The 110,042-nt window shown below is 48.5% G+C and overlaps 3 protein-coding genes across 7 annotated transcripts; 2 read left to right on the top strand and 1 right to left on the bottom strand.

Moving 5' to 3' along the window:
- The first annotated feature begins 4,159 nt into the window (after positions 1-4,159).
- On the top strand, positions 4,160-14,843 carry U2AF1 (U2 small nuclear RNA auxiliary factor 1). Of its 2 annotated transcripts, none has more exons than XM_080938405.1 (8): positions 4,160-4,282; positions 6,954-7,041; positions 10,212-10,278; positions 13,022-13,071; positions 13,147-13,245; positions 13,581-13,714; positions 13,800-13,892; positions 14,572-14,843. In XM_080938405.1, the coding sequence occupies exons 1-8, from the start codon at positions 4,239-4,241 to the stop codon at positions 14,714-14,716; spliced, it is 720 nt and encodes a 239-aa protein (XP_080794531.1). In that variant the 5' UTR covers positions 4,160-4,238; the 3' UTR covers positions 14,717-14,843. The 2 variants fall into 2 exon arrangements, with proteins under 2 accessions (XP_080794531.1, XP_080794532.1); XM_080938406.1 differs by lacking the exon at positions 10,212-10,278 and adding an exon at positions 9,369-9,435.
- Positions 14,844-22,103: 7,260 nt separating this feature from the next.
- On the top strand, positions 22,104-43,537 carry CBS (cystathionine beta-synthase). Of its 2 annotated transcripts, XM_080938447.1 has the most exons (17): positions 22,104-22,171; positions 25,406-25,747; positions 30,469-30,575; positions 31,534-31,668; positions 31,959-32,038; positions 32,349-32,483; positions 32,980-33,049; positions 34,398-34,489; positions 35,336-35,461; positions 35,888-35,972; positions 37,460-37,565; positions 39,034-39,108; positions 39,245-39,379; positions 40,321-40,429; positions 40,893-40,977; positions 41,651-41,692; positions 42,940-43,537. In XM_080938447.1, the coding sequence occupies exons 2-17, from the start codon at positions 25,548-25,550 to the stop codon at positions 43,041-43,043; spliced, it is 1,686 nt and encodes a 561-aa protein (XP_080794573.1). In that variant the 5' UTR covers positions 22,104-22,171; positions 25,406-25,547; the 3' UTR covers positions 43,044-43,537. The 2 variants fall into 2 exon arrangements, with proteins under 2 accessions (XP_080794573.1, XP_080794574.1); XM_080938448.1 differs by lacking the exon at positions 41,651-41,692.
- A 2,928-nt stretch (positions 43,538-46,465) lies between these two features.
- Positions 46,466-85,561, bottom strand: PKNOX1 (PBX/knotted 1 homeobox 1). 3 transcript variants are annotated; one of them, XM_080937870.1, is made up of 11 exons: positions 85,519-85,561; positions 68,883-68,990; positions 66,299-66,426; positions 64,559-64,730; positions 63,106-63,276; positions 60,323-60,422; positions 58,613-58,710; positions 56,094-56,222; positions 53,210-53,286; positions 50,583-50,755; positions 46,466-49,386 (listed from the first exon to the last, which is right to left on the bottom strand). In XM_080937870.1, the coding sequence occupies exons 2-11, from the start codon at positions 68,931-68,933 to the stop codon at positions 49,175-49,177; spliced, it is 1,311 nt and encodes a 436-aa protein (XP_080793996.1). In that variant the 5' UTR covers positions 68,934-68,990; positions 85,519-85,561; the 3' UTR covers positions 46,466-49,174. The 3 variants fall into 3 exon arrangements, with proteins under 3 accessions (XP_080793996.1, XP_080793995.1, XP_080793997.1); XM_080937869.1 differs by lacking the exon at positions 85,519-85,561 and adding an exon at positions 70,619-70,706; XM_080937871.1 differs by lacking the exon at positions 85,519-85,561 and adding an exon at positions 70,619-70,706 and having other exon boundaries at positions 60,323-60,419.
- Positions 85,562-110,042: the final 24,481 nt, after the last annotated feature.

Here is a 110,042-nt window from a genome sequence, read left to right as displayed (position 1 = left end):
CCATTACAGAGGGTTGTGAGCCACCATGTGGTTGCTAGGAATTGAACTCAGGACCTCTAGAAGAGCAGTCAGTGCTCTTAATCACTGAGCCATCTCTCCAGTCAAGGAGGACACATCTTGACACAAATAGTTACAAAGTTTCATTTGCAAGGATCCTGGAAATAGAAGGAAAATTAGAGACAGTCTTTCAGAAAATATTGAAACAAACTATCCAATATCAAATGAAACCTAAGAAAAAAATAGTGTCCATTCATGAGAGCCTGAGCCAGGATTCCAAATCAAATACATTCACATTTTTGTAACTAAGTTACTTGTTTTAGGTGAGATAAATAGTAGAGGGTTAGTGTGATACCTGGCTATACTATGTGTGTGTGTGTGGGGGGGGGTGTCACTACTACCTAAATAGTAATAAAAGTAACTTGTTAAATAGCAAGGTAATTATACACTATTTCTTATGTTGATGGGGGGTTGGACTTAAGTGGGCTACTTAGAAGCTAAATGCCAGTCTGTGTTGATACTTTATGAGCCAACAGTCATGTGTTGATGGCCCTAAGGTTAAAGGTGGGCATCAGAGGGACTGAGGGGAGTCTCAAGTCCTGATGCAGCACTAGGAAGGTAGGGCTCTGCCCAAGAAACCAAGTCACCAGTCTTATGACTGGGCTGTTGTTGGTTTTTATGGTTTTGTTTTGTGTTTTGTGGGTTTTTTTTTTCTATTATGATTTGTTTGTTTTGATTTTGAGAAAGAGTCTCTATGGGGTCCTGCCTGTCATGGAGCTTGCTGGCTCTGATTCTTGAGTACTGGGCTTAAGGTGTGTGCCACCATACAAAAGCTGGGCTGTGGTGTTTTGATCTGATTTGGTTTGGTTGTGGTGGTGATGATGATAGTGGTGGTTTTAGTTTATTCTGGTTTGTTTGTTTACTTTTGGTTTGACTTGGTTTGGTTTCTCTGGACAGGATTTCTCCGTGTAGCCCTGGCTGTCCTAGAACCCAACTGTTGACTATAACTCACAGAGATCTGCTTTCCTCTGCCTCCCAAGTGCTGAAACTAAAGGTGTGTGCCACCACTGCTTGGCTCTGACTTGGGTTGTTTTTAACACCCAGATCCCATGCACGGTGGCACATGCCTGTAGTGCCAGCACTAGGAAGGCAGAGGCAAGTGGATCTCTGTCCGTTTAGGGCTAGCCTGGTCTACATAGTGAATTCTAGGCCAGCCAAGGCATAGCGAGACCCTGTCTCAAAAAATTAAGACAAAGCCAGGCGGCAGTAGCCCTTGCCTTTAATCCCAGCATTCAGAAGACATAGGCAGGTGGATCTCTGAGTGCAACGCCAGCCTGGTCTAGAGAGAGTAGACCAGGGGTGCAGAGAAATCTTGTCTTGAAAAAGTATTAAAATAAAAACAAACAAACCCAGAAAGATTGTTTTGGCCCAGAGACCATGCAAGCATGTGCTGACAGGATTAACCAATTGTCTAAACACTTGCAATTATGAAAGTGATAAGTATTGGTATTGATCTTGCAAAGACAATGCCAATATCTATCTATCCGTGGTGGGGCATCCCAATACTTCTCAAGTCATTTATTTTCCCTCTTCTTAAAGGACATAAAACTCCTTTCAGAAAGGGAGAGAAAGAAAATGTCAAGAGCATGACTATTCAGAAGTCATTTAGGATTCGTCGAGTGGCTGTGCAGAGCACCCAAGGCTGGCTTTTCTTCTAGGCAGGAAATATAAGAGGCAAAATGCCCACGCTCAGCACCTGTAGCCTTTCCAACCTGCCAGCTTCATGATGCCACCTGTTCCTCGGTGTTAGCCCATCCTGCCTCACTAGAAACGGCACCCTGCCTCCTCTCCTCCCCCCCCCCACTGCCGCACCCCCATCCCCACACTGTGCTTGTTCAAACTGAAGTTTTCTTGCAGCAGATTTCACAGAAAACCTGTCAGAGTGGTTTTCAGCTGTTTCCGGAAGGGAAGCTTTTCACTTAGGCAGGTTGCTTTACCCTTGAGTACTTTTGCATAGTTTTGCATATTCATGCTCATCTTTAAAGTTCAACTTGCTCCTGCTGCTTTGCAGCTTGTCACGGCCAGCTTACTGCTCTCCCTGGCATATGCTAGCATCCTCGTTACCAGCTCCATTGCTGGCAAAGATATTCCCACATATGCACGTATAAATCCCATTTACCACTGCCCCAGACAGGGTTTGTCTGTGTAGCCATGGCTCCCCAGGACCCACTCTATAGACCAGGCTGGCCTTGAACTCACAGATATTTGCTTGCCTCTACTTCAAGTGTTGGGATTAAAGGCTTGCACCACCACTGCCGGACTTGGTTATCTATATCCTTAAAAATAAAACTACTGGGGCTGGAGACATAGCTCAGTGGTTAAAAGCACTGACTGCTCTTCCAGAGGTCCTGAGTTCAAGTCCCAGCAACCACATGGTGACTCACCACCATCTGTCATGAGATCTGATGCCCTTTTCTGGTGTGTCTGAAGACAGCTCAGTGTACTTATATACATAAAATAAAAAATCTTTCTTAAAAAAAAAAAAAACACTGGGGATTGAGCCTAGAGCCTTTTGAATGCTAAACAAGCATTTATAATACTTTTTTTGGGGGGGGGAGTTCACTATGTAGCCCCATCTGGTCTGCAAGTCTATGTAGACCAACCCAGCCCTTAAATTCATATATATATATCCACTAGTCTCTGCCTCCCAAACATAGGATTAAAAGTATGCATGAACAGGCCCAGCTTCCCAGCCCCGCTTTTAATTTTTGCTTTTGAAGCCTTGTGGTGGTGGCACACACCTTAAGACCCAGCACTCTAGACACAGAGGTGGGTGGGTCTCTGTGAGTTTAAGGCCAGCCTAGTCTACAAAGTGAGTTCCGGGATAGCCAGGACTACACAGAGAAACACTGTCTTGAAAAACAAAACCAACCAAGCAAACAATCAAAAAGTAAAAAGATGCGGGTATACTTAGGACCTTGGGAGTCATGAAGGACCACCAGCCGGAATTGATATCACCGGGTCTGTATTCTTTTAAACTCTTGTCAGCTGGACCAATTGCTGAAATCTCCAAGTCGGTAATACAGTGTCTTCCCAACTGTATTAATTACTTTTAGTTGAGGGATAGGAGCCCAGTGATACAGAACTGGTGTGTCTGAATACAGCTACAGTGTACTTACATATAATCTTTTTTTTTTTTTAAGCTTAAAGATTAAACATCACACCAGCCACACAAGCCAAGGATGGGGATATAATTCAGTTGATAGAGCACTTGCTTAACATTCAGCATCCTATAAACCTGTTTGGTAGTGCACACCGGTAACCCTAGCATTCAGGAGGTAGAGGTTCAGAAGTTCAAGGTCATCTTCAGCTGTACATGGTAGGTCTGTAGCCTGATACATATATTAGACCATCTCATGGAAAAACAAAACAAAAGCCATCGCTGCAGTCTTTATCTATATACACGTCACAGGGTTTGCTCTTCTAATGTCTCCAAATAAGAGGTAAATAGATGTGACATGGTAGATGAGACATGGATAGTTGGATGGATTAATTAGTGAGGGGTGAATGGGCGTGTAGGACAGAAGGAAGGACAAACTAATGGGCTGGTCATCCATCCCTAGTTCCAGCAGCCAGGTTACTTCGTGAGAGCCTGTGCGGAGACCCCAGCTTCCCACAACGCTCTTTCACGGCTCGTTCTCGGGTGGAAGTGGCTCTATAGCCAGAGAGAGCAAGCAAAGTCATCAAACCCCACAGCCGGGGTCTCATCCTGAAATAAGGGGATTAGGTTATGCCTGGAAACTTGGTGACGTTAAGGTAAACTGGTGTCTGTGAGGATGCGGTGGGTTTAAACCCCTCCAGGAGGCCGGACGGGGTCCCTGGTTTACAGCTGCACCAGTGGGAGGCCTGGGACGGGAGGGCCAGCAAGGGGAGAGGGCGCGGTTCCAGCGCCGGGAGCGGGAAAAAGCGGCGCTGAGCACGCGCGGAGCCGCTGTCCACAGCCTAAGCAGCGGGCAAAGCGCGGGACCCGCCCGGACAGCAGGGAGTACGCAGGCGCCAGGGAAGGGGCGGAGCCTCCTCGCGTTCTTCGACCCGCCCCTACGCTGGCAGCGCCTTTTTCAATTGGACAGAGCCGCTACGACGGGCGGGGAGAGCGTCGTCGCGTCCGGTGACGTCTCCAAGGGGGGTTCGTGGGCCTAGTCGGCAGCGTCGGCTGCCGTGCCGGAGTCGTCCGCTGGAAAATGGCGGAATACTTGGCCTCCATCTTCGGCACCGAGAAAGACAAGTGAGTAGGGCCGGCCTGTCGGGACGTAGGCTGGGGAGGCGACGGGCAGCGGGTGCCGGCCGAGGCAAGCGGCGGTGGAGTCCAGGCGTCGCGGGTGACTCGGGCCTGGAGGCCTCGCGCGGCTCGGCGCCGCCGCCTCGTGGACCGGGCGGCGGGACCTGGCGGGCGGCTCGGGCTGGGCCTCGGCGCCTAGAGCTCCACGGCGGGCGCTCCATGCCGGGTTCTACACGGGGCCCTGCTCCACGCCGCTCTCTCACCGCTGCCCTGGGCTTCTGTGGCGACGTAACACGTTTCTTCAACTTTAGGCTTTTGAGTTGGGTCGGAAGTGCTGTGGCACCATCCTCGCTAGCATTCCGTCGCTGAGGCCGACCTTTGGGAGCGGTTTCAACCGAATAAACCTCGGGCCTGCCTAAGCGTAGGCGGACCCGCTTTTCTTTTTAAATTAAGGTTTGCTTATCCGTAGCCAACAGTTAGGGTAAGAGGAAAAGAAATAACAATATTCCCGCCTGTATTCGTATGTCGCCGTGGCACATACTCATTTGCAACGTGTTGGCTGAAATTTAGGTTAAGGCGAATGTCCTCAGACTCTTTGAAGGATAATTCCTACTTTGGAAACCTAAAGATTTAAGCGTCTGGCTTAATCTACTCCCAGTAAGTAGTCACCATCTTTATGTTTCTGAGTCTTGTACAAGGTTTATGCAGATGTCAGTCATGACGGTAAGTGTTTGCAATAGATAACATTTTTTTGGTGCCATATTCTCACTGTTAAAATGTTCTGTTTTCCAGGATGGAGGCTGTCCGATCAGGCACCTTTATACAGTCTACAGTGTTTGAAACAGGGGATGTTTCTAAAAGTCTCATGCCCGAATTGGTAGTCACTCAAGAGACATTGGATGTCAGGTCTAGGCCAGTCTTAGAGAATCTGAGGGATAAAGTCTGGGTTCTCAGGAAGGCTGTGCCTTGTGTTAATGACTCAGTGGTTCAGCGTGTAAACTGCTCTTGAAAAGGCCAGTAGTTTGGTTCCCTGAATCCCCCTCACTGCATCTGCTATCTCACAACCACCTGTAATGCCAGATCTGGGGAGATCCTTTGCCCTGGCCACCACAGGCACCTGCGCCTGAGTATACATCCCTACCCCACACACATATGCATAATTTAAAATAAAATAAAGCCTTTAAAGTTCTTTAAATCAACAATCTAAGCCAGGTGTGGTGGTACATTATTGTCAGCACTCCAGAGGTAGGTAGGTGGATCTCTGAGTTCCAGCCTGGGCTACATAACAAGTTCCAGGACATAACAACCCTGTCTCGAAAATACATGCAAACTTGTTTGGTGCTATGGAAGAGTGCCGTCTCTAAATCCTGAGGTTACAGAGCAGGGCTGGAATATGGTGAAATGTGTCTGCTAGTTCTGACACAAGGTTTCCCTGCATCGATGCCTAAAGCCTAGCACTGCAAAGCCAGAGGCATAGTAGTTCCTGCCTCCATGTTTGGGTCTGTAGTAAAGGGCCATCTCAGCAAACTACTCAGGTGCCTATTAACTTTGGGGCTTTTTAAGTGGTGAGTCTTTACCATCAAGTATGTAGCTGTGGCTTGTTTTCTAGACCTAGTTTGTCCAGCAGATCACCCTTCTTTTGCTTCTCTGGCTGTTCCAAAACAGGGTTTCTCTGCATAGCCCTTGCTGTCCTGCCATGCTTTGTAAACCAGGCTGGTTTCTAACTCAGACCTGCCTGCTTCTGCCAGCAAGCTGAAGTGTTTGCTGGGGGTGCAGGTTTGAGAGCTATTTCATGTGGAACCCTTGAGTATTTTCAGCCAGAAGTTTGCTGGTTCCAAGGTATTTTTTAAACAAGCTCTTTGTTTTCTGTTGATTTTCTAGAGAGATATTAGCTAATCAAGTTAGGTTGTATGAAGTGAGGAGATGGTTAGCCATCATTCTTCTTCCACATAAACTCAGACCTACTGTCCGATCAACAACAGAACTGGTCTTCATGGTCCACCCTGTGACCTTCAGCCTTCACTCCAGGGCAAAGACTTAAGCATGTGGCTCTTTCTAAAGTGTGGGGCGGTATTCCTGCTTCTGCAGCTGACATCTGCATAGGGAAGCTGCAACATGTAAAAGTCCAAGCTGCAGATCTGCAGGCCGCCCAGCACCTGGTAGTTGTGGTTGCTTGTGGCTCTGTGGGGTGGTAAAATGCTCATGTGTGGTTTGTGAGGTAGGCTAGCTCTCCACATGGCGCATTTGCACTGAGGTGAAGCCGAGAGACCAGTTTGGAAATTTCCTCTTGGTTTAGTACTTGAGTTAGAGAGAGCCTGGACTTTGTTTTTGTTTTCTTTAATGCACTCAGGCCTGTGAGCTAGCACCACATCCTCATCCTTGGAACAGTGCCTCCATGGCACTGTCCTCATTTGTAGGTGGCACCCAGGACCCACAGAGTGAGACAGTCTTAAAATGTTCAAAGGCAAGGGGGCTTAGGGTAGCAGGAGGCAGGTTAGAATTCGAGCCCTTCTGTGGGGGAGCTAGAGTAGTGGCCTCACACAGCCTGCTAGAGGGCACAGCCAGCAGGAGCTGCCTGGCTTGGGTATCGTGGAAAAAAGTAGCTGGGAAGTAATTTCAAGTTAATGATTTTGCCACATCTTTCCAGAAATAATCAGTTCTTATTTTCCCTTTACAGAGTCAACTGTTCATTTTATTTCAAAATCGGAGCATGTCGTCATGGAGACAGATGTTCTCGGTTGCACAATAAACCAACCTTTAGCCAGGTTTGTGTGTTGGGTTTTTGTTTTTAATTTAATTTTATTTTTTCACAAATTATCAAAAGTTCTTGTACTTTCAGGACCGATTAATGTTCCTACTCACTCAGCAAATCAAATCTTCCCTCTGGTTTTATTTTGCATTTGTTGCAGGGGGTGATGGACCTACCCCAGTGGGAAGTCTTGTTCTTGACCTTAGAGGAACTTTTTAAAATATAGTTGGGTATTGGTTGAACCTGAAGTTCACTGCCCTTCTCCCTAACGGAGAAACAGTGGATCCAGGGGGAATTTCTGCTTTCCGGGCAATAGTGATGCAGTCACTGGGTGAGACATGCTGGCATGGGTGTCTATCAGCAGACCCGGCATACTCTAATACCCAGAGGTCCATGGTTTGGCACCACAAGGCATCATGAGCATAGAAACTGAAGATGGACATAAACTGCTTGTTGGGGTTTGAGTTCACTGAGAGGTGTTTGTTCTCTTAGGTGAGGTCTGTCCAGGTTAAACTCAGTCCAATCTTACTTTCTTTGGTGGGGCAGTAGGGATTGTTGGGGGGGGGCATTTTGGTTCTAGCACAGACAAGCTAAGAGATGGGAGATTGGAAGGTCTACTGAATCTACTAGATTGGACTGTTGAGTTCATAATTTGTTCAGTCCCAGCCTCCTTACAGCAGTTCTAAAGCTACAGATACATCTTTTTAAAGGATGCATCTTTAATGTGTTTTTTCTTCTTGCATACTATATTATTTATCTGCAGAAGGTTAAGACATTTGCAGAACAAGTAGATACAAAGAAGAAAGGAACCTTATTTTAGAATGTAAGCCCCCAGGAAACCACAACATGGATGTTTATAGAGGGGAGAGCAAGATAGGTTTTTCTTCCCAATTATCCTTGACTGCTCCGTGGTTAGTGTAGGAGGCATCTGTCCTCTAATGACCCTAAAGGGTTCCTCTCTTTTTGTGATTTTAAGATTTATCAAAGCATCTGCTTTAAACTGTTATGAGTGTGTTGTTTATCTATCTATTAACAAAATCTTCCAGCTAATCTAGTGATCTTAGGCTGCTGACTCTGCATGCAGAGTCTTTGTGCTTGATCGACAGGCAGAGAGACTGCTCTCAGTGCTCTCTGAGGCAGAGCTGCACACAGTTGCCTTAAGAGCTCTAAGCATCCAGGCCTAGAACAAAGCAGGGAGGTGGGCCCCCTATACTGTGATGAGCTCAACACTACAGCAGTTACCTCAGGTTTGGTTGACTAGTCAGAGGTAACTATAGCTTCCCCTTTTACATTGCTTTCCCTACAGTGAGCGGCTTTTGTCTGCCCCAGTACTGGGGAGGTAGGAAGTTGGGTAAAGTCTGAGAGACCTCTGAAGGTGCAGGCCTACCCAGCCAGGGTGCTTGAGAGCTGGCTGCTTTAACTCAGTGGTTCAGTGTGAGTGTTCTAATATTCAGCCTTCCTCCCAGGTGGGTTCCAGCAGCAGACCTGTCTCCCAAACACAGTTCTTCACCCTACACCCTTTGAGCACAGCCGGAAGCTGCACTCTGGTCTGCAGAGTGCTTAGAACTGCTTGCTTTCCAGCAGGTTGTTGAGAGGCAGTCTGTTGGCTAGCACGATTGTAGTGTTACTCAGGGTGGGTTTCTTTGTAAGCTCTAGTGATGTGGACGTGAGATTGATGTACCATATTAGCTTACTAACTTAAACATGGTTTGTTTTTTCAGACAACTTGATTTTAAGAAGAACGGTACAGTGTAAGGTTTCAAGTCTGCCTGATCCAGTTAAAAGCACAAGGGTTAAAAGGATTTTTCCTTAAAAAGAAGGATCGCAAAAGAGCAAATGTTTTTAACTATTGTATTATGTAAACAGAGACCCACCAAGAAAGTGTAAATAAGAGTCAGGTATCCAAGACAACTAACGTGGCTGCTTTGCTAAGAGACCAGAGACCTTTCATACTGCATACAGTTGAAGTATGCTTTTGGTTAAGACAGCTTTGTGTGGGAAATATGATTATGTGAGTTTTGACATGTTGTATCCTGGCTTGAAGTACAAGAAAATGTTAGTGTTCTCTCATCTTGTATTGAAGCACTTTATCATTGGTAACGGGGACCACTCAAAACAACAGATAAAATTTCTTCTTGGTTGCTGGCTGACTTGACACAAGTCACTGCTCAAACTCTGTTTTCATAATATGATGGTTTTGGTGTACTCTGCACAAGACACCAGTGTCTGACTAGTGAGAAAACAACAAACGTTAACCGTTTGCAAACAAACTGTCTCTTTGCAATTGTCTAATGTATGCACAGCAGCCAGTAGAATTCCCCTTTTTATTTTTTTTCCCCGCAGACCATCTTGATTCAAAACATCTATCGTAATCCCCAAAACAGTGCACAGACGGCTGACGGCTCACACTGTAAGTCCCACAGTTGGAGAAATTTTTTAAACGATGGTGTTCAAGAGCCCACTCTTAATTGAGACATAACGCTGGCTCTGAGCTGCTGACATAGAGCTGTTGCAAACAGGACACGGTGCTGGAACCTCGTGGCGCACAGCCAGAACTTGACAGGGGCCACAAGCGCTCAAGAAGCGCTCCTCTAGGGAAAGTCACTGGCCGGCCTCTCCTGTTGACTTATGTTTGTCACGAGAGTGCCCGTCTACATGATCGGGTTCTAACCCGGGCAGCCGATTGTTGGCCTTTACTGTGACTGAACCCTGGCCTTTCTTAAGTTCTTTCTGTAAAGTTAAAATGGTAGGAATATTAAGGAATCAACAAGGTAAGTTGCCCAGTACGTGTGGGTTTTATTTCACCATTATAATTTTTCCTCTAGGAAGTGGAGATTTCATGACATGAGATATTGTATTTCTCTGGTACAGCGCTTGGTTCGTCGCAGGTTCAAGCACTTTTTCTCTCAGTCTCTCAGCTAAGCTGGTGCCATCCTTGCTTGGCTGGCACTTGGCAGGAGAGTCCGCTGTGAGCAGAATTGCAATATTGGCATCTCATGAGATCTCCCAACACTGCAGTGTTAGTGTAGTTCAAGACAGCCACCAACTAAGGGGACACCTGCTCAAGGGAAATAACCTGCTCTCTTACAGCACTGACTCAACTGACGCGATCGATCGTCACAGGCAGCCGGTTAAGTGTGAACATTTAATTTCCATAATATAAAGTTGTTGCGTTTTGTATTTCAGACCATTGCCCTCTTGAACATTTACCGTAACCCTCAAAACTCTTCCCAGTCTGCTGACGGTTTGCGCTGTAAGTTCATACAAGTTCCTTCCCTGGTTCCCTGGGCTTGCGTGTCAGAGCTCAGTGTCCATCCACCCGGTCTGCTGTGCTAGTGTCAAGAACCGCGTCCTAGACATAACAGGAGCTGTTGTCCCCACTGACCTGCTGGAGATCTGAACTCCTGCCCCTTAGTCAGGATGACAGTGACTGGCAAGGGCGCCCTTGAAGTAGTTGGGACTTGCTGCTCTTGCTCCCTCCGCACTTGGACCGTCACCCTGGGATGCACTGGGATTGAGTTGGAGGACTGCTCTTCCCTCTGAAGAGCAGCGGCATCTGAATGGCTCTCGCTTTCTGGAACTCGGGTGGAAATTGCTTAGAAATTTTAAGATTTTTGTTGCTTATTAGCCTCATTTCCATAAGCTGCATGTCAGAGGTCATGCTCTATGTGAGGGCCTTGTTCTGAGTGTTTCCCAGGTGAGGGTCTGCAGCCCGCACTGACCCGTGTAGGTATGCTAACCAGGTGAGCGCTCGGCAGAAGAGATGCTCAGTGTCTAGCCACCCACTTTCCAAAGATAGCATCTTGAGCATCGGGAGGTAGTGTTATACTTGGTGATAAGGGGTACACAATGGGGCAGCAGCCTAAGCTGGCTTCAGTAAGCCTTGCACATCTTCCTGTGCTGAGAACTACTATAGTTCTACAGTGGAGCACTGGGATGCAGTTGTGTCCAAACTCAAAGTAGACTCCCCTTGGATGGCCACAGGCTAAATCTACCACACCCCTCACCAAAACCTTCATCTCTTGTTGGCCTGCCCTGGGTAAATAAAATGGTCCCAGGATCACCGCCTACTGGAGCTGGCCAGGCTGGGAAACCTCTGGTGCACGTGTCTGTGTAGAAGGGGCTTTTCATGTGTTTTTCCTGCTGAGGTGCTAGGTGTTTGTGACGCTATCCCTGACCTGACAGTAGAGCACTCTACCGAGATAGCAGTCACCTGGCAGTCAATCCCTGGCTTAAATACTTGGTTTTGTTTTATTGTTAGAAATAAGGACTGTAGGAGGGGGGAAATGTTTATATGTGGCTTTATTAAGTAATGTTTGTTCATGTGCCTGCCCTGCCCCTGGGTATAAGCAAATGGAAAACAGGTGATTGGTAACAGTGGTTGTTCACTTGGGGACTGCTTTCCTGACAGGATGTTGTGTTTGTTGTCTCTATTTGCAATTCACAGTATGTTTTGAGGTGTACTGTAAACTGAATTTTCAGCTCTTACTAAATCTTCCAGGCTTGGGGTCCCGGTTGTAGAAAATAAATGAAACTAACTTTATTCTAGAGCGAGTTAATTCCCAGCTTGACATGTGTAAGAAAATGCATTTCACATACACAAAATAAAGTTAAATGGTAGTCTCTGTTTTAAGAATAATATTTCTGTAAGAAAAATAGTCATTTTCTAACTTATACTTAAAATACACTGAGCCCACTGGTATTCTGATCAGCGTCTTGGTGTGCTGGTCTCGGCCTTTGGGTCATCTTGACAGGTGGGAGCTGGAACAGAATAGGCATGTTCGTCAGTCTTAAAACCACCACCAAATATTCGTCAGAGCTTTGAGCATGAGAATGTTTTTTTCCTGTTCTCATTCTACCTGATTGTAGAAGCCTTTGACTTTAGCTGCTACAATCTGCCTGTGGAGCAGGTTCCTCAGTCTTTTGCTGTTGCCTGTGACCTCTTCCTTCTCAGGTGGGGCCAGACACCCCTGAAGGTTTGGTCAGGTACCACATATGGGCATGCTCATGTCAAGAGAGCCTGGTGCATTCAATAAAATTGGGTTTTCAGGCCAATTCACTTTCTCAAAAGTCAGAATAACTAAAAACAACCCCCAGACAAGTTGGAAAGGGAGCTGCAGTTATTCGAGTCAGAACAGGCTAGCTCCCAGTTTTAGTTACCAAATGAGTCTTGAGCAGAATTCAAGGTACTGCTCCACACCCAATCACATGCCTTGTGGGATGCACCAGAGAGGCAGGTGGGCTTGTGAGCTCTCTGCTTGTCCGGGAATATGGTTCACAGAAGGGTTCAATTAAATTCAGACCCAGCATGGCACCAAAACTCCCATAAGGCCCTTGCCAGCTGTTTGGAACCTGAGTTTATTAACACACCAATTGTGTGGTGTCTTGGGTTGAGGTTGAGGGAGTGATGATTGGGATAGACTGGGCAGACGTGCTCATGAGCAGCCATGACTTGAGTTCCTGCATGTAGCTTGTGGAGAGGGGATTTGGTGCAGAGGTTGGGAACACCTTCAACAAGGTCTAACTATCTTTATAGCAAGACATCCAAACTGCTGAAGTCTGGTGGCTTTGGTTTCAATCACATCAGAAAGAATTTTCTAGCATTCAGTGGTTGGCACTGTATAAAGGCACATGAGCTCTTGATGACTCACCCTTGTTTCAGCTTCCACTTTGACCCAACAGAGGGGAAATCAGTGTACTTTCTGGCCTCCAGTCTTAAGGAATACATTTTTATACTTAAAAGTTCTTAATTCAAGAGTTACCTTTTTCCTTGAACTTTGTGTAGCCCTTTTGGTACCAAATAAAGCTGGCTGTGGTTTTGGTAGCCAGGACTAAGGCTGTGGGCATTTAAGATCTCAGCAACTCCAAGGCACAAGCAAGTCGGTGCTCCTGTAGCATGCAGCTCTGGCCTGGCGTCCTCTAGACAGTCACTGTAGCAGCTGAGCTTGAGGGCAGCAAGGCCACAGTGCTCACCAGCTGGGTGTCTTTGACTGCAGGTGCTGTGAGCGATGTGGAGATGCAGGAGCACTATGATGAGTTCTTTGAGGTGAGTGCTGGGCGAGGGGGTAGCCTTGAGAGATGGGGCTGTGTGCGGTGCTCCTCAACTCCTGTTCTCCTCCAGGAAGTCTTCACTGAGATGGAAGAAAAGTACGGGGAGGTTGAGGAGATGAATGTCTGTGACAACCTAGGAGACCACCTGGTGGGGAACGTGTATGTCAAGGTACAGACTGGTGGGTGCTGTGGGTTGCCATCCTGGTGACTGGCTTTAGTGAGGAGTAAGAACTCTAGGGTTGAAGCTGCTTGGATTGGCACAGGTTAGACTATATACCTTGTTCCTTTTCTGAAGTAACACTGGACAGATCTCACATTTACTCTTAGTGGATTAGCACTGGGCTGTCTGGAGTTCATCTGGGGAGGGTTGGCTGGTTCAGTTTGACTGCGTCATCCCATAAGTGTTCTGCCTCAGTGAGTGTGTAGCAGTAGTAGAGTAGAGAATCAATTCTTAGCAACAGAGCAGTGGAGTGGCGAACACTTGGCTATGCTTTACCTTTTCAGTTTCGACGTGAGGAGGATGCGGAGAAAGCTGTGATCGACTTGAATAACCGCTGGTTTAATGGGCAGCCAATCCATGCAGAGCTGTCCCCAGTAACTGACTTCAGGGAAGCCTGCTGTCGCCAGTATGAAATGGGGTAAGGAAGCAAGAGCGTGACTGGTGTGGTGGGCAGAGCTCAGTCAGCGGGGGCACAATATAACATGTCTGGATTTGACCCACAGGGAGTGCACAAGAGGGGGCTTCTGCAACTTTATGCATCTGAAGCCGATCTCAAGAGAGCTGCGGCGGGAGCTGTATGGGCGCCGGCGCAAGAAGTGAGTCCGGGGTACAGGATGAAGTGGGGTGAGGGGTGAACTGGGAAGCTCCTCAGGGCCGAAGGAAAACCAGGCCTCAGACTGCCTCGTCCTTAATGAGTCTGCTCAGATCCTGGTGCGTTATCTCAAATATAAAATGGGAGACTCCTGCCCCTTTTATGCAGGAAGGCATTCTGGTGGTGTGCTGGTTATCTGGTTTTGCCTACAGTGGGCAGTGACACTAGGGCCAACTTGCTGTACTGCTGACAGGTCGGCACCGTGCACTTGTTTTCCTGGCCCTTGGTCACAGCAAGGGTCAGGATGAATCAAGTGAGTTCACTGATTCTAGATGGTTCCTTCTCACCCTAAAAAATGGCCCAAAGAACTCTGCCTAGCAAGTCTTGATGTGGAGCAGGTTGGAAAAGAGCTAAGCATGGCAAGCCCGTGGGTGTCTTCTGGGTATGCGTCCAGAGCTCACTGCTGCCCGGCCTGCATTTGTTTTGTGATTGCCCACAGCATTTGGGTTGGTTCTGAAAGCTCTATTATACTCAACACAGCACAGCCATTCAGTTTGGAGGGGCGTCCTTGAAGATAGCATCTAAACTGGGCTCATTTCATACGGGCTTGCAGGCCACTGGCCTCGTGTCCTCTGCAGTCAGCTGTCAGGCTCTGCTTCTGATGCCATCTTCTTCTTGTCCAGGCATAGATCCAGGTCCCGATCCAGGGAACGGCGTTCCCGATCCAGAGACCGCGGGCGCGGTGGTGGAGGTGGAGGTGGAGGTGGCGGAGGACGGGAGCGTGACCGGAGGCGGTCAAGAGACCGGGAGAGATCTGGGCGATTCTGAGCCGAGCCTTTTTACCGTGTGTCTGCTAGACAGTGTTGTAGTTGGTTGACAAGCCAGTTCATAATGGGATTTTTTTTTTAAAAAACAACAAAAAAAAACAAAGATGGGTTTCTGAATAAAATTTGTAGTGATACAGTATTGGTGTGACTTCTTGTAAAGTCTTCGCAGTTTCTCTTCTAAAAGTGCTAGCCCCCGTGTTCCTTGAAGTATGTTCATATTGTGTGGTGTTTAAAAATTTAAATTGGCATGAAATCACAGCAGATGGAGGGCAAGGAGCTGCTCTGATATCCATGGGGACCAGGAGCTTCTTCAAGGCTTGTGGGGTCTCTGCCTTTCTCTGCTCTTCACAGCATATGAGCCCTTGTCCTGCTATGACCCTTTGAACACCCAGCATGAGGCCACTGACCATATTTGCAAAAAAACTTGTCCTAGAGTGAGGTGACCTATAGGGTCACATGACTGTGTGTCTTCTACCTGGGACTTCAGTAGTCATGCAGTGTGCATGCCTGGTGGGACAAGATGGCTGGCATGTGTTTAAGTGCCCAGGAAATGATCTGTGTGAGAATGTTTCACCAGCACTCACCATGGTCTAAGGTCTTGTGGTGGATTTTGCTCTTTGTTGAGAGCTAAGATGCTGCTGCCTAGGTACTGTGACAGATGTTGACATACTGTGGCCTCAGTGCCAGGCCTGGGTAACACTTAGCTACTTGCATCTGGACACCTCTTCATCCTGGGCAGGAACCCACTGTGGGTGTCCAGTGGACAGCTCTAGTAAGCATCTGGTCACTAATGTGTTCAGAGCATTGCTCTTGGGGTAAGAGAATGTGGGTCTGTCCTTAGACACAACACATCAGAAGATACTACTCCAGTTTGTGTCATGCTTTATGATTTAGGCTCCAGAAAGAAGTTCTTAACTTTTAGGGGTCGGATGACCCTTTCACAGGGGTCACCAAGGACCACCAGAAGATTATGATTCATAACAGCAAAATTTCTGTTTTAAAGGGTTTATTATATATAAGTACTGTAGATGTCTTCAGACACACCAGAAGAGGGCATCGGATCCCATTACAGATGGTTGTGAGTCACCATGTAGTTGCTGGGAATTGAACTCGGAACCTCTGGAAGAGCAGTTGGTGCTCCCAACCACTGAGACATCTCTCCAGCCCTAGACTCGGCTCTTGAGTCTGCAGTGTAATGTATTTGGCATTAGCAGTGTCTTCAAACCTTGTTAAGGTTTTATTTTGCCTCATAACTCAAAGGGGTAGGAGATGTAAGGCCAGAGTGTGAGGCAGCTGACCCGGTGTGTCCACAGTGGAGAGGTAGGTGAACGCCATCACTGGCCTCACTTCCTCATCAGCCTATGGAATGGTGCAGTCCATATTTTGGGTGTGTCTCCTCACTGTAATGAACGTAATCTTCATGGATGTGCCCAGAGATCTGCTTCTACATCTCGTTGTCATTGTCAATATCCCTGACTGGGACTATTTTCCCACCAAAATGACAAGAATAAACATTACAACCTATTTAGCAAAACAAGCTCTCCTGACAGAAACAAAGGCACTGGACCCTGGCCTTGGCTTCCCTTCCCCTGAGCAAGGACTGTTCAGTCCTGGAGAAGATACAACACCATGGACTCATCTTGGAAGCAAGGGGAGAACTACCCCTCACTAGGCACAAAACCGGCCAGCACTTGGATCAGCTACTTCCGGCCTCTGGAGCTTTGAGCAGTGCGTTTCCTGCCTCAAACGGTAGCACGCAAGAGTGATGTTAAGGTTTTGATGTGGCTTGTTCCCCACAGCCTCCTGGTGCTGTTTCAGAAGGCTGTGAGCCTTCAGGAGGCAGAACCTCAATAGAAGGAGCTGGTCAGTTCTGGAGACGACCTTGATGGTATAGCTCTGGCCAAGCTCTGTTTTCAGTGCCCTCTTGGAATCTGAGCTGATCTGAGATTTGCCGTTGCTATGACCTCACCTGCTGCTGTACCTTATCAAACCTTGAACTCTGTTCTTCAAACCATAAGCCTTTGAATTACTTTGGTCAAATATCTATCAAAGCTTCAAGAAAAGCCACTAATGCAGGTGAATAGAGAATTAAGTATCTCCAACAGGGACTGTCCCAATTTCACCTTGTATTAGTGTCAGGACAGAACATCTGGTAAATGATGGGTGTTTGTCACCTCTTTCACCTCAGCTTTTGAGTCAGAATCTACCTTTAATCAAGCCGTTCCTTTCCGTCACCCAGCAGATGTCTGTAGGTTCGAATAAAAGGTTGTGGGGTTTTTGTTTTGCTTTCTTTTGTTTAGCAAAAGCTTTCACGTTTCTCCTAGTGCAGGACTGATTGCGGACTGTTAGGTTCAGTCTGGGGGCCTGACAGCCTTAACAGATCAGCATCGCCTCAATAGGCCAATTAAATAGGGAAAAGTAGAAAAGGGGAATGTATTGAATGTGGCCAGCTTGAGAAGTGAATCAAAGAAGCCAGATAGATGCACCACCTCCTCCTCCCACCCCTGCCGCTGCCTCAGCTTCCCAGTTCATCTTCAAGAGACTCTAGCAGGAACATTTTGTTGTTTTAATTAATTATTGCATGTGAACATGTGGAGTTCAAGCACAACCTTCAGGAGTTGGTTCTTGCTGAGGCTAGGTCTCCTCTGGTCCCACCCTGGTGGATGGGGGTCTCCTTGTTTCTGTGCACTCAGTCCAGGCTGGCCCACAAGCCTCTTACTATGAGTACTAAATCTAGATAGATCTGTACCACACAGCTGCCTCCGGCTTTTTAAGGCTCTGGGACTTGTGTACCTTTACTAGGGCAGCCACATCGACAGCCTGAAGTTTAGGTTTGAATGGAGGCCAGAGATGTGCACAGCAAAGAGGTCTAGTCAAAGCGTGCTCCTGTCCATCTTTAGTTCTCAGCTCCGAGGTTCTGCAAAGCAGTCTCACAAGTTGTCAGAACTGAGAGAAATCTCAGTGTGCAACAAGTTGCCTTCTTGTTGGCTTTGTCACAGCATTGGACTCCTGAAGGAATTCTAGTCCCATAAAGTCCATTGTTCCATTTTTTTTTTTTTTTTTTTTTTTTTTTTTTTTTTGCAGGAGTGGGGGGTGAGAGGTTTCTCTGTGTAACTCTGGCTGTTCTAGAACTCGATGTGTAGACCAGGCTGTCCTCGAACTCACAGAGACGCACCTGCCTCTGCCTCCTAAGTCCTAGGATTAAAGGTGTACATCACCACCAACCTGGCTCTTTGTCTCAGTTTTTGTGGCCAAATGGAGAGACATAGGTGTCTCTGAAGGGTTTCTTTTTTCTGTCTGGACCTTATGGGACTGAATGGCTGTGTGGCCTCCAAAATCAGTGACTTGTAAGTCAAATCGGAGAAGACAGGGATTCTGCTCCGATGTGGTAGGGACACTGTGAACAAGGGTTTTCTCTACAACTCACTCCTGGGCATGTTTCTCACTGTGGCTTGTGAGTGGCGAGGGACTCTCCAGACTGTAAGGCACACGGGCTTATGGCAGAGCTCAGTGGTTTAGAACACCGACTGCTCTTCCCGGGGGCCTGAGTTCAAATCCCAGCAACCACATGGTGGCTCACAGCCATCTGTAATGGGATCTGGTGTGTCTGAAGACAGCCACAGTGTACTCGTCTACTTAAAACTAAATCTTTAAAAAGAGAGAGAGACACACACAAACTATGCTTTTCCCGAGGGGCAGGCTCAGGGCTCAGGAAGTCGACAGGATCTGAAGTTCAAGGTCACCACTGGCTACATATTGAGTGTAAGGTTGGTCTGGACTATAGGAAATCTTGTCACAAACACCACAAAAAGTTAGCAGCAGCAAGGAGACAAAGGAAGCCCTGATGGAGGCTGTGAGCATAAACTCAGCATCCCTTTCTTGGCCTTCCAGAAAAGTGTGTCATCCCTGTGTCTGGTCAGGAGGAAGGAAAAGCACACAAAATCAGTAGATATTCTGCAAGCTGTCTTGGGCACTTGAAAAATGCTCCTGTTCTTCAAATACAGAGTAACCTTAGAACTGTTACAGATAGAAAAGGGAGCACAAATCCAGGGATTTGGCAGAGGGCAATGTTAGGGATGCTAGCAAATTCCAAGTAATGGCAGGCAACTGGAGCAGAGTGTGTGAGCCTGTTAAGGTCCTGATTTAACAGGTGCATTGTGGGTATGGAAGGCAGTCCTGTTTTTAGAAACGACTCAAGTATTAAAGGGAAAAGATGACTGAGACAGCTATAGTATACTCATACATAAAAGAAATAAATCTTTAGAGAGAAAACACTTCTTAGGGTCTGACTGTTGTGAACAGACACCATGACTCTTTGTTTGTTTGTGTTTGTTTTGAGTTCACTGTAGCTGTCTTCAGACACCAGCAGAGGGCATCAGATCCCATTACAGATGGTTGTGATCCACCATATGGTTGCTGGGAACTGAACTCAGGACTTCTGGAAGAAGAGCAGTCAAGTGCTCTTAACTACTGAGCCATCTTTCCAGCCCCCAAGGCAACTCTTATAAAGGACAACATTTACTTGGGGCTGGCTTACAGGTTCAGAGGTTCAATCCATTATCATCAAGTCAGAAACATGGCAGCATCCAGGCAGACATGGTGCAGGCAGAGCTGAGAATTCTACATCTTCATGTGAAGGCCGCTAGAATACTCAATACTTCCAGGCAGTTAGGATGAGAATCTTAAGCCAGTGCCCACAGTGGCACACCTACTCCAACAAGGCCACACCTCCTAAAAGTGCTACTCTCTGGGCCAAGCATATACAAACCATCACAACCTCCATCAAACTAGCCTGTATGGAAGGCCTGTGGGAATTTTCTTTAATGACAGATGTGGGAGGGCGCACTCACTAGGTGGTCCTGGGTTCTATAAGGAAGTAGGCTGAGCAGGCCAGGTAATAAAGCAGTAGGCAGCATTCCTCCATGGTCTTTGCTTCAATTCCTGCATCTGCGTTTCCACCTTGAGTTTCACCTTGACTTCCCCCGAAAATGCTGTTAACCCGTGAGCTATAGAAACCTAACCTAGGCTCCAAGTCACCGTGGTCATGGTGTTTATCACGGCAACAGAGAGCAAGCTAGGACAGTATCTCTCACCAGTCGGCAGCTTGCTCTTAGCAACTCGGATGGCATGGGAAACTGCATGAAAGGCTTTTGGCATTTTTTTTTTTTCATTTCTTCCTATTCTTTGATAGGTTAATCCTCCATTGCTTAGTGAAATGAGCCAATTTAAACCAGATTAGATTATTATAATAGAGGCAGTTTTATTGGGAAGCTACTGGACCCAAAACGAGGCCAGGGAAGACGCCATGGGGAAAGGGGGTGAGTGGCAGGGGAGGGAAAGAGAAAGAGAGAAGGGGCAGCAGCTGTACAGAGAAAAAAGAACGAAGAGGGAGAGAGAAGGAGGAGAGCAAAGTGCCTGGATTGTATACAGAGGAACTTCTTTGGAAGGACAGCCCAGGCTCTGGGCTGGAAAATTCAGGGTTGGTGGCAAGTATGCCAGGAAGGGACCCAGGGATGTTAGGAGAACCTGAAAGCCAGGTCTGCTTTGGTATGTAAAATATGCACCCCAGTCCCTTGTCCTGGGACTATTCATGCCACTTTTCTGGCCATCTGAAATTAGGCCCAAATTGTCAATTGTAAACAAAAGACTTATCAGAAACTTGCTTTAAAGCTGAAATACTTGCACAGGGCAGAACTGCAAACTGGGGTATGCTTCAGGGAAGCGGTATCCCGGGATGCTGAAGACTGGGGGAAGGGCTTTTCTCATCCTCCTTTGCTGAAGGCGGCAGTTAGCCAGGGGCAAGCCGTCCTGGCGCCCTGTGTGTCTACAGCAACTCCAGTGCCTGCCTGCATCTTCATGGGGCTGTTTCTCTATTCAAATTCTCATCTCTTAAGGACGTGTGTTTAAGTCACCACCATGGCTACTGTACGTTTATCACATCCCCTAAGACCTGGCTAAACATTCAAGGGCCAAAACCCTTGAGAGAAGGGTCCCTGGGAATTCCTGTTAGTGCTCCTGCCCTTGGTATGGCAGAATATAAAACAACTCAGCATAGTAACTGGTTCCCTAAAAAGCATCGACACTCCCAAGCTCATCTCTAGATCCCTAGCCCCAAACTCTGCCCTTCCCCCTTCTCCCCAGCCTCCTTCTGGGTTGGTATCCGGTTTCTCAGACCCACCAGGCTCTTGCCTTAGGCTCAGACACTTTCCAGCCCAGAAGATTTCTCTCAGGAACAAGATGTGGCCCTTCTAATCAAACGTCACATTTGGCTGTGCACAGTGGCCCAGCTCTGGGGAGGCAGGAGGATCGGGAGTCAGAGCTCACTGTATTTCAAGAAGCTAAACGCAGGGCTGGAGAGACGGCTCACCATTTAAGAGCTCATGCTGCTCTTGCTGAGAACTGGGGTTTGGTTCCTAGCACCCCCATTGGTACTAAAGATGCGTGCCACCTGACAATAAAATAATTCAAAACAAAACAAAACAGAAAAGCAAACTAAAAGGAGCCAGGGAAGGTGGTGCACATCTTTAGTCTCAGCACTCTGGTGGCAGAGGCTGGTAAGTCTTGAGTTCCAGCCTGGTCTGCAGAGTGAGTTCCAGGACAGCCAGTGTTCGAAAAACATAAACAAACAAACAAACAAGCAAATCTGAGGTCACCTACTTAACCATAGGAAGAGACTCGTCAAAACCAGCCCATTTATTTAGGCGTCCCCCACCCCCACCCCTCAGGTCTCTTTATGTTGCCCAGGTTGGCCTAGAACTCAAACTTAAGATTCTCCTCCCTCGACCCCATTCCACATGCTGGGACTGCAGGCACCTCCACGCCCATTTTAACCTCCTACGGATATCGATATTGGGACGCCTTCCAGTGGCACCACTGACCCAGGCCCCCTCAGGCTGGTTGCTTGGGAGAGCTGTGGGCTCTTTCCTGTGAGCCTCAGGCTCCTGCCGTTCAGAGCAGCGATGCATGCCAAGCCTGGAAGCCCCACGAGGCACGTCCTCGAGTGGAACGGGTCCTGGGAAACGAGGCTCCCTGATACTTGGCCAGGCTGTGCCGCAGGGTGCAGACCTTTAGGCACAGACCTGGGGCCTCTCCAGTGCCTCATGACAAACGCGTATTAGACGTCAGAGCCTCTCGAACTTTCGAACGCAACTCCCTGAATTCTCAAAGAATTCTGTGGAGGCGGGGAGTCCAGTGTGCCCCTGGCAGAGCCAGAGTGGGGGTGGGGAGGGGGTGTGTGGGGGCGGGATAGGTGGGCGGCCGTTCTGCGGCCCGGGATTGGCTGGTGCCGGCCCTCCGCCCCCGTCGCCGGGCCAATCGCCTTAGCCTGTTGTGGGTGGCCCGGTCGGTGTTAGACCCGCCACGCTCCCCCGGGTTCCCCATCTGAGCTGTGATCCTTCCCGAGCGCGCGCGTTCCAGCCCAGCCCAGGCCGAGCAGTTTTCCCGCGTCTGAGTCTAGGTGAGCTCCGGTCGCACTGACTCCCACGCTGCGCACACAGCGAGATCCTCGCTGGGGTTCGGTAACCCGAGGGCACTCCCCATCCCTGGGCACTGACTTGGTTTCAGCTGCACCTGGACGCGGAGAGCAGTGCCAGCTCGCGAGCCTGGTGTTCCGGCTCGCTGTGGTCCCCGTGATCCTGATTTGTCACGCCACCCTGCTGCCACCTGTGTCCACTGCCCCCTTCCTGCAAGTATCGACCTCCCGCAGCTCTATGCTGAGCACCCTCGTAGCCCCAAGCCCCACGGCCCCGCGTCTGAGCGTGGAGCCGGGTTCTAGGGTGACTCGATGCCCCGGTACCGGTCATCGATTTCCCGTTTTGGATGGAGACCGCTGTTTCACAAATTGTTTTTTTTGAGGGCACTGGTGTCGGGGTGGGGATAAATATTGAAGTAGTGAAGTGCGGGGTGGCTGAGGCGCGGGAGGGCAGGTTCTCCTCCGCCTTGCGCGGGACCTGGTGGGGGCGGGGGAGGGCGCGAGACCTGGGACGGTACAACTTGCAACTTGCGGAGGGTTTCCCACATCACTGCCACACACAGTCGCCAACTGCCCCTTCCGAAGGTCGAGTTGGCCAGGAGGTCTGTGCCAGAACGCGATGGTCCTAGGGAAAACCTACTGGAAGGGTGACCTCTCCGCACGAGCCGGGAGGGATGCTGGATGCCCCGAGCCACGTTCGCCAAGAGTTTGGGTTTGGTTTCGGGTTGTTCGATGGCTTTCTGTTCCATAAGGACATTTAAGGGAAGGTCCTGTGCAAACTGCTCCTGCGAGGATTTTGGAGAGTTCTGCAGCCCAGGTCGCCTAGCAAGAGGACGTTGTTTTGTTTTGTTTTGTTTTGTTTTGTTTTTTTGTTTTGTTTTGTTTTGTTTTGTTTTGTTTTTTTTTTTGTTTTTGTTTTTTTAGAGAGGGCTCTTGAACTTAAGGAGAGAAGCACCTGCCTAGACAACCCACCGCCTGGGCGCATGTGTTTGGCTGTTAGTCGCCCCTCCCCCGCCAAGGGAATGAATAAGATGGGCCAGGGCCTGGTGGGGCTCCTGACTTCACATGGGGGTGCTAGGTCACATCTAGAACACTTACAACACCATGTTAGGCAAACAGAAGTTTGGGGATATTGAGAGACAGCTCAGTGGTTAAGAGCCCTTGCAGTTCTTGCAGAAGGCCCTAGTGACTCACATCATATGTAACTACCTTTCCAGGGGATCTGATCCTCTCTTCTGGCCTCCAAGAGCAGCAGGCACACACCTGGTACACACACATACATGCAGGCAAACACCCCCATACGTCTTAGTAAATACTTAAAAAATGATTTATTATTTGTTTGTTTGGTTGAGACAGGATCTCTACATAGCCCTGGCTGTCCTAGAACTTACTAGGTAGACCAGGCTGGCCTTGAACTCACAAGAGTGTCACCTGCCTCTGCCTCCTGAGTGCTGGGATCGAAGACGAGCACTATGACACCCAGCTTTAAAAGATATTTTTTCAAAGCAGCTCTGATGTTGCATTCTTCATGGAATAATAACAAGAAAATGTGTGCATGTTATGTGCACACACATTTCCCCTCCCCCTTGGCAACTGGCTCGGCCCTTAACAGCCATCATCACCTCCCACCAAGCTAAGCATCCAACCTCTGGACAGTTTTAATCTTCGGTTTAGTCTGATGTGCAGAAAGGGCCAACATGGAGACTTGTACCTTTTCACTTTGTCCACAAGATTGTGCAACTGCTGTCTCTGTCTATACAAGGCTTTGGCTTGTGTTAAATGTCACCTCGACCCAGTTTAGAGTCACCTGAGAAGGGGGTCTCAACAGAGGGACTGCTTAGATCAGATTGGCCTGGGGGCTGTGTCTGTAGAAAATTGACTTGCTTGTTAACTTGATGTGGAAGGAGCCAGTCCAGTGGGCAGCACCATCCTCTAGGCAGGGAGTCCTGAGCTGTATAAGTGGGAGGGGCTGGATGAGAGCAGGCAGCATGGATACTTTGTATCGCTAGGTTCTTGCCTGTGGAAACAAAGTGACTACCTGCTGAAGTTCTTTTCCTGACTTTCTGGAACTCTAATTGAAATAAACCCTTTCTTCCTGCAGTTGCTTTTGGTCAGTATGTTTTGTTTTGTCTTAATCACGGCTACAGAATGAAAAATAAAACCAGACTAGGATTTTTTTCATCATCTCCAAAGCCCACTGTATATTCTACAATTTCTGTTGGCATTTTGTCTGGGCTCCGCCCCACAGTTACCTGGCAATAGCCAGGTGTGCCTGACTCACTGTAAAAGGGGCTGCTTGCCCCCCTCCTTTCTCTCTCTCTTGCTTTCCAGCCCTTGCTCCCTTCCCCTCTTTCCCCTTTCTCCCCATTCCCCTCCCCCTTTCCACAAGCTCATAGCCTCTCTCTCTCTCTCTCCCTCCCTCTCTCTCTCTCTCTCTCTCTCTTTCTCTCCCTCCCTCTCTCCCTCTCTCTCTCTTTTCCTTTCTCTCTCTGTCTCTACTACCCCCTCAACTCCCCTCCCCATGCCCTGAATAAATTCTATTCTATACCATCGTGTGGCTAGTACCTCAGGGGGAAGAGATGCCTCAGTATGGGCCTATAGAGACACCCCTTCCCCTCACCATACCATGCCTCCTACAAACCTATTTCTAGCTTTTTTTCTTTGTTTTATAAAATACTGCAATCTCTCTTGTCTCTAACATCTTCTCTGCTGAGTTCCTGTTGGTTTACTTGTTCCGGGTCCCTCACAGATGTGAAATCATAGGACATTTGATTATTCTGCGCACTTCTTATAAATGAAATCTCCTTGTATGGATTGGCTCCTTTCATTGAACACTCTGTCTTAAAACAAAACAAAAGGGCTCACTTATTTATGTCTATGCCTGTACGTGCATGTATACTGAGATCTGAACTCCAGCTGTAAAGCAAGCACCTTTAACGTCTGGACCATCTCTGCAGCCCCCATCTGTTCCTCTTTGTGGCTAGTTGAATGGACAGGACACATTTTTTTTTTTTTTTTTACAGCTATTCATTGGTGACTTAGGGTGATGGTTGCCCTTTGGCTGAGACAGCCATGAGAATGGGCATTGTAAATATCCTTTTTTTTTTTTTTTTTTTTTTTTTTTTTGTGGCTTTTGGATCTCTGCCTTGGGATCGAATTGCTGGATCCTACAGTAGTTTATGTTTAACCTTCTGAAAGGAACCTAACCGTTTTCCACAGCAGCTGGAACCTGCTCCTTTTCTCCCATCCTTGCTGAGTCTGTTTGAGTGGAGCCAATACTCCCAGAGTGGGGACACGAGAGAGGACACAAGAGAACCAACTACTAAGCCAACAGGTCTCTGCTCCCTCTGAAAATCCCAGCATGCCTTCAGGGACATCCCAGCTTGAAGATGGCTCTGCAGGGTGCCCCCAGGACTTGAATGTACACTCAGAAAAAGGGCAACCGGAGAAGGGACCCTTAGGGGACAAGGAGCGAGTCTGGATCCGGCCTGATACCCAGAGCAGATGTACTTGGCAGCTGGGCAAGTCCATGGCGGATTCCCCACATCACCACACAGTGCCGTAAGTCTCCGTCTTGGATTTATTTCCTTGGGGGGTTGGGGGTTGGTAATCATACCTACAATCAGTGGGGGGCAGGAGCTAGAAGCTAGAATCATTGAAGGCTAAAAAAAAGGCCGAGGCTTCTTTTGTACAGTAGCTTACATATAATGTGTGTTTGGCTCTGGTAGGCTTCTTTTTTTTTTTTTTTAATTAATTAATTTTATGTATATGAGTACACTGTAGCTGTCTTCACGTACACCAGAAGAGGGCATCAGATCCCATTACAGGTAGATGGTTGTGAGCCTCGACATGATTGCTGAGAATCTAACTCAGTGCCTCTGGAAGAGCAGTCAGTGCTCTTAACCGCTGAGCCATCTCTCTAGCCCTCTGGTGGACTTCTTTCATGGTTGGGCAAAACCTCTTTGGCACTGATAGATAACAGGCACTATTCCACACCCGTCATTCAGGTCAGTAGTTGGCTCAGGAACACGCACAGTGTCCCACCCAAGCAGGAGCCATGCAGGTTCCCACCCTGTTGTAAAAAGCTCTTAAGATTGCCTTCATTTCCTTAGCCTAATGTCTTTAAGTTCGAACAAGTGGGTGAAAGGATTTGTGTTTTAAATCTGGGGAGTCCTGTTCCCTGTGTGTGGCCACCAGCATGTATGGTTATTGGTTCAGCAGTCTGAGTGAGGCTTTGCCCTGGTATGGAAGGCAGCACTTATTAAGGGGCTAAAGAAAAAGAAAATTTGTAAACTAGAAGTTGAATAAACTCCAGTTCTGGGAAGTCAGGACACAGGTGGGAGCTGGTCAGAGTTCTTTCCAGGACAGCACAGCAGGGGGTAAGAGCCCTGTGGCTTCAGGAGGCACAAGAGAGCTGGCTCCATCCCTCCACACCACACACACACACACACACACACACACACACACACACACACACACTCACTCACACATTAGCCTGAAGGGCAGGCTTGTGTTTAGCTGATCAGCCCTGCTTTGTTAAAAGTCATTAGAAGACTAGGGAGGGAGCCCTAGGGAAGGAGCCCTAGGGAAGGCTCTGTTGTGTGGGGGGTTGAGGGGGGTTGGGTGGGGGGAGAGGGGGAGCCACTGGCTCAGAGCACCTGGTACAGGAGCAGGGGTGGGGATGGAGCAGATACAGGCAAAGAAAAAGATGGGACTGGTTGATTAGGGTGAGACAAACCAGCCATTTCCAGAGGCTGCAGTGAGGGACAGGTAGGTCGCAGGCAGCCCTGTTGAGGAAATGGGGTTCCTGAGGTCCTGCAGAGCTGCCCTTCTGTGCTGGCAAAGTACAGGCAGTTGGGATGGATGATGGGTCAGCACCATCACCTGAACAAACATCTGATAACTTTCAGAGTGAGAACACCTGAGCCTGTATCCTAAATCTGTTCCTGCCTGGCGCCCCTGGGGTTCAGGTCAGGAGCTCTTGGCATCGGCCCAGCCTATCCTCACTTTCCTGAGTCCAGCCAAGGACAGCCAGGAAGGGAACACATCCAGCCCTTCTCCAGGACTTGACTCTGCCTCTCTGGTAGACCTGGTTACAGTCTGACCTATAGCTGCCTGTTGGCCCCCAGGCAAGAGCTTCTCTTTCCAAACCCTGACACTCCAGATTCTTGACTCCTACCCTGACTAGGGGCCAAAGGTGACTGAGGCTTCTATTTTGTCAGTTTGGCTCCAGTGGGAGAAGCCTGGGGTGGGAAGGCAGGAAGCCAAGGCCCAGCAGCCTGCCAAGCCCTGAAGTCTGGCTGTGGGGGTGCAGATCCCTGAGCGGGGTTGATGAACATCACACAGGCCAGGAGTGTGTGGGTGTGCAGCCACCCCAGAGCCTGCAGATGGAGAGCTAGGTAGAGGCTGCCCTGGAAACTGCTGGTCACACTGCGCTGCCATTGAAATGCTGCAGAACAGCCCCTGCAGCCTCAGGCTCAACCTGGAACAGGCTTATAGCTCTGGGCCATTGGTTTCCTGACACTGCTTCTGCCTCACTGGCCTGGCACAGCCTGGTAATGCCAGGTTGACTACCTACCCCTGCAAGGGAGGCACCTCAGCTGCTCAGGGACCAGAATTGAAAGCAGTTGGGATGTTCTGGTGGCTGGAGGCTGAGGGATCAAAGGGTTAAAATTCTCAAGCAAGACAGAGGCTGGGTTTATTGTCTCCAAGTCTGGGCATGTTTATTTTTATTGAGGCAGGGTCTTGTTTTAAACCATAGATTGGTCTGGGCCTTAAACTTAGAGCAATCCTCCTGCCTCAGCCTCCCCGAGGACTAGGATTACAGGCATATGGCACCATGCCTAGCTGTCTGTAGTTTGAAACAGTGGCTTGCTGCTGTAGGAAATAGTATCTGGGAGACTGGCGATGTGAGCTTTTGCCAGGGCTCAAAAGAGATGAAGAGAGAAAATTTACTAACATATGTTATCTATAGCAGGCAAATTCCCAGAGAGGGAACATGAGGCTGAGAGGGAGCGAGATCTGGGTAGGGATGTCCCAGGCAGGGTCTCGGTGTATCCCTAGGCTAGCTTCAAACTCACTATGTAGCCAAGAATGACCTGGAAACCCAGATTCTTTGTGTCCTAAAGGCTGGAATTACAGTGTGCCACTTTGCCTGCCGAAAGCTCTGCTGTAAATTAGGGAGAAGTTACACGGTGTCTTAGTCAGGGTTTTACTGCTGTGAACAGACACCATGACCAATGCAAATCTTATCAAGGACAACATTTAATTGGGGCTGGCTTACAGGTTCAGAGGTTCAGTCCATTATCATCAAGGTGGGAACAAGTCATGAATGGAGGTGGGGGGGACGTGTCTACTTAGGACTGAGTAGGGATGGTGTGACTAGTTGGTATCACTGATCAATCATAAGGTCACAAGACAGCAAAGCTAGGAAAACCGGCACTTTAGAGAGAAGAGGAGGAGATGGAGGGATCGGCAGGGGCGGGAGACAGCACAGATATGGGTGGCAATGATTGTCATCCCTAAGATGGTCCCATCTGGAGCTGTAGCCCTGTGACAACAGTCCTGCCAGAAAGCTGAGCAGGGGCTGAAAACAAAGCAAAATTCAAAAAACAAGAGAAGGACTTCGGGGTCCATTGGCATAATGAACAAGTCACACTGTTGACAAGAGAGCCCCCCCCGCGGATTTTTGTTTTTTTGTCCCATTTAGCCCATTTGTAGAGTATGATGTTTTGTGACCCAGTGACCCAATCTGGGATGGATGGCCAGGGCCTTTCTTGTAGAACTGTTTGAAGCGTAGTAAAAGAAATTTTGGGAGAAACTAACCAAATTAGCTGTTGAGGAGGCTTTATTGCTGTGAAGAGACTTTAACTGGGGCTGGCTTACAGTTCTCAGAGGTTTAGTCCATTATTATGATGGCAGGGAGCATGTCCCAAGTTTAGCTTCCCATCTATAATATGCTGTAAGATGCTAGGGCACAGTCAGACCCAGGGAGTGAAACTTACATGGAGGTCCAGTCCCTCAAATTGGCTTCAAATGTCCTTGACCTGGGTGTTTGGGTGGGTGGCTGTGTGTGTGTCTGTGTGTTGTGTGAGTGTGTGTGTGTATGAGTATGTGTGTGTGAGTGTGTGTGTGTGTATGAGTATGTGTGTGTGTGTATGAGTATGTGTGTGTGAGTGTGTGTGTGTATGAGTATGTGTGTGTGAGTGTGTGTGTGTATGAGTATGTGTGTGTGTGTATGAGTATGTGTGTGTGTGTATGAGTATGTGTGTGTGAGTGTGTGTGTGTATGAGTATGTGTGTGTGAGTGTGTGTGTGTATGAGTATGTGTGTGTGTGAGTGTGTGTTTGTGTGAATGTGTGTGTATGTGTGTGAGTATGTGTGTGTGTGTGTGAGTGTGTGTGTGAGTGTGTATGTGAGTGTGTGTTATGCTGGGTGTGGATCTGCCAGGCCTTCCATAGCCCAGGCCCTACCTAGGCACTTCTTTAATTCTTGATTTCCTAAATGCACATGATGCCGAAGTATAGCAGTATCTTTTATTCACCTGAAGTAATTGTCCTCTTGGAGGTTTAAGGCCTCTGTCTGGCAACCTAGGCCTAGTCCTGGAAGCTTCTAGCTTCCATACAATCTAATCTAGGCCTAGAATGTTTTAAGCCTCTGAAACTTACTGTGGAATAAGCTCACCCCTTCCTAGTTCTTCCTGATAGCTGGCTGGCTGACGCAATCTGGCTTCTCTCTTGACCTCTGACTTTTTGCTCTGCTTGACCTCAAACAAACTCTGAAAATCTGTTATAATCTTCTGGCTCCTTTTCATTCTCTGGCTTGTTCTGTCTTCAGCTGTGAAAACCTGCCTCTTCTTCTCCCCCTTTCCTTTTCTTCCTCTCTCCCTTCCTCTTCTCTGTATCTCTCTCTGTCTCCCCCACCCCACACACTGCTTTACCTTAAGTATTCCTCTCCTCGCCAGAGTTGGGCGTATCCTCTACTGTCAAATCTTTCTCTGATTCATCACTTTATCTGTTACTCAATTAGACATCACTTTCAAACATGGTTGCTTCCTTCTATAAACCAACTCTACCTTCATTGTTTGGGATTAAAGGTGTTACTAAGAGCATTTCTGTTTACCAGCCAGAGAGATTAAAGGTGTGTGCTAAGGCTGAGCCACACCACAACTAGAAACAGCTTTTTTCAGTAAATAACCTAATGTCGGGGTTCACAGTGTGATCAAATATCCTACAACATCAAGGCTCAAACTGCTATTTGAATGGCCTCTTCTCTCTGTTTTAGGACAAAATCCCCCAAAATTTTGCCAGATATTCTGAGGAAGATTGGGAACACCCCTATGGTCAGGATCAACAAGATCTCAAAGAATGCAGGACTCAAGTGTGAGCTGTGTGAGTGTTTGACTCTCCGGGGGCTACCTCCATCCTGGACCGGGCCCTGGGATGAACCCTAGCTGAGGCTCTGAGGGTGCTAGCAGTGGGGGTCTGCTGGGATGAAGGATGTGTGTTAGTGACTGAGATAGTTTCTTTCCAACTGCTGGCCAGGGAAGTCCAGGGTTAGGAGCCTGCCTTACCACCAGCCTTACCAGGTCCTGCGGAGAGAGGACAAAGGCAGAAGAAGTGAAGTCTAGCTGTGGAAACATGTATTTTTTTAAATTGCTTTTTTTTTTTTTTTTTTTTTTTTTTTTTTGAGACAGAGATTCTCTGGGGAGCCCTGGCTGTCCTGGACCTCACTCTGTCGACCAGGCTGGCCTCCAACTCAGATTTACCTGCCTCTGCCACCCGAGTGCTGGCATTAAAGGCATTCACCCCAGCTGCTCAGCTTTGTTTTGTATTTTTAGACAAGGTTTCACAGTATAGCTCTGGCTGACCTGGAATTCACTACGTAGCCCAGGCTGCCCTTGAACCATAGAGATTTGCCTGCCTCTGCCTCCCAAGTGCTAGGATTAAAAGCATGAGTCACCGAGTTAGGCAGAGTGTGTCAGTGAGGAAATTGTGTGAGGTGGCTTTGCCTCAGGAGGAGTGGAGGGTCCTACATAGGGTAGAACCTGCACTGAGTGACAGCCATGGCTGTTGAGGATGTGTTCGTATCTTCCTAATATTTTCATGGAGTCTGGCAGTTCACCCATTCACTCATGGGACAAAGAGTGGGATTAGGTCCTAGATGAATGCAGGTCATCCAGGAGTGGGTTCCTTACAGGGAGCTGTTCCTAAGCAGGGGTCTGGGTATTCATAGCCAGCCTTCATCCCGGAGGGGTGGGGGTGGGACGTGTATCAGGTAGCTGAGGATGGATGGCAGGAATGTGTGGGGACCAGAGTCCTTTTCTCTGACTCAGAGTTTGCTTCTCAGTGGCCAAGTGTGAGTTCTTCAATGCGGGTGGGAGTGTGAAGGACCGCATCAGCCTTCGGATGATTGAAGATGCTGAGCAAGCCGGAACCTTGAAACCTGGGGACACGATCATAGAGCCAACTTCCGGCAACACAGGTAGGGGCAGGACCGGTTGGGTTAGAGCAGAGGCTTAAGGTCCTTGGCCTACGCAGACCTATAGGGAAAGGTCAAAAGGGAAAAGCTGGCCGCTGGCTGCCTCTTCCCAGGTGTGCACGTTGGTGTACTTGGCTGTCAGATCGCCACCAGAGTGTGGGATTCCTTCCCAGAACAGTGGCCCTTTGTCCTTCCGAGCTTCTGGGCTTTATTTCTGGTATCCCAGGCAGGTGGTAGGGAGAAACAGGGCTTTGGGCACAGACCCCTCTCACGCTCTGCATGTGGACCCTCAGGGATCGGGCTGGCTCTGGCAGCTGCTGTGAAGGGCTATCGCTGCATTATCGTGATGCCTGAGAAGATGAGTATGGAGAAGGTAACCGTGACCGGAGGGCAGCCTAGTGTGGGGCTAGGTGGAGGGCGTGGCCGGCGGGAGGCCATGGGTTGAAGGGCTATTGCTACGTGGAGTAAATTAGAAGAGCCGCGGGGGCGGGGCGGGAGAGTACGTGCGCGCGCCTGCGCGCGTCCCTGTGTGGCCTCAGCTTTAATAAAAGCCTTTCTTTACCAACTAAAAACAAAGATGAGCTGGGATAGGTAAAACCGCAGGGGCTCCAGAAGGTACCACTTAGGCTGGTTCTCAGCCACAGTGATTGAGGCGTGGTTCCCCCTCCATCCCACCCCGACAGGTGGATGTACTGCGGGCTCTAGGAGCTGAGATTGTGAGGACGCCCACCAACGCCAGATTCGACTCCCCCGAGTCCCACGTGGGAGTGGCGTGGCGACTGAAGAACGAGATCCCCAATTCTCACATTCTGGACCAGGTCAGGTGTCTCCCCGACTCCCCAACTGCCCAAGGAGGCAAATCTGTGGTCAGAGATTTGTGTTCACAAATACGGTGTTTCCTATGGGACCCTGTTGCGCGACTGAGGGATTGGTCTTTGTCCAGCTGCGTACTTCCTCTGGGGAGCTGCTCCAGGTCATACTCAGTGGTAGAGCCTTTGGGTTTTGCTGTCTCAGTGTGAGCATTGGAGAGCTTGTCCCACTGGACACAACCCACCTTCAGACGACCCCCTGGGACTTTGAAGATGCAAACTGTGGAAGAACCTGCCCCCCAAGGCTCCCACTCTGTTCGTTTTGCTTCTGGATTAATTTCACTATGGCAACCAGACTTTACTATGGTTTTGATGTGAGGGCCCCAGATGAGGTTCTCTAGGCTTCTTGCTGTGGGACTTGCAGGCCAGCATGGAGCTCACTGTCCAGTGTTCATGCATGAGGCCGGCTTCGACCAGCTCACAGCCCCTCTGTTCTCCCGCACAGTACCGCAATGCCAGCAACCCCTTGGCGCACTATGATGACACGGCAGAGGAGATCCTGCAGCAGTGCGACGGTGCGTGCTTCCACCCCCTCCGCCCACCTTGATTGAGGCCGCCTCTTAGTCTCGTTTCTGTCAATGTTTGCCTTGCTCTGCGTGCGCGTGCGTGTGAGCAAGTGCGCGTGCCAGCCTGCGAGACAGAAAGCCACTCAGAGGTGAAAGGGTTTGTTTCAGCTCACAGCATTGTGGGGGAAGGCAAGGAGGCAGGAACTTGACGCTGCTGGTCACATGAGAGCCACACTCCATCGAGTAGACAGAAAAGCGTGCACACATGTCTCTTACTTGGCTCACTTTCCCCTGCCCTTATACAGCCCAGGACCCCCCTTCCCAAGAAAATGTGGGTCTTTCCAAATCAATTAATAGAATTAAGACAGTCCTTGGAGGACAGTGCCCCTGGGCCAACCTGATCTAAATAATCCTTCACTGAGACTCTCGTTCCTCAGGCTTCTAGGTTGTGTCAAGTTGATAGAACTATTGTACTCGGTGGGTGCCTGGGTTCCACCCCCACCCCCACACTCCCTGGTAAACTCAGCTTGAACATCCCTCTCTGTGAATGGTGCAATTAGCTTACTCTCAGTATAGGCACAAGATGATATAGACTGACTGCCTAGCTCCCGGGGCTGGTGGGACACTTCTCTAAAAGGTGGAGGAAGATGCTGGAAGGTACCAGCCTTGGCCTCCCACTGATGCTGACATTGCCCTGGGTGCAGACTCATTCCATGCCCAGGAGCTGGACAGTAAAAGCCCAAGTGTTTGCTTACCGAGCTTTATGAGTGAGAATTCTCATTTGGCAGACTTGGTGCACATTCCTGAGTTTGCCTGGCTCAGACTTGCCGGATGCTAAGTCAGCCAATTGGGGAGCCTGAGCCAGTTCTTGGCCTTGGAAGGTATACCGTTGATTGACAGCTCTGAGCTCCCCGGCTGCCCTCCTCATCCTTGTAGATTCAGCTACATGGATATTTCAAAGGCCAAGGCCACAGTCAACCCTTTAGTCTCTCCTCCCACCTCCCTCTCCCCCTACCTCCCCCCTCCACAGACAGAGGCAGTGATGGTTGACGTTTAAGTTTTTCTCACTGACCTAATTTCGGTCAAGTGCATTTCCAGTGGTTGTTAAGAGTAGTGGGCTAGGACTGGAGAGATGGCTCAGGGGTTAAGAGCACTGACTACTCTTCCAGAGGTCCTGAGTTCAATTCCCAGCAATCGCGTGGTGGCTCACAACCGTCTGTATCAGGGATTCAGTGCCCTCTTCTGGTGTGTCTGAAGGCAACCATGGTGTACTTATATGCATAAAAATAAATAAATCTTCTTTTAAAAAGTGGTGGGCTGGCTTGGCTGTGGCCTGAGAGTGTCTTCTCTCCCCCAGGGAAGCTGGACATGTTGGTGGCTTCAGCAGGCACGGGTGGCACCATCACCGGTATCGCCAGGAAGCTGAAGGAAAAGTGCCCCGGGTGTAAAGTGAGTGTGGTCCCCTAGGTGGTGCTGGTCCAGACCGGGTGGCTGAGAGGGTGGTGGCCCAGGCTGTGTTCAGAGGTGCATAGCTGCTGGGAGGCTCCTCTGCCAGGGAACTAAGTTCCCTATTCCCAGCTCATCTCATTGCTGTCCAGAAGAGTTGTATCCAGTCAAGTGGCAGGAATTTGGGGAGCTAAGGGTCCTGGGGGCTCCAGTGTTGAGTGGGATGAAACCCTTTGGAGCAGCCCAGAAGTCACCTAACACAGTCCCAGGTTGGGTTAGGGCAGTGGTTCTCAACCTGTGGGTTGCATATCAGATATGCTGTTCGTCACATGTTCACATTATGATTCATAAGAGTAAAATTACAGTTATGAAGTAACAACAGAAATAATTTTATGGTTGGGGGGGTCACCACAGCACGAAGGAACTGTCTTAAAGGGCCTCAGCATTAGGAAGGTTGTGAACCACTGGGCTAGGGCTGGGCACGTGGAAACAGGCATTTTCTTCCCATGAGACTGCCAACCCTCCAGGAAGAGGTCAGTGTCCAGAGCTGCCCTTTGTCCCCAAAGGCTCTCCAAATGCCCATGACTAGGATGGTCTAGACCAGCACTGGAAAGACCTTTCTAAATACTTTGCGCTGGATAATCGCCCCAATAGGCCATGTTCTTCCTGCTTCTTATCTGGGATTCTGGGAGACTTTTACCTTCCTCTGATCTGGTACTAGCACGTGCATCCTGTGAGCCAGTCACGGACAGGCAGATATTAGTGGTGCAAAATCCTTTCTGATGGCTGCCGCTTAGGACTGGGTCTGACTTCTCCGTGACCTGAGCCCTAAAGCTGCCCACCCCGCAGATCATCGGTGTAGATCCCGAAGGGTCCATCCTTGCGGAGCCCGAGGAGCTGAACCAGACAGAGAAAACAGCCTATGAGGTGGAAGGGATCGGCTATGACTTCATCCCGACAGTCCTGGACAGGGCGGTAGGTTGAGCCAAAGCACTCCGAGAGGAAAGCCGCAGCCTGCTGCCGGGTTCTTATCTTAATTCTGCATTTTGGCACCCCAGCTGCCACAGATGTTGAGGGACAGAAGAGGGAGGTGCTGGAACAGGGGCTGAGACAGGTTGAAACGCACTAACTACCATGTTCAAGTTCATATCTGACGCTGCTGGACACAGGCTCTGAGAAGCAAAGGGAAGGACAAAGGCGGCCAGGGCGGATGTTAGCGGAGGTCACCGGACTGGTAAAGATGTGGATGGATGGTCTGAGTTACTCTACAGAGCACCATGTAGTGGGAAAGGGCAGAGAAGTCTAGGTTTGCAGATCCAGGGGGAAGAAGTCTTCCGTGAGGTTGCCCTGCCCCCCAGGTCCCTCAGCCTGAGCTCAGACCTTGACCCCATCTCGTCACAGGTGGTGGACAAGTGGTTCAAGAGCAATGATGAAGATTCCTTTGCCTTTGCCCGTATGCTCATCTCACAGGAAGGACTGCTGTGTGGTGAGTGGCAGAGCAAGCCCTGGAGGTGATGGGGTAAAGGACCGTCCAGGATGTGTGCTTGGTCATCCCGAGGCTGTAACTTTGTACAGCAGTAACTTTGTTTCTCAGCTGGGGTCTGTCTAGGCCGTTCTTTTATTTATTTTTTTTATTTACTTATTTTCTAATAAGTCATTTATTTATTTTATGTATGTGAGTACACTGTAGCTCTTCAGACACACCAGAAGAGGGCATCAGAACCATTTTTCCAGTCCCCATCCCCCCCCCCGTGCCACCCCTCCCCCATACTTCTAGTTTTTTTGTTTTGTTTCCTTTTGTTTTTGTTTTTGAGACAGGGTTTTACTGTGCAGCCCTGTCTGTCCTGGAACTTGCTCTGTAGAGCAGGCTGGTCTTGAACTCCTAGAGATCTGCCTGCTTTTGTCTTCCAAGTTCTGGGATTGAAGGTGTGAGCTGCCGCCACCACTCCACGTGCCCTTTCAGTTTTTGAGGAGAGCTCTTCTGTTTTTGTTTTTTTGTTTTTCCTATCCCTGGAATGAGGGATGGGAACAGGGTGGGAAAGGGGGACTCAGTCCATAGCAGTTCAAGGTTAGGACATGCTGGGAACCCATCCCTTAGAGGGGCTGAGGAGAGCCCCCGAGGGAATTGGGATAGTACTTTTTGCCTTCCTAGTTTTCTGTGCAATTGAGGCATATCTAAAAGCAACCTCTAGAGCCTTCCTCCCACCCTGGGCTCCTCAGTCACCCTCTTCAGGGTGGAGAGAATTCCACTGCCTGACCACAGGGCAGCAGAAACCCCAGCAGTGGCTTGAGTTAAAGCTGACATTTGGAGGACACCTAGTGTGCCTGAACTTGCCCTATAAATATGGCCCCATGTTTTAGTCATGTTGGAGGCGGGAAGGGGAAGGCAGTCGGCCCCAGCATGGCCACACACTATCAGGAGCCCTGACTGGAGAGGTAGCAGTTGTGGCTTTAGCTTTCACTGGAGGTCCCAGGCCTAGGGCTCTATATGGTCAGTGTCACACTGAACCTGGGGTTGTCATTATGATGGTACCTAACATCACATGCCTTGCCTGGTGGTTATGGGTAGTCAGTGAGACACATGTCCTTGGTTGGCTCTTTGCTTCGGGCCAGGCATTTGCTTGGAGAAACCTGTTGTGGCTGAGCATGAAGGCTCATTTGCCCCAGGATCTCCCCAATGCCCCAGGAAGGGTTTAATTATGAGGTAGACAAGCTTCAACAACTATGAGGAGGAAGTGATGGTGTCCTTTGGCCAGAGATTCCTACAGATCCTTCCAGACACTGTACTAATCATTCCAGAGCATGTACGGACATGTGGGAAAGGCACAGAGCTGGGTATTCATGCACATGCCTGAATGGCTCCCACAGATATGTCTAGAGTGTTGGCATAGATGTGTGTGTTACACACCCACACGTGCTTACTTACGGATGCATGTGCAAACACGAGGGCAGGGCTCACAGTCCTCTCCACAGGTGGAAGTTCAGGCAGCGCCATGGCTGCGGCTGTGAAGGCTGCCCAGGAGCTGCAGGAAGGTCAGCGCTGTGTGGTCATTCTGCCTGACTCTGTGCGGAACTACATGTAAGGCACATCCCTGGTCCCCCTCCTGGCTGCCATCACCTAAGTGCTGTCAGTGGGTTGCCCGGGAAAGGGTGGATAGCAGCTGGGCCTCATAAGCCTGCTAGTCCCAAAATCCTCCATGTTTTCGGAGCCAGTATTCCCTTTGCACGGCTCCATCCTGAGCACGTGTGTGTGTGTGTGTGTGTGTGTGTGTGTGTGTGTGTGTGTGTATGTGCGCGCGTGTGTAAACAGCTATGCATGTCCATAGTGATAGCTTAAGTGAACAACTGTGCCCCTTATGTACGCCTTCTGTCCTATTTTTTTCTGTTTGGTGTCATTAAACCTTGGGGTCTCTGGGTGCCATGGGCCAAGCTGTTCTGTTTTTGTGGGATGATCCTGTCCAGCAGCTCTGCCCCTTCACCGGCTGTCCTAAACTGGACCTGGGAGGGTGAGTGCACCCTGGCTGAGTTCTCGTAGGACTTGTGATGTGCTCGCTCAGTAAGTAGCCGGTGAAGCTTTGTTGTCACTGATAGGTGTCAGCACTGGCAGGACAGTCCCCGTGACCGGCAGGTTTGAAGTTCTGCCAGCCGCCTGGGTTCCTGGCTGGGCTAGGGGTCTGCAGTAGACCTCAGGAGCAACGGGAGTGGTTGAGATGGGTAACCCACACCTTCCTCACCTTGGGCTTTATCCACAGACTGCGAGCTATAGAGTAATGTCTGTGTAGAACAGGACCAGGCATGGTACATGGGCATCCTGCTGGCTTCCAGGTAGGGTGACAAACAAAACCAGATGCCATCTGTCTCTCTAAAATATGGTGGGCCTGTTGTGTGTCCGTGTGCATGGTTCCATGTGTGTCCCAAAGCTCTTGAGCATTTTAAAAAATTCATTTTAAAAAGATGTATTTATGTTATATATGTGAGTACAGTCACTGTCTTCAGACACACCAGAAGAGGGCATCGGATCCCATGACAGATGCTTGTGAGCCACCATGTGGTTGCTGGGAATTGAACTCAGGACCTCTGGAAGAGCAGTCAGTGCTCTTAACCACTGAGCCATCTCTCCGGTCCCCTCTTGAGCATTTTACATGAGAATGCATGTGTGTGGACTGCAGGGGTGGCAGTCTCTGTCCTGTGCCACCGCTCCTCCGCATGCCTCCCCGGGCAGATCTTGACAGTTCTACAGCCTGCTCAGCAGACTCTCGCAGAATGGGGAAGGCTCGCTCTCTGCTGAGGCAGACCTGGGGGTGCAAAGAGGAGCCTGCCCAGGAACCTGCAAGAGAGGTTCTGATCACAGCAACCTCCTTGGTTCCTTCAACCCAGACACCCACTCAGATACCTGAGTTCTCTGTCTCCCTGGAGCTATAGCATCCTTTCATCTTATGCGGAAACAGTAAGACCCAAGTCGGGTCCAAGGCCCCCAGAACCTCATCCCTGACCATGTATGTGCCTCCCATTGTACAGAGGCCTCAGTGACACACTTGACCCTGCAGGTCCAAGTTCCTGAGTGACAAATGGATGCTGCAGAAGGGCTTCATGAAGGAGGAGCTCTCAGTGAAGAGACCCTGGTAAGGATGCTCGTCCCATACCTGGGTGAGCAGGAAAGGTGGCCTTCCGGTTCTCCCATCATGGTGGTTCTTCTCTCCTGGCCTTATCTCCTGCTCCACACCGCCCTTCCCTACCCTGTCCCACCCCCTCCTTCAGGTGGTGGCATCTGCGCGTTCAAGAGCTGAGCCTGTCAGCACCGCTGACTGTGTTGCCCACTGTCACCTGTGAGCACACCATCGCCATCCTCCGGGAGAAGGGTTTTGACCAGGCACCTGTGGTCAACGAGTCTGGGTCAGTCTCCCCTTCGCTTCGGTCCAGGGCTCTGACTTTAGACCTTGACAGGATCCTAGGTCCCGTTCCCCAGGTCTCAGTGTCCATGTCACTAAACAGGATGTGCAGCGGCAGGCTGAGTTTAGTCAGTTTGCATACACTGTCCAAAGCCACGGGCAGCCTGCTGACCACCTTGACTCTGAGCAGCTGACACTGGGCCATAGTAACCCTCCACATCTCAGTGTTTCTGTCCCCCCAGACTGCTGTAGGGAGAAGGGGACAGGCACCCTGAGGGTGGCATCCAGACAATGCATCATAAGGTTGACCAGCATCCTAAAAGGCCTGATGGCTGGTCACCCTGGACCTGTGTAGGGATGTAAACATATCAGGACTTTTAAGCATATCTGTCCCTCTCTGGGGTCCCTCTGTTCTACCTCCCCCAGTTATATTTTATGCGTGTATGTGTTTTGCCTGTGTATGTGTATGTGTGTGTATGTGTGCACACACAGTGTAGTGCCTAAGCTTTTATAAATAAGAAATCTCTATGTCATTATTGGGAGCTGGAAAGTCTAAGACAGTCAGTCCAAAGATATTTGCCATCCAACACAGAGGCACATAATTCAAGCATAGGACCTGAGAAAAGTTCCAGACACAGGAGAATGAGGTTTCCTATCAACAAAGCCAGGTGGAATGCTTGGCCCTTTTAAGAGTGAGTGGGGTGTGTGTGTGTGTGTGTGTGTGTACCACCTGTATGCCTAGTGCTTGTGGCAGTTACAGAAGGTTGTGAACTGCCATGTGTGTGCTGGGAACTGAACCCAGGTCCTCTCTCTGTAAGAGCAGCAAATGTTTTTGATCACTGAGCCATTTCTCCAGCTCCTGGGTCAAGTCCTTAAGTCTGCATTGGCCAGAGACCCCTCTCTCACCTTTGTCTTTCTTCCCCCTAAATTCTGCGCTTTCCCCAGGGCCATCCTAGGGATGGTGACTCTTGGAAATATGTTGTCGTCCCTGCTGGCTGGGAAGGTGCGGCCATCAGACGAAGTCTGCAAAGTCCTCTACAAGCAGTTCAAACCGGTATGATTTTCCGGAGGGGCAGTAGGTGTGTGAGGAGAAGTTGGGCCTTCAAGGGAGAGAGAGGATAGTGTGTCCTGAACCTCCACTACCCCAAGGAAGCTATACAGCTGGCTTATGGTGCTCGAGATCCTTCAGCTGAAGGTGACCACTGACACACAGATCTTGGGTGCGGACCAGTAAACGCTCTAGACTCTCGGTCCATCTCTTTTATAGACCCTGCAACCACTGGTCTATCCACGAGTCTGGTCTCCGACCAGAAGCCGTGGGGTTGGAGTCAAATCTCAGCCAGTATTCGGACAGGTTGCTAAAACACAGACCGTGTGAAGGCTCTGTGTCTTCATGGCCTTTTGTCTACTTGAAACTCACCTGGGCCGTTACAGAGAGTGTTGTGCTGTCTTCTCGGCTTCAAGTCTCTGGGGGCTGATAGCTCTGAGGGCCAGCATGGACACAGCTTCTCTTTCAGATCCACCTGACTGACACACTGGGCAAGCTCTCCCACATCCTGGAGATGGACCACTTCGCCCTGGTGGTCCATGAGCAGATCCAATGTGAGTGGGGCCCCACTTTTAGTGCTGGGTTCTTGCTGGGGATAAGAATGTCAAGCCCTAGACACTGGCCTTGCCTGGCCCGGGCTCTTGTGGTGTACATGCCTGCTGTGTGCAGTAGGCAAACATGCTCCCTAGTGGGTGATGGGGAGTCTGTGGTCTTCCTCTTCCCACCATAGCTTCTGACATCCCAAGTTTCTTCCCGTGTGCCTGTAAGTCTGATCATGTGACTCACTCCTGCTCTGTGAGCCCTCATACCACTTGTTTAGATAGAAGAGAATCATCCCGAGCCCACAGGCTAAGAGCAGACAGTCATAAGGATGCTGGAAGGCCAGTCTGATAGGAACCAGGACACTTGAAATTCTTGGCCCTTGATAACATCTCCATGAGCTACTGATTGATTCAGGGGAACTCTGAAGGGAAGCTCAGGGTGTCTGTTAAAAGGACAGCTTGTGAGCCACAGGCTGTGCATATGGAATAGTCAGTCTGTCCTTCCTGCCCTCAGAGTTCCTTCCCAATGTCAACATCTGCAGGAGGGGATGCCAGTGGGTTAAGGGGTGCTGACATTCATTCCTTCATTTGTAAGAACCGGGAGGGCCTTATATCTGGCCCTAAGGCTGGCCTGCATGTGGGGGTAGCCCCGTGTCTAATCCCTCTCCCGTCCTTGGCTCTACAGCACGAGACCAGCCCTGGTCTGGAGTGGTGGGGGGGCCCACAGGTATGTACAACTTACCCATCCCAGCCCCTAGGAAGCGGCCCTCTTGGTCAGAATCACTGTCTTTCAAGGACATCTAGGGACCTGGATCTCTGAAGTTGGATAAAGGGGTTGTGGGGGAGATTCCTAATTTTTGAACATCTCAAACAAACAAACAAACAAACAAAAAAACCACAGCAACAAAAACAAAACTGAATTCCAGCTTCAGAGGCAGCTAGAGCAAAAGAAAGCTGAGTGTTACCACAAATCTAATATTCCCTCCCTGAACCTGTGTGGGGAACCCAACAAGCCTGCTGTCACTTGCTCTATGGGGGTCGTAGAGCCAGACAAATGGTCCCTTGGCTTCAGTGTTTCCAAGATGCAACAGTTGATTTCTTCTGCGTTTCTCTGACCTTGGCTGGGGTTCCAGATGGGCCAGTGAGATGCCTGCCCCTGATGGGTCTCCCCCGAGGGAGCCTCTGTCTTAATTCACTTGTGTGGCCTTCTGAGCCTTCCAAGGAATCATGCCAGCATGGGCTCTCCTGAGGGCAGGCCTGACAGGACATGTATCTGCAGAGAGAGGGAGGGATATGGCACGAAGGGCCCAGCCCGCCATTATGGCGATGAACACATACCAAGGGCTGCAGGCCAAGCTGGCAGCCTAGTGACCCTAGAACTGGTAAGCCAGGCCAAGTCCTAGGCCAGGGGTACCCCTAACTCATGGGAAGCCTCTGTGTTCCTCAGGCTCTCACATGAGTGGGCAAGACTCACCCAAACCTAGATGGCTGGTGGTGTGGATAGAAACCTGGGCTCCCTGCATCCTCCCGAACTGATATAAAACCGTTAGCCTGACCTCTCCGTCTGTAGGCTGCATGGTGTAGGGCCAGGCCTGAGCTGAAATGATGCTCTAGTCTCAGGTGGAACGAGCTAAATAGACCCTGGTTGCCAGGCAGGATTCTGGGCCAGAGAGAGAGCCTGAGGCACTAAGACTGCACATGGCCTGTGGACATGGGCTGAGAGGGGGCATCTGCCAGGCCACCCATCCTGGGGAGCCTGGGTTGGTTCCCAGTTCTCTGTCCCAGACAGTACCCAGCATTCTACTGCGGAGCTGGTGAGAGAGATGCTCTCTGGCTTCATGGCTTAGCTTCAAGGGGAGCTGGCATTTTGCTCCTGCTTGGAGTACAGGGAATGGTCTCTTGGTGCCATGGCCTCAGATCAGCTCTGTGTCCCGCCTTGTCACCTTTAACCCAGCAGCTGTTTCTTTTCCCTAGACCGCAGCAATGGCATGTCCAGCAAGCAGCAGATGGTGTTTGGGGTTGTCACTGCCATTGACCTGCTAAACTTCGTGGCAGCCCGTGAGCAGACCCAGAAATAGAGCCCGGAAGTCAGGACTGGCTTCCATCCTCCCTGCTGGGGCTCCTTGGCTTTCAGAGACACCCACCACGCCCAAGTCCAGCAGGTGGCTGCTGAGACCAGCACCCTCCCCTCCTAACACCCGGCTTCCTAAGCGAATCCTCTATGCCCAAGTAGCTTGCATGGGCTTTCCTCTGGTGTCACAAAACTGAGGGATGTCAGCCAGGAAAGATAGGCACAGACCACAATAGCCACAAGACTCAGGGTGCCCAGAAAAATGTCTTCCCCGGGGAGGGTTCCGGCCTGGGAAAGGGCAAACCCTGGACGGTGTGCTTATCCTCAGGGGCAGTGCTGGCCCCAGCATGGGAGTGTGTGGGTTTTAAATGAAGGTGTTCCTGTGACCTGAGACCCACAGTAAACATTGTGCCTGCACAGAGTGTCACCACCTGGGTCATGACCCTGCTTAGCAGTTTTTCCTCACGTCCCCCTCCTCCCCTGACAAGCATTTCTGTCTCAATGGACCTCCCTGTTCTGGACTCTTCCTATAAATGGGATCACACACCTGTGGTTGTTTGTACCGTATCTCTCTTGGCATAAGCGTCTCCTGTCTTCCTGTTACAGCTTGTTTCAGAGCTACGTTTCTTTCCGTGGCTGAGCGAGCCCATTGTGCGGATGCTTATTTTCTGTGCCTAGGTACGCCGGGACACGTTCTCCCCCTGGGGTGCAGCCCGCGTTGGGCTCACCGCCGTCCTGTGATCATCTGCTGCACTGGGCTGCGCTGTTTCACATGCTTGCCCGTGTGTCCCTGGGCACCGCTCTCAGCCCTCCCCAGCCTTGGTTCTCTTACTCTTTCCTGTGGTCCTGTCCTGCCCTGGGGTTTGGATTTGTTGCCCATCAACTGCTCATCTCGAATGTGCTACACCCATGCTTGAGTTGGCTTGTCTTTGTTTCTGTACTTATGGGCATCCCTATCACCACATCAAAGGCATGGACACCCATGTGTGCTAGTTGTACCCACTGCTGCATTTTAAGAAGATAGGCTATGCAGAATGGGACTCAGGAGGCTGAGGCGGGGCCGCCACAGGTCTTGAAGCCAACTAGAGTTGCATGGCAAGACTTGTTTCAAATTTATATGGACATTTAAAAACGTACTCAGGCCAGCGTGATGGCTGAGCAGAAGACTTGCTGCTAATCCTGGTGAACAGATTCCCAGTTTTCCTCTGACTGCCACAGAACGGGATGGGGGGTTAAAGTCCCCGCTCTGAGGAAGGTAAACAGTGTTAAAAGTTGGGGGTTGGCAGGGGACTACGCAGACAGGGATAGGAAAGATGGAGTATGGAAGGGTGAACGGGGAAACTGGTATTCGGATATGCAGGGGACACAGGCACAGGCACCAAGCCTGTCGCAAGTCAGAAGGATGTGCCATAGAAGCGGAAGATATAGGCCGTGTGCTGCTGAATCCAACCAGCCCTACGGGAGCAGGAGTCCATGCGGGCTTCATGCAGGTTCCAGCCATATGTCACTAGGTCCAATGGTTTAAGGGGTGAGCGGGGTCTCAGGACTTGGGTGGCCAGCTCCATTTCATATGCCCCTATTCCATTTCTGCCAAAGGCAAGGAAGTAACTAAAAGCCACTGTTGTCACTAAAGCTGTCTTTTAAGGGGCTGGAGAGGCAGGTTAGTGGCTGTTCCTCCAGAGGTCCTGAGTTCAATTCCTAGTAACCACCTGTGGCTTGCGACCATTTACAATGGGAGTTGGTGCCCTCTTCTGCCTTGCAGGCAAACATGCAAACAGAGCACTCAGATACATAAAACATAATACATCCGGGTGTGATGGGACAAAAGGATTCCCAAACTTATCACCACTGCTGTTTTTACATGGCCAAGCGGGGAATCAAACAATGGGACACAGAAGGGCAACCCTGGTATAGATAATGTCACTTTGACTAATTTGACTGCTGCTTGCCTATCAATACTTGCGCTCAGATCACGATGGCCCTCCCGAACATCAAGAGGCCAGACAGGAAGAGACTGGGAGGGAAGAGTATAACAGGGTCCCAGACCTTGGCACAACAGACTCCATGATGGAAGTACCATTCAGGCCATAAAAGTCAGCACAAGGACAGCATAACCCACCGAAATGAAAGCAGAGATCTAATCCATCAAAAGTCCTTGCAAAGTCTCCAAATATACTAAACCTTGCTTTCTGGCTTCTGTAGTTCCACGCGCTACATCGCCCAGGCTGTCTCTGGGACTGCAATCCCCCTGCCTCAGCATCCTACATACTAGGATTGTCAGCATGAGCCACTGCACCTGGCAACATTTAGGCCTGATAAAGGGGAGAGGCTCATAAGACCCAGCAAAGGTTAGAGATCGAACTGTACAACGGCAAATAACACCAAGGCTTCCTCTGAGTCCACAGAAAGGCTTGTGGGTTATAAGCACCGTATAAACCAACAAAATGCAAAACCCCAAGCTGTAATCTGAATCTATCACCTACCTGTAGTATCTGCTAGGTCACTGTTCATCTGCTTGTTTCTGTCTAGATAGGTATGTTGGATCTTGTTAGCCACAGACGTCATTTTAAAGCTGGATAGGACCTAGAAGCTAGATTCTCCCTTGAGAACCTGGTACTGGAGGCCCGAGGTTTTATCTATCCACCTTGGACAGCGGAGTTGCCACTGGCCGAGTCCCAATATCAGATGTCCTTTTGTCTTTTTAGACAAGGTCCCTCCTGTCTCAGATTTAGGATGCAGTCAAGTTTGAACTTGGGCTTCTGCTTTTCTGACTCCCAACTGCCAGGTTTATGGGGTGTGGCACCACTCCACACTTATGGGGTGCTGGCCACTGAACCCAGAGTTCTGTTTATGCCAGACAAGTGCTACACCAACTGAGAGCCTCACCTCAGTCCTGAGGCACATTGCTGAAGGACAAGAGCCCTTTGGTTCACTGCTCTAAGCACAAGCTGGAGACCTGCAACACCTGGACCGTATTCTGTCCACCTAGATGTGACCATGATACACCTCAAAAGGGGTTTTACAGTGTGGAACCAGCAAAGGTTACAGGGCTGCAGCCATGAATCTTTCTCTTGTTATGTCAAAATAACTCAGCTTATGAAAAGTTACAATGAAAAACCTGCTTTGCATTTTTTCCCCTTGAAAAATATCAACTAATTGAAGCCCACACCTTGCCGGTGTGAATGAAGTGGAACAGCTGGGGTAGCCTCAGCTTGCTCCACCCTGGCCAGCATCACGGCAAGATGTGTGCCAACCTGAGAGTCTCGCCTGGGAGTGAAAAAGTCCGCTTTGATGGTGGCACAAGCTTTACAGAAAAATCAATCATCCACAAGGCGTGTTTCTGGTTTTAATTTTTTTCTTTGATAAATCAATTGCTTCACAAAAATCCTTTTAAAGACAACAATCCAAGAAAACATATTGTTACAGTATTCACATTTTAAAGATTGTCAGTTTCAAAGACCGAACTTAACTGAAGAAGGCAGCCTGCTGTGTTCCGGCACTACCTGTGGGAGGGGCTTTCAGGATGGGCGTTCCCTGCCAGCCGTGGGGGAGGAGCAAGTCTCCCCCTGCCCCCACAGGTGCACCGGCCACTCAGCAGGCTACACAGTGGCCCATCAGCCCTAGCCGGAAGGGTCACGGGGCATACTGCATTTACGCTTCTATTTGACAATCTGGACTTAAGAAAGCAGAAAACCGAGCCCACCACGGGTGGGTCAACAGTCTAGAGTTCTGCTAGGCAGCCAAACAGCAGGAATGACACGGGTTGACTGCAGGTTTCAGAACACATTCAAACGGCTCCAATGTAAGGGAGGACTTTAACAGAAATGAATGCTAGGATCTGACCATTTAAACAAAGCTCAGGGGACATGTACTTTCAGGTTTTCCCCACTGGCCAAGGAAAGGAGAGCAGAAGTTCTGCTCGGTTTTTTGAGACGGGGTCACTACACACCAGAGGCCGACTCAACCTTGAAGCAATCCTTCTTCGGCTTCCTAAGTGCTTGTATACAGGCACATGCCACAATGCCCAGCAAGCAGGTGTCTTGAAGGTGCAACTGGCAGACAACAAACCTGCTGGGCAGGAACTCTATGAAGCGGCATGGCTTGCCTCACGGGAATCACTTAGAAGCATCTCTACGCATGGGGAAGTGGCAGGATATGACCCTGTGCCAGCTCCTTTACAATCTTTCTTTCTTCCTTTCTTTTTTTTTTTTTTTTAGACAGGGTCAAGTTGAGTAGCCCAGGCTTGCCTCCTGTCTCGGGTTCCTGAGTGTTGGATTATGGGAGCGTGTAACCATGCCCGGGTTCTCTTATGATCTTCATGGCATTCCTCTGGATTTGGCAGGGTTAGAGTGCAGTGCTCAGGAAAGATGATCTCAACTGGAAAGGACACAATGGGTCATGGTGTTCAAATCCCAGCTGGCACTGGAGCGGGACAGCAGGGACTGTGCTTCCTTCTCGGGGAGTGGCAGACCTCTGCAGGCTCACAGAGGTGATGTACATCTGCTCTAAACCTAATGGAGCTAGCTGATGGTGCAGGCTTTTGTATGCCTGATTTAAAATTTGACAGCAGTTTGTGAGTAGGTAATGGAAAGACTGCTTAAAATATTATTCTCTCCTCAAAAGAGTTGCTGGCAAGTTTTTTGGTTATGTTTTTTGTAGTGGAGGCACCCTAAGTGGTTCAAAAGGAGCCTCCACTTTTCTTACTGACTACATGGCTGTCCAGGTGTGCTCAATGGCTGAAGAGAATCAAGACATTTGGGGGGATGGTGGACTGTTCTAGAAAAAGTGTGAATTAGCTAAAGAGGTTCACCTAGGGTAACCTTGTCCATATGCAATTACCACCCTTGGGGCCCAAGGCACTGTCCCCTAGACAATGGCACAGCTGTTCCCTATCAGCAGGTGGGCCTAGGTACCACTGTGAACCAGATGTAGCAGAGGCTTCCTTCCTAAGAAAAAGCTTCCTAAGTAAACCAAAACAAATCAAACCCCATCTCTAGACCTCAGCCTACAGTCTGCTCTGTCTTGACACTGTCCCTGAACTGTCCTCAATCTGGAGTGGTAACTGAGGACCCTGGAGGGTGAATGGCAGTGAGAGCCACCAGTGTCACACCACCACGTTACCTCCACAGTTCCAAATTCCAGGTGTCTGCCAGTAAGACAGTCTAGGTGTTTGCTGTTTACCCCAGCTCTGAGCCAGTGGGGTAGAGCACACTTTATATTAGTTTATAATAAACATTCTATGTATAACAGGTTTTAACTAAAAGAAAAAAATCTAAAATTACCACCAGTTAGCATGGCCAGGCAGCCATGGGACTGCAGTCAGGCTGGGCGGCAGAGCCCTCCCTCAGCACACAGCCTGCCGAGCACTCCGTTAGATGCTATGGCGAGTGGAAAATTCCATCTGCGTGTCACATGTGAACACGAAACTGGAGCTATCAGACGCTCACTTGACAGCGGTTTCCTTTTAGCAGCTAAGGTGAGCCTCCTCCCCGCAGGAGCAGGAGACAAGGCATGGGTGGCTGCCTTTCAGATAATTCCCAATAGAAAGACAAGCATGTGCTGTTGCTTCTCTAGAAATTTATCCTCAATATAGTCATAATCCAATTAATAACTGATTTATAAAAATAGCTTTTTATCCAATAATCCCAGCAAGGTAAAAATAGGAGTTTCTTTTTCTATATAGCAAATGAAACAGGCAAATGGTGCCCGAGAGAACTGAAGTGTGTTGTGAGCACAGCCCACAAGGGCCCGTGTCCTCTCGCTCCACAGCCGAGTGCAGGTCATCTTTCAGACCTGTGGGCGACACCGGCAGCAGCCCCCAGACCTGCTGTAAACCACAGAACTCAATTGCAACTGCATAATTGTTTAGAAAATGGCAGCACTGTTCCTTAATCTCCTCAGGGACTTAAGGGGCAGGAGCCACTCGTCACGTTTCTAGCATTAAAAACCCATACACGCACATCTGAAGGAAGTTGCTGCACCAGCAAAGACATCTTGAAGCTTGCTGTGAAATACAAAAGTGCACTCTTCTATATCTACATATAAAACATGTTACAAGGGAAACTGTGTAAAATGTTTGCTGTGCAAACAATAAAGAGTCCGGCCGGCGTCCCAGCCCCACACCACCCGTTGGCGTTCCTACTGAAGGGAGTCGCTGTTCTCCAGCACCAGCCCGCTGATGTGTGTGGGCGCCAGGGCACCGCCCTCATCTTCTGTGCTATCCACCGACTCATCCTCGCTCTGCCCGGCCATCATGACCTGCTGTACCGCCAGGGTGGCCCCGTCTGAGGACAGGGACTGAAGGCTGTCCACGTTCATGTTTACAGGTGTGGTGATGGTCACAACGGCACCTGCAGCAGAGCACATTGGGGTCACGCCCTCAGCAGTCCTCTGAGCAAAGCACTGTCTGCACAGCCGGGCGCTGCCTGCTTGCTCAGTCAGGAAAGGAGGGCACAGACCCCTCCCACACTTCTAGAAAGGTGAGGCACAGAACTCCTGAGGGAAAAAATGCTGTACAGGATCAGCATCACATGAAGGAAGGGCAGTGGCAGAAAGGCTTCCAGAGACAATATAGCATGAAGCAGACAGGAAAGAACACCAGTACCAATGACAGCTGTGTGTGCACACGCAGGCTCTCAAATGTGCGTGCTGGGGCTGGCCTGGGCTGGGCTCAGTGGCAGAGCAGTAGTGAGGCCAGTGGTTCCACATCCAGCAATCCAATAACAAATTAAAAACTGTCCCCAACACTCCCTAAGCACAGAGCAGAATATTGTCATGGTGAAGAAAGAAGAAAATGAGGGGGAAGGGCAGGATATAAATAAATAAAATAATTTAAAGAAGAAGAGGAAGACATGGCTATGCATTTACATCCAAACACATACCCAGTTGGAGGTGTGCATACTCTAGTCAGAGCTGCTGAGGGGAAAAGGGGTTCAAGACCAACCAGGGCAGCACACTGTGGCCTTGTCTCCAAAGCAAAACTCATCACATACAAAGCAAAGCAGACTCTGAAGAGCTCATGTAAAACAGTTGCTGCTGAAAACACATCCGGATAGAGACGGGAGAGAAGATGGTTAACAGCAAGACACGGGCACAAAGAAAGCGGCCAGGCAAACAGACTGGACTGCTGTCCCTGCTGACGGCTGGGAAGGAAAGCCAAGCAAGTCTGGGATACAGGAGAGCGCTGTGCAGAGGACACCTCGAGACAGACAACCATTCTTACAGGCAGCACACACGCCTTACCTCTCCACCATGGGTGAGCCTTAACACATCTTATTCATTTTGAACCATTTATTCTCATGTGTATGTATGATATAACTCAGGCATGGTGTGGAGGTCAGAGACAACTTGTAAGCGTTGGTTCTCCCCTGGGCATCAAACTTAGATCATCAGGCTTGGAGGTGAGTGCCTTTACCCAATGAGCCATCTTGATGCACAGAAAGGGACCTGTGCTCAGGCACACAGCTCCACACAGCTCCACACGGCTCACAGCTGTCAGCAGCTGACTGTCCCATTGTCCCACTTCTGAGCACCCCAAGTGACGTACCTTCTGACATGGCAAGCTCACTGGGTGTTGCTTGTGCCACTCCTGATGCAAGAGAATCTGGCCAAAACCTCTGAACTGGCCTGTTCTGAGCAGGTTTTTTCTTTGTTTTCGGAGTCTCTGAACAGCTGGAATCCAACATTGGCTGGAGAATTCGTCTTCGGGCATTGATGAACCTGTGTGCAGACAAAGGGGCACTCAAACCAAAGAGCTTGTGAGGATTTGGGACAGGACGGCTTTCTTTAGGAGCCACGCTGACAAGAGAAACACAGTGACAAGCACACCGACTAGGTCTACAGAAAAGCGGGGCCAGATCTTTTTAAAAAATTAATTTAGGGGCTGGAGAGATGGCTCAGTGGTTAAGAGCACCAACTGCTCTTCCAGAGGACCCAAGCTCAAGTCCCAACAACCACATGGTGGCTCACGACCATCTGTAATGGGATCCAGTGGTGTGTCTGCAGACAGTGACTATATACTCATATATATAACGTGAATAAATAAATCTTTTAAAAATTAATTTAGTTGGGCATGGTAGCACGTGCATGTCTTGAATCCTAGCACTCAGGAGGCACAGGTAGATGGATTTTTGTGAGTTCAAGGTCATCCAGGTCTACAGAGTTCTAGACCAGCCCAGCTACACAAGGAGAAAAAAAAAAAAAAATAGAGGAGAAAAAGAAGGAGGAAGAGGAGGAGAAGAAGAAAAGCATCCCCCCCCCCCATGGTGCTGTTGTGGTTTAGCTTGTCTAATTCACTCCTGTGAATTATATATTCATAATAACATGAACCTGTGGATTCCACTCTTCTCTAGAGACTAAAGATGTAATGAGGGAACCTGTAAGACCTATGTTGCAGAACCTTCTTCAGCCCGTGCTACCAGCAGCAGGCTGAGCCGTCAGCAAGACGCTCATCTTCTCCTTATATAGATGCAGGCTTGTTAGGGCAGGCCCCTGCTGCCTGGAGCTCCCCTGGTGACCCTCTGCTCCACACTGCTCTACTTCGCTTTACTCAACAGCAATGAACAAGACACTGAAGCATCCTGCAAGGCTCCAATCACATCAGAACCTGCCCCACAGTGTCTTCAGCAGAACCCTGGACTGACAAGCTTATGACAGGCTTGCTCTGACTATCCTTCCCAACGCTATGAGGGATAGGGGCTTGGCCCCTCCCTACATTCACATGAGCTCTCCATATGAGCCAGATAAATTCTTAGATTCAGAGACAAAGCTTGTTCTGTGGTGGTGACACATGTTCTTTGAACACGCTCATCTGTGCAGTATCAGGATGAGAACAGGTCACTGAAGTCCCTAGACCCCTACCTAATAACCTGAGGACACTTAACAATGCCCTAGCTGCTATCTCATGGCTTCACTGAGGTACAGGTGCTCAGAGGCTGATGCGAACGCTGGGCACATCTCCACGTGCCATGCAACAAGAGGAATGTCAGTTAAGTAAAAGGAGGTACAGACATTAGAAGATTCTAGAACTCCAGAACGCAAGCGTCACCTCACCAGCTTTGGCCATTGAAAGCCGGTTTTGATCCTTCCAGAGCAGAGTTCTGAAAGGGAGCAGAGAAGCAAGGTGGGGACACAGGGAAGTGAATGGAGAGGTCAAGGTCCAACAGACAGAAGGCCCAGCAGCCACCAGTCTCCTCTCAGAACATCTGTCAGTGGGTGACACGTCAACTAAATGTGACACCATGTCGTGACCAGGTGAATAACCACAGAGGCACTCAGGAGATGGTCACGGGAAGAGTGCCAGCCTGGGCTACACAGCATACTATCTCACCAATAATCACCAGAGAGGGTGGGGGAGTCAGCCAGCTAAGAACGGCTCACAGCATTCATATCGACATGCTTGAACCCTCCACACTTTGCAGCACTATATTTAAAGGATTTAGTTGGAAATAATGCAAGCAGCATGATCTACTACTACTAACCAAAGAACACCTCTGCATCTCTGGGTGACTAGGCTGACCGCACGACTATTCGAGAACTGCAACAGGCAAGCTCAGCAATGGAGCTGCGCTATGAAGCAGGTTACTCTGACGGGAGCGTGTGCTTCCTGTGATGCTGATCCTATGAAGCTGGCACTGTCTCCCATCCGAACAGCAGGGAAACCCAGACAAGTGACCAGTGACCGGCAGCTGGAGCGGAGCCATCACATAGTCATGTGTGCACCACTCTGATGGATGTCTCTAACAGTGTGACCCAACCACAGCAGAGACAGTTCACTTGTAGGCGTGGTGGTCTTCTCTCGGCAGGCCTTCTGGGGAATACCTCTAAGCCCTGCCACACACAGAATGACCACAAACACAACCTGCACTGTGTCCCCAGCTGAGGGCGGAAAGTAATGGCATGGCTTTGGTTTTCTGAGACGGGGTCTCTCAACATAGCTATCTTGGAACTCATTACATAGACCACAAGAGATCCACTGAGCCTCCTGAGTGCTGGGCTAAACGTGTGACATCACACCCAGCCACAGCATGTTTCTAAAGGAGAGCAGAGGGTTCACTGGGTCGGCACAGCCAACAGGTTAAAATCACATGCCAACCAACCGGCTGCCCAACGGCGGCACAGCCCCTGTCAGGAGGCCAGGCTCTGCCGCAGTGATGGGTGTAGCAGTCGTCTTACCAATTGTTGACTTGAAGCAGTGTCAAATTTGTCTGAGCAGCAATCTGCTTTTTCTCATCCTCTGTTGGGTAGGGATGCTAAAAATAAAGACAGTTACTGTTACCATGGGCTTTGATTTTCTGAAAAGGGAAATCCAAGACTATCTAGGCCAGTGATTCTCAGCCTGTGAGTGGTGACCCCTTTGGGTGTCATATATCAGATGTTTACATTACAACTCCTGACAGTATTAAAATTACAGTTTTGAAGTAGCAACAAAATTATGTTATGGTTGTGGCTCCCGTGTTAGGGTCCCAGCAGAAGGAAGACTATAAGCAAGAGCAAAGGCTGACATGGTAGAGCTCTAGCACACTGGACTTTAGCTTCGTTTTAGAAACATTCAGATAGGAGTGCAGCAGCTCTCTTTCCGAGAACATCCAACACTACAGCAGCTGTCAGTGTGTGGTGAGAACAGTCAGCCAGTGAGTGTCCCAAGGTGCTCAGGTAGCAGGAATGGCAGGGGAGCTGCAGTCCTGCTATGGGGAGTCCCCTGTGCCCAGTGTCAGTTGAGCCTTGACACAGCACATCTGTATTGACTTTGCTGAGATTTAATGTATGAGTGACATGGCACCTACTTCAACTAGAAGAACAGATTGACACTTGGATAGACGGACATCACTGAGCACTTTCTCAGGGTCATCTCTCTGCTGGAGTCACATGATGCTGTAGTATACACACTGACTGTCCCTTGTGCTGAGGCTTGGTCCCAGGCTGCTGCTATTGTGAGCTGGTGAAAACTTAGGAGGCAGAGCCAAGGGGAGGACCGTATGCCACTGGAGGTTGTCCCCTTAACGGGCACTATGGAAACCAATCCTTTTCTTTCCTACCTCTGGCTGTGAGTTGTGTACTTGGTTCTGTTATACGGTCTCACCACTGCCATTAGATGCCCCAACTAAGGTCTACAGCCATGATGCTACCAATCATGGGCTGGAATTCTAAAACTGTGAGCCAACATAAACCCTTCTTCCCTTTGAGCTGGTTGTCCCAAATATCTATTATAATTTTGGAAAGCAGACTCATACCTATGCGGGCTGGGCCACGGCCCCATGTGTGATGTGAGTTTGTGATGTAAAACCTGAACATAGTACATGTGCCTGGAATCCCTGTGCTGAGCAGAGCTGGTGATAAAAGCTGAGGAAGACTCCCAGTGTTGACACCAGGTCTCCACACACGTGTGCACCAAAAGATACACAGATAAGCCCGAACCTAAGTGAGAAATAAGCATCTGGACTCCTGGATGTATGTACTTGAGGAAAAGAATCTTGACTCCAGTAAAACAAAACAAAACAAACCACTCCTCAGGACTGATGACTGCGTGTGGAGGCCGAAGCCAAGCACTCCAAAACCACATGATCAAATCCCTCAGTTTGGAAAAGAAAGCAGGTGTCATCAGGTGTGGTGGTGCATGCCCTCAATCCAGCACTCAGGAGGCAGAGGCAGGCAGATCTCTATTGAGTTTGAGGCCAGCCTAGTCTAGGAAGTGATTTCCAGGACAGCTGGGGCTATACACAAAGAAACCCTATCTCAAAAAACAAACAAACCAACCAACCCAAACCAAAAGAAAGAAAGGAAGGAAGGAAGGAAAGAAGGAAGGAAGAAAGAAAGGGAGGGAGGGAAGGAGGGAGGGAGTGTCTTCGTTTGGATTTTGATATGGAAACTCACGACACACCGCAGTGGGAGTGGAATGGCATCAGTCTGGCCTTAGCAGAGACGTCTACAAACCAATCAGCAGGGGAACTGTTGGACCTGACAGATGAGTGTGGCTGTTTGAGGCTGTGGAAATGGGGTCTGATCTGATCCTAAACCCGTGGTTCTCAACCCATGGCAAACCTCTACATTACAATACATTACAATTCACAGTAGTAGCTAAACTACAGTTATGAAGCAGCAATGAAAATATGTTATGGTTGGGGTCAGCACAACATGAGGAGCTGAACTGAAGGGTCACAGCATTAGGAAGGCTGAGAACCACTGGCCTACACAAAGTTCATAAAATAAGTGGACTCAGCAGTGCAAACCTGCAACTTCAGCACCGAGATGGAGAGGCAGGAGAGCAGCGAGTCTGAGGCCAGCTGGCCACAGTGAGAGCTCGTTTCAGAAACCAGCTGAGAGGGAAGGACTTCACACGTGTAAAAAGCTATGTAAACGTGCGATGAGAAGCAGCACATAGGAGCACAGAGCCAAACTCAGACAGCCGGCACTGCGGCCCGCCGTGCTGCAAAGAAACGAGGCCAAGGAGAAACGGGAGCAGATGGAGGTGTCCTCACTGGTCCTTATGACCAGGGTTTATGTAGGAATTATTAACTGAGGGAGAGTGTGGTAAGATACTGACACCTGAGGAGGAGTGTGGCATCACAGCCTCTGCACTGGCCCTCTCTTCCTGTTCTTTGCTGACACCGCCTTCGCTGGCAGCCCTAGCATATACACTGTGTGCTCCCTTCCGGCCTGGGCCACTCATTCTAAACTAAGTAAGCCGTGTGTTGGCTCTCCTCATTGTGCCCAAACGTGTCCTTGGCTCCCAGCACCTCCCTCTTGGATCTACTGCACAACTCTGTGGCTTGCTCGTTTGTTCCAATGTCCTTTGTCTCTTCTCCAGCCAGCTCCATCAGACTGTAGGGTTTTTCTGACCCAAAGGCACATGGTTGACTTGACCCCTTTTCCACCAGGGGATCCCTGATGCATTTTAAGTTTCTTGAAGCCCTTATTAGTGCTCAATCCCTACTATGCCCACTGCATCGTATCAACACTTAGACCTACGTGCAATTAACGAAACTCAGTTTCCCCGGGGACACAAGCCAGGAGGGCGGGTGTCTCAGGGTTCCTCGTGGTGTAGCCATGACACTCTTACCCCTATGTGCTGAAAGAGCCAGGACCGCATCACGTTGGTGGCGTGCTTCGGCAGGACACCCCTCTTGTTCTTGGAAGAGCCATCCTCTTGATGTAAGATGCTGAGATCCTGGTTCAACTGCAACTGAAGCTTCCATACAATTGATAAATAACGTCAGAAAGGTGTTGAAATGCTAACATATCAAGTAGCTTACAACTTCAGATAGAGGCCTTACCTAGGCTCATGGACTTATTTACAGTAAAGAGGCATGTGCTGAAACCCTGTACAGACTAATCTTTTGAGGGTATGCCAGACGCTGTCACAAATAATATTTGGTCTTCATTCTGGTTTTCAGCATGCAAGCTCTACAATTCTTAGACTCTTCAAACTAATAAAGGATGTCTTCCTATATACTGAACTGTGTCGACTTTTGACCTATGCATCTGGGCAGGGACTGTTCACAAATCCTAACCTCTGCAGTGCACCAAGGGGCTAAAGTTTAGTTAGGGTGATCACAAACTGTCAGTGTGTGTTCATCCACCCTACTACGTCATGAAGCTTCCAAGCTCCCGGAGGGTGCCACACTAGAGAGGAACCTGTAGCTCTCACACCCGCTATTCCTGCCTCCATCTGCATCCTCTGCAATGGCCTTCAGAATAAGGACCAGCACAATGGGCCCAGAGAGGAAGATGGCCCTGACACAGCTGGCTCTAGCGGGACAAGTGGTACTGATGTGTCACCTGGCACTACAAATTTAGAGGGATCTGGGGGGAATGGAGAACTGTTCAGATCTGTGGTCTGCCTATGATGCCCTGAGGGCTAAGCTGTGACACACTCTGCCTCATAAAAACATCCCAAGTAAGGGTGAGAGGGGAGGGAGTCTTGAGTACCAGTGGTGACAGGTGCAGGTAGGGTTGCAGCTATGCAAGTAATCGGGTTCTATGACACATGCTAGCATCCTAACACTCAGAAGGCGGAAGCAGAGGATGACAAGTCCACGGTTATTCTTCATTATGTAGAGGCTAAGGCCAGCTTGTGATTCATGAGAACATCCCTCCTGCCCTCTCCTCACTCTCAAAGTCATCTTTACATGGGTGCAGGCTAGCAGCGAGAGTCCCAGCTCTAGGTTGCTGTCATTACCAGGCCATACCGGGCCAGGTCAGGGTGTCCTGACTCAGGCTGACACCACCTGAGAGCAGGAGCTGTAGCACTCTGACCACAGGGCACAAAGGTCACCCCAAGTGACAGTGAGAAACTGTGGAAGCGAGGGTCAGAAAGCACACCCCCGAAGTGCTCAGACCTGGCATGTTTGCTATTTGAGTGAGTAACCTTAACTCCTAAAAAAAAAAAAAAACCCTCAGTTATGTGGAAGACTTTTCATGTGGAGGTTGAGGCAGGAAGATCACAGTGATTTCCAGGCCAAGCAGGGTACAAAGTGAAACCCTGTCCCAATTCCCCTAAGACAAACAAAAAAGCCATTTCTTTTTCAACAAGACGAGTGAGTATACGCGACAGTACTAGTTGATAGTTTGATTTAAAATGTCTTCCTCCTAGAGGAAGCATAATTCAGTCCTAGAAAATTGGTCAGGAATTGGACATGGCTCTGTTGCTGCAAACATCTTAAATGGAAGAATACAAGGGCTGGTATGAGACACACGGCATCGGTGACACCCAGCTCTCCTCTACACCCGGGCCTGGGCAGTCGCACAGCTCAGACCGGCTCTGAAGCCTCCGCCTCTGTCAGTGACACCCACATCTTTTCCTCTAGTGTGACCTCCAAACCTTTGTGGCCAAGATGGCAGTTCCAGACTACCCAGACCACTAAGAGTCACTGTATCCCACTTGGACCACTCCAGGGCTAGGCATGGGAACCCTTAATGAGGATACAGACGGAGACCTCACAAAGTGAATCTGTGTGCACAAAGTAAGAACTATATTTTAAACCTTGTCTTAAATTATTCAAAAATTTTTTAAAAATCATGTTTCCAGAACTTAGAGGGTCTTTAGGCCAGGAAGATCCAATGTCTATATTTTACTACAAAGGAACAGGAAGACTGCGGCATGACCATGACCATGGTAAGTCACAGGTCACCTCTTGCTCTGGAAGCCAAACACCTGACAGTGAGAGCCTGGCTGCAACCCCAGTCATGCCAAGGATGCTGAGCAGAGGCCCGGGATGCTTCCAGAGCTTGGGGTGTTGCCTCAGACTAGGGTACAGCCTGGGCTTTGTGGTTCTGAAACTCTGCCTGACTGTTCTACACCTACAGGAGTTGGAGTCTTGGTGAGCACACACAGTGGACACTCTCGTAAGCCAGCCTTGCCACTGGCCATGGCTGTTTCCAGGCCACGAGTAACTTCCCTGGTGCTTCAGACTGCTCTGAATTTTCAGATTTCCACAATAAGGGAGATGGAGCATGAAAGGAAACAAACCAACTAGAGGCTACTTGACAACAAAAGACAGTCCCACGGAGAGGACAGCTTAGCCCACTCCCCGCACCCTACCCTAGCCACAGCAAGGCTGTCTAGAGGGCTGCACACACCTGCGAGTTCTGGATCCTAATTGTCCCAGGAGATAACGCCTGCGTGACCACTTGGCCTTGTGGAGTGACGACAGTGACAGGCTGGTACACTGTGCCACCTGACAAAGGAAAAGAGAATTTAGAGATTAACTACTTTTGAGTCTTAATGATTTAAAGCCATTCTTCCTGATGTGCTTGTGGAAGAAATAAAAAGCCAGTTGGTGAGCCTTTTAACAACTGCAAATGGTCAACAATACTTTGCAAACTGTTTGGTCAGACAAATTATCACCCCAATTCTGCCCTGCACGGCACTGGCCCTTGTTGCTGGGGACTTAGTGGGTCCCTCCTTTTGCTTGCCTCTGTTTTCCTTTTCCTATAAATAGCACATATAAGCTTGGCTAAAGGTACTGGATAATGGACATCTTTGTTCTAGTCTTCTGGTGGTCTTCTCTTTCTCATTTGTGTTCAGAAACATGGTCTTTCATATAGCCCTGGCAGTCTTTAGCCTGCCTCTGCCTTCTGGTACTCTGCCACACTACACCCTACTTATATTCCTTAGCAACCAAGTCCCCTTTACACCACTCTGAAAGGCATGCTGAGCATGTCTATCATTCCCTACATCCTGTTCCATTTCATAGTTCTTCTATCTACAATAATCTACACAGCAGAAAATGTTTTATCTGCCCCTGTTCTATAATGGTTTTGTTAGAAAAATAAAACTAGGGCTGAGGAGATGGCTCAGTGGTTAGGAGCACTGACTGTTCCTCCAGAGGTCCTGAGTTCAAATCCTAGCAACCACATGGTGGCTCACAACCATCTGTAATGGGGTCTGATGCTCTCTTCTGGTGTGTCTGAAGACAGCTACAGTGTACTCATATACATAAAAAAAATAATTTAAAAAAGTAAAATTAAGAATAAGGTAATATTTCCCCTTGGTTGGCACCACCAATTTATGATACAACTAAGCAGTTTTTGGGTCTTGTGAATAGCACAATTAAAAGCTATGTTATTTGAGGAGTTTGCAACATGACTCAGTAAGTAAAGGTATTTGCTACCAAGCAGAGATAACCTGAGTTTGATTCCTAGAACCCATGTGGTAGAAAGAGAAAATGATTCCTGCAAGTTGTCCTCTGAACTCCACACACTCGCTATGCTGCATATACATACATATGCTTGCACACCCTTACATACAGGCGAGCACATAACCACACCTGTCACCTAAGTATTTTTAAAACTCTATTATTTGAAACCACAATTTAATTTTTGCTGTATATTTTTTTTACTTTATCATTTTAAATTATGCATGTGAGAGTGTAGGTATAAACACATGACTGCAGGTGCCCACGGGAACCTCCCAGACCTGGAGTTACAGATGGTTGGGAGCAGCCTAATGCAGGTGCTGGGAATCAAACTCGGATCTCTGGAAGAGCAGCAAGTGCTCTTACCAGCTTAGCCACCTCTCCAGCACCTTGCTGTGTATATTAAATCCTTATATAAAATCTTTTCCCAAATGCTTTTGGTAGAAAAATACAATCTGTACAACAACTTGTTGAAAATCAACAAGAAGCAGGTACTGAAACTGCTCTGTACTCGAGCACTATTTTATCAGTAGGACACAATAAAACCAAGGAGGAGAAAAAGCTAAAAGACATATATGTGCTCATCCTAATATAATAGATCTGTTTTCTGCAAAAGCCTATGGAAAAAGTATCCTTTTTTACATGGTCCTACCTGCCACTGTTGCCATGGTTACATTTCCCTGTTGTAGGGCTGATGCTGGCACCACGATTCCCTGGGGGCTGAGAGTGCCTGTGATGGCGCTTTGAATCTGCTGAATGATAGGATACACACATTGTGAGAAATATTAGAATACAGAAAAACTATGTTCAAAACTTCAAAGGAAGCAGTATCATAATGTGGCAATAAGGAAGGGGAGGCCAGGGCCATAGAGCAGAATCAGCTGACAGGCTTTCAGAAAGCAAGCATCCCAATGGGACCTAGAGAGATGCAAACCAGCCACACTGGATATGACAATCTTGCTGTTCAAGCCCAGGAAGTGAGCAGAGAGACCCTGCTTCCAGACCACAGCTTCCTTAGACTCGGCTCAGGGAACAATTCTCTACCACAGGACCCTTCAGGACAGAATGAACACATGAAAAGCTGACACCACAGGCAGGGAAGCACCAGAAGTGATCAGGGACAAGAAAAAGAAGTCCCCCTTTACACTTGGTCAGCACTGAAAATTTCAACTTACGCAACAAGGCAAGAAACCGGAACAAACGGCACAGAGGTCAGGAAGGGAGCAAACAGCAAACAGAGCTGTTCCTATTTGTACAGGACCCAGCAAAACAAACAAACTAGGGAAAGGACCAAATAAATACCTTACTTAGGATGGAGAAATGGAGTCATTAGGGCCATAGGATATGAGAACAAACATCCACTGTTAGGAGGGGCTCTGACAGATGAGGAGGAAGAGAAGGAAGTAACAGACCCATGAACATGACCAAAGCATCTTACACACAAGCATGGAATGTCAAAATGAAATTCACTACTTTCTAAAACTGACATCTACTTATAGGAACACACAGGTTTATATGCTTTGTGTGGTTTTTTTATGAATGTTCTAGGGCATTTAAAAAATTACCCACCCACCCCCCTCAAAAAATGAAAAGAAAAAAGAAAAAGGAAAGCCATATAGTGACATACACCTTTAATCCCAGCACTTGGAAGGCAGAGGCAGGCAGATCTCTGAGTTTGAGGCCAGCCTGGTCTACAGAGATACAGAGTTCTAAGACAGCCTGGGCTGCACAACGAACCCATATCTCAAAAACAAAACAACAACAACAACAACAAAAACAAAACAAAAACAACAACAAAACTAAAACAAAACTTAACTGCTTTTCTCCAGAAACCAAAAACCAAAACCTATAATCCAGAGGCCAGAGAGGCTGCTCAGGAGGTAAGCGTGTACGGGAAGCTCCAGGAAGCAGGGTTTGGTTCCCAGAACTACATGACAGCTCACTCGTGGCTGTTCCGGGGAGTCTGATACCTTCCTCTCTCCTCCTCAAGAATCAGACAAGATATACATACATTCACATAGGCAATACTCACACATCTAAAAATAAGTAAATCTTTATAAACACAAGGGTCTCAGTGTGTATTTATCTGCCTGTTCTAGGACTTACATGTAGACCAGGCTGGCCTCAAACTCACCAAGATCTGCCCGCCTCTGCCTCCCAAGTGCTGGGACTAGGAATATGTGCCACTACACCCAACTACTTGTGTGTACTTCAAAAACCTCAGGCGTCACTATGCTTAGAGCTACAAAGCACTGATGAAAAGGCCCCCAGTGGGCTGGAGAGATGGCTCAGTGGTTAAGAGCTCTGACTGCTCTTCCAGAGGTCCTGAGTTCAAATTCCAGAAACCACATGGTGGCTCACAACCATCTGTAATGGGATCTGATGCCCTCTTCTGGTGTGTCTGAAGACAGCTACGGTGTACTTATAATCAATCAATCAATCAATCAATCAATCAATCAATCTATAAAGAAAGGAAAGAAAAGAAGAAAGAAAAGGCCCCTGGTGATGCTGTGCTTCTGGACTGAAGAGTCGCAGAATAAAGATGTCAGCTCCCCTAGGCAGTGCACGGTGGATTTGTTCTATAGATCTACACAGCATTGCTGACATTTTATCTGGGAAAGTAAAGCCACCAGAAGAGAGCTAAAACAGTTCCAAGAAAGATGCAATGGGAGGAAACCATTTCTCAGATGCTGAGACTTGCTAGGAGCTGTAATAATCAAGGTCTCATGGTACAGACACACAGACAATGGTACTCCTGAAACATGCCCACCCCCAGCTTTTGACAAAACAGGAAAGAAAAGCAGTTCGGCAGGACGGAGAGCTTACAGCAGGTGTTGAAGCTGATAAACATCTGGAGACAATTAGAACTTTCAAAACTCAGAAATTTAAGGAAAATAAAAGTTAAAAAAATAAGCAAAAGAGGTACACAGACTTTTAGCAAAGACATTACACAGATGGCAGATCAGCATATAAAAATATCATTTGTTATCAGGGAAATACAAATAAAATACAAATAAAGTTCATGACAAAATACCACACACCAGGATGGTTAAAATACAATAGTGCTTCACTCCTGACTCGGTTTCAGGGCGTTCTGAGAAGGGAAGTTAGCCAGGCACTGTGTGCATCTACTTCTGTGAGGAACCTAGCTAGTCAATTCACAGAGATGGAAGAGAATGGTTGGCCAGGGACAGTGGGAGGAGCTGTATCTAATGAGATATAGCTTCCTTTGGGAAGATGGGAGAGTCCTGAGTTACAGGTGACTGCACAACAGTGAGAATGGACTACACCCCCGAGATAGTTACAGTGAAGAAAAAGAGTTAAGGATAGAGCCAAGGAAGCCAGCAATTGTGTAGGAGCCGGCGGCCTTGGAGTTAACGCAAGTGAACAGTACCACAATGACCAAGAAGCACACTGGGTCCCAAAGGCAAGTACCTGGGATTGCACAGGGGAGTACGGACTTCCAGGCTCCCCACTCAACAGGGTCTCGCTGTTCATTTTTGTCTTCAGACAAGCAATGTACCGACTACAGAAATCTTTACAGAGCTCATTAACCTTCTCCAGTTCAAGAAGATGAATGCGCAGGACCTGGATTGCTTTCACCATCTAGAGGTAGAGAAAATAAAGACTTTTAGGTGGGAAACAGTGTGCTGTCCATCCATATGAGAAGTCACCATTGTCACACACCACGGCAGTGCTAGTGACAGAAGAGGGACAATACTGTGTCCCAGCACTCTGTGGCTTCTGCCCCAGCTCTGGCTGCACCTGTGCCACACACAGAGCAGACCGCCTCCTTCAGCATGGCCCTGCTGCAGCCTCACTCCACTCCATCTCTACATCCTCATCCATCCTATAGGTGGTTCTCAAAGTTCAAACCCCAGCTCTACCTTTTCTCAATCACGAATCTGGTGTCAAGTCTAACAACTCTTTTCCTAGCTCTAGATCCCCAAGTTCTTCTTGGATCATTTCTCTCCTGTTTAATACGACGTCATCAAGCATTGAGGAGACTTGCTCTCAAGCAATGGCTCATAAATGCCAACAGTGCCATGTCACTGACACTCCTTGCTGTGAACACAACACAAGGCTCAGCCACAGGCTCGTGTATGAAGTCATCTACATTCTTGATGTGGTGAGAAACCGATCAATAACAAACGCTATGGAGTGAGAGCTGTGTTAGATCCTGTGCTCAGATGAGCTGCTGGCAGGGATGAGGCAGAACCTCAACTGAGCCAGGCCAGGGATGGGCCAGAACCAAAAACTCTTCTGATCCTTACGCAAATGACAGGCATTCAGAGTGCACAAGGCAGAGTCTGATACAGCCCACCTTGGAACACTTTCAGGTAAAGGTCATGTAAGAAATCAAAAGCAGCAGACCTAAAACTGACATATTTTATTCTTAGATAATGCTTTCAAAGACCTGCTGAAGGCCTGAGTACTACAGGGGATTCACAACACCCAGAGAAGGCCTTGCTGTGAGATTTCTAACTTCATCTGAGTCTGGCAGAGGCTCAGGCTCAAAGGACAGACAGTGCAGATGCCCTGAAGAAGGACGCTGTGTCCTCAAAGACCTCTCCACTGCATTGGACAGGAAGAAGGCACAGCCTGGTGTCAGTGTTGGGAGGGAGCTGCTTTGCAGATGACAACTCTAGCCTGTCTCTAAGATTGGACCTGTACTTACAGCTCAAGTAGAACAGACTCCTGCAGGAGCAGCCTGCCCCAGGGAATCTTCATAGACACCCATGAGAGCACTAAGCCCCACCTCACAAGGAGGCACAATTAGTCCGATTGTTAAAGGGAAAATTAGCTAGAAACTAGAAGACCAGGAAGGTAAGCTATAGGAGCAGATTTAAATCAGAAAAAGTAGAAGCAAAGCTGGAGCTTTACTCACTAAGTTGTCGGTTTCCGGATCTTCACAGAAGAAGGGCTTCCCGTCCTTCTCTTGCTTCCTGACAAAGTTCTCAATGTCCACATCGAAGCTGGCGGACGTTGTGCCTTCTGAACCCTGTGTGGACTGCTCACATTTCTCAAACAACAAAGCTAGCAATGGAAAGAGTGGGTGCCTGTGGGGAAACAGAGCAAGGGTGTGCCACATCTGTCCAGGAACACTGGGATGTGTGCACCAATGGGCCTCTGCCCACACTGACACAGGGATATGAGTCAGCCAGGTTGGCTTCTAACTCAAGGCTCTCCTTCCTCAGCCTCAAGTCCCTGAAGTTACAGATGTGCATTGTCTGTATAAATGAAGTTTAAACAACCTATTACCTGCTACTGAGTGGAACTGTTTCATGAAATATTCTTAAATGGATTAGTTCTGCACTATATGAAAATAGTTTTTCAAAACTCCTAATCTTTTCATTGATTTTTTTTCTTGTTATTTGTATGCTGTTTGTCTTATGACATAGGGCCTCATTCCGTGGTCCAGACTGGCCTTGATTTATCCTCCTCTAGTCCCAGCCTTCCGTGGCCTGGGGTTATAGCATGGACTATAGTTTATTTGTGAACTATCCAACAATAAAATGGACCATTCTTAGTTCTTAGATCCTTGCATGTGTGTCTAGTCACCACTATAAGCAGGACACAGAGCAGCTCCAGAGCTCTCAGTCTTTTCTCTTCTCCCTTTGGTGCACCATGCTGGAAGCCCTAGTCCCAGCAGGGGTCACCACCGTCAAGTTTTCTCTTGGTGTTATGGAAAAGCAATTATACAAAATGCAGGCCTCCTGAGAAGGGCTTAAGACAGCTGAGGTCCAAGAGAACATGAATATGCAGCCATACACCTTCCTTTCAACAGGCCCACCAATGTCTGAGAAGCATTCGGGCTGTTTCTAGTCTGAGGATCACTGAGTGAAGCTTCTAACACACTGTGCAGCTAGCAATGCATCTGCACACCTGTGTTCATAGTGCACTACAGTCAAAGGGAGGAAGCACAGCCGGGTGTGTGGATCGGTGTGGGTTCAAGGCCAGCTTTATCTATGTAAGGAGTTCCAGAGCAGGCCAGGACTACAGAGATTTCCTATCTCAAAAAGGACAAGGCAGCCCAAACCCCAAGTGCCCAAGTATCTTCTGATAAGCATAATATATAAACTGGGGAATACTATTCAGCTTCAAAAAAGAATAAAGTACCAGCAGACTCTATATTACAGAGTCCTGTTTAAAACATTTTATGTGAAAGAGCCAGTCAAGAAAAGATATTACATAACAGAAGTGAGTCCTCACTCAGGAGATACCTGGGTAGCTAACGTCAAGAGAGCAAAATGACAGTTTCTAGAACTGTGGAGGTCAGAGGACAAATTTGTGGCATTCTCCTCACACTCTGTGGGAGAACTCAGGTCATCTCATTGCCATGGTATGTGCTTTCCTTGCTAACCCACCTCTAGACCCCTGTTTCCCTTTTACAGTCTTGTTATGTATCCCAGCCTAGCCAGGAACTGGCTCTGAATTGTCCATCCCCCATGCTGAGATTCTAAGTGTACACCACCATGCTTGGCCTGAAGATGTCCTGAAAGGTTACCCAAATTTAGGTTCTATTAGTATTCGGTTATCTCAATCTGGAAACTGTTCAGTCTAGATCTCAGCCCTGAGTTCCACTTCACATCCTCTGAAAACCCCACAGTCCACACCCAGGCACTACCTATAAATGGCTTGCTTGTCGGCATCCATTGGGGTCTGAGACTCGATGGGAGGAGGACTCACTCCATCTGCATCCGGGTCAGAGCAGTTGGGATCCTGCTCTGTTTTTAACTCTGTGACCACCTGCATCTGTAAAAGGAGAAGTTCTGTTACAGAATACATACACAGTGCTGCTCAGACTGAGTCGGAAGATAGAAACTGCTGATAACATCAACACTAGCAGCAAACCTTTGACTCCCCTATGCTCTAAGAGCAGACATCATGAAGGGCAAAGACGACTCAGGAGTCTCTGCCTAGAGGCTCTGCCTCTGGCTGCTCCAGTTGCCCTTCTGTCTTGTCCTTTAGGTCTCTGTTCAGACTAGTCTTCTACCTGTCTTCTGTGTATCCTGTGCCATAGTGGTGACAGCCTCCTGCAGCAGGGCCAGTGTTGTTTCAGGGACAGTCACACCATCCTGTAATGCTTTTTTTTTAAGTATTTATTATTTTTATTTTATATGCATTGGTGTTTTTGTCTGCACGCATGTCTGTATGAGAGTGTCAGATCTTAGAGTCACAGACAGTTGTGAGCTGCCATGTGGGTGCTAGGAATTGCACCCAGGTCCTTTGGAAGATCAGTCAGTGCTTTTAGCTGCTGAGCCAGCTCTCCAGCCCATGATGGTTTTTATACACACAATCAGATCACTTTTAAAAGGATTGTGTGTGTTTAGGCTTTCATTGAGTATTTATTTATTTATTTTTCTGTGATGTCATCTCACTGTATCGCCTTGGCTTGCCTGGAGTTCACTATGTAGACTAGGCTGGCCTTAAACTTACCTGCCTCTGCCCCTGAGTGCTGGGATTAAAGGTGTGAGTCACCTTGCCTGGCTAGTTGCTTATTATTTTAAGTATGTATATATGTGTGAGCCTGTGTGAGTTTATGTGTTTTTGATAAGATTGTGTGTGTGCATGTCTGTGTGCACCCACAAGCAGTGTGATAAGTGGTTGTGAACTATACCATGTGGTTCCAGGAACCAAACTCCAGCCCTCTGCAAGAATAGTATGAGCTCCTAACCAGTGAGCAATCTCCCCTACCCCAGCACACAACTTTAAACAAAGGGTACTTTACCTAGAAAGTAAAGAGACCAGGTGTGTTTGCTAGCGTGGTAACATTTCCACTACCTTAAACAAGCTATGTCTCTTCCTCCCAGATAAAATGTATTTAAGTCCTTAAAGAAATATTGATTACCTCTCCCCTGAAACTTACTGACATAGCAATCAAACTGTCCTTCAGAAGAGGCCACCCTGTCTCCACACATCTTGAAGGAGCATTAGCCAGGAACCCCATCCCCAACCCTGTCCCCCAAAATGTTCTCCAGCAGTCTAAAGGACATCTATTCTGTTGCCTTTAGAGATGGTACAGCATACTTTGACAATTCTCTTTTTTTTTTTTTTCCTCTCAAAAAACAAGGCAACATGGGGGGGGGGGGGATTGAGAGCACTCTCCAGCTATTCCTCCAGAGAACCTGGGTTTGGTTCCCAGCACCCACAAGGCTCCCAAGCACCTGTGAACTCTAGTTCTAGGGGACCCAACACCCTCTTCTGGCCTCTGATGGCTCTTCCACAGGTGTCCAAGAGAGGACACTGGACATCGTAGAGCAGGAGTTATGGGCAGTTATAAGCTGCCAGGGTTTCTGGGAACTGATCTAGATCCTCTGTAAGAGAAGTATACAATCTTAATGCTGTGCCATGTCTCTAGATCCAGGACTCCCTATTTATAATCCCATACTCAGAAGGCTGAGGCAGTTGCCACAGGTTCAAGGCCAATAACATGAGACCAGGGCTAGCCAGATGGCTCAGTATATAAAGGCACATGCTGCCAAGACAGACAAGCTGAGTTCAGAGCCTGGCACCCGCACAGTGGAAGGGGAGAACTGACTCTTGCCACCTGCCCTCTGACTTCTACACATGCCCTGTGGTACATGTGCACCTATATGCAACAAACATTAAAAACAAACCAGAGCCAGGTACATGGTACACACCTATGCCCCAGCACTTAGGGCACCAAGACAGGTGGATTGTGAGTTCAAGGCCAGTCTAGGCTCTGCAGAAGGACTGTCTCAACACCAAAACCTCCAGAACACCCAGCTAAAGGGGACCAGTATTATTATTATTAATATTATTATTATTATTTTGTAACAGGGTTTCTCTGTATAGCTCTGGCTGTCCTGGAACTCCTTCCATAAACCAGGCTAGCCTCAAATTCAAGAGATTAGCTAGCCTTTGCCTCTGTCTCCCAAGTGCTAGGATGAGAGGCATGCACCACCACGGGCCAGCAAGTGCCCAGTTTTTAATCCCTAGCACCACATGCTTACATGCACAATAAAATAGCCTGAAGCTGGTTTGGTGGCTGGTCAGGAGATGGGTGTCCCTTAAGGAGTTAGTGTAAGTAACTGAAAGCTCTGAGCTCTGATATGTAATAGATGCCTACTACATTTAAAGTTGGATGTGCAAGCTCATGGAGACTAAACAGTCACATAAAGTGCTGTCTGGATTCACTGTCAGGTCGCCTGGTAGTCATCAGGATGCAGACTAAGTCAGAGCCTTACTTGCTGTCCATCTTGATAGCTGTCTATACTTAGTGTCTGTGTAGCCATCATGGTTGATGAGAGTTCACTTCATACATCAGATCATCTTGAGTCAGAAGCAAACGGTGTCTAGGGAAATAAAAGCAGAAGAGTACCTGTTAACACTTCCTCAGCATGCCTCGTCTTTTACCCACAGCATCAGTAATGTCTGAAAGCCATATATGTTTACATGAAGGGCAACCCTCAACTCTAAGCAAACCCTCCTTGGCAACACTACACTTTCTTAGCAGCCACTCATCCTGCTGTACTGGGCCCCAGCCCGCTATTATATGGTCAACCACACTCCATTATTCCCTAACAAGGAGCCAGGAAATTCTTCCACATAAAAGACATCGGGTAGGGCCCTAGGACACCAAAAGCACAGGAGTAAGCCTAGAGAGGCCCAGCTCTCCTTGAGTATATGGCAGTGGGGGGACAGGAGACAGTAAGAGAGACACCAGGGACACCACAGGGTAGGGGCATGTGGAGGAAAGGAAGATATAGAGGGGTTCCCAGAGTGTGTGGGCAGAGCAGACCTCCCCAGGGAAGGGCCATCTAAGAAAGGCTTGATAACCTGCTGAGACCAGAGGGAAAAGAAAGGAAATGGCTAGTGCAAAATGAAAAGAATGTGCCCCACAGGCACAGTCAGCATCCTCACAGATCTGTGTGTTGCACAAATAAGTAAGCAATGGTCCTGTGCCGATTCAGTGACAATAAAAACCTTCAAACAGTGTTGCTGAGCTGGAATGATGGCCAGGGTCTGACAAGCATGGGAGGGGAACGGGCTGATGCAGTGGTAGCACAGGGTCAGCCCCAGCTGGCCTAGAGAAGCAAGCTGGAGTTTGCCTATTCACTCCAGGGCCAAGGGCACAAACATCGCTTGTTCTGCTCTAGCAGAAGCAACTAAGGGTCACCAAAGGAAGCAGTTTCTCAAAACTGTGCAAAACAGAAACAGATGTAGTCCGAGCAGGGCAAGCCAAGGGCAGGAATGAGCAGCATACCTTGAGACAGCTCAAAGAAGGGTAGGGTGTTTAGCCCTCCAGCAATGTAGTGGTAGGAAGAGCTATGCCACCTCTTGAGCACATGGTAGCTAGCCCACGATGTCCACTTTATAGCTGAGAAATCAGAATAACGGGGCTAAGGCCACACAGCTGACCAAATGTGAGCTAGACACTTAGCAGCATCATTCTGAGGGTGTCCCCAGGTACTGAACCTTTTCAAGGCCCAGGAGCTAGCACAAGGGGAAGGGACTAATATGTAAATTCACTGGATGCTATGAGGACAGATGGCTTGGGCACAGACACAAATTACTGACAAACCCTGGCAAGTCGATGTCAGGAGTGATGAGATACAGGATCCAGGTTGGGATAAAGAACGATTATGGGATAGTAGGCACCTTAGAGGAGAGGTCTGACTAAAGTGGTAACAGGTCACCTCCCACACCTAATCAGAAGGAAGCCAGGAGACAAGATGGAGTGGAGCAGATGGTAGGGATGTGTCTGATCAGGTGAGTTTGTGGCTACAGTGAGGACAGCAATAGAAACCAACAGCAGGTGTGAGTAGTGGGTGGCTCATACCCTGATCACATGTACAGACCAGACTGAATGGCTGAGGGGCACAAGAACCAAGGTAGGAAGCTGTAGGCACAAGAGTCAGAGAGGGTGAGCCAGGAACCTGCAGGTGGACTAAGGGAGCAGGGATGGGTCCAAGCTTCCCACCTGAGCACCTGGAAGAACAGAGCCGTGGGTCCCGAGATGAGCAAACAGCTAAGAACAGCTCCATGGCTTGGGAGGGAAACAAGGCAGGACATCTCAGGCTGCAGACGAGTCTCAAGATACCTTCCCGGAAACTGAGCAGAGGAGCCTGGGCTGGAATCACTTGGTCATCATCAGGGTACAGTGGGTACACATGGAGATGAGCTGAGTCCTCCACAAGGCACGTCCCACTCTAACACCCAGCACCTAAGCACGGACCAGATTTAGAAACAGGGTCTTACAGATGGAATGACACTAAGGGTCTGAAATACCTCTGAACTTGGGATGGAGTAACTGTCTAGGTAAGAGGAGAGAGGAAGATTTGAGACACGCAAAGAGGCTCACGATGGCAAGATGGCGGTTCACACTGTAGTAATATACCTTTAAGCCAGGCAACCTAAGCACTGCCTGGGTCACCAGAAGCTGAAGAGGCAAGGACAGGCCACTAGAGATGTCAGAGGGAGTGTAGTCCTGTCTACACCTTGACCATGGATTTCTAGAACCATGAGAGAACCCATTCTGGGGGTGGGGTGGGTGGTAGGGATTAAATCCAGAACCTCACTCAGGTTAGGCGAGCACTGTACTGTTTAGTAGACCCAGGCTGTGGTCATCTGGCACAGCAGCCCTAGAAAGCAAACACACTTACACACACACTATGAAGCCAAGAGACTGAGAGACCAAATGGAAGACAGAAGACGGTGTGCGAGGGGATGGCCTGGAGGTCAGAGGGTAAGAGGGCACAGTGAGACGTGAGAAGCACAACAGAACTGCCTACACTACACAAGAGGGGGCCGTGGTGAGGGAGTGCCAACCATGTTAAGAACTTCCTTGGGATCAGGAAGAGGAGCAACGAGTCACTAGCTGGTGAGCAGGTCTGTGGGGGCGGGGGCGGGGGCGGGGAAGAACCATGGCCCCAACCCTACCACCATAGCCCCACATTCCTATTCGCTGCCTCTGGGGGGAGGGAAACACTAAAGAAGCAGCGTGAAGGACAGCCACTCAGAAGAGGGGTAAGTGCACTGAGGCGACTAAGTTAAATACCGTTGTCTTGTCCTTTGGTGACAAGGTCTCACTATGTAGCCCAGGCTGTCCTAGAGCTCATTATGTAGAACAGGCTGGCTTCAAACTCACCTGCCTCTGCCCCTCAAATGCTGGGATTAAAGTCATGTGCTGTTATGCCTGGCCTCCTAGTTCAATCTTTAAAATGCTGTTTTGTCTGTTAAATCTGTGTGTTCCACCACACCCAGGCCCCATTCTTCAGACAGAGACCCACACCTGCAGCTTGCTCCAGAGCGTCTCTTACTGCCCTTGGCTGTGTGTTATAGTCTGGCTATCTTTCAAATCCTAGCTTCTCTTCAGTTCGCCCTCCACCCGCACTCCACCCTCAGATCCAGCACAGCACAGTCCCCTCAGACTTCTATCTCTGAAGCTTCCACCTGCCTGCTAGAGCCTAAGGCTGGCACTGCTCCAAACCGTCCCCAGCCATCACCCCCCCTTCCCTGTCTGCAAACCCACCACCTTGCACCTTGTCTCCACTTTCCCTGCCCACAGGTCCTGCCCCTTCCTAGAAGCTCTTCCATCCTGTGTGCAGGGCTAGCTATGAGCTGTACCACCCGTGCCACCTTCCGCCTGGGTCTTGCCTAGGGAATGTGGAGCCCATGCAGAGGCTGGGAAAGGATGATCTTTCTTACACTGGATCTCAGAGAACTAGAGTTCCTGGAGGCTGTAGTTGTCATGTGGGTACTGGGAACTAAGCAGGTCCTCTGCAAGTGCAGCAAGTACTCTTAACTTCTGAACAATGTCTCCAGCCTTAGAACTTGTTTCTGAAATAGCGTTCTCTCCATAGCTCTCTGGCTGTCCTGGAACTCACAGATCTGCCTGACTTTGCCTCCTGTGTGCTGGGATTAAAGGTGTGGGCCACCATACCCAACCTTTTATAAAAGTATTTTAAACAACTTGCTTTCCAAAAATAGCTAAAGAGCCACTGGACTCCCTCGAGTAGAGAACCCCTTCCCTGACCATGCTGGCTGGAGGACTTTGCTGTGAATGCACTGTATCTCCCAGGGTAGCAGACCTGGAATCCAACAGTAAGCTGACAGTTCTCCATCACAGTGAGGCCAGTCTAGAAGTGCCTGTGTCACACAAATGGCTGGCCCTGTACTGCCACCAGGCAGCTCTAGCTGGACATGGCAAAGGTGCCACTGCTGGGAGACAGTTTTCCACAAACATCTTTAAGTCTCACTGAGGAGGCTTTCTGGGCAAAAACCAGGCTAAGAGATGCTGGCCATTGGACACACGTGGGAAGCCAGGGACAGTGTAACAACCCAGAGATTTAGTCTCTCCAGAACAGGGTACTAGGGAACCTCCCACAGCAGACTTGCCCATTGTAGTGCCAGAGCACAGCATATGAGCTTATGGTTGTACTCGGTGACACTTACTGGGTCGGACTCCTCTCGGTGGGTACAGTGGGCCAGTATTTAGTACCTGCACATGTTCCCAGCCTCATAATCCTGTAGCTCTTTTCTTGAGACAACATTTGTCTTTTCATCCTGGGGAACTGGGATACGGGAGATCAGAGTGACCAAGAGACCTATGTTCCATTGGAACCCATGCATACACAACTCACACATACTATGTCCACTGCTGTAAGGACAGAGTTCAGCTGAAAGCCGAAGGGACAGGCATTCTAAGTTAAGGAACATTCTAAGGAACTGGAGTGAGAGGCTATAGGCCAATGCTGCTGTTGGCCACTCCTCCTCACTCTGGCCTGGCTCCTCTGACCCCCTTCTCAAGCAGGGCTCCTACACAGCTGTGACTGTCTTGGTAGTCCTACCTTTAACAAGAGACCCCAGTTATGCAGATCTGGCCAGACTGCTAACCTCTGATACCTCTAATACCTGAACACCTATGACATCTAATTAAACACACCACTCTCAGGAGGTATCTGGTGACCCTGGCCTGCCCTCAGCAAGAACCCTGTCACACCATGTCATATGCCCCAAATCCATGCTGTCTGCTATTGATTTTCCATCTAGACTCTGGCTCCTGAGCTCTCAGCTTCCATTCCCCCTGTGCTATGAGCTGAGCCAGTCTCCCTCCCACTGCAAAGCTACCTGCTTAGTCCCTGGGCCTGCTGCAATGTCCTTGGAGTAAATCTGCCTTGCTGTTTTTAACAGGGCCACTGGGTGAGTTTTTCTTTACTAATATAAATATTCATGAAAATAAATGAGGGACGAGGGAAATTGCCGAGAGCACAAGAGTTCTAAGACAGGACTGCACTGCGATACCAGCTCATAATCCAGGCTCAGCGTAGCTCTCACTTGCTCTGTAGACTGGGCTAGCATCTGAGAGATCCGCCTGCCTCTGCCTCCTGGGTGCTGGGATTAAAAGCATATGCAGAGGCAAGCAACCATGCTTTTGAGTTTTTTAGTTTCCAGAACTATAAACCAAATAAACTTTTTTTTTCTTTTGTTTTTTTTTTTTGAGACAAGGTTTCTCTGTGTGGCTATTCTAGAGCTTGCTCTGTAGACTGGGCTGGCCTTGAGGTCACAGATCCACTTGCCTGTGCCTCCCTGATTAAAGGGGTGTGCCATCACTGCCCAGCCTACATTTTATTATTTTTAATCTTCCTATTCTCAAGTGAGAATAGATGGGACCTTGTTGGAAGTGGGTGCCTAGAGGCATGCCTTTAAACAGTATAGCTAGCTGATCCTTTCCTGTTTCTGCTTAGTGGGTACCATGAGATAAGCAGTTATCTTCTGATGTTTTGTCTTGCTGTTGGCTTAAAAACAACAGGCGGCCAACATGTGTTTCCTCTTCCAAGTTGTGCATGGCAAGATTCCTGCTGCAGTGATGGAATCCTCACAGAAACTGCCACCAAGAAGCTGGTGAATATGGTGACAACCTGACCAGAAGCCTCTGGATCTTGTCTAGGGGAGGAATTTGGAAAAGACTAGAAATGAGATATAGTTACAAGGTTTTGCTCACTTTAGGCGTAGGTGGATAAATGATTTCAAGAGCCTAGAAGGCCAGAAGGCTGACAGAAACGTGGAGAGTAAAGACTGCATGCCTACAAGGTTTCTAACTGGAATGAGAATCCCACTGAGGGCTGGACTAGAGGCCATTTGTGTGCATTCTGGCAAAGAACTGCCTACGTCTTGTCTATGGTGAACTGTGTGGAGCTGAATTAAGGCAGAAGGCCCGACAGTCAGTCTATGATGTTCTTATTATCGGTGTATACTTTGGGACAAGTTTACAGTGGAAACCGTGGGCAAAAAAGCAGAAGAGAAAGATTTGGAAAAAAAAAAATGTATACACAAAAGGAACTCGTTAAGAATTACAGACAGGAACAAAACTGTAGAAAAGACTAGAAGTATTAAAAAGAAGCCAAGTAGTGCACAGTGGGGCAACAACAAAGATGCTGTGTGGTGACCTCAGAAATCTGCCACACACACACCCTCCTGTCCCCCCCAAGCCTAAGGATGTAAAGGCTTAGATTCATTAGACTTTCCCCTAAGAACAGAGCGTGTGTGGGATGTTGCTATAGGAATCAAGTTTTGCAACCCAACAAATCAAGATTTATAGGGTCTTGCACAGAAACTTGTACCCAGCTTTCAAAGGAAGATCTAAGAGACCAGGTCAAGTGTGGTGGTAGAGCTGGAGTCCTTACAGGTAGGCCTGAGTGCTGTGTGAAACTCTGAGCATTAGCTGACGTGAGATGGAGACTCTGTGGGAGACACCGACAATGCAGAATTTCTGTGGGGAAAGCTACAAGCAATGAATGGAGCCATCTTAAAAAACGAGGACTGCAGATCACAGCGGTGGAGCTGTGAAGCAGAAACCAAAGGGTTCTCTGGAAAGTCGGTTGCATGGTGTTTTGCTGGGGCAAACGAGTGAAAATGGACACAGGTGTGGAAAGGCTGAAGCAGACACAGGAGGAGGATGTTCTACTAAAGCAAGCACGTGAAAGGACACATGAGGAAGGATTCTTTGCTAACAGCACACATGTATTGGTCCGCCTTACATTGCATTGTTGAGCTGCATTTGTGGGAACTCTCGAGAGAGAAATGCACCAAAAAAAAAAAAAAAAAAAAAAAAAAAAAAAAAAAAAAAAAAAAACAAAACCAAAAAAAACTAATGGTGGTGTGCCGCTTCCACAGACTCAGGCTGATTGGCAGTGATGTCAGCTGAGACAGATGCATGTGCTGAGGCAAGGCACGTGGAGGACATATGATGTTTAGAGGGTATAAATAGGACTCCACAGAGCGATGAAGGGAGGGCTGGGCTTTTTGGTACAGCTAGCTGTGCAACAATTGTAGGTCTTGAGTCTTCGCTGATCTTTACTTCCCTGAACTCCTGGTGTTCCAGTTAGTCCCTCCTGCTGACTCAAGCCAAGGCTGAGGCTTTACTGTCTCTGCTAGGAGGAGTCACCACTGTTGCTAACCAGACTCTACCAAACTGGACTGATGGTGTATCTGGGAGGTGTTTGAGAATGGACTGAGCTGCCGCTGAACTGAACTGCCAATTTCCAGACAACCCAGACAGGAGTTGTTCCAAAGAACGTTTCAAAATAGGTCCACTTCTCCTGTATCCTTTGTTTCTCACTACCTCTGGTGGGTGGTGGGCTAACAGGGAAGTTTAAGTGTTTAAGAACCATCATTAAAAATAAGATTTAAAAAATTAAAGTTATAGAGCTGCCCAAGCCCTTTCAAGGGCCCATCAGGACACCAGGTGCCTATGTAGGGCACGTGCCCTACAAGGCTTGTCTCTCAACTAGCTCTCATTCTTGCATGGATCCCAAGTCTTGAAAGAGCTTCTTGAAACTTCACCCTGATGCTAACACACCTAAGACCTTTCAGGGACTTTATTAGCCACAAGATGAAAAGCATTACTCTAGGCATATCCAGTGATGGCTGGGTCTTGTTTTCCCTTCCTCCTGAGCTACGCTTCAGGTTTCTTGTGGACTGCTCTGCTGTATCTTCCCCCAGCCCCGAACAGTTTCCACGCAGAGTACAGCCGTCATCTCACTGTGGGAGTCACCCTGACCCCTCGCTAGCTGCTTGGAGTAAAGCATGCCTCCCTTCCCGTCCAGACCACAGCTGTAATAAACCACTTCTTTTGATGAGTCATTGATGAGCTCATTTCCTTCCAGGCACAAATTTCTGTACATTCCAGATAGGAACTTAGGCTGCTTCTAGTAGTCTAGCATTCCCAATGTTGGGTATACAGCAGGAGCTCAATTATTTAGTGAAGTGATTCCTGAAGTCTACAATAGAGGAATCACTTGTCGTATGACAATTCCATAGAACCTGCTCATCTGTGCCTGGAGCCTGTTCAAGATGCTCTCTGCCTCGAAGGTCAGCTCAAACCCTGCTTTCTTCATACATGACCCACAGCTCCCCAGAGACAATGCCACCAAGCAGCATGTGCTGTTCCTTTTTATTATTATACATACACGAATGCTTTGCCAGCATGCACGTCTGTATACCGTGTGTGCCTGATGCCTTCTGAAGCCAGCAGAGTGCAGCAGATCCCACAGAACTCGGGTCTTGGAAGGGTAGCCAGTGCCCTTAACCTCTGGGCCACCTCTCCAGCACCAATGTGACGTGTTCCTATTTGTCACATTCAATCTACCATCATATCTCTCTCTTTTTTTTAAATTATTTTTCTCTAATTTCATCTTAATCAAATTTAACAAGCACAAAACCAGATTTTTCCTCTTTGGATTACTTCAATCTGCTGACATTCTTATTTTCTAGTAAATACACTTGTGGATTTAGATTCTCCTGAATACTGTCTGCTTTATCCTGGAGGTAAGGATGTGTAGTGTAGTTATTCATTTGTAAGACAGAAAACAGCTGTGGTCACTCATTTATTCATAGGCAGAAATAGTTTCATTTTTTGAGACCAGGTCTAACAGTGTAGCCCTAACTGACCTGGAACTCACTGTGTGACTTGGCCTCAAATACATAAGCTCCTTTTGGCTTTGCTCATTGAGTGCTGGGATAAAAGGTGTGCCCCACTTCACCATGATAGCTTCCGAATCTCTCTATTCCAAAAAATATAAAGAAGTTATACAAATATACACAAAGTTCCTATACAGGAATCTTTAGCTTCCCTTTCAAAGTCCTAACTATATTGTGTTACCGTGGTCTCAAATTCTCATTTATAGAATGAATCGTTCAGGTTTTTGTTTTTGAAAATAGCTCTTGTGGCTGAAGAGAACCTTGAACACCCAATGCAGCCTCCACTTCCTACAACTGGAATCACAGGCAGATGTTACCATACCTGGTCTCTCCTCCCTCCATTCTAGGGGACAGGTCTGTTTTTAAGACAAGATTTCATTGTGTAGCCCAGGCTAGCTTTGAACTCACAGCAATTCTCCTGCCTCTGACTCTTGACTGCTAAAAAACCTTGCTAGGATTTACTTTTTTGAAACTTGAGTTTGTTTGGTTTCTTTTACCCTAACACAGAGTTAATTTTGCTAAGTGTTTATGTGGTGAAGACAATCTGCATTTATTAGACACAAATTTCTGTCCATGTTTATTGGTTTGTCATTGTTTAATTTGTCTGTATCAGCAGTTCACTGTGACAATTTGGCACCCAGGGGACATCTAACAATATCCAGAGACATTGTGATGAGTGAAGCATGTGAGATCTTGACAGAGTCATGTCCTTCTTGACACTCTTGGCCCTTGAGAACTACTTGGTCACTGGGATGCTGTGAGTCACAGATTGCCACCCCCCCTCTCTGCCAGTGTATCTTATAGTTTACTTGCTATAATCAGTTTGGGTATAGCTAATATGAGATATTACAGTTTAACATTAGTATTGATACTCTGACTCACAGTGGGCCCAGTACTTTTCTCTTACATCTAGTACCGACACCAGGGGTTTGTCTTGCCTGGCAATTGCTCCTGGAAGGCTGAGTTCCCACCCCTTGTTTCCCTTTTGCCTGTCAGTCTTAGCTGCCTTATATAGCCAGATCGTTTGGCTAGATGTCATCTTTCTGCTTAACATGGAGCTTTATCTGATGAGAGATTGAGTCCCTTCAAACTTATTGTGGTTCCTGATATTTTGGGCTTATGTCACCTGGTTTATTTCTCAGTTCTCCTTTGTTAAAAAGTTTTTCTGGGGGGGGTGGAGAGATGGTTCAGTGGTTAAGAGCACTGACTGCTCTTCCAGAGGTCCTGAGTTCAATTCCCAGCAACCACATGGTGGCTCACAACCATCTGTAATGAGATCTGTGTCCTCTTCTGGTGTGTCTGAAGACAGCAACAGTATACTCACATACATTAAATAAATCTTTTTTAAAAAAGTTTTTCTGGCTGGGCTTGGTGGAACATGACTTAATCCCAACACTCAGGAGACAGAGGCAGGCAGATCTCTGTGAGTTTGAAGCCAGCTGGTCTACAAAGTGAGTCCAGGACAGCCAGGGCTCTAGTACACAGAAGAAACATAAGAAATCTACCTCATAAAAAACAAACATCCTAAAAACCAAACATTCTTTTTTCTGTTTGGTCATCCTGGATGTGTGGTATGTTCCTTGACCTAGCCTACCTTCAGTTATCGCTCGTTATTTTCACACTACACTAAGTAAAGTCAACAGCAACCCTCCTATCCCAGTCAGTTCCCATAACAATCCTGTATTCAGTTACACACAATCATGTTTATCAGGAAGGTGTGCAGATGCTCACCTACATTCCCAGCTACCCAAGAGGCTGCTTCAGGACCATCCCTTGTGCCCAGTTCAGGGTGAGCATGGGAAACATGGAAGTACATGGTGCTCAAGAGGACAGACGTCTGTTTCTCAGAATCTACATGGCAGTTAACAATAATGTGTAACTCTACTTCCAGGAGATCCAGTGCTATCTTCTGACCTCCATAGACCCCAGGTACAAATGTGGTATGTATACATACATACATACATACATACATTCTTACTTACAGGCAAAAACACCCCAAAACACCCGTACACACATCTTTTAAAAAATATCCACTAAAATGTACAAGAGAAAACAGGTTTTTTTAAAAAGTTGAATCAGGCTAGTCTCCAACACACACACACACTCACACACTCCCTCTCTCTCTCTGGAACTATCCCTTAGCTATACGGCCAAATATATCGCTCTACCTGAATGCATAAACAGTCACAAAATAATCTCTAGCTCTAGGGCCACATAAATACAGGCCACAGCTACCAAAGAGAATTTCTCTATCCACTGGGTTTCTCAGTGTAGCCCTAGCTGTTCTGAATACTCAACTTCTTACCCACCTAAAATATTTATCAACTCAGGTGGAGACGTCTCAAGTTGTTGGCTAGGCCTCAGCATCCTGTGGTCCTTACCAGCTGCCACAACTGACATAGGACAGCTTCTCCAGTCCTACCTGACATCAAAGTGAGCCTGAACTCCAGTGTGGAAAAGCTGGATATCCTAGGCAAGCTCAGTTCTAGTCTACAGAAAGCAAAAGCAGCACTAAAGAGACAGACATGCCAGCAGAAGGCGGTAATGTTAGCATTCAAGTTGGACTGTCTCCACATTTTTCTTCTATTACTAATCCTCCTTACGAATTGATGGTCCGTGTCCAAACTAAACCTGCTTTTTTAACCTGAAATGACAGGACATTCTAAGAAAACTGGCAAGTCTGTCTTCAAAAGGACATCTTCTCCAGGAGCTTTTGAGGGCATTTGCCACCCAGCACAAAGTCAAGGGAGTTTTTTTGTTTTTTTTGTTTTTGTGTGTGTGTGTGTAAGAAATCTCAAGTGGCACTGGAGAGATGGCTCAGTGGTTAAGAGCACTGACTGCTCTTCCAGAGGTCCTGAGTTCAATTCCCAGCAACCACATGGTGGCTCACAACCATCTGTAATCGGATTGGATGCCCCTTTCTGGCATGTCTGAAGAAAACAACAGTGTATTCACATATTTAAAATAAATACATCTTTTTAAAAAAAGGCTCTAGTGACTGAGGCTCATAAATCACAAACAGCCCTGGTTCTCATCCACAGAAATGGCCAGTCAATAAGTAACTCATCTGAAGGAAAACATCTGCCAAGAAATCACTTTAGTTTTCAAAGCTTGAGAATGTGCCATTTAAAACTTAATATCCAAATAAAATCAGATATTAAATCTTATTAAAACAAAACCTGTGCCAGGCACAGTGGCACACTTGCAAATCCCCACTCCAAGACAGCTCAGCCACATGGGAGGCTCAAGCAGAAGAATGCTTTGAGGCAAGCCTGGGCTACACAACAAATAAAAACAAAAATGTACAGAATCCAACTAAAGGCATAGCAAAACTCTATTAACAAAGACAATGGGTGAGTGCTGGCACGTATGTGACAGCACATGTATGCAGGTCAGTCATCTTCCACTTTGCCTGCTGCTGCATTTGCTAGGCAAGCTGGCCCAGGGATTCTGTCTTCCATCTCACGGGAATGCTGGGATTTACAGATATGCTCCTACATCAGGCTCTGTGGGTTCCTGGGAAGCTGAGCTTGGGGTCTCACACTTGTGCAGCAAGTACTTACCTATTATCTCCTTGGCCCTAACAAAAGACATGTTATGGGTTTTAGAATTTGTTTTGAAGCTGAGTTAGATGCTCTATCATAGCTATTAAATTCATTATCAAAGCTTTAAGATGATGTGACTATCACAAGCATCAATACAAATTGCCACACACTTGCATACCTTTCCCTAGGACAAGCTTTCTCCTTTGAGCACTGCCAGTGCTGCTCAGGACATGACAGTGCATTGTGGAAAGAGGGCCAGTGGGCCCTTCTTCCAGTAGCTGCTGCCTTTCCATACCAGATCCTCTGTCAACCCAGCTAGTACCATGTTGCGTGAGTCAGAAGAAAGCCCGTTTTCAGATGGAGAACACAAAGTCAAAAGTCAAATGCTCAAACACCCTGACATGTCAGGCATAACCATAAGATATTAAAAAAAACTGTGACACTTAACATTTTTTAATTAAATTTATTTCTTTATTGTATTGTGTGTACAATGCCACAGCTAGTGTGGAAGTTAAAGGAAAGCTTGTAGAAGTCAGTTCTCTTCTTATACCATGTGGGATCTGGGACTGAACTCAGGCTGTCAGGCTTGGTGGCAAACAACTTTCTTTACCTGCTGAGCCATCTCTCTGGCCCAACTTTTATTTTTAAAATAAGAAAAATTTATGTTAACATGCATAAAATTATATAATAATGCCAAATACAGAAGTACTTTTAACAATTTATATATAAAATATATGCACATGAACTAGATTCAAAAGTGGGCAAAAAACTTCACACAAATGTCAAACAACCCCATGAAAAGATGCTCAACATCACTAATCACTAGAAAATGCAATTTATACAATAAAATGTCATCTCATAACAAGGAAAACAATTAAAAAAACAACCACACAGAAAACTGATGCTATTAAGTGTATCTCAGTGGTAGAGTGCTTGTCTGTTTACAAAGCTCTGGTCTCTTGCCACAAAACAACCAAAGACCCAAAAGCCAGGATGTGGAGGATGTGGAAACCTACGTGACATGGAAATCTACTCCTGAGACTAGCAAACGCCCACTGCAAGCAGAGCCCAGATACCCACGCACTCATGTTCATGGCCGAATTACCCACAACAGCCAAAAGGCATGCAGAACCAAAGCTTCAGCAACGGTAGATGAACAAAGTGCAGGGCATACATAGGATGCAACTTTGCTAGACTTAAAAATATGAAAATTTGGACACAAGCTAAAGTATGGATGCAATTTTGCTACGTAAAGAGAGTCAATCACAAAAAGGTGAATTATTATTCCACTTACATGGGATATCTAAAATTGGCACCTTCAGACATACAGAAAGTAAACTGGTTGCTGGAAAGAAAAAGGAGGGGCATTTGATGATTAAAACAGCAGCTCCCAGCAAAGAGGTCAGTGTGGATGGCAATGTGTAGCAAGAGAGCTCAGAAGCCTCATGTCCATGGCTAATAGAAGGGAAGAAGGCTAAAGTGAGGACAGAGAACGTGAGGTGGAGCTGAGTAATGACTAGACAAAATGGTAATTACAGAGAGAGCCCACTGGACTCTTACCCCACTGAGCACATGTATAGAACCACCAGAGAAGGCTTACCTCTAACAGAAGGTGGGCCAAATAATTTATATAGGCCTTTAGGTGACAGGATTACCCTGAGCAGAAGTGACCTTATATATGCATAGCACTGACAACCCATGCTAATCAAGAGGGAAGAAGGGCCTCGTGACTTTACCCATCAGGATGACCACACTCTATCATTCTAGAGAAAGGTCCAAGATGATAAAATCATCTGGAGTAGGGACGTTTGGAATCACATCAAGATCTCTATCGGTGAATTACATCCCGTGGTTTTCAAGAATCTGCAGATGTTTTCCCCCACCTCCCACACCTCTCTGAAAATACTCGGAATAGGAAGCTGCTCCATCCTCTTCCTATGATGCTGTCCCAAGAACCACAGAATATCAGAGAAACAGTTCTCAACCACAGGCCACTGACTACACTGACGGACTTCTGAGGGAAATTTCCAGAAACAATAGCTGAACAGCAGGGGCTGTAACGCAAGGCACCTGGCATCCTCTCAGTGATATAACACTTAGCAGCCTTTGTGGCCAGACTCGTGTCTGCTTTACACCAAATGACCATCCAGTCCAGACTTTGTTCATTCTACCAATCAACTTTCTCTACACACAACATACTTGCACTCTAGACAAGACTGGAACAGAACTCAAGACCCTCAGTTTCAGCGTGTCTAACTGTAAAACAGCCTAAGACTCCAAAGGCTGTGGCTAACCTCTCTTATCCTCAACCACTGTTAGAGCACACCACAACATCAGGACATCAAGTTCTCCTGACTGGTGCATTACTTGAATTCCTTTTCACCTTTGCCAACAAAAAGCTAGGTCATGAAGAGGCCCCTAAACATCCAGCCATCCAACCATATTCCTACAAAAGGCAGCTGAATGTACATGCGCTGTTAAAAGACAGAAAGTTGCAAAAACAAAATATGTACAGTAGTTTCAACGAGGAAGGCAATCCGATCAGGAGATGAGCAGGGCCTGTGTGAGTTACATCCACAAAACATTTGAGTTGTCACAGAAACCTCACCACACTCCCAAAGGACTTGGAGGGCTCTGCTCAGCCCCAGCTGCACAATGAGCTAATCCAGGGCACCGATGAGTCTCATCTTTGGCCCAATACTTTTTTTTCAGACAGGGTTCTTTATGTAGTCATGACTATCTTGGAACTCACTCTATAGACCAGTCTAAAGAGGTCCATCTGCCTCTGCCTCCTGAGTGCTGGGATTAGGGGCTGGGTCAGACACTTTTGAGAGTTATTTCAATATGACTGGTACTCTTTTTGACCCTGGGAAAATTTCAGCTCCTGGATCCACACTTTGAACTTTGGCAAATCTCTTTTCCTCTAAACAGTTCTGGTTTTAACAACGCTGGGCCAAAGTCAAGCTTGTAACTGAATGTTACTACTCCTGTGGTGACTTTGTTTCCACAATTCACAACCAGAACTCCTACCTAAAGAAATGACACAAGGCACAGTCTAAATGTAAACTAGAGGCCAGGCAACCTGCTGCCCCTGAATCACAAAGGGATTGGGGGAAAAGAGCTATTTTTTCCAGCCACGCTTCCTCTAAAGCACAGGGAGCTCGCCTAAGGAGATCAGCAGTCTTAAGGGCATCAGCCAAAGTTTGCCATGAAGGAACCATGAATTTCAACGGTACCACACACAATGGTGGATCTAAGACTCAACGCGGTACTGCTAACGGGATGGCTGGCACGCACGGGCCACAGGCTGAGAGGGTTTGTGGAGTCTTCTTGACAGCCTCACCTGGACACCGAGAGCAACAAAAAACGTGCTAGCAACGCGTTCCCGCCTCAGTCAGATCCTTCCCTAGAGAATTTAAAGAAAGCTCAATTTTCTAGTGCCATGACAGGAGGCCTGCTTTGGGGCGTGTTCTTCCATCCTTCAGTGGAAAGCACCCACATCTTTAAAAGAACAAAACAAAAACAAAAAGAAACAAAAGCAAAAAACCCGAGTCACTTCTGTTAGAAGCTTCCCTGTCGAGCCGCCACCTACGTCCTAAGCTATCCAGAATCCCTGATGTGTGCTCAAACTTGGCCCCCGCGGCCCGCGTTCCCGGGTGGCGCGGCGGGACCGACCGCGCAGGCCGCGGCCTCCGGAGCCTGGAGCCGCGACGTCGACCGGCTCCGTTCTCCGAGCTGCACCGCTTCCCTTTACAAAAACACTCGGAGCAGGCACGGCGGGCCGAGCGCTCCCCGAGAGGCTCTTCCCAACGGGCGGTGGACACGCGCGACACGCTGTCACCGTCCGCGGACTCCCGCGGGAAGCCCCATACGGGCACGGGCCGCCCCTCTGGGTCGCGGACCCCGCCGCCATCTTCCTGCCGCGCCGCCCCCGGCCCTCGGCCGGCCGCCGCGCGCCCCCGCCGGCCCGCGCGCCCCCGCAGCCCGCGAGCCCCGCTCCGTGAGCGACGGTTAGGCGCGCGCCTCGAGCGGGCCCAGCGCCGAGGCCCTGCCGCCTTCGAGAAATTTCCGCGCCCCTGAACCCACACTGGAAAACAAGCCGGGCGCGCCCCCGCGCCGCGGCCTCAGCGCCCCCTCCCCCATCGGCGCACCCCTCCCCCGCCCCCGCCCCCGCCCCGGGCGCGGGTCAAGTGCGGCCCCGGGCACCGCCCGCCCGACCGCCCGCCGGGCCCGCGGCGGAAGAAGCAGCGGCGGAGGCGACGGCAGCGGCGGCCTCGGCCGGTGTGATTGATAGGGACGGCGGCGGCGAGAGCGGCGGCGGCGGCGGCGGCGGAGCGGTTGAGTGACAGCTTACCTGGGTGCCAATCTTCATCACACTGACAAGCGGCTGCAGCAATCGGGACCCGCAGTGCCGCGCCCGCGTCCAACCGTCACGCCGACGCCGGGCCACGCGACACAGCCTCGCTCAATGGGAGGAGGGCGACGCCGACGCGCGCCGCATCAATATTCACCGCGGGGGCGGGGCCTGCCGACCCAGGGCCCCGCCCCCGCCCAGCGCGACGGCGGGCAGGGGGCGGGGCGGGTGGGGCGGGGGCGAGGCAGGGGGCGGGGAGGACCTTGCAGGGGCGGGGCAGAGGCTGGTCCCGCCCTACGGCGCGCACTCAGCCTGGCCCCACCCAGCGGCCCAGCCCCGGCGCCAGTAGCTGCCTGCCCCGCCTCAGGGGCAGAACTTACAGTTCGCGACATGCAGTGGGGCGTGGCCCAGAGCGTTATAGACCACGCCTCCTCTGCTCCCTCCCTTCGGAAAAAGGTTTGTGGAGCTGGGTGGAACCATCTGCAGCTCGGGCGGGGAGTACGGGCCGTACCATCTGAGGACCTTCGACTCTAGGCCTCCGGGCTCCAGCTCTTCGTCCTGATCGGCGCCTCGCGGTTAAGGTTCTGGAGCTGTGGTGAGGGAGGAGGGAGTAGGCGTTCACCTTTGAGAACTGGAGATCTGAGCGCCTGAGATGTCTGCCCTGGGACCTGACCATGGATGCAGTCTCCTGACCGTGAAGTGACTGCGGTCCTACATCTGGTTCATTAGGACTCCAGGCCAATAAAAAAAAAAAAAAAGGAGAGGGGACTGTCCTTAGAAGGACTGAACAATGTCTCTAGTTGGGCTCTGTCTAACCAGATCATCTGCAGCAGCGTACCTCGCGCCCCATGGCTTCACTGATAGGTGTAAAAGAGCGATGAGGCCTTCAGTCTAAGTTCACTCCTTTTATGCAGTGGCCGCCTGAGTGTGTGATGGGAACTTCGCATCCGCGCAGATTAAAGAGGTTCTGATGACCCCACACTCCTCAGGAGGAACCTTGTATACCAGGACTGATGGCTGGAAGGGGCCTGAGGTAGCCACAGCATTCTCAGAGGGACTCCCTCCTATGTCCTGGGGGGGGGGGCTCCACAGACACCCCCAGGGCATCGCTCTCTTTGTAGCTATAGGTCAGTTCACCACAGATCCCACTTGGAAGGAGAGAACCAACTACCAACACGTGAGTGGTACATACACACACTGACAACACAAACAATAGCAACAACAATAATAAAATTTGAGAACCAGAGTTTGGGGGCTGGAGATATGGCTCAGTTGATAAGAGTGCTTGCCTAGCATACACAAGACCCTAGGTCGGCTCCCCAACAACAAGCCTGCCAAGGCAACACATGCCTGTCGTCCCAGCACCTGAGTAGTAGAAGCAGAAAGATCAGAAGCTCAAAGTCATTCTTATCTACCTTCTGAGGTCCTGGCCGGTATGTAGCAAAACAACCTAGGAGAGGAACAGGCTTACGTGGTTTAGATTTCCACATTATGGCCTGTCATTGAGGGACATTAAGTCAAGAACTGAAGCAGAAAGGGCTGTTACTCCTCTCCATGGTTTGATCAGTGTGTTTTCTTATACAACTCTGGACCACCTGCCCAGGGTTGTCACCCCCACAATGGTCTGGGTCATTAGATCACCGTACCATAGGCCACAGGAACCCTTTGCTTCTCTCAAACCCTGTGTGGCCACACAGGACCTCTTCCTCCTCCTCTTCCTCCTCCTTGTCCTTAAGGGATCAGGAAGGAGGGTTATGATGAATATGAACCGCTTGTCGTGGTATAGGGTACTTGTAATCCCAGCTACTCAAGAGGCTGAGTCTGGAAGATTGGGAGTTCAGATCCAGCCTGAGCAGTTTTAGCAAGACACCTCCCTCTGTCCGTCGTCTCAAAACCAACCAGCTTAGCTTGGTGTTGCCTATCTGTAATCCTAGCACTTGGTGCTGAGGGTAGGAGGGTCAGAGGTCAGGAACACACTTGGTCATATAGCAAATTCCAGGTCAGGCAGGCCTATGTAAGGCCCTGTCTCCGAAGAATGAAAAGCAAGAACAAAACCCAAAGCAACCAGACAGTCCATTATGGTGTGTAGACTCCATTGGAGCTGTTCCTTTTTCTGCTTCGATTTTATCTTTGTGTGTGTAGTATGTAGTGTCTGAGTTTGTGTGCACGTGCACATGTATACTTGTTCATGTGTGTGGCAGTGTGGGCGTGTGAGGTGTGTAAATCAGGGGCTACCATTGACTATCTTTCTTAGTCAATCTCCACCTTATTATTTGAGTCATAGTCTCCTATTGGACCTATAGCTACCTGCCAATTGGCGCATCCCCCTGTCTCTACCTCCCCAGCTCTGGGATTATAGGTATGTAAAGCCTCTGGGACTTTTCACATGAGTAGTAAGGATCAAAGTCTGACCCCTCCATCTCCATCTAGGCCCTAAAGTGTTTTAGTTATCCCAAGTCTTTTTATACTGGGTATATAAAGTTTCCTAGGAATACTGTAACTGACCGAATGATTTAATATCTAAGGGGCCAGAAGGGCATCAAGGTTTAGTCAGGACTGCCCTTCCCGACAAGGCTCTGTGGGAGGGTCTGCTCCCCATACTGTAAATTCTCTCAAGGTTTCTGACATGAGTAGGTGCTCTCTGGTCCCCAAATGCTTCGTCCTGTCCTTACCTTTCCTCTTTTGTAAGGACACAGGCCAGACTGGATCCGTGTCCTCCTGAGGATCTCAGTTTAACTGGGCCATGGACACTAATGAGACTTGTCCTGGCCTTGTCTTCCTTGCCCCTAAGAGCTATTTGGTAAGCACTTTAGTACATGACCTGAATGTGACTGCTGGGGAGGCTTTGGGAGAACATTGTTGAACATATCAGACCTGTGTTAGTCCTAAAGCTAAAACTGTCCCCAAGAGCATCTGAGACCTCTAGAAGAGATCCTTCCATCCACTAACCTGCCCAACTCAAGTCCCCACCAGTGTAGACCGTTGGTGAATTCACGGACTTATGACCATCCTCTGTTCAGGTAACCTCTTCCCCTGTGGGCCGTGTCATTGAGTATGATTTGAATCTGTGTCCCTGGACCACTGTTCTCAGATTTGACTCAAAACAAACCCTCTTTTATTTCTTTTAGAATGACAGCCGTGTTTCTCAACAATGACCCAAAACGTCCATTTTGGTTTCATCCTGGTTCCTAGCACCTGCGTAGTTTCCTAGGTAACAAGCACTGGAAAGTGTTTTGTTTTGTTTTTTTTTTTTTTTTTTTACTGCAGCCATTTTTAGACACACCAGAAGAGGGCATCCGATCCCATTACAGATGGAGCCACCATGTGGTTGCTGGGAATTGAGCTCAAGATCCCTGGAAGGAGCAGTCTGTTCTCTTAACCACTGAGCCATCTCTCCAGTCCCTGGAAAGTGTTTATTATCTTAGTTAGGGTTACTATTGTTGTGATAAAACACCATGACCAAAACAACTTGGGGAGAAATGGTTTATTTGGCTTTACTTTTCCCATTCACCATCTCTGAAGGAAGTCAGGACAGGAACTCCAGCAGGGCAGGAACCGGGAGGCAGGAGCTGATGCAGAGGCTGTGGAGGGATGCTGCTTACTGGCTTGCTCTTCATGGTTTGATCAGCCTGCTTTCTTATAGAACCCAGGACTTACAGCCCAAAAATAGAATAATAGGCTGGTCCCTCCCCCATCAATCACTAATTAGGAGAATGCCCTACAGGCTTGCCTATGGACTAATCTTATAGAGGCATCTTCTCAGGAGAGGTTCATGTCCATGTCCCCAACTCCACAACCCAATTAAACTTGATCCCACGGCCCAGTTCATGACTGGGTTGTCCATGTGGTGGGCTCAGATCGGGGCGCTAGAGTGACTCGGTTTGCCACAGCGTTTCTCAGTAGTAACTGCTAAGGTTTGGAGAACAGTTCTCCGACATGTGTAGAAGGCTTGGTCACCATCCTCTGATGTTACCAGGAGGTGGTAGGGGCCTTTAATAGGTACAGCCACCTAGACGGGGGAAGTTAACTCACTGGAGGCCATCTTTAACGAGTACATTGGGAACGCAGCTCTTTTTTTCTCTTGCTTCCTGGATGCTTTATGAGGAACTCTCCCCAGCCCCCAATGGGCTCTTATCCTAATGTGCTGCTTCAGCACAGACCCAATGCAACAGGGCCAATAGACCACAGGTCAGAAGCTCCACAACAGTAAGTCTTTTAAACCTTTCTTCTTTTAAGTTGGTAATCTCAGGGATCTTGTGGTAGTAATAACTAACTTACACCAACACTTAAAACCTACTCATCTGCAAAATGTTAGCTGAGGGCCCACCCTGGAGGAACCAAGTTGGTGTCAGGACTCAACTACCAGCAAGGCATGGTCCCTAGAAGTTTCTAGAAGGCATGGTGCTTAGAAGGAGAGGCGACTCAGAACTGCAAAGATCTAGCTTCCACAGTCCCTGGCTTCACTCTGACAGCTTGAAGCTTTGGCTGACTTCCAGATGCAAAGCCTTTGTCCCACTCCTGCTCCAGAACAGCTGTGTTTCTGGTACAGCAGCCTCCAGCCCTGGGGTCATATGGACCTTTTAGATGCAGGGCCAGAAGCTGCCATTTTATACCGTACTGCCCGGTGTGGTAGTAGGATGGTCACACTGTGGGTTAGACAGACCCAGTCTCCCAGGCCACAAGTGGTCACACTACACTGTGCCCGTGGCCACCCTGTGCTCTCCGTAAGCCCCACTAACTTGTGTAGCCAGTCGTAGCTTCGGTTTCTTTTCAGAGTTGGCCAGCCTCCAAATTAGATCCACAGATTCAAGGGATGCCAACATTTTTTGTAAAGTGTTGATATGTCCTGTCTGGGTCAGAATCCCGCTGTGTGGCCCAGGCTAGCTTTCAACTTGGCAGTTTTTCTGCTTTGGACTCCCTGATGTTGGGATGATGGAGTGACCCTCCAGGCCCAATGCTGTAAAATCCTTTTTTCAATGAAATTTGGGAAGTAAACACAAAAGCCTTCATGCAGGGTCAGCATCTTCTTCGTCTTGTTGCCCAGTGTGGGCCTGTGGGACAGGTCGGCAAAGGAGCCAATATGCTGTCAAGATTCTCTTTGTTTGCTATAAAGATCGATCCATTGCCAACCCTTTTCAAAGCCCTTTGACTTCTTTCAAGACTCTCTGGGGAGATGGCAGGTATAGGACTCCCTTTTGAAGGGGGGAGGCTAGCCCATTATGTGGGCGGATCCCAGTGCTAATTCCTCCATCAGCCTTGGTGCATTTTGGGTGGTTCCCAGATTTTTACCATTGTCAATAGGGCTTTTCTGAAGATGGTGATGCTGGGCTACATATGAAGTCCTTTAAAATAAAACTGTTTCAAATCATGCACAAGGGTTTGTGTGCATGAATGTAGCGATCCAAGGAAGCTCTCCCTGGGGCTCGGGCGACCCTGGTGTGTGAGTCACTTGATTCAGGCCTTGGGGAAGAACAGTATATGCAACTCTCCTGCCTTCTTTATGTTGTTTGGTTGTTTTTTAGCTAAGGTCTCATGTATCCCAGGCTGGCCTTGACCTTATCATGTAGGTGAGGTTAGCCCTGCATCCAACTCTGGGATGCCGGGTTGACAGGTGTGTGTCACCATACCCTGTTTCTTAAATCCACTGTTTAATCTCTGGAGCAGCCGCCATCCTGTTCTCCGCAGCAGCTGCGAGGTTTTGCATCCCCACCAGCTGCACATAAGGGCTGGAGCCTGTCCTCTCCGCCTCCCTCTCTGTCCAGGTCCTCTCCGCCTCCCTCTCTGTCCAGGTCCTCTCCGCCTCCCTCTCTGTCCATGTCCTCTCCGCCTCCCTCTCTGTCCATGTCCTCTCCGCCTCCCTCTCTGTCCAGGTCCTCTCCGCCTCCCTCTCTGTCCAGGTCCTCTCTGCCTCCCTCTCTGTCCATGTCCTCTCCGCCTCCCTCTCTGTGTATGTGTAGGCGTGTGTCTCTCTCTCTTTCTGTCTCTCTGCTTCTTTCTCTCTGTCTGTCTCTATGTGTCTGTCTGTGTGTGTAGGCGTGTGTCTTTTCTCTCTGTGTAGGTGGGTGTAGGCGTGTATCTCTTTTTCTCTTCCTGCCCCTCTCTGTCTGTCTGTCTCTTTCTCTCTCGGTCTATCTCTGTCTCTCTGTGTGTTTCTTTCTCTGTGTCTCTGTCTTTGTATCTCTCTGTCTCTGTCTCTCTGTGTCTATCTGTCTCTGTGTCTCTGTCTGACTCTGTCTCTCTCTCTGTGTGTGTGTGTGTCTCTCTGTCCCTCACTCTTGGTATGAGCACGCTGATGTGTCTATAGTAGAATCAGTGCTGTCTAAGATCATATTGATCCCAATTGTCTACCACACTTTCCCCTCCCCTACTTCACCTCCTGAGATTTTTCCAAAAACCCCAGCAGATGCCATAGAATCTCCTAAACATAGAGAGTCAGGAAGACTAAATTCTCCTGAGTTGTTAGGATGGGATCCTACCGAGCACTCCCAGCCAGAGCCTGTGCTGCCCTTCCCAGCTAGCTGGCTCAGGCAAGCAAACAGCTCTGTGATGGTTTGCTTAAGCTTGGCCCAAGGAGTGGCATATTAGAAGGTGTGGCCTCATTGGAGGAAGATGCTCAGTCTGTTCCTGGCTTCCTTTGGATGAAAATGTAGAACTCTCAGCTCCTCCTGCACCATGCCTGCCTGGATGATAATGGACTGAGCCTCTGAGCCTGTAACCCAGCCCCAATTAAATGTTTTTATAAGATTTGCCTCAGTCATGGTGTCTGCTCACAGCAGTAAAACCCTAATTAAGACAGCCTCCCAAAACTGAAACAGCACTAAAAACAGAACAACAAAGAAATTTCAAAAGACTTTTTATCAATCTCCTTAAGTTACAATAAAAATCTAGTCTGTGTCACTTTCGATAGCCTGAACATTTAAGAAAATATTTCCCCAAACAAAGGCTAGACAACAAGGAGGGTGACATTATTATTATTATTATTATTATTTGCAAATGCTTTCAACATCTGGCTTAATGGAGGACAGCCAGATCGTTCCTATCTGCTTCTGCATCTAGTGAGTTGTGATTTATAACTCTGGCCAACGTGCATGAAGCAATGAGGCCCTGCAGCAAGGTTGCAGTGGAGGATTTAGGCTGCCTTTGCAGATGCTCTGCCAGACTCCATTGTTTCTGGCAGGGCTGGGCCGTTGGAGGGTAGATTTAGATTCAGTGTGGGAAGTCACAGCAATGCACTAAAAGCCAGCGCTGCATGGGTTTGCCTGGGAGCATTGCTCCGTAGGATTCTGCAATGGGACATTTGGAAAACGTCAGTTCACGGACTGTTCGGATGTGGCCAGCATTGGTCGTTTTCACTGGGTTGTTAGTACCCCTGCCTGCCTTGTAAGAGTCAGCACCAGGAAGTGGTCAAGTTTCCCGTCACGGATATCAGTCCTCCGGGATTTTTACTTTTGCTTGAAATTTTAGATTCTATTGCTCACAGCCAAAGGGTTTTCAATATGATCCGTGGTTGAAGTCACAGTAAGTCTTTACTGCATCAGCCTCCACAGTAGCTGGGACTCCCATTTCTGCATGTACGCTGGGGCCTAGGTAGCAAACGTCTGCAGCACAAGAACAAGGACCTGAGTTCAGATCCCCAGCACGAGTATACCAAGCCAGGTGTGGTGGCAAGCGCTTCTGACCCCAGCACTGAGGCGGGTGTCGGAGCGGGGGAGTAGGTGACAGGCAGCCTGGCCAAAAAACCGGAGCTCCAGATTAAGTGGGAAGACACTGTCTCAGCAAAGAAGCAAAGCCAAAATGGAGATCAAAAGAGAAAAAATACCGAACGGAAGTCCCAACCTCTGGCCTCTCCAGACACCTCCAGACCTCTGAGTGCACCTGAACAGACAGACTGACCGGACAGACAGACTGACCGCACACATGCACACAGATGCTCGGTGTTCGAGTTTTTTTCTCTGCTTTGTGTGCCTGTGTTGTGAAGGCTTGGACTCAATGTCATGTGTCTTCTACCGTTCTCCTCCTTAGTTTTCCAGGACAAGATCTCTCACTGACCCTGAATCTCACAGCTTTGGCTAGACTGGCCAGCAAGCTCTAGGGTCCATCTGTGTCCACCTCCCCAGCACCGGGTGACATGTATGTATGTAACCACCCCTAGCTTTCACATGGGTTAAGGGATCCAGACTCAGACCCTTGTGCTTGCTCAACAAGCACTTTATCCACTGAACCTTCTTCTTAGTCCCCATTTCTCAAGCCTTGACTAACGAGTGTATCAGTCAAATAATGTTCTTTCTTTTCTTTTTTTTAAAAAGATTTATTTATTTATTATATGTAAGTACACTGTAACTGTCTTGAGACACACCAGAAGAGGGCATCAGACCCCATTACAGATGGTTGTGAGCCACCATGTGGTTGTTGGGATTTGAACTCAGGACTTCTGGGAGAGCAGTCAGTGCTCTTAACCACTGAGCCATCTCTCCAGCCCATAATGTTTTTTTTTTTTTCAAATAAAGAGTATTCAGTAAAAATAAATTCATTAGGCCTAGGGGTGTGACATGCACAGGAGTCCTGGGTTCTATTTCTAGCACTGAAAAAAAAAAGGAGGGAGGGAGGAAGAAGAGAGAGAAGGAAAAGAAGGAAGGAGAGAAAAGAGAAATGGGGAAGAACAGGAGGGAGAAAAGAAAAGAGAGAGAAGAAACAAGACAGGAGAATGGAGAAAAGGGGGGAAAAACTGAGCATGAAAACAAAATATAAGAAGGAGCCACAGGTACTAATTAGACTCTCCTGCCTCAGCCTCCTACTTGCAATCACAGCAAATGTGTGTGGGTGACAGACAATGCCAACAGCAGAGGAGTTTGCTGCTGTCTCATCAGCAAACTGTCAGAAAGGACATGAGCTGTTTCTGCAGCATCGTGTTCACGCGACCCCAACATTATTATCAGACTCGGGTAAAGCAGCCAACCCTCGGTGATGTGGCCAGGTCACAGCCAGTTGGCTTAAGGCATTAAGAGAAACCACAGGGCGCAGGTTGGGAGGAGCTCTAGCCTTGGTCTCGAGGTAGCCAAGACACTGGTCTGGCAGCTGCCTGCCCTGGTGTTCACTGTTGTTGCAGAAACAACCTCCTAAAGTGAACTTGGCTTGCAGAGCATTCAAAACTAAAGGTAACCAGCTCTGCGAAGCTGCCTTAGGATGAGAGGCTCCTGACTTCGGGCTCTGCCCCAGAGGTATGAGCAGGGCTCTTTCTGAAGGCTGAAGGAAGTTCTTCCAACAGCTGCACAATTGGCTTGGGCTGTTCCTGAACCCCATTAACAGGGAAGATGAATTCAGTGGCAAGAGGGAGAGAGGCTGGAACCGAGTTTCAGAAATAGTGATCTTGTTCTCTAATGTCCGGGGATGGTAAGCCTTCAGTTCTGCATGTTTAGGAGAAGCCGGACCCGTGGGGCAACAAGGGAGAGACTTCATCATGCGTCTACACAATGTCGACTTCCAAGCCTCTGTGTATCCTTCAGGCCAATTCATCTCTCTACAAATCACTGGGCCTGCCCTCCTCCTTTCTACCATTCTCTCTAGGCCGATCCCTTTCCCCCTTGCCCCTGTAAGGAAAGTGCTTAAGCTTCGACCATCTGATCCTACTCTTACCTTCGTATTTCATAGGACTCCTGTGCACGTGTGCATGTTAATAAATGCATTCGATTTTCTCCGCTGTTCCGTTAACTTTAGCACGTTCAACTGGCTAGACTACAGAGGGTAAGCTTGAGCCTCACTGTACTTGCAGACCTCACACGCAATGGCCCCAGACTCCTTAAAACAAGCCTGTCTTCATGGATGAATGGAGAGAAAGAAGAAAGAAAGAATAGGAGAATGTGAGGGTAGGTGGACGAGTGGACAGATGGAAAATGGATGGATGGATGGATGGATGATACTTGGTTGGATGGATCAATGTGTGTGGTTGGACAGCGTCTTAGTTAGGGTGCTACTTAGTTAGTTACCACTGTGAAAGGACACCATGACCAAGGCAACTCTTACAAAGAACATCTGATTGGGGCTGGCTCACAGTTGCAGAGGTTCAGTCCATGATCAAGGCAGGAACATGGCACTGTCCAGGCAGGCATGGTGCAGGAGGAGCTGAGAGTTCTACATCTTCATCTAAAGGCTGCTAGCAGAATACTGACTTCCAGGCAGCTAGGACTAAGAGTCTTAAAGTCCCTGCACACAGTGCTCACCTACTCCAACAAGGCCACACCTTCTCCAAGAGGGCCATACCTCCTAATAGTGCCACTCCCTGGGCCAAGCATATTCAAACCATCACAGATGGGTAGATGGGTAGATGGATGGACCTATTAATGAGAAGATGGATATGTAGATAAACAGGTATGCGTGTATATGTGTGTGTGTATGTGTTCACACACACACACAGTAGATGAATAGATGTGTCCAGCCCACAGAGCATGCTCTCAGAAGAATTCTGCCATTCCAAACCCTTCCTCACCTCTGTTCAGACGCTCATCTGCTTCACTGACATATCACACCACTGTCTCATACACTGTGGACAGTCAAGGGCAGTTCTGAATGTCTGTGGTACCAACTGGCTACTCACGGCTAGTTCTTCCTAGAGGGAAGGTGTAGAAAGGGCCAGCCCCAGGAAAGGTGCTTTTGAATTCCTCTCAACCTGCTTCCCATCTGCAGACAGCAATGTCACCAAAGTGCTTTCGATTCTGCCCATGTGGGCAGCAGGAGTCAGAGACACTGTCCCTAGGAGGGAGGGGATCCTGCCCTTCTCAGCCTGGTGGCGGATTGAAGAGGTTGCCACGAGAGGAAAAGGTGGGAGGGACAGAGAGGCCAACTGGCTGTGGTCACAAAGGCCTCTGCAGTAACTCAAGTGGCAGACATTGGCACAGCTGGAGAGGCTTAACATGAATGGCTAGCGTGGGTGGAGAGAGACAAAGCCTACACCCTGTCCTCCTGTTCCCTGGGCATGCAGAGTTAATCCAGAAAAAAGTGTCAAGCTAAAAGAAAATTCTTCCTTTGTCACATCGCTTGTTCCTAGCTATCCTTCTCATGAAGCCAAAGTGAAGGCTTGCCATCTGATGCCCGGGGGGCATCCTAGTACAAGGTTTCTGCTTCCCCAGCACAGAGCCAGTGAAGACCAGGAAGGTGGCTTTGTGGGTGGAGCGCCTCAGTGCCTACAGTGTTGTTTCTCTGGCTTCCTGCCTAGGAGATGCCTAGGAGGGTAGGCTGCCCTTATCCCTGGCCCCCTTCTACTTGTGTTATCTATGTACACATGGAGGCCTTTGTGTGTATGTGTGTTTGTGTGTACAGCACAGCCAGCATCTGTGGCTGCTTAATGACCCGAGCTAACACCACACGGAGCGTTCTTGGAAGTCTGAAACAGAAGCTCCCAGGTACAGCCTGCTCTCCAGAGAACAAGTTCAAGGCCAGCTCCCAGGTGCCCCATCCCCGTCCCCGCAAGTACTCTTCATGATCAACTGCAAAGAAGGGAAAATGAGGCTCTCCCCTCTTCTTTTCCGAGTGTTTTGTTTTGGTCCCCATTGAAAATCAACAACAGGGAAGCACGCAGACGTATTTTAGTATCATAGGAAGGAATTCAGGGATGAGGGAAGCCAGACGTGCCTCAGACAGGTTCTCTAAAGCCAAGGGAAGGCAGGCTACGAGAAGGTGACCCTGTACGGGGAAAAGCAAGTGACCAGCTTAAGAGTGTGCAGATTTAAGTCTGCAGAGAAGTGGGGAGGGGGTGGAGGCGACTTCCTGGACACGATGAATCTACACTCCCACCCCTCCTCCCAAAGGTGTCTCCTAGTTTCAAAATGATCAGTTTGTCCTCATAAGATCTGTTTGGGGTGACATATGCTGCTGTCCTATAAAAGACCGTGTTCTCACACCACTCCATATGAATAAGGACCACAAAGTCCTTTCCGTTGCTTGGTTTTCGAGACAGGGTCTAACTGTGTAGCCTCCGGCTGTCCTGGAACTCGATTATAGACCAGGCTGGTCCCAAACTCAGAGATCTGTCTCCTGAGGGCTGGGATTAAAGGGATGTGCCACCATGACTAGCCTTAGGACCAAGACTGTGTCTTAACCAATAAAGACTTAACAGCTGGAAGGAAGTGAGACATAATTAGCTTAGCACCTGTTAAGCATTTGTAGGTTTCCAAAGCCTGTCAAGGGGCATTTGTTACTTAGTTAAAAGTTCTCCCCTGAGCTTCTGCTTGCCCTTAGTATCCCAAAGCAAAGGGTTCGTAAACAGGTCAAGTTCTGGCTCTTCATCTGAATCATTGGCCATGCCTCCAAGCCAAAGAGTCCTGTGTATAGGTTGCCATGGCTTGCTTATTTTATTTTACCAGCTGAGCCATCTCATAGGTCCAGGTCCTGATTAAAAAAAATTTTTTTTCAAATTTTTATGTATATGGGTGTTGTGCCTACATGTATGTATGTGCACCACATGTGTGCCTGATGCCCTTGTAGGTCAGGGGGCTGGATCCGCTGGAACTGGAGTTACAGATGATTGGGAACCTCCACATGGGTGCTGGGAACTGAACCCAGGTCCTCTGTAAGAGCAGTGAGTGCTCTTAACTGCCGGGCCTTCTCCCCAGCGCCAGTTCTTGATTTTGAAACCGTGGACAGAGTTTCAAAATCTCACAATCCAGAGGACTCACCACGCATGTCTCAAGGTGTGTGTTCTGACAGTCATCAGAGTGTCCTGTGAGGACGGATCCTCTCACCAGCACCTGAATCCCTGCACTCAGCAAGTCCGGCCCCAGGTTCAAGGTGGTAGGACTTCGCCAGCTTCCTCTGGAGCCTCTTTTTATTCAGTGTCTGTACCTGCCTGGGAGCCATTTGTTTATAAATTTAAAAAATGGTATTCTGTTTATTGGGCTAGACATGTAATACACATGGATCTCCAGAAATAAGCTGTCAGCTAGTGGGCAGCATATCCTAAATGGATTTAAGTTTACATCCTTGAGCAGCAATGTGCAGATGGGGTTCCCATTCCTCGCCGTCAAAGCAAATGCCCTGCAGAGCAGCCCCAGTTTGAAAGCCTTTTCCTAGGCTTTCACAGTCTTCCCTCCCCAGGGCTCTAATCTATTTTCTGTCTCCTCATCAACAATGCTTCAAAGTGTGATGCAATCACTTTAGGGCCACGGAATAATCATGAACGTCCTATTTATGTTGCAGCCTTCTCCAAGGAATGGAACTCGCCGAGAGGGCTGTGAAGTGAGTGTGTGTTTTTACTTAATGTGTTAGGCGGGGCCGGGTGTTATTAAAGTTAGTTTTTACTTAGTATTTCGGACATTTCTGTAGGCATGAAGGTAGAGAGAAGAGCATATGATTAACCTGTCTGATAAGCATGTGGCTGCAAAATTAAGGTCTGAGGGAATAGCTTAGCTTTAGAACACATGTTTAACATTCATGAAAGCCTCCACTCAATCCTAATTTCTCTCTCTCTCTCTCTCTCTCTCTCTCTCTCTCTCTCTCTCTCTCACACACACACACACACACACACACACATACACACAAAGAGTGTGTATACAAACCTAGTAACATTGTGAAGCTTGTTTTTCTATTTCCCATGTATCCCCTTTTCTCCTTAAATTGCTTTATTTACTAGATTTTGTTTTTGTTTTGTTTTTATGCATGAGAAGCAAGTGATCTACCACTAAGCCACACACCACCACCCTCCCAGCCCTTCCCCCACAGAAGCAATTCCTACACATTATATTTTTTTCACTACAATATGGACAAGTATTATAAACTCAATTTTATGGGGAAATAAAGAAATGGACAAATTAAGAATCTCACCCAAAATGATATATAGAGTCTGTGGATAAGATGGACAAAATGAATTTCCCTCAGGTAATCCCACAAAATAAAGAAAACCACCCTACAAAGTATCTTAGTCCTGTACCTAAAGCAGTTTACCCAGTTGCTACTACAATATACAATTGTAGCAACAATGTTCCAGCAGACCAGTGATGTGGATTTACTCCAGTCCCTGGTGTTTAAACACGTAGAAGGGTTTACTTCTGAAACTAAAAGAGAAATTGCTTTAAAGAATAAGTAGGAACACATTCAGGAGGCAGAGGCAGCAGCATTCCTATGAGTTTGGGAATACACCAAGGGCTACCTAGTGAGACCCTGCTTTGTTTTGTTTTTGAAAGAGTAAATCAACACAATGTTACTAGGTTTCTACCTGCTCCCCTCTCTCTGTATAGGTTGATAGTGTGTCAGGGATTATGTCAGGGCTTGAGTGAGTTAACTGGGGTCTCGTGAATGTCAAATCTAAATCCAAAGTCAAATTTACCAATAAGGCTGTTGTTCAAAATCTTAGTGAGTTGTCAGAGCAAGCCTGTGATCCAATGGTCACCAGAGACCTGGAGAGTGTGTCTTGTTTTTTCCTGCTGCACCCAGCAGACTGCAATTTGTATTCCTGTGAGGAACATTTCAGTGAACATCACCCTGCTGAGTTACCTCAGCGGTGAGTTTTCTCCTGACAGGCCTTCAAATTCTGAGTATTTTGCCTGACCATTTTCAGTAGTTTGGTCTCCCTTGGGGTATGGTTATCAGAATGTGTCCCAGAGAAGCCTCCCAGGGCCTTGTCTTTGGTCCTCTGCTGTCAATGAGAAGCTGTGGGACCACAAAGAATGTGGCTGGTCTCTGGCTAGGGCTCCTAGAGGGGAGGGTCCAAAACCATGGATTTCCTGGGTGATTTGTGATGGCCCCTTTGTGTGTATCTCCATTTTCAGGAGGGGTCCTTCCTGCTGGAAAGAATAGCCATGCCACTGGAGGGTTGGGCTGGGAGTTTTTAACCTTACTGGGGCAGCCTTGGGTCCCTGTGTCAAATCTAGGTGAGAACAACACAAGGAACAAGAGTTTTATTTTGGCTCACGGTTTCAAAGGCTCCACTGGTCCTGGTCCCATGCTGAGGCAGAATGTCATGGCGGACAGGAAGCAGAGAGAGGACATATAGGAAGAAGCAAAATAAGCTATAGTTTCTAAAGCCCCTCCCCACAGTGACCTACATCTCCCAGTAGGTGTCACTTTCCAATGGTGACATCATAGGTTGAGAGAGAACCCACTCATAAAGTCAAGACCCTCATGATCCAATTACATCCCCCAAAGCCACCATCTGGCAAGTGAGCCCCCTAATTCACAAGCCTGTAGGAGATAAACTCTAATCCAAACTGTCCTCTGGTGCTACCAGGCTGCCCTCTGAGAGGAAAGAAGGGTAGCAGATGGTGCTAGGTCAGGTGATGTGGTCCATCCCACTGTGGACAGATCCCCATCCATCAAAACTGCTGCTCACAGAGGAGCTGCTCAGTGAGTGACTCCATTCTATAGTGACCACTCCAGGCCCACCATAGTATCCAGGAACCTGGCCATCTCTCTGTTTGGTTACACAAACTAAAGTCAGAGGCCATTTTCTTGAGACACGATGGGGTTCCTAAACTGAAGGATGAGCTTGCAACCTCTAACCCTCTTTTCCTTGCTGGCCACTTTGGTTTTCTTTCTTTTTAAAAAATATTTATTTTATGTATATGAATACTGTCACTGTCTTCAGACGCACCAGAAGAGGGCATCAGATCCCATTAAAGATGGCTGTGAACCACCATGTGGTTGCTGGGATTTGAACTCAGGACCTCTGTAAAAACAGTCAATATTCTTAACCACTGAGCCATCTCTCCAGCCCTTTGGTTTTCATCTTAAAGCAGTTGTTTATTTTATTTCTGGTTTGTTGAGACATGGTTTCCCTGTGTAGCCCAGCTATCCTGAACTGGCTTTGTAGTTTTGTTTTGAAAAGCTTAGAACCTCCCCCAGAACCAAAGTTGCCCACCCTTCGCTAACAAGGTTAGTCCTTCCCAGGTTCCTTTGTCCACCAATAGGTTCCCAAGAGAAGTAGGAACCTCCCAAAAACTTCAATAAGGAGAAATGCCTGAGTCCACATCCAGGAAGAAAGCCCGAATGAAATCTGTCAACACACCTGGGCAGTCTCTGATGCCACACACCAGTGACTTGTAGTTTGGCCCCAAAGAGAATCATTGACAAACCATTGTCTGTTCTGTGTGACTTCATTTCAGTCATTGTACGCTCTCCAAACACATGGAGTCACTTAACTCAGATGCTGTCACATCACAACCCATAGCCTTCCCTCCACTGTGGAAAAGGGAAGTATGTTCCCAAGGCATGCAGGATCACCCCATGATTGCCAGAAGTACCAATAGGGTCTCAGGGCCCCTGGGCAGCACCTGCATCATCCTGGAGCCTCAGAGACTTTCTTGAGTGTAGTGCTGACACACCTCTCTCCGAGTCTCTGGTTGACTGTCACAGTAGAGGCCACTGACACTGACAATAATGGTGTGTTCCTGTGGTCCCAGAAAACGGGATGATCCCAACATTCAAACATCATACATCATTATACATCATGTGTGTGTGTGTGTGTGTGTGTGTGTGTGTGTGTGTGTGTGTGTGTATAAATGGTTTGTATTTGCTTGGCCCAGGGAGTGGCACTATTTGGAGGTGTAGCCTTGTTAGAGTAGGAGTGACTTTGTTGGAGTAGGTGTGTCACTGTGGGTTTGGGCTTTAATACCCTAGACCTAGCTGTCTGGAATCAGTATCCTGCTAGCAGCCTTCAGATGAAGATGTAGAACTCTCAGCTCCTCCTGTACCACGCCTGCCTGGATGCTGCCATGTTCCCACCTTGATGATAATGGACTGAACCTCTGAAGCTGTATGCCAGCCCCAGTTAAATGTTGTCCTTATAAGACTTGCATTGGTCATGGTGTCTGTTCACAACAGTAAAACCCTAACTAAGACGTGTGTGTATGTGTGTGTGTGTGTGTGTGTGTGTGTGTGTGATCAATGTACACTTATGACAAAGCCATACCCAGATCTCCCACTTCATGTTCTTCTTCTCATGGACACTTAGTGAGACTGACCCTTGTCAACAGTAGGGGGAGGGACATGCCTGGAGGCCCATCTATGTCAGAGGCTGAAACAGGAGATCACAAGAACCCAAGAGTGTAAGACCTTGAAACTAAACAAAAACAGACAAAAGGAATCATCTGTCTCCTTGAAGCCAGTGAGACCTAGAGAAAATGTTTCCATTTATCTGTCAGACCAAGGCTCTGAGTCTAAGACAATCATGTAAAATGCCATCTGTCCAGTTCTTCTACCCTACCCAGGCCCAGGCCCATGGGAGACATCTCTAAGCCTTGTGGAGCTCTACCCTGTTGCTAAACAACTGGCAGCTGACATCCTCTATGGCAGTTCCTCTGTTGGGCAGCTCACAACCACCTGTAACTCCAGCTGCAGGGATCTGACCTGATACCCCATATGGCCTCCCCAACATATATAATTAAAAAACAAACAAAACAATACCCTTAGCTAGCAGGACGGTGCACATCTTTAATCCCAGCATTCAGGGGGCAGAGGCAGATGGATCTCTTAGTTCAAGGCCTGCCTCCACTCCATAGTGACTTCTATACCAGCCAGGACCACATAGAGAGACCTTGTCTCAAACACACCCCTCCCATAATAAGGGAGAAAGAAGAAGCCTTTATCAGCAAGGCAGTCTGAATGGAGCCGAGGGGAGGATCCCGCAGCTGAGGATCCCCTTTAGAAAGCAGAATGACATAGCCCTCCTGGCCTGCTGGCCAGCCTTTAGCGGTGTGTCATTGTAGCCTCTGCTGACAGCGAATGATCCTCTCAATGGGAATATCACAAGAAGCTCTGTCGCTGCCAGACTCCTCTGGTACAAAAGTCCTCTGACTGGAAGCCAGCACCATTAGCTGGGGAGGAACAGCTGCGAGGGCCACACATCTGTGAGTCATTTGAACGTTTTATGACTAACGAAAAGTATCCATTACCCAGACTTATGCATTATATATGAGCCCCGGTGCCTCCACTGTTCATAATGCCAACAGATCCTTTTGTTGTAGCCCCCCTTTCTCCCCTAATGACATGCTAACTCCAGCAATAAATCCAAAAATCAAAAACTCCAAGTCTCTGGCAACACTACATAAAATTCCCTGTTCCGCTGCGGAATTCTCAACGGTCCCAATAGCAGCAATACCAAGGACCGAATTCACCGCAAACACACGGGTATGGAGAACCCTGGAAGGCCAGGAGTTTGGGATGAAAATTGTGCATTTTATGGAAAAGAACTGGAAGATTAATGCAATACAGAGATTATCACACGGTACTAAAAATAAGCCTTAAAGACACTGGGGTGGGGCGGGGGGGGGGCATTTCCCTAAGATGCCTCCTGCAAGCAGATGACCTTGGTTTACAAGAGGGTGTCTGGCTAAACAGTGAGGCTCTTTTAAAGGGCCCAGTACCACAGTGAAAAGGGAGGAAAGGCGGACACTGAGGCAGGAGAAGCCGGCTACCTGAAGGGTCTGCAGCTGAGCTAGGGCTTGTGGGACAGACCAGTGTACTCGGCGTATTGAAGGCAACACTAGACAACTAACCTGCACAGCCCCTCCCCACCCACAGGTATCTCAGACAACCTCAGATCCCTGGGAGTGGCTTCTCTTCCCTCTCCTTACCTTTCCTTCCTCTCTCCCTTCCTTACCTCCCCATGAACTCTTTAAACACCCTCCTCCTGGAAATAACTTTGATGCCTTGACGCTTTGTTCCTGGTGTTGGAATGAACTGAGGGCAGCAGTGGCAGAGACACTTGGTGCCTTTTAGGGGAAGATGGTGCCTTCTCCTGGCTGCCTCAGAGCTAAGGATATACATGGAAAACTCTGGCATTTTGAAATAATGCCCAGTCACAGCCTTGATACTTGCACTTGGGCGCTGGAATACACACCCACACAGCACACACATCTCTCAAAAACAAACAAGAGTCCGGTGACAGATTTCCTGCAACCCTAGCGCTTGGGGAAGTCAGCGGGATTGAAGGCTGGGCAGCATTGGCTACATAGCGATACATTTAAATTAAAAGGAAATAGAGCGGCAGCCCCTGGTCCAAGGTCCTGGTGACTAGGGAGCCTCCGACATTGCCTGCTCCTCCTGCTGGGCTCTTAGGGGTTTCAAAGCCAGGGCTTGAGACTAGAAACATAGCAAGTGCTTACAAGGTGTGTTGGGACGTGTGTCTCAGAGCACTGCATGCACTAGCTGGACTGGTCTGTCATCTTATGGAGACTGCTCTGGAGCTCTGAGAGGCCACTCACTGCTCTGGAGGTCTCCTTATTCTAGTTGTGACCAACCCGCAGTGTGCTAAGAGAACCTCAGCTCCGCAGCGAGTCCTTTGCATATTGTACAACACGTTTACTTTGGACGCATGGGTTGGGAAGGGGTGACTCTGGGACATGATTCAGTAGACAGTGCTAGTTCAAATGTGCATCCAACCTTGAATTCTTTTAGACATACTTAAGCACAGCATAATTTGGTGAAAATTATTCTTGTGATGATTAAATCAATCCTGCATGCCCAACTAAGCATCCATAAATCTCCTTGAGTGACAGAGCAAGCTAAATATAAATCGGATATGACTACATTGAAACTCAAATCCATAAAGATGAGTTCTAAAGATTGACCAAAGGGGGGGGGCACATTAATGATAGAGTTCTAGAGGAGGGGCTGGGGCTGGAAAAGTCTCTTGCCACACAGATGTCACCAAAGTCACCAGGCTAGAAAACACATCTGCTCCAGGCTTCTGAGCAGAAAAAGTTTTGCATTCTTTCTCTTGAAGGGAGAACTGTATGCTAACCCTTCCAGGTGTCCCTCATGCACGTCTCTGAGTGCAAAGCTCTCTGAGCCCCTGAATCAAGAGAAGAACAAAGGCTGGCTCCCTGAGTTTGTCTTGCTCGCTACTGGCAAGGGTCAGAATTGCTGGGTTCAAAATTCAGGACTAGAAACAAGATAATTCCAACCACGTTTGATACAAAAGTTTCATTTGTTTGTTAAACAAACAAAACAAACCCAGGCTCTCACTGTGTATCTCTGGCTCTGGTTGGCTGGGAGGAAACTCTTTATGAAACCAGGCTGTCCTTGAACTCACAGCAGTTCAGCCTGCCTCTGCCTCCCAAGTGCTGGAATTAAATGTACATGCCACCTCACCTGGATTGATACAAAGTTTTTGTATTGTTTTGGTTTTTTTGAGACATAGTCTTGCTGTGAAGTCCAGGTTTGCTTAGAACTCCCAACCCTCCTTCCCCAGCCGCCTGAGTCCTGGGATCACAGGTTTGCGTCTCTATGCCTGGCTTGGAAATGTTCTTGGAAACTGGAGGATTAGGTTGTGTCAGCAGTAGGTGTCCTATGTTCTTGCTTTAAGAATTTTCTTCTGGGCTGGAGAGATGGCTCAGTGGTTAAGAGCACTGACTGCTCTTCCAGAGGTCCTAAATTCAATTCCCAGCAAACACATGGTGGCTCACAGCCATCTGTAATGGGGTCTGATACCCTCTTCTGGTGTGTCTGAAGACAGTGACAGTGTACTTATATAGAATAAATGAATAAATCTTTAAAAAATGTTTTTTCTTCCTGAGGGAGTCTCAATGACAAATCTAAGTTCCATTCCACCAATAGTCGAACCTTGGGAACCAGTGAGTTTCTTAGGTTTATTTAGCATGGATGGGTGTTATGGGCCAAAGTATGGGTGACCTTAAAGTAGCCACACTGGTAGGTCTGTATCCAGCATGAATGATAACACTCCCGTGGCTGTGTAAACGGAGACCCTCCCCTCACTCTCCCCAATCTATATGCTCTAGCCCCTCTGTGAAACACCGGAGACCACGTGCAGTCCAGAGAGAATTACATACAACTGCTTTCAGGGAATGGCTAGGCACTCAGGTAAGGGTCCCATGATTCTCCCTGCCCCATCCTCCTATGAAGGAAAGTCACCAGTCAACATGCCTGGCTGTGATGGTCTTTTGCAAACAGACACAGCTGAACTCATGGAGGTGGGATCTGTCTGGCTCCGAGGATGATCTTGTGCAACAAAGCTCTATAGGACAGCAGTCTCTGAAAGGCAAAGCCATTGCTGCTCCCTGGGCAACACCCAAGACTGGTGACAAATATATGTGTGTGTATGATGTATATGTATATATGCATATGCATACGTATACGTATACGTATACGTGTGTGTGTGTGTGTGTGTGAGAGAGAGAGAGAGAGAGAGAGAGAGAGAGAGAGAGAGAGAGAGAAAGGGCTGAACTCCCTGATTAGCTAGTTCATTACCAGCACAAATAGACCAGTCCATTCCTGGAACTCTCTTTGCTGACCCAAGACCCTCCTACCAGGCACCATCTTCCAACATTGCTGTGCTGTTTAATTTAGATGTCTGTCTTAGGGTTTCTGTTCCTGCACAAACATCATGACCAAGAAGCAAGTTGGGGAGGAAAGGGTTTATTCAGCTTACACTTCCACATTGCTGTTCATCACCAAAGGAAGTCAGGACTGGAACTCACACAGGGCAGGAAGCAGGAGCTGAGGCAGAGGCCATGGAGGGATGTCACTTATTGGCTTGCTTCCCCTGGCTTGCTCAGCTTGCTTTTCTTATAGAACCCAGGTCTACCAGCCCAGGGATGGCCCCACCCACAATGGGCTGGGCCAGGGATGGCACCACCCACAATGGGCTGGGCCAGGGATGGCACCACCCACAATGGGCTGGACTCTCCCGCTTGATCACTAGTTGAGAAAATGTTTTACAGCTGGATCTCTTGGAGGCATTTCCTCAAGGGAGGCTCCTTTCTCTGTGATAACCCCAGCTTGTGTCCATTTGACACAAAACCAGCCAGTACAGATTCTGACATGTGTATTTGGGGTATGCATGCAGTCACAGGAGGCAGTTTGGAGAATTTGACAACACAGATGGTCAGTGACTGTCCTAGCCACTGCTTTGTCACTAGCTCCCTAGTCTAGCTTACCTGACACTTTCTAGAACTCACAGCAAGGTGAAGCCTTTCACCAAGCCACAGTGAATATTTGTGGCCATGTTTCCCTGGCCACATGTGGTGACAGTGGTGTCCCATTGCATCATTTAAGAAGAGTAGAGCAGATGTGTTCCTACCTCCTGCTCATCAGTGTGGTACCTTTAAGTAAAAAGCAGCTGTAAGGGCTGGACAGTGGTGGCGCAGACCTTTAATTCCAGCTCTAATCCCCAATTCTAGGAGAGTCAGGACCACAGGGAGAAACCCTGTCTAGAGAAGCAGATGTTAGTGATAGTGCTTTATATTTTTTCCAACTCTCAGGGAAAACATATTTGTTATTATCATCATTATTATTATCATTATCATTATTATTATTATTATTATTATTATCATCATTATCATTATTATTATCATTATCATTATCATTATTATTATTATTTATTTTATTATTATTATTATTATTATTATTATTATTATTTTGCCAAAGGTAAATAAGCACTTCAAGCTCACATTTCTTTTCTTGTTTTATTTTATTTTATCATCTTATTTCATTATACTGGATTGCAGGAGGCCATTATACTGGATTGCAGGAGGCCATGTTCACGCAACTAGAGAGAACCATATTGAGTAAATCAGGCTGGTCTCAGAAAGACAAAAATCCTGTGTTTTCTCACATTTGTGGATCCTAGATTTTGTAGAGATTCATAAGACCATGTAGGTACAGATGACATGAAAATTGAATCAAAGCAGACTAATGGGAGGGGGAGAAGGGAGGGGAGAGGGGGAGGGGAAGGGGAGGAGAAAAGAGGAGAGGGAAAGGGAGAAAAGAGGGGAAGAGGGAGGGGCAGGGGAGAGAAGGAGGGGAGCAGAAGGGGGAATAGGGAAGGGAAGGGAAAAGAAAGGAGAGGAGGGAGAAATGGGAGGGAGGGGGAGGGGAAGGGAGAGGAGGGGACAGGAGAGGAGGGAGGAGAAAGGGGGACAATAGGCTAGAGGGACATGCTGTTTTCACATACACTTTCCTCATCACTGTCCCTCAACCATATCACATGTCCCACATGCACAGGCTGAATGTGAAGAGGAAGGGCCAAGTCTTTCCATGTAAGCAACTCACTTGACGTTGCTGTTACTCTTGGAGCAGCCAAAGGCGGACTTCTGAGAAGCCGATGGGGGAGGTGCAGGGCCCAGTCAGGAAATTCACAGAGCCAAGCTGTCCAATGTGCAGAAGACATTTCCAGCAGGCACAATGGCGATCTTTCCACTGCAGCTCTCTGTCATGTTCCCCTTGGCTGTGTGGGAGCAGCCGCTGGCTGGGAGCCTGCCAAGGGAAGCAGAGCTGTCTTTGTCAGCCCATATGGGCTGCTGCAAAGAAATGCCATTAGTGGTGTGGCCCATAAAACAACAGATTTATTCCTCTCGGTTCTGGAGTTGGGGAAGTCCAAGACTGGAGAGCTGGCAGATTTAGCATTTTCCTGGTTGTTTTATAAAGAAATGATGCAGGCCTGAGTTTGTGGACCCCATGACTGACCAAGCACGGAGAAGGTGACTTCCTTTTGTTCGCCGTGTCTAACCAGGGGTGAGGGAAGAGAGAAACCTTGGCCCTGGACATGGCTGTTAGCTCTGCTTAGTCAAGCCTGACTCAAGTCAGGAGGATCTGTGAGATGGGTGTGACCAGAGAATCGGAATGGGTGTGGGGAGATCCTGGAAGACACATGAATGGTCACACTGGTCATGTGTCTGTTCAAACTGGGCATGTGAGTACTCACACGGGACACGTGAGTGCTCCCATTGGGCATGTGAGTGCTCACACTGGGCGAATGGGTGCTCACACATGGCTCAGGAGTGCTCCCACTGGGTGTTTAAGTGTTCCCACTGGGCGAATGCGTGCTCACACAGGGTGCAGGAGTGCTCCCACTGGGTGTGTGAGTGCTCCAAGCGGGTACATGAGTGCTCACACTGAGCAATGCTGCTTATGAAAAAGAGGCTTTGGAGATCAGCGCAGAGCTCAGTCCCTGTCTCTGCTGAGCTCTGAGTGTCAGTCAAGCCCTCGGTTGTTGTCAGGCTGAGGTCGTGTATCTAGTAGTTGAGACAGGTGATTGGTGAGGTAGGATGTGATTCTCTCAGGAAAGGTGAACGATCCTCCCAAATTCATGACCCAGAGAAGCATAGACCACCCAGGCAGCCAATGGTGTTTGGAGTAATTTCAAAGTGACCTAGCAGTGGACCAAATGGCGCCTGCTGACTGCATATTCACACAGCAAGGGGATGGAACTTCCCTTGTAGGGACTGTAATGGTCTGAGCCTCCCAAGGGCTCTGCCTTTTCCCAGTGCCACCTGCTTCTGGGTTTTGTTGGTGATGTTTATGGCGTTTGTATTTTGTGGTGTGTGTGTGTGTGTGTGTGTGTGTGTTATATGTACTTGTTAGTGTAAATATGCACACATGTGTGGAAGTCAAAACTGGGAGTCCTCCTTAACTGCTCTCCACCTTTGCTTATTTTTATGATGCCGATTGAGTGCATGGGTGCGAATGTATGTGTGGGGATATGCACCTCCCATGGCACACGAATAGAAGTAAGAGGGTAACGTGTGGGAGTTGGTTCTTTCCTATGTGGGCCCTGGGGCTTGAACTCAAGTCATGGGGCT

Source organism: Micromys minutus (assembly GCF_963924665.1).
Source record: "Micromys minutus genome assembly, chromosome: 25".
NCBI classification, from domain to species: Eukaryota; Metazoa; Chordata; class Mammalia; order Rodentia; family Muridae; genus Micromys; species Micromys minutus.
This window is presented reverse-complemented; position numbering and strand designations above follow the sequence as displayed.

Coding starts and splice junctions, on each gene's coding strand:
- U2AF1 (XM_080938405.1), top strand. CDS start 4,239: ATGGCGGAATACTTGGCCTCCATCTTCGGCACCGAGAAAGACAA. Junction 7,042..10,211: donor ATAAACCAACCTTTAGCCAG/GTTTGTGTGTTG, acceptor TTTGTATTTCAG/ACCATTGCCCTCTTGAACAT. Junction 13,246..13,580: donor TGGGGAACGTGTATGTCAAG/GTACAGACTGGT, acceptor TTACCTTTTCAG/TTTCGACGTGAGGAGGATGC.
- PKNOX1 (XM_080937870.1), bottom strand. CDS start 68,933: ATGATGGCTACACAGACACTAAGTATAGACAGCTATCAAGATGGACAG. Junction 66,427..68,882: donor GCTATCAAGATGGACAGCAA/GTAAGGCTCTGA, acceptor CTCCTTTTACAG/ATGCAGGTGGTCACAGAGTT. Junction 56,223..58,612: donor TTAGGATCCAGAACTCGCAG/GTGTGTGCAGCC, acceptor ATTGTATGGAAG/CTTCAGTTGCAGTTGAACCA.
- CBS (XM_080938447.1), top strand. CDS start 25,548: ATGCCTTCAGGGACATCCCAGCTTGAAGATGGCTCTGCAGGGTGCCCC. Junction 35,462..35,887: donor CGACAGTCCTGGACAGGGCG/GTAGGTTGAGCC, acceptor ATCTCGTCACAG/GTGGTGGACAAGTGGTTCAA. Junction 40,430..40,892: donor TCTACAAGCAGTTCAAACCG/GTATGATTTTCC, acceptor CTTCTCTTTCAG/ATCCACCTGACTGACACACT.